Genomic DNA, 108,056 nt, shown 5'->3' with positions numbered 1-108,056 from the left:
ATTGATGAAATCCAGCATCACCTGAGCTCTACGAGTGCAGCTTTCTCCTGATTGAAACACAAAGTGTTTGAGGACTGGGACATTCACAGAGAAACCCAAATGCTTGTTTACAAAGCTATTGTACTACCAACTTTACTGTACACTTGTGAAGCATGGACCACTTATAAACTCCATCTCCAACATTCCATCAACGGTGTCTCCGAAAATTTTTTACACATCACTTGGGAAGACAGGCAAACTACCGGTAATGCCAGTGTACTGGAAGAAGCAAAGATCCCCAATGTTGAAGCAATGATTCTTCAACATCAACTTTGTAGAACTGGTCATGTTGTTCAGATGCCTTACTATCATCTTCCAAAGCAACTACTCTATGCCAAACTTAAAAATGGAAAGTGTAATGCTGGTGGTCAACAAAAGAGGTTTAAAGATTCTCTCAAGGCAAGTCTTTAAAAATGTAGTATAAAACCAACAGCTGGGAAACACTGGCCTGCGAGTACTCCAAATGGGGGGGGGGGGGAATTGGAGAACAGTTCTGTGGCTTCAGAAATGTCTCCAGAGTCACTTACTTTTAAAACCATGTTTAAGGAAGACAATCTTATTCAGCTACGAGTGATCGCCGAAGAAAAATAAGATAGAAGAGGAGGTATCTTCCTGCATTTGTTGAACAAAGCAAATTCTCATTTTAAAAAAGTGATTAAAAGTGGATCAACCAACCCATTAGTCATCTTGGATGGGCATCTTAAGAAGTGTGTGTGTGTGTGTGTGTGAGAGAGAGAGAGAGAGAGAGAAAGCGCGTGCCTTAAAGCAGAGTCACTCCAAATGCAATCACCAGGAAAGGAATACACTTTTGCAAACTTAAAGTAATTGAAACAAAATAAAAAATAAAGAATTCCTTTCAGTAGCACCATAGAGAGCAACTAAGTTTGTTCTTGGTATGAGCTTTCGTGTATCTGAAGAAGTGTGCATGCACACGAAAGCTCATACCAAGAACAAACTTAGTTGCTCTCTATGGTGCTACTGAAAGGAATTCTTTATTTTTTATTTTGTTTCAATTACTTTAAGTTTGCAAAAGTGTATTCCTTTCCTGGTGATTGCATTTGGAGTGACTCTGCTTTAAGGCACGCGCTTTCTCTCTCTCTCTCTCTCTCTCACACACACACACTTCTTAAGATGCCCATCCAAGATGACTAACGGGTTGGTTGATCCACTTTTAATCACTTTTTTAAAATGAGAATTTGCTTTGTTCAACAAATGCAGGAAGATACCTCCTATTCTATCTTATTTTTATTCGGCGATCACACGGCTGCCTACCTGTAACTGGAACTATTAAAGTAATTGCGCAGGCTCTTTAAGGTACCCATCGCTTCGCTCCTTTGACTGTTAGCGGGACGCGGCTCGCAGCCGCCCATCCCCGCGCACTCGAAGGGGTTAAGGCCACTGAGCTCTGAATCCTAGAGCGGTCACGGTCACGTGAGCAGAGGAGATGCCAAAGTGAAGGTTCTTTCTTTCCGGTCCTCTCCCTGGGATAGGAGAAGCTTCTTTCATTCTCTTCTCGGTCTTTGCAGCTTGGGAAGGACTGAGGGGGTTGCAAATCCCCAGCGAGTGAAATGCAGAGGACTAGAAAGACAGGTGAGCGAGAGAGGCACTAGGGAGAGAGTGCAGGGTTTTGCCAGGTGGCTTTTATTTCTGTTTTTAAGAATTGCCCTTTCTTCTTTCTCAATCTTGGTTACCTGGAAGCCCTGCTATAGGAGAAAAATTCATACGAGGGAGATTTTTTTTCTTTTGTATATGCGCTGCTGCAAAGGAGCAATACACCTTAAAACATAAATAAAATACTTTTGAAACATTTTAACAGCATGTAAAGAGATTTTAAAACAATAGCATGTCTTCACAGCTAATGCAGTTCCTGGCAAGCTTTATAGTATGTTTTACCCATCAGATGCCTGGGGGGATCAGGAATGTTTTAAAATTCCTTCTGAAAGTTATTGATTTGTAAGGAGGGAGAGATGCACCTCACCAGGGAGACCATTCCAAAAGGAGGGAAGTATCACTGAGAAGGCTGGGTGACATGGGTGTTTGAGAGAACAGAATGTTAGACTAGGAGGGCCATTGCCCTCATCCAGCAGCCGCATGTTTGTCTTTCCTGGTGCTACTATCTGAATTATGAGATGCTGGGGATTGAACCCAAGACACCCATGATAGATAGAGGCTGCAGGGAAGTGTCCTGGTCTACAGCACCTGCAGTGCTCCCTGTACTTATAACTGCCATCATCAGAAATGTACCATGAAGGTTTCCATCGCCTGGATTGTGAGCACAGCCTGTTAATGGAAGTGGCTGGGAGGGGAAGGTAACACATAACATATATTTAGTATTTTTGTAGGAGTGGGAAGGTTGTTTGCTTGAAAATCGGATCAGAATTTTGGGGGTTGAGGAAGAAACTAACTGCATGACTGCATTGCATTCATTAAGAGATTCCCATGCATCCTCACCCACATCACAGTGGGTTGTCTTATTTTCCTTCTGTGTACATTTCTTCCATAGCGGCAGAAGGCTGTTATAAAGAACAGTTGACTCCCTCAAGTTGCTGAAGGGTTCAGATGCTTTGCTGTGTCACTTGAAAATAGTGTTGTTGGATGAGTGTGTTCTGCTGATATATCACAGTTGGATTGGTCTCTTGAGCTGATGGATCTTCAAGGATTTAGCAAGAGTGCTGAGGCATCCCTCAAGGGTTGGTGCTGAAAAAGAGAGCAGCAAACAGCACAACAAGGACAGTCCCCCGGGGAGGAGACAGCTGTGACGCAAGAGACAGTGACTGGTGGATCTCTGCTAAAGCAGAGCATGGAGCCTGAAATCAAAATGGAGGAGCAGAATGTGGCAGGTCCTGACCCAGGAGAGGGGAGGGGAGGGCAGGCTCTTCCAAAAATGATCAAGGAAGCTCTCTCTGAGAAAACTGAGGAAAATGTGAAACAGGAACCAGATGAAGGGCCATCAAGAAATTGGGATGCCCAGTTGCAGGAGTTCCTCAATACGCTACAGGCCACATATTCAGAAGGGGAAAACCCTCAAGTACCTGAGCTGAGGCAGTGGTGTGGCCCTAAAACATCTCAATTACTCTCCCAAAGAAAACTGGATCCCCAAAAGTGGCCCAGATCTTTGTGGGCTTCCCAAATCCAGCCACGACTCATTGGGGAAGCCCAAGAGGACCATGAGACCAATCTGGATGCAGCTCATAGTGGGAAGCAGAAGGCAAGAACTCTGTCTGGGGATGCTGCCGGGGTGGAGAGGCAGCGCCGGTGTTTTCGTGAGCTCTGCTACCAAGAGGCTGACGGGCCTCACAAGCTTTGCAGGCAGCTCCAGGCACTTTGCCATCAGTGGCTGAAGCCAGAGAGACACACCAAGGAGCAGATCCTGGAACTGGTGACCCTAGAGCAGTTCCTGGCTGTCCTGCCACAGGAGATGCAGAGCTGGGTGAGGGAACGTAACCCAGACAGCTGTGCCCAAGCAGTGACCCTGGCGGAGGAATTCCTTCTGAGGCAGAAAGAGGCCAACAGCTGGGGAAAGCAGGTGAGACAACGTTTCTAAACTGGTGTTCTTGAGTCACTCTTGGGTCTTCTTGTGTTCGCAACCACAAAACCCTAATTGTATACCCAGCAGCCCTGACAAGCCAGTGGCTTGGCTGGCAAAGAAGGGGCTATTTAATGAGAGTGCCTTGGAGCTGGGGGATGAGAAGTAGCCTGGTATTGCTGCTCAGTAGCTAGAGGAGAGTAAGTAGGACAGCTCCCATCATCTCTGATGAAATACAGTTTAATAGAATCCTAGAATTGTAGAGTTAGAAGGGACTCTGTGGGGCATCTAATCCAACCCCTTGAAATTGTTTCCATCATGCATTTGGGTTCTGAGGACGTGTTCTCTGCCTGATGCTTTAGTTGAGATCCCTGAATTGTTAGAGGTTGAACTAGATGACCCTCAGAGATCCTTCCAACTCTACAATTCTGTAAGTTATCCAAGAACTACAGGTGGTCTGTCAGTGGTTTTTAATCATTGTAAGTTGCTCTTAAATGCTCTCTCTGTGTGTCTCTTTTCTACGTAAGAGGTAGAATAATAGAAGTCCTTGTAAGACTTAAATATACCTGCCTAACACATTTTGTCTGCCTCTTAATGTCACTTTAAACTGATTCTCTTAACCTCACCTCTCCAGATCACAGAAGAAGAGTTTGTCAGTCTCCCCAAGGCAAACCAGTCTCTCCAGAACACGACAAAGATGCTGCTTTTCACACAGGCTGAACAGGAGGCTGATGGGAGTGTGAACATATTGAGTAAGTCTCTCTGGGGATGGTCTCCCTGAGCACTGGGGTTCCCAAAGCAAGTTAGTCTCTGGCTTTCTCACTTTGCCTCATCTAAAATGGACTTGCCTTCCCATATCTAAGTCACACCCCACAGGCCTAAGGACCATTGTAGAAATGTATAATTGCTAAAATTGTCCACAGATGGACTGAGCATTGGTCGTTGCCCAATCTGGCCTTTGTTAAATAAAGGACCTATTTCTTCTGTAGGGAACAGGAGATAAAAGTGTGGAGAAGGTGGCTTGTCACCCTAACTGAGAATGATCACTTGGACTAAGAGCGAGTCAGTTTTGAACAGCATTGTAACACCTAGTTAGCTTCATGGCTGAGTGGGGATTTCATCTGGATCTTCCCAGTCCTAGCCTAGGATCTTTACCATGATGCCAACCCACAAAAGCAGGTGTTCTGATGATTTGGGCAGATGAAGAGGAGTGGTGGGGACCTCCAGGTGAAGAGGTATCTGGGCAGGAGGATGTAGATACTATGGGCCCAGATTCATGGTGGTGGTGAACAGGACACACCCCAGAAGAAGAAGCAAAGAGTTGGAGGATGAGGAACTGGAGCAAGCTAGCAGATGCTCTAGTCCTGAACAGAGAGACAGGACTTAGATGTGGGAGAAACAGTACAGCAGACAGTGGATACTACGTCACTTGAAAGCATGGTAGAACCCCCTCCTTCTCCAAGGACCAGGCGATCCCTTCATATCTTAGAGCTGAAGGCTAAACAGAGACAGAAATATTCTGCCACCATAGGCAGCAAGGAGGGGTTTGGAAGCTAGGAAGTGCTGCAAGGGGGTGGAGTGGGCACTCTCAGTAACGTCTCAAGACTGAAGGGAGCATAATCCATACTCTCTCTGTGTATTCTGTTGAATTAAATTAAAGAACTATCAGAAGTTCTCTGCGTCTCTGGCAGCTAGCCTGGGAGTTGTGACATTCCTGATGGTTCATGCAACCTGGGTTTCTGAGGCCTTCTTCCACAAAGAAGGGGTGGATTTCTATAGCGGAACAGTGAAGGGGGCAGGAGGAGCTCCCCATTTCCCAAGGACACCACAGAGCAGATGGAAAGAGATGAGCATTAATAATAATAATAATAATAATAATAATAATAATAATAATAATAATAAAATAAAAAAATAAAAAAAATCCTTCCAGTAGCACCTTAGAGGCCAACTAAGTTTGTTCTTGGTATGAGCTTTCATGTGCATGCACACTTCTTCAGATACACTGAAACAGAAGTCACCAGATCCTTAAATATAGTGAGGGAGTGGGGAGGGGTATTACTCAGAAGGGTGGTGGGAATGGGTGATCAGCTGATAGGTGTGGAAAAGCTGTTGACGACTCTTAATGGCTGCAATTGGTCTTACAGGGAAAGGCAAGGGGTGAGATGGCTTAATATAGCTTTGACATGTATAATGAGATAAGAATCCAATGTCTTTGTTCAGACCAGGTTTCTCCATGGTTTTAAGTTTGGTGATTAGTTGCAATTCAGCCACTTCTCTTTCCAGTCTATTTCTGAAATTCCTTTGTACAGTGGTGCCCCGCTAGACGAATGCCTCGCTAGACGAAAAACTCGCTAGACGAATGGCATTCGTCTAGCGGAAGCTGCCCCGCAAGACGAAAAAGTCAATGGGGCTGCTTCGCAAGACGAAAAATTTTCATCTTTTTTTTTCGTTTAGCGGAGCGCGGCTGTCATTGCCGCTTCGCTAGACAAAAAAACCGCTAGACGAAAAAATTCGTAGAACGAATTATTTTCGTCTAGCAGGGCACCACTGTATTAAGACTGCTACTTTGAGATCTTTTATAGAATGTCCTGGGAGATTGAAGTGTTCTCCTACTGGTTTCTCTGTCTTGTGATTCCTGATATCAGATTTATGTCCATTTATCCTTTGGCGTAGGATTTGGCCTGTTTGTCCGATATAGAGAGCTGAAGGGCACTGTTGGCATTTGATAGCATACACAATGTTGGAAGATGAGCAATTAAATAGTCCTGAGATGGTATGTTTGATGTTATTGGGGCCAGTAATGGTGTTGTCCGGGTTTATGTGGCAGCAAAGTTGGCATCTGGGTTTATTGCAGGCTCTGGTACCAGTGTCCATGTTGAGTCCTGTTGTTGTATTATTGTGGGTGAGGAGTTGTTTTAGATTGGGTGGCTGGCTGTAGGTGATGAAGGGTCTTCCTCCCAGTGCTGGAAGAAGTGTGCATGCACACGAAAGCTCATACCAAAAACCAACTTAGTTGGTCTCTAAGGTGGTACTGGAAGGAATTTTTTATTTTGTTTTGTTTTGACTATGGCAGACCAACACGGCTACCTACCTGTAACTGGAATAATAATAATAATAATAATAATAATAATAATAATAATAATTTTATTTATTTGCCCCAGCCACACTCTGGATGGCTTCCAACAAATATGTTGTTGTTGTTGTTCAGTCGTTCAGTCGTGTCCGACTCTTCGTGACCCCATGGACCAGAGCACGCCAGGCACGCCTATCCTTCACTGCCTCCCGCAGTTTGGCCAAACTCATGTTAATAGCTTCGAGAACCAACAAATATAATAAGATAATAAGACATAAAAAAATTAAAAATTAAAAAGCTTCCCCCTACTGGTCTACCTTCAGATGTCTTCTAAAAGTTATATAGTTACTCATCTCCTTGACATCTGATGCGAGAGCATTGAAAGTGGTTTGTGCTTTGTTACCTACTTGCTTAATTTTAGCGCAATGCCTGATTTCTGCCTGGCTTCTCCCCTTTCTTCCAGAAGGTGGTGGGTGGCTCAGGAAAAGCGAGGATCAGAATCCTTTGCTGGAGAGACCTGAGCAACTGGAGCGACTGAAGACATCGCTGAAAACAGCCAAAGAGAAGGATTTCCTGCATCAGTGTGAAGCTAATGGGAACCAACATGTAGCAGAAAGGCAGAATGGAAACAACAAAGAAAATGGAATGGATCCATTTGTTCTCCAACAAAGTGTTTGCAAAGGTGCCAATGAACCCGTCATCCAGCAGGATAAGGAGGAGGCAAAATACGACAAATTTGGGGAAAACTTTGTGGGAATGTCACTCCTTACTACACATGAGAGTGTTGATGCAGAGGAGAAGCCGTACCAGTGTTGGCACTGTGGGAAAAGCTTTAGTAGCAGCTCGGATCTTGTGACGCACGAGAGGACCCATGTGGGTGAGAAACTGTACAAATGTTCCCACTGCGGCGAAAGTGAGAGAACCCACACAGGACAGAAGCCACATAAGTGCTCACACTGTGGAAATACCTTTGGCTGGAACTCTCAAGAGGGGCTCCTCGCAGGAGAGAAGCCTTACACATGTTCTGAGTGTGGGAAAAGCTGCAGTCAGAGATCAGACCTCCTTAAACACCAGAGAACCCACACTGGTGAGAAACCTTACAAATGCTCAGTGTGTGGGAAAAACTTTAGAAACAGCTCAGGCCTCAAAGTACATCAGAGAATCCACACAGGTGAGAAGCCATATAAATGTTCGCACTGTGGGAAGTGCTTCAGTTGGAGCTCACACTTCATATCTCATGAGAGGATCCACACAGGGGTGTGCTCCTACTGCGGGAAAAGCTTTGGCCAGAAATCCGAACTCATTGAACACGAGAAGACCCACACAGCAGATGAGTTGTTTGCGTGTTACGCCTGTGGGAAAACTTTTGAAGTCAGTTTGGAACTGGTGGCACACGTGCGAACCCACAAAGAGAAGCCGTTTGAATGCTCTGTCTGTGGGAAAACCTTCAGAAACAGTTTGCAGCGCATCGCACATCAAAAAGTCCACACAGGAGAGAAGCAGCATAAATGTTCCCACTGTGGGAAAAGCTTTAGCCAGAGACAGAGCCTTATTATTCATGAGAGAATCCATACAGGAGAGAAGCCGCACAAGTGCTTAGTCTGTGGGAAAAATTTCCGAAATGTCCCGAATCTTAAATCGCATGAGAGGACCCACACAGGAGAAAAACCATACAAATGCTCCCACTGCGACAAATGTTTCCGGTGGAGTTCCCACCTTGTATTGCACGAGAGAATTCACACGGGAGAGAAGCCCTACAGATGCTCAGACTGCGGGAGAACCTTTGATAGGAGGTCGAACCTTCTTGTCCATGTGAGAATCCACACAGGGCAGAGGCCGTACATCTGCTCAGACTGTGGGAAAAGTTTCACCTCAAGCTCTGTTCTCCTTCGGCACCAGAAAATTCACGTGGGAGAGGATGTTTGTAGGTGCTCCGAATGTGGGAAAACATTCAGGCAGCGGTCAGACCAGGCAGAGAAGGCGTCAAAATGTTCCGAGTGCGTCAGAAGCAATTACTTCAGCTCGGATCTTGTCAAACGCACACGGACTTGTGTGGATGAAAAGCCATTCAAATGTTCGGTCTGTGGAAAAACTTTTAGGAACAGCTCACACCTCCTTACTCATCAGAGCGTCCACACAGGAGTTCAGCCGTATCAGTGTTCAGACTGTGGGCGAAACATTGTCAGGCGACCCAATCTCCTAGCGCCCATAAGTGACCAGGCAGGGCAGAAACCCTATAAATGTTCCAGCTGCAAGGAAAGTTTCAACTAGAGATCAGTTCTCATGAGAACTTGGGGAAAAAATTGATATTGAATCTGCTTCTTTTCACCTCCCTTAATTTTTTCTTTCTTTCTGTACCTTTAAAAACTAAATATACCTTGTGCTTACCGTCCTCTTGTTGGGGGCCATGGAAGCTGGTGGGTTTAAATAAATAATATTCCATTAGGAGAGAAACCAGGTTTGTAGATTGCATATATACTCTGCAGACTATGGAAACAGTTTCCTCCAAGAGATGACCTTAAAGAAATAGTTTTGTTTTTATTGGCAATCACAAGGATGCAAATTGGTGGGAAACTTACGGCCCTTTAAATGTGATTGGACTACAGTTCCCATCAACCCCAGCCAGGATGGCCAATGGTGAGGCAGTTGTAGTCCAGCAAGTTCTGGAAAGCCACAGATTCCCTGTCTGCACTATTAACAAAGGCAAAGCCTCCCACTTAATCACATTGGTTTTTCCAGAACTGGGGTGTTATTACAGCAACTCTGGCAGATTCTGTTAAGAACTGGGCTTTGCAATTTCATATACAGTATTCTATTACATTTTTAAATATATTTTAGGATCCTTTAGTATACCATTTCACTTAGAGATTTCAGGAAGCCTTCTCCAGTACCCTTTCCTAAGGCCTAGGAACTTGCTCCCTGGAATAAGCAGACGAAAAAAGAGAGCAAAGCTGTGATTGTCAGAAGAATTTTTTTTATTGATAACCATCATCATGTGAGTTGTCTGAACTTGTGCAAAATGGCAGTGTTCAGACACCCCTGTTCTTCCATCCTCTATCTCTTTTTCATCAGTTGCCATAAGCATTGTTGGACTGATTTTGCCTTCAAGCATGGATGTGATTTACGCTACAACGATACTATGTGAAACAGAACGATTAAAAAGCAGACATGTGATGTATGAGGTATAAAAGTCTAGCTCCAGAAAAAGCTTTTGCTCTCACAAGGACGACTATTAGGACGGTGGAAGCCAAAGTTGCTTGTGGGGGTAATTCTTTCACACAACTGTTTATCAATTCTTTTCCCCCCATCCCTGGTAAAGAGGCTGGCACTCAAAGACCCCAGTGTTGGAATTGCATTGGGATGCATACCCAGGCACCCAGAATGTTGCCATGGGGAGTGCGCCTGTCTGGTATCCCATCCAGCCATGCCCCCTTTCCAGGATACTCTATTACTAATCTTTTCCCACTCCCAGTTTTCCATTTTTCACCTGCAACGGAATATCTTGCAACCAGTGACCTTTCTGTGCTGCTTTTGGGGTTCCCCTGCCCCAATGTTTTTGTCTGCTTCTTTCCCTGAACTTACCGACATGTCCCTCTTGTGCAAAGATGGCATTGTTTTGGCTACATAAGGATTTGCACTTGGAGAGTGAGCTCCCTATTGGTGTATAGAATTTGAATAAACTTGTCTTTTGCACCTGTTGCATTTTCTCTCCCTTTTCCTGCTTTTTGGTGCTGCACTTTGAATGTGCTTTGTCCAGCAGAAGACGGGAGGGTTCTCTAAGCCAGCACCTGCCTTGTCTTAACAGCAGAAAGGAACAAGGCAGTTGATGCAGCCTCTGCAATTTCCTTCCTTTAGGCTTGATTACTTTCCTTTGAAACTGTTTTCCCTGCAATCTTTCCTTGGTGTGAATGGGAGGGTCCCTGCAGCTGTTTAGAGAAGGGCTGTAGCTCAGTGGTATAACATCTGTTTTGCATGTAGAAGGTCCCCGGTTCAATCCCTGGTACATTATTGAATTATATTGCTGCTGTAACTTGAAATATATATATATATATATATATATATATATATATATATATATATATATATATATATATATATCTGTAGAAGGGACAACGTGGATCACCTTGGACACCCCCCAGCCGTGCAGGAATCTTCCTCAACGTGGCACTGGAACCCACAGCCCTGAGATTAAAAGTCTAATGCTCTACTGACTGAGCAAAACTGCCTCTATTAATAAAAAATAAAAATTATCCAGCAGCAGAAGTGTAAAAACAGAATAGACTGCAAGCAGCAGCATCTGTTGCTGATATTAACAGCCCAGGAAGAGTACTCTGGCTTCACCTCAGTTTGTATAAATCACCTTTTACTAAAGATTTCTGCGGGGAGGAACATTTATAAGTTTCTAACTTATTTTTTTTCAGGTCCTGCTTCGGTAGGACTTGGGGTAAAAACAGTCCAGGAAGAACTGAGTAAATGAAAAACATATAATGAAGGTGCCAAAAAGACCTGCCCAGTGTTAATACAGGGGGGGTTGCCTGAGGGGTGCAGTCCCTCTTGTTTTGGGGAGGGTGAAGAGGGGATTTCAAAAAACGATTTAAGTAAAAGTATCTCCAGCCTCCTCCTGTCTCTGGCTTATATATGTCTTCATAATCCAGCTCTCCCAAGCCGCCCTTTGGGTTCCATTGCTTTTTGTTGTAAGCGTCGCCCGTAGCAACGGGGCCTACAGGCATTCCAGAAGCCAGACCCCTCACCAGCTTGCCTTCCCTTTGTCCTTGGTGGTAGACGAGGGTGAAAACTCAGGATGGTGGCGACTTGACTTGCAGCTGGGAAGCGGCCCGTGGTGCTTGGTCTGTGGTGATAATTTCCCATTAAGCAACCACTCATGTTGAGGAAACAGTGTTACTCAGGTTGATGTTGGGGCTGCCTGCTCTCAGCCCCACACACCCCACCAGCAGTTCTGTATCGGAGACAGAAATTCAACAGGCGAATAAGGTTGCTGCCCACAGGCAATCTTAGAAAACAGCTTTTCTTCAGGATTCCAACCAAGCCGGCCTCTGGGTGTAGATATTAACATTTAAACAGAAAAGATGATGTGATTTTATTCCAGGGCTTGTTTTGAGCTTGGGTGTGTGTGTAGAGGGTGTTATTCCAGCTTGCAGCTTTCCCCCAAAACCTACTCCTGTTCCTTTTATAGTAGCCGGAGAAGAACAGTACACAAAGCATTTCTGTCTCTTGACAGCTGTTTATTACTGCAAGCATTGTGCTTCACTCACCTCCAATTTTTAATTAATTAATTGGAACATTTTATAAGCCCTTCATCAGGAGGTGGGAAACTCATCCAAATTAAAACAAATATTAAAAATCTCCAACGAAGCAGAGTCTGTTCCATTGTCTAACAGCTCTTACTGTCAGAAAGTCCTTCCTGATGTTTAGTCGGAATCTCCTTTCCTTTAACTTGAAACCATTGGTTTGAGTCCTACCCTTTGGAGCAGGAGAGAACAAGCTTGCTCCCATCTTCCATGTGACAGCCCTTGAGATATTTAAAGATGGCTAGCCTATCTCCTCTCAGCCTCCTCTTTTCCAGGCTTAGTTGCCCTCCTCTGCACACGTTCCAGCTTATCAATTTGTTGTTGTTCAGTCGTTCAGTCGTGTCCGACTCTTCGTGACCCCATGGACCAGAGCACGCCAGGCACGCCTATCCTTCACTGCCTCTCGCAGTTTGGCCAGACTCATGTTAGTAGCTTCGAGAACACTGTCCAACCATCTCATCCTCTGTCGCCCCCTTCTCCTTGTGCCCTCCATCTTTCCCAACATCAGGGTCTTTTCTAGGGAGTCTTCTCTTCTCATGAGGTGGCCAAAGTACTGGAGCCTCAACTTCAGGATCTGTCCTTCTAGTGAGCACTCAGGGCTGATTTCCTTGAGAATGGATAGGTTTGATCTTCTTGCAGTCCATGGGACTCTCAAGAGTCTCCTCCAGCACCATAATTCAAAAGCATCAATTCTACGGCCATCAGCCTTCTTGATGGTCCAGCTCTCACTTCCGTACATTACTACTGGGAAAACCATCGCTTTAACTATAGGGACCTTTGTCGGCAAGGTGATGTCTTTGCTTTTTAAGATGCTGTCTAGGTTTGTCATTGCTTTTCTCCCAAGAAGCTTATCAATATCCTCCTTAAATTGTTCCAGTTACAGGTAGGTAGCCATAGTCAAAACAAAATTAAAAAATCCTTCCAGTAGCACCTTAGAGACCAACTAAGTTTGTTCTGGGTATGAGCTTTCGTATGCATGCACACTTCTTCAGATACCGATCAACTAAGTTTGTTCTTGGTATGAGCTTTCGTGTGCATGCACACTTCTTCAGATACTGAAGAATCTGAAGAATCCGTATCTGAAGAAGTGTGCATGCACACGAAAGCTCATACCAAGAACAAACTTAGTTGGTCTCTAAGGTGCTACTGGAAGGATTTTCTCCTTAAATTGTGGTGACCAGAACTGGACACAGTATCCCAGGTGTGATCTGATCAAGGCAGAATAGAATGGTACTATAACTTCCCTTGATCTGGGCACTGCAGCCTAGAATAGCATTAGCTCTTTTTGCTGCTGCATCACACTGTTGACTCATAGGTATCTGAAGAAGTGTGCATGCACACGAAAGCTCATACCAAGAACAAACTCAGTTGGTCTCTAAGGTGCTACTGGAAAGAATTTCCTATTTTGTTTCGACTGTTGACTCATGTTAAGCTGGTGGTCCACTAAGACCCCTACTGGCAAGCCAGGTGTCTCCCCATCTTATATTGGTGGCCTACTGCAGAAAAGTTGAAATTTGCATTCATTGTTCCGCCCTCTTTCGCCTCTGGCCCCGCCCACTGCTGCTATGTGCCCCGACTCAGCTCAAGCAAATGCAACCTGCAGGTGCTGAAAAGGTTTCCCCTCTCTTGCTTTAGCGTCTCCTACGCATCGCCCCAAGGGGGTGGGGGTGGGGTTAAATGCACCGAGATCTCTTTCCTAGAGAGACCCCAGCAAGGCACAACAGATGCAAAAACTCGGGAGGACCGCTCTTCCGGCTTCCTCTCCTTGCAACTGCATCTCTTAAGTTCTGCATATATATATTTTTTATTTCTAGTCTGGAAACAGCTGCAAGGGTGTCGCAGATCTCCAGAAGAGTGCAATGCAACGGCCGCAAAGGGAAGGTGAGTTTAACGGAAGGAGGGAAAGAATTCAGAGAAAGCGGAATGTTTACGCGGGGTGGGGGGCGCGCAGAAAATCCATGCTTGCAGAGAGGGAGCTCTGCAAAATAGAGGCACTTTTTAAAAGCCACTTTCCCCCGCCAGATCAGAAGGCGCTCCTCCCTTGCACTGGCACCAGCGGGGTATAGGGAGATATACAAAGTTAATAAGTTGTTGTTGTTGTTGTTTTGTTATGGTGGTGCAGAAAAGGAAGAGAGGCTCTGGATGCAATGCTTGTTGCAACCAGCCATTTCCAAGAGGGGTTGCAAGCAGAAGGAACATTGGAAACTGTTGTGTGCACTGTGTCAGACCATTGGTATAGGTAGCTCAGTCGTGTCTGCACACTGACAGCCAGCAGCTTCCAGGGATCTCTCCCATTCCTACCCGGAGATACTTGGGGGGGTAGAATCTGGAGCCTTCTGTGTGCAGAGCAGATGCTCTGCCACGGAGCTATGGCCTTTCCCTAACAGAAAACGTTGTTTATGAATAAACAACGTGGGGTGGTTGAACAACTGAGTTCCCTTACCTTTTAAAAAAAATAATAGTTTTTTTTTGTTTGGGAGGAGCTGAGATGGACCCAATGCCTGAGCAAAAGAAATACCACCTATATATGTAATAAATAAAGTTGTGGCCATTTCTAATCCAGATCACTGTCTGCTTGAGTTTATTAATCACACCTTACATTTAACCCACCACACTGGTTGTGTGTGCATGTGGCACTGCGACTAGGCCCGAGATAAATAAATAAATAAATAATCAAACAAACTTTGTGGTGAACTCCCCCTCCCCTTTCCCATAAAAAAGCACTGATTAATAGTAAGGACATAAAAAAGAGCCCTGAACCAGATGGCCTGATCCAGCAGAACTTCACGTTCTTATTTCTTCATGAGGCCTGTTGCCATCATACTTCGCTTGCAGGCGCCCTGTGTGCATGTGTCTGGCACCTGAGTGAAAAGGATTCTGAACTACACAGTCTTTTGGTCTGATCCACCAGGGCTCGTCTTGCAGACTGGAGGCTGCCCCAGTCGAAAGAGATGGATCATTTACTGCACCTGCTTCTCTTTTGACAACCTCCACAGACAAGGCAATATCAATGGCTGCTAGCTCTGGGGGCTATGTTATCACTCCACTGTCAGAGGCAATCTTTGCCAGCTGCTGGGAGCCCTGCTCCCGGACTGCTTAGCCAAGGTGAGAACAGGATACTGTACTAGATGGACCATAGACTCAATCCAGAAGGCTTCTCTTATGTTCTTACGGTCTCCCCAGACAGGGCATATGATTGCTAGAATGCTGTCCTTGCGACTAGTTAAATAGTTACCTGATGAGGGGCTGGTAAACCTTCCTCAGCAACAGATTACTTTCAACACCTTTGGGAGGAAGGTGGCGAAATGAGGTCAAAGATTTTTTTATTGCTGTGACATTGATTGTTAATTCGCAGGGCAGAAAGAAATAAAAACAGAGATGCAGGACACCGATGGATCTGAAAAGGGGGACAAGCCAGAGGGGGGCGAAACAGACCTTCATGTCACCCAGGTGGGGACCAGCACAGAGCTTCTGGCTGGGATGGCTCCAAAGCTAATTAAGCAGGAACCCGAGGAGGGGATGCAGCCATGCTGGGAGGCCCAGTGGCAGGAGTTCTTGAAGACCATGCAGGCCCCTTGCTTAGGATGGAGACCCTCACAGCTGTCTCTGCTCCACTCAGGGGAAGGCCCAAAGGAATTCCGGGCCTCCTCTTGGCCGAGAAGAGGATGTGCCACCCCGATTCTCCCCAGCCTTCCTAGAGAAGTCCTCCAGAAGGCCTATGAAAGCAGCCCAGATCCTCATGCAAGAGTGAAAGAAGAGATTATGGAGGAGGAAGAGCCCATCGGCCTGGAGACTCGGTGCCAGTGCTTCCGGCGGTTCTGCTACTGGGAGGCCGAGGGGCCCCGCGAGGTGTGCAGGCGGCTCAAGGGGCTTTGCCGCCAGTGGCTGAGGCCAGAGAGGCACACCAAGGAGCAGATCCTGGAACTGGTGACCCTGGAGCAGTTCCTAGCTGTCCTGCCCCAGGAAATGCAGAGCTGGGTCAGGGAAGGCTTTCCGCAGACTTGCGCCCAGGCGGTGGCTCTGGCAGAGGATTTCCTGCTGAGGCAGGAGAGGAGGGAAGAACCGGTGAGTGCATTCTGCTTGGACTCAATCCTGAAAACTTGTACAGGAAATGCATCCTACTCTTGCATGTAATTAATCTCTCTAGCAGGTTGCACATCATGCCTCTCTGTGCCATTGTGCAGGTGGGGAATAGTTAAATCAGGGGTGTGGAAACTGAATCATAGCTCCTTGAGGTGTGATGAAAATCATACCTCAAGGACCACGTCTCCCCATATGAAGCAATCTGGTCCCTGCGATCATCATCTGAGGCCCTTCTTTGTGTGTCTCCTCTGCAAGAGGTCCGTCCACAGTGTGACAACATAAGAACAGGCCTTTTCTGTGGTGGCTCCCCATTTGTGGGATGCTTCCCACAGGGAGGCTCGCCTGGCGCCTCCATTACATACAGACAAAAACCAGTCCTCTTTTCCCAGGCCTTTGACTAATTAAACTGCGGGGGGATTGTTTTTGTTTGTTATTATGGTGTGTATTCTTATATTTTTGTGTTATAAACCACCCTGTGATTTTCAGATGGGCAGTATAGAAATTTAATAAATCGCCATCCCTGATGGTTTGCATGTGCTGTCTGGGAATTGGAATCCAGTCGGGAGGACCACAGATTCCTCACCCGAGTTAAAGGAGCCCTCCATGTGCAGAGGCAGTCTATCTTTGTAATACCAGGTTGCTGTGATAAACAGTGGAGGCAGGTGAAGTTTTTAATACCCCTTTTGCTTAAAGGGGACATTTGGTTGCCTGCTGTCCTGAATTATTATTATTATTATTAATAATATTAATAATATTATTATTATTAATTACATTATTATCCCATCTTGCCTCCCAAGAACTCATGGTGGCTTACATAGTTCTCCTCACAACAACCCTATGAGGGAGGTTAGGGTGAGAGTAAGCAACTGGCCCAAACTCACCCAATGAGCTTTATGGCTAAGTGGGGATTTGAACTCTTGTCTCACAGTTCCTAGTCCAACCCTAACTGTTACACTACAACAACTCATCAATACATATGAGAAAGTTATGTGCTATATAGATAAGCTTTTCCCAACCTGTGGTCCTCGAGATGGCAACTCTTGCAGGTGCTGCTCCACTACTGCTCCCATCACCTTAGGCCTAGCTGGGGCTGATGGGAGTTGGAGTTGGCCTGATCTAGCAGGGCTGTTTTCTGAATTGTATGCCCTGTTCAGTTTCAGGAGCTGGAGCCTTTCGAGCAGGTGATTGTTAATTCTCCCAAGGCAGAACAGGACCCGTCGGACACCGAAGAGTTGCAGCTCCCCATGGCGGTTGAGCAGGACAGTGACGGGGAGACGAACTTGCTCAGTAAGTGTTGCTGGAAGAGGAGAGCCTGGGGCTGATGGAATGGGCTCATATTGGAAACAGATCTGAGGAAGAGAGAGGCAATCACTTAGGAGGGGCCCATTCCTCAGGGGATGGGGATGAACATCTATCTTCTCATGCCAAGGTTACTTCTCCAGTGGCTGGAGGGATCGTGGTAGTGGGCGATTTGATCATTAGGAATATAGATGATGCTGCATTTGCAAGAAATCTTTATTTTAACGCAGACTTTGGAACTCACTGCCTGTTGACATCTGGCAGGTGCCTTCACTGTACTCCTTTCGGTGCCAGCTAAAAACATTGTTGAAGCAAGCCTATGAAAACATGTTGAACATGTGTTTTAACATGTGTTTTAACCTGTTTTTTTTAACTCATAGTTGATTTCAGTTATCTTTGATGGTTTTAAATTGTTGTTTTAAACTCTCTTCTTCCTGATAGTTTCATTGCTTTATTCTTTTTGTAAACCTCTTTGAGGGCCCCCCCCCCCGCAATCAAGTGGTTATATAAAGCTTATGAAATAAATTGATAAAATATTGAAGACTAATATACTGACTTTTTCTACCCCCTGCCTAATTTTTTTAGCCTTATTTCATGCCACCCCCTGCCACTGCTCCATGTTTTTTCTAAATAGAAAAACCTCAAATTCTTTAAACCAGTGGTTTCAAAACTTTTTCAGGCGATCACCCCCTTGATTCCATAAATTCACATGACTCCAGTGTTCCCTACCCTATCAAAAGCATTCTTCAGAATAGTGGTTTGCACAAGCCACAAAAAAGACAGTACATGTGAAACTCAAAAAATTAGAATATCGTGGAAAAGTCCATTTATGTAAGCAATTGTTTTCATTAGCTACTGGAGTTTAATATACGAGATAGACTCATGACATGCAAAGCGAGAGATGTCAAGCCTTTGTTTGTTATAATTGTGATGATTATGGCGTACAGCTGATGAAAACCCCAAAATTGAGATTGTTAATTTGGGGTTCTCATCAGCTGTACGCCATAATCATCACAATTATAACAAATAAAGGCTTGACATATCTCACTTTGCTTGTCATGAGTCTATCTCATATATTAGTTTCACCTTTTAAGTTGAATTACTGAAAGAAACGAACCTTTCCACGATATTCTAATTTTTCAAGTTTCACTTGTAACACAATAAGGTTCTAAACAGTAACAATCAATTGCACATTTATTCAAAATCCAGTTTAAGCTATTTAGTTTAATTACTTCAACAAAATGGATGAACCTGATCCAGTAATCTCAGCTTTTCAAAGTCTGATAGACACCTCCAGGGCCCGCCCTGCCACACACTTGCCTCTTAGCACCCCTCCCCAGCACTGCCCACATTGGGAACTACTGTATTCCTTTCGACCCACATTGTTGTTCTCTCTTTGTTTTATTAGGTGATGGGCAGCTTAGTGAGAATGAGGAGGAGAATTGTCAGCTGGAGAGACATGAGGAAGCTGAAGCAAGCTGGGTGCCCAGAGAAAAAGCCCGAGGGGAATTTACCCAGGATTCTCTGTTTGTTTCCGGAACTGAGAATAAGGAGAAGAATCTTCATGTAGAAAGTCCCAAGGAAGTGGAACTTAGCAAGGTCCCCTGGGAAAAGGGCAGAGGGGCTTTGTTCCAGGTGTTTGAGGGGCCCGCAAGTCGGCAGGGTGTGAAGAAGCTCCAGGAAGACCCCCTGGGAAACACCCTGAGGAAAGGCTTTGACAACAAAAACCCCTCCCAAGAGAGAATCCCCGATGAGGTGCCTCAGAAGGCAGAGTGCAGGAAAGGCTTCGCCCAGAGCCCCGACGTATCTCATCCGGAGAAGGCACCGTCGTATGAGTGCTCCTACTGCGGGAAGAGGTGGCCTTGCCAGTCCCAGCTGCGGCGGCACGTGAAGATCCACACGGGCGAGCGGCCCCACAAATGCACGGACTGTGGGAAAAGCTTCAGCACTAGCTCCAACCTCAGCCAGCACAAGCGGGTCCACACCGGGGAAAGGCCATACAGCTGCAAAGACTGTGGGAAAAGCTACCGGCGCCGAGCATCGCTGCTCCAGCATGAGCGGGAGACCTGCCGGAAGGGTAACCACTTAAACGCCCCAGCGGTGGGTTACGTGGTCCTGGGCAACTGCACTTTGCTGTGCATGAAAAAGTCGGCGCAGGGCGGGAGGAACCGTGTGATTGCGCCAAAGGGAGGGGAGGCCCCCCTAGCCGCTCAGCCCTTAAATACGTTGACAGGATATGTGCCGGAAAGGAGCCATCCCAATGATTAGAGCGCAAGGGGGTGGGGACAGGGGCAGGACGGAGAAATCCTTCAAAGAGCATCGTTGGAGCTTTATTTGGGAGTCGACAGCGGCAGAAAACGTACCCTTTGCGATGCCGATCCCCTGTGGCAGCTCAGTGTGTGGAAACCTGTCCTAGCTAAAGAGTTTGGCGTATAGAGGAAGGGTGAGAGCAACCAAGGAGCGCAACTCTTGAGATGCACTGAAAAGGTGTGGTTTGTTGGGCCTGGCGCATTACTAAGTGGGAACGATTTGCCATTGCTTTTAATGCAGAGTGAAAATATGCTGGCCCTGATAACATCGCATCAGGAATGCACTGATAATGTTGTGGGACTTCAGCTCCCCATCAGCCCTAACCAAAATGGCCAGTGGATGAGGATGATGGGAGCTGCTGTGCCAGAAACATGTAGAAGGTATCACATTGGCAATTCCCACCATACGTTTTCAAAAAGCAAGATCTGCCACACCAAGCAGAACACACTAGCCATGTACGGGTGTCCTGCCAGGCACTTAACAAGCAGCCTTGTTTTTGCATGCCCCAACAAGCCACCCCGGACATGGGCTATGTAGTACCTGGGCTCACTCAGCTGATGGGCAAGGAATGTGTGTGTCTCGTGTCGTGCAGGCTTCAAATGCAGTATGCGACAGGAGTGGGTCTGGAAGTGTGATTTTGAAAATGCCATGAAACCTTGGTCAAGGAGCACAAGTCTTGCCTACGTGCAGGAACTGTATAAATATTCTGTTTGAGATAAAGATCAGCTGTTGCATTTGTCTTTTATTCAGTATCAGAAAATAAACCCTGGGAGATCAAACAAAAGGGAGACTGTCATTGGGAAAGTGAAATTCTATCTTTTAATTCCTTAAGAGAAGGGTGTGTGTGTGGGGGGGGGGGTTCTTTAAAAAAAAAAGTTTTGAGTTTTCATCAGCTCAAGCTGGATGCAACCCTCCACACTACAGTGAAATCTCCTAAAATTTGAGTTATGAGATAGAGGTGATTCTGAGCTTCAGTCATGATCAGCAACTCCATCAGGGATAGGAAAACCTTTGCCCCTCCGTGAGAAAGCTTTGCATGCAGAGGATCCCAGGTTCGGTCTGCAGGCAGAGCTGGCAGAGAAACACACACACACACACACACACACACACACACCGGCTTAAACCCCAGAAGAGCAGCTGCCGGCCAGTGCAGACAATACTGAGCTCTATCTATGGACCAATGTGATCTGACTCGGCATCAGCACAAGGAAGTTTCTGCAGGCGGAGGGGGGTGGGCCGTGGCCATCCTATTGAAGAGGGAGGGATCAACCCTGTTGCCACCCACCCACCCCCCTTTCCTTGCACACAGATCTCCCCTTCTCTGACCCACCTGCTCCTTGGGGCTTCTGCATGGCGCGCATTCACGCATCTGAAGAATTTGCAGCCGCCCCACTCAGTCAGATCCCGGACTACCAAATCCCAAAAGGCAGTTTTCTAGGAGTGATGAAAGGGGCGCGGTGGGACAAGAAGCAGGAAGGAGTGTCTGCTACTGAAATTCCTGGGTCTCTCTCTAGGAAGTCTCGCTCTGTACGACGCTATGTAGCATTTTAAGTGGGGGGGCACCCCACTTACTTACAGATGAAATGCATAATCAAAAAAGAGGATACTTTTTTTTTTTGCCTAAAATGCGCGCGTGCTTCTTTGCGGAGATGCACATTTCGAAACAATTGCAACCATTTAAGCAGAAATATAATAGTGGTGGTAACTGTTGTGACTGCTCAGTCGGCTATGCAGCCACTGCCTGTGGATGAAGCAACTTCCCGGCAGATCCACACCATACATTTTCATTTATTTTACAGTTTATTTATATCCCAATGCACGACCCTAAGTGACCCTATTGAAACCAGCACTGAAAACACAGAAAAACATTTCAATAACCCCCCCCCCAAAAAAGAGCAAATGAATTCCCCCAAAGAGTCTTGGGAACTGCAGTTCCAGTTACAGGTAGGTAGCCGTGTTGGTCTGCCATAGTCAAAACATAGTAAAAAAAAAATTTAAAAAAGGAAAGCTCATACCAAGAACAAACTTAGTTGGTCTCTAAGGTGCTACTGGAAGGATTTTTTATTATTATTTCGTTTTGGGAACTGTAGTTCTTTAAGGGTGCTAGGAACTGTAGCACTGTAGAGAAAGACTACGGTTCCCAGGATTCTTAGGGGGTGAAGTCATGTGTGTTAGATGCATTTCAAGTGCATAGTGTGAATCCCCACTGCATCCTGGCTCTGCCAACTTAGGGTTTTTTCATCCTCAACCCAGACTTGATGGGGAGAGTCCATCAAATAGAGGACTGTTCTCCTTAAAGGAGGGCACATGACCACCCTAGGTAGTTCTCACTGTGATGGTAAACATGTGTCTAGACTGCAGCACTTCAGATTTGGGTGGGGCTACGCATGGTTGAATGCACCACCATGAAGGGATTATATCCTGTAGGTAGGTTGTAGACAAAATATCTTTTATTAAAAAGATAAAGCATGAACAAATAAAGGTCAAAACAAAACAAAAAAATTCCTTCCAGTAGCACCTTAGAGACCAACTAAGTTTGTTCTTGGTATGAGCTTTCGTGTGCATGCATGACTTTGTTGTTGTCGTTCAGTCAGTTGTTCAGTCGTTCAAGTCGTCATTCAGTCGTTCAGTCGTTAATAAAAGTCAAAACATCAATGAGGTTTTTAAAAAAGTAACCATAAAAAATATCAGAACTGCCCCGCACTGTAGCAGTACTAAAATTTATTAAAGTGCAAGGCAACAGGAACGTTTCAGCCTGATGCCTAAATTCTAACAACCTTGAAACCTACAGTGGCAGAACACCATGTCGGAGGCTGTAGACTTGGTTCCAGGCTCTGAGCCCGATGCTGCTGATCGAGGGAAGAATAAAGCTATCAATAGCTACTTGCTAGAAATCAGCCCGAGTGCTCACTGGAAAAACAGATCCTGAAGCTGAGGCTCCAATACTTTGGCCACCTCGTGAGAAGAGAAGACTCCCTAGAAAAGACCCTGATGTTGGGAAAGATGGGGGGCACAAGGAGAAGGGGACGACAGAGGATGAGATGGTTGGACAGTGTTCTCGAAGCTACTAACATGAGTTTGACCAGACTGCGGGAGGCAGTGGAAGACAGGAGTGCCTGGCGTGCTCTGGTCCATGGGGTCACGCAGAGTCGGACACGACTAAACGACTGAACTACAGCAGCAGCAGCTATGGTGTACCTCCCACTGTCATTGTGTATTATGCTTTTTATTATGTTTTTATTATTGTGCTCTGTATAGTGTGTGCTCAGTGTTGTACACTGCCCTGGGATTTTTTGATAGAGGGAATAATAATAATAATAATAATAATAATAATAATAATAATAGACTTAAAAATGTTCTTTGTATATTCTTAAGGGGCTACTGTAATTGTGGGTGACAGGCAGCAGGACACTGAACCAGATGCAAAAGCACCAGGTATATAGAACCAGAGTCAGCCCCCTTCAAAGGTACCTTCTGCTGGGTCCAAGGAGTCTATGCAGGTTAGGCTGAGAGATAGTAACAGGCCCAAGCTCACCTGGTGATCTTCATCTTTCCACTTATCAGTTATGAAGACAGAAGCTGATGAGCCGTTGCACCTTTTAAACTGTTTGCGCAAAAGTCAGGATTCCAATAGCTGGAACTGTAATCCCTGCAGCCGTTGGGTTGGTTTGCTGTACCTGGGCAGAACCGTACCTGTTGAATGTCCGCCTTTGCATGATGCAGCTGCTTAAAGGCACAGGAGTGGCAAGCTTGCTCAGCATTAGCATTAACAAAAGAGTAATCTGAAGTTTAAGACTGGCATGTTTGTTACAAAGCAGTTGTGTACTGGAACCCTTTTCAGTCAGAGGGCTGAATTTTTATCCTCAAGTGGGAAAATGATATACATAAGGAAGTGGAAGGGGATTAAATAGTGGGGACAAAAGACAAGAGGGGAAGCCCAGATCTGTGACTATTTAGGCAAATAGATAAAGTTCCTGTCTTGGCCTTATCTGGATCTTATCTGTTGGGAGCCCTGGAGCAATTCCAACAACAGGAACTCCTTCCTGCAAAAATGAACTTCTAAATTCCTAAGGAAGTTCACTGGATTGCTATGTTCTACAGCAGCCTTCAACAGCCTGGCCCCAACTCCCATCAGCCCCAGAAGGCACAGCCTCAGGCCTGCTCTCGGTCTATAGATTAAATGGCAAAATTAAAGGTGCTAGCCCCTGTGACTTATTTTGGGTACAAACCCAGCTCATAGCCCAACACTTCAGATGTTGTTGTTCAGTCGTTCAGTCGTGTCCGACTCTTCGTGACCCCATGGACCAGAGCACACCAGGCACGCTTATCCTCCACTGCCTATCGCAGTTTGGCCAAACTCATGCTAGTCGCTTCGAGAACACTGTCCAACCATCTCATCCTCTGTTGTCCCCTTCTCCTTGTGCCCTCCATCTTTCCCAACATCAGGGTCTTTTCCAGGGAGTCTTCTCTTCTCATGAGGTGGCCAAAGTGCTGTACTATTGCACAAAATTGCTATTTGTGGTCTTCTTGAGGACAAATTAGAAATGCAAACTGTGGGTGAGGGGTGATGGGAGCTAAGAATCCAACATGTAGTGAGCTGCAAGTTCCCCACCCCTGAGGTTGTACAGGTGAAACTCGAAAAATTAGAATATAGTGGAAAGGTTCATTTCGTTCAGTAATTCAACTTGAAAGGTGAAACTAATATATGAGATAGACTCATGACATGCAAAGTGAGATACATCAAGCCTTTATTTGTTATAATTGTGATGATGAGAACCCCAAATTAACAATTTCAACTTTGGGGTTTTCATCAGCTGCACGCCATAATCATCACAATTATAGCAAACAAAGGCTTGACATATCTTGCTTTGCATGTCATGAGTCTATCTCATATATTAAACTCCAGTAGCTAATGAAAACAATTGCTTACATAAATGGACTTTTCCACGAATTTCACCTGTATATGCCAGTGCTATTTTTCTAGAAAAAAAGTACCAGAACACCTCCCTTGTTCTTTACAGTGGAAGTGGAGCTCACCTGAGTTCCGGCTGAAAAAAAAGCCCTTGTAAGCACAGGAGTGCCTGGTGTGCTCTGGTCCAAGGGGTCACGAAAAGTCGGACATGACTAAACGACTAAACAACAACAAGCACCATACATTTAAAGCACCCAAATCCCCCTCCCAAAGAATCGTGGGAACTGTAGTTTACCTGTCACAGAACTACAGTTCCCAGTGCCCTTAAAATACAGTTTCTGGTGGTATAGAAATTTGATGGGGATTCTTTGGGGGAAAACATGCTTTAAATGGCTGGTGCATTGACAGCAGACCTGCTACCTCACAACAGTTTCCCGAGACATCTAGCCCAGAAGCCCGCCAGACCCCAAGGCTATCTAAGGACCAATATTCAAACTACGCAGGCGCCTGCCTTTTCAATTTTTCAAGGCAGCTAAGTTTACACATTCCAAATGGCTGCACAAGAGGCAATACCCTTGGGGAATATACATTCCTGTCAGGGTCAAAAACTAGTTGTTTAGCTGTTTAGTTATGCGAGCTGGTCTTTGACTGTAATAAATTATTATTATTATTATTACTTCACGACAGGTTCTCAGTGGACAGGTACCCTCTATTCCCAAAGTTGCTCGACAAACTCTCTCTTTTGTTTCTGCTTCCTGTGCTTTCCCAAGTACCAAGCACTGTTTCACAGCCAGTGCCCCAGACCAGGCATCAGTAGCCATTAAGAAATATTAGCATTCTTTTGTGAAACCCAGGGAAGCTGACCCAGAATGTTTAAAGACAAAACACTTTTGCTTAGCATCTGGAATGCTACCCCCAGGGGAAACCACTGGGGCGCCAATGTTGTCAGCTTTTAAGTACCAGACAAGGACATTTTATTTAACCATCCCTTTGGTAGTTAAGCTCTGCCTCTTCATCTTTTAGTGGAGTCGGGTTAGGAATTGTCCTTCTTGGTTCTAATAATAATAATAATAATAATAATAATAATAATAATAATAATAAATTTATTATTTATACCCCGCCCATCTGGCTGGGTTTCCCTAGCCATTCTGGGCGGCTTCCAACAAAAAATTAAAAATACATTAAAACATCAGTCATTAAAAACTTCCTTAAACAGGGTTGATCAGAAGACAAAAACTTCAAGAAAGAATGGGAAAAAATTATAATTTATTTAAAAGACCACTGTAAGCAGGTGAAAACATCAGCAGGATTTTAATAACACTTGTAATGTAACAATATGGACAATATGGACAATTACACACTATGGATTACAAAATAATATGCAGCTGAAAATGTTAACAATAAGACCCTTGAAGGGGACTGTGGGAAGTCTGGAGATTCAGAGAAATCTCTAAAGGTATATATGTATTTGGCATTGTTATAACTTTACACTTGTAAAATCAAATAGAAATTCTTATTTTTTTTTTAAAGGAATTGGCCTTCTTATGGTGCTGTTGGATGAGCATTTTAGGAATTTTGTACAGTATTGCACCTTCGTTTTAAATATGGCTTTTAAATTCAGTCTATACATTTGTATTTTGTTTTGTTTTGAAACATGTCCTTTTTTAAACATGTCCTTTTGGGGGGTTGGACTAGATGACACTTTGGGTCCCTTCCAGCTATACAAATTGATGATTTTATGGGCCAACATCGTCCTCTCAAGCCTGTTTTTGGCTCTGAACCTCATCCATATATTGATAGAAAGCCTTAGAGGGCTGGACTAGGACCAAATCCCCACTCAGCTATGAAGCTCACAGGGTGACTTTGGGCTGGTCACTGTCTTCTCTCAGCCCAGCCTCCCTCACAGGCTTGATCTGAGCATAAAATGGGAAGAGAAGGCTGCCTTGGAGGAAAAGTGGGATAGAACTGTAATAAAGAAAGATGGAATGAGAATAAAAGGAGTGTCCCGAAACCGGTTAAGTAATGTGTATGTATGAACTGCTCCTACAGGTAGCCACAAAACAATCCCTGTACACGGGCATCTTCTACCGTATCAGGAGCCTTGTTTGTCCTGATATGCTAGTTTTCTATCTGCAATGCCTTATCTTAAAATATAATAGAACCGAGAAGCTGTAAGATAACCCGCGGCGGGTCATCTAGTCCAGGCATGTCCAACAGGTAGATCGTGATCTACCAGTAGATCACTGGATGTCTGCGGTAGATCACTGGCTTCCCCCAAAGAAGCTGAACAACTGTGGCTCCACTAAAAAAAGCTCAACATTTTACCTCCTCCTGAAAAAAAACTCAACTTTGACCCGAAGCCCCCCAAAATGGGCCTTCCTCCTTCCTAAAAAAAAGCTCAACAACAACTTTGACCTGAACCCCAAAAAGGGGGTAGATCACTGCCACTTTTTTTTAACTCTGTGAGTAGATCACAGTCTCTTGGGAGTTGGCCACCCCTGATAGTCCAATCCCCTGCAATACAGGAATCTCAACTAAAGCATCTGTGATAGATGGCCGTCCAACCTCTGCTGCTATCTTTCTATGGGCAGGGCCTTTCACGTGTGTGTGTGTGTGTGTGAGAGAGAGAGAGAGAGAGAGAGAGCGTTTCAACTTTATTTTTTTTTTTGATAAATATTTTTTATTGATTTTATATGCATACAAACCAGAAAAAGAAATTTGTTACAAAAACTGTTGTTCGTTGTTGTTCAGTCGTTCAGTCGTGTCCGACTTTTCGTGACCCCATGGACCAGAGCACGCCAGGCACGCCTATCCTTCACTGCCTCTCGCAGTTTGGCCAAACTCATGCTAGTAGCTTCAAGAACACTGTCCAACCATCTCATCCTCTGTCGTCCCCTTCTCCTTGTGCCCTCCATCTTTCCCAACATCAGGGTCTTTTCTAGGGCTTCTTCTCTTCTCATGAGGTGGCCAAAGTACTGGAGCCTCAACTTCAGGATCTGTCCTTCTAGTGAGTACTCAGGGCTGATTTCTTTGAGAATGGATAGGTTTGATCTTCTTGCAGTCCATGGGACTCTCAAGAGTCTCCTCCAGCACCATAATTCAAAAGCATCAATTCTACGGCGATCAGCCTTCTTGATGGTCCAGCTCTCACTTCCGTACATTACTACTGGGAAAACCATAGCTTTAACTATACGGACCTTTGTCGGCAAGGTGATGTCTTTGCTTTTTAAGATGCTGTCTAGGTTTGTCATTGCTTTTCTCCCAAGAAGCAGGCGTCTTCTAATTTCGTGACTGCTGTCACCATCTGCAGTGATCATGGAACCCAAGAAAGTAAAATCTCTCACTGCCTCCATTTCTTCCCCTTCTATTTGCCAGGAGGTGATGGGACCAGTGGCCATGATCTTAGTTTTCTTGATGTTGAGCTTCAGACCATATTTTGCGCTCTCTTCTTTCACCCTCATTAAAAGGTTCTTTAATTCTTCCTCACTTTCTGTACATCGAAAGAAAAACATAGAAAATAAAAATCATGTCACAAATAATCTTTTAAGGTCTTGAGTCCTTAGACTTCCCTTCTTTCATATTATGCCTTCTTTATATCACATCAACTTTAAAGGAGCATCCAGTCCCGTCCCCGCCACCTTCCCTGAAATCAGAGGGCGCCGAAAGCTCCCTTGAGAAAAAGCCTGAGCACGCTTTGCAGAAGTTAAGCGACCGCTCTCAGCTTAGCGCCGGAGCCTCGCCCTGCTGCATCGCGGGCAGGCAGGCAGGCAGGCATTCAACCGGCGCAGCTTCTCCCGCGCAAAATTAAGACACGGCGGGGAAGGTGGGCGCTGGCCTGATGAGTCACCCGATGCCCCACCGCTGCATCCTCCCGCCCCGCCGGTGCTTCTGGGGGGCGGCGGTTTTAAGAGGAGGAGCCGCTGGGCTGAGGCGTGGGACTTAAAGGGGTTAAACGCACAGAGCTCTTCTTTCTAGACAGGCGCGGCCGGCTGCAGGAGAGAAAGAGGAGCCGGGAGGAGGTTGTTGGCTGCTTTCCCCAGCCTGGTCTCTCCTGCTAGGTGGAGGTGCATTTCCAGATCCACCCGTCACCACCCCCCTCTCTACCTCTTTGCATTTATTTTTGCAAAAAGAAAGAAAAGAAAAGAAAAGAAAAGAAAAGGGTGGGTGGGGGAGAGCTGCGCATACTCGCAGGACTAGCGCCATGCAAAGCCTTCCTGGATCAGGTGAGTGCAAACCAAGGAGGGCTGGCCTGGGACGAAGCATCCTTGGCTGGAAAGATGAAGGCAGAGGCATCTCCCACCTCCGAAATGAAGGACTACCACTTGTAGCAGGTCAGAGACACAGGCGGGCGGCTTATTCCCAGCAAGAGATCTCAACCTGTTTAGTGGGGAGAAGGGAAATGCTAGCAGCACTGAGGATATTGTGGGGGGAGGGGGGAGGGCATGGTACTATTTGGCTTTTGTAGTGCCTTGGTTTCCCCAGGGAATTCCAGATGAAGGTAATATGGGATACCCGGAGGAGAGAGAGCCCTCCTGGATATGTTTCCCTCTCACCCCAGTTGTTGTTGTTGTTGTTGTTTCCCTCTCACCCCAGTTGCTGTTGTTGTTGTTGTTGTTCAGTCGTGTCCAACTCTTCGTGACCCCATGGACCAGAGCACGCTAGGCACGCCTATCCTTCACTGCCTCTCGCAGTTTGGCCAAACTCATGTTAGTAGCTTCGAGAACACTGACCAACCATCTCATCCTCTGTCGTCCCCTTCTCCTTGTGCCCTCCATCTTTCCCAACATCAGGGTCTTTTCTAGGGAGTCTTCTCTTCTCATAAGGTGGCCAAAGTACTGAAGCCTCAACTTCAGGATCTGTCCTTCCAGTGAGCACTCAGGGCTAATTTCTTTAAGGATGGATAAGCTTGATCTTTTTGCAGTACATGGGACTCTCAAGAGTCCCCTTCAGCACCATAATTCAAAAGCATCAATTCTTCGGCGATCAGTCTTCTTTATGGTCCAGCTCTCACCTCCATACATTACTACTGGGAAAACCATAGCTTTAACTATACGGACCTTTGTCGGCAAGGTGATGTCTTTGCTTTTTAAGATACTGTCTAGGTTTGTCATTGCTTTTCTCCCAAGAAGCAGGCGTCTTTTAATTTCGTGACTGCTGTCACCATCTGCAGTGATCATGGAGCCCAAGAAAGTAAAATCTCTCACTGCCTCCATTTCTTCCCCTTCTATATGCATTTCTAATAAGACAGGCTTGTGGGTCCAGGGAAGGCTCATAGGAGCCAACTCCTAGGGGCCGTGGGAGCTTCAGCCCCCACAATAAAATATTTGAGGGGGGCTGTGCCCCTCCAAAGTTGATGGATTGCCATTCAAATGTTGTGCGTGCACTTCATCATGCAATCGATTATGCGGGTCGGGGCTTACCTGCACACCTCTCCTCCAATATTTTATTCAAGTTGGCTGGTGTGATTCTCACTCCTGGTTGAACCTGGGTTCGAATTCTGTGCGAGCCCATAAGAAGTGGAATGTCTCCCTCTATGCATGCAAAAGCTCCCTGGTATTCCCAGGTAGGGCTAGGGAAAACCTCTGTTTAAAACCCCTGGAAAGAGGCTGCCAGTCAGTGTAGGCAATACTGAGCTAAGTAGGCCAATGGGTCTGGCTGTTAGGCAGCTTGCAATGTTCTTCTCCCATGACTTGCTCTCCGCTCTAGCATGGAGAAATCACAGTTGCACTGCCTTGAGCTCTTGAGGTTTTGCTTAGCTATTGCAGCTGCTTCTGATTTGATAGGCAACTTCCCAAAGGGGGAAGAGATGCCTAATTCTTCTTTAAAGGCTGCCAGTGCTATCCCTTGTGAAAGTGAACCCTGTAAATCAGTGGTTCTCAAACTTTTTTTTCTCTGGGCTATACTTTCAGAATAAAAATGTCCTCACACAATTTTTTTTATTGATAATAAATACATAGGGGGGACTCCTAGCAGAGATTGATTTATAAGCGTATCACTTGATCCTCTTGCTCTTGTTTTGAAAAGATTTCTATCTATATTCCGCAAATAGCAAGCATTATTTTGATACCATATTATACCACACTGAAATGTTTAGATGTTTATTTGATTGTCCTTGATTCTTCCCACGACATTTGCCATCCTCTCCTGCCACACCCTTTGAAAACCACTGTCAGCAAAAATAATATGTTTATAAAAAGCGGAAAAAGCTCCCAAGAATGATCAGTGAGCTTTTGAATCTGCTAGGTTGACTGTTAAGCGAATGAATGAATGGATGAATATGAAAAGGGATGGCTAGGCTCTGCCTCTGCTGCCACAGGCAATATGCCTCGGTACCAGTTGCTGGGAACCACAGGTGGGGTGACTCGAGTTTTGCCTGTGGGGCTCCCATTGAGGGATCTGGTCGGCCCCTGTGAGGAAGTATGCTGTACTAGAAGGGCCATTGGCATGATCCAGCACGACTCTGCTTATGTTCTACAGCAGGTTTTCCTAAACTTGGGTCTCTAGCTCTTGCTGGACTACAACTCCCATCATCTCTAGCTAGCAGGATCAGTGGTCAGGGACGGTGCGAATTGTAGCCCAAAAACAGATGGAGACCCAAGTTTGGGAAACATTGTTCTAGAGGCAGCCTGCCTCTGAATACCAGCCACTGGGGAGCTTCAGCGGCTGTTGCCGTCCTTGTGGGCCACTGGCGGAACCAGGATGTTGTCTGGGAAGGGCCTTTGGTCTAACCCAGCAGAGCTTCTCTTAAGTTCCCTAAATGAGCAGCTCCCATCATCCATCACGCATGACTCCACACTTTTCAATGCTGATTTTGTTTGCAGCACAAGGAATGAAGATGGAGGAACATGACTCAGCGCAACCTGGGGAGAAGCCAGAGGAAGGTGGGCCGGCCCCTCACGATATCCAGATCAGAACTGTCCGGGAATTTTGGACAGGGGTGCCTCCGGGAGCGATGGGGGAACCCCTGTGGCAGGAACTCTTGAAGATGATGCAGTCTCCTAATTTTGGGCTGAGAAACACCCAGCTGATGGAGGAATGTTCCTTGTGGAACGATGCTGCTGCTTTCCACCCCTCTTTCAAGGGGGCAGCTGAAGCTGGGCAGTGGCCTAGAGGAGAGCAGGCCCCAGGTCCAGGCGAAGGCCTCCCCGTGGCCTTCATGAGCCCAGAAGCCTCCAGGAAAGTGAAGGAAGAGATTCCAGACGAAGAAGACTTGGAGGCACGATGCCGGCACTTCCGGCAGTTCCGCTACCGGGAAGCGGAGACCCCCCAGGAAAATGGCCGGCAGCTCCTGGAGGTTTGCTGCCAGTGGCTGAGGCCCGAGAGACACACCAAGGAGCAGATGCTGGAGCTGGTGACCTTGGAGCAGTTCCTTGCCATCTTGCCCCAAGGGATGCAGCGCTGGGTGCAGGAACGCAGTCCCGATAATATGTCTCAAGCGATGGCACTGGCCGAAGGCTTCCCTCTCCTCTCTGAAGAGTGGGAACAAAAGGTGAGGCGGTTTCAGCGGTGTGGCTGGTGCCCCTTTGAGGCTGGTAGGGCAAAAGGCAGGGCACCTGGCAGTAGGTGGTGCCATTTCCCAATGAAAGCCAGAGGTGGGTTTGTCCTCCATCCTCTTTTTCCTCAGCTGGCACATATATATTGGCCTGGTTCTCACCGAATGCTAAAGGAAACTGTAGCTTAGTTTGAACAAACAAGATCACATCCATGCCATACATTCAAATGCTAATAATAATAATAATAAATTTTTATTTATACCCCACCCTTCCCTGCCAAACTGGGCTCAGGGCGGCTAACACCAATAAAATCACAACAAAAACATAAAACAGTTCATTAAAATACAGATTAAAATACAATTTAAAATTAAATCTAAACTGCAGCCTCATTTTTAAGTAGCCCACCAATCACACCAAAAGAACGAAACATCAGGGTTAAACTGAAACCAATCCAAAGGCTAGGTGGAACAGCTCCGACTTGCAGGCCCTGCAGAAAGATGCCAAATCCCGCAGAGCCCTGGTCTCTTGTGCCAGACTGTTCCACCAAGACGGGGCCAGTACTGAGAAGGCCCTGGCCCTAGTTGAAGCCAACCTAGCATCCTTGTGGCTCAGGACCTCCAACAAATTATTATTTGAGGACCTTAAGGTCCTACCTGGGACATACCAGGAGAGGCGGTCCCTTAGGTATGAGGGCCCTAAGCCGCAAAGGGCTTTAAAGGTCAAAACCAGCACCTTAAACCTGACCCTGTACTCCACCGGGAGCCAGTGCAGCTGGTAAAGCACTGGATGAATGTGGTCCTGCAGCAAAGACAGAGAGGAAAGATTTTATGTTTTGTTTCTTTTATTTTGTAAAGTCTGTAAATAGTAACTTATGGATGCTAGTTGCTTCAATCAATAAATACTGTATATAGTTATCCAGTGAGTTGCTGAGTTCCTGCGTTGAGCTGTCTAGTCAATTTCACAACAGCCAGAAGCTTCCAGAAAAGTCTGCGTCTAACTCTGCGGTGTCCAGGAATACGTTATACTCCTGACACTAAATCTTAAGACAACCGGCTCCCACGCATCATGCACTCACCCCAAGAATCATGGGAACTAAGTTCCAAATAGCGCAAAGGCGTTTACATTCCTCTGCATTTTATTACTGCAGTACATTATGAAAAGGCTCAGTTTCTCAAAAATGGATAACTAAAATTTGGGGCGCAGTATGTACGGTTAGCTTACATGTATGGTGAGAACCAGAGGGGATAGAGTTCCAGTGGTGTCCAAACTTTTTTCAAAAAGGGCCAGATTTGATGAAGTGAAGGACCATGGGGGCTGATCAAAGTTGTTGACCTTTTTAGGATTTCCCCCAGGAAATAAACTGCCACAAGGGCCAGATTGAACCGATTAGGCCCCCAAAATGGACTTTGGACATGCCTGGGGTAGACAGACATACATTGAGAAGTGGAGCCTTTTTTTAACGCACTGGAGGAATAAAGGGCAGGAGAATGTAGACCTGTTTGTGTTACTTGGAACTTTGTGATATTAATTCGTTGCATGTGATTTTGGTATGGAATTCTGTTCCTGTATGTTTGGCTCTATATATCCCCTTTACTCCACATCTGTTTCATTTTATTAAGCATCTGTTATTAGATTTTGTTGTGTTTTACTATAAATAAATATATACGGGGGGGGGGAGATTTATGGGAACTGTTGTTTACCCCTCACAGAGCAGCAATTCCCAGGGCCCTTAACAAACTACCTTTCCCAGGATTCTTGGGGTGTGCTACAAATGTATTAGAGGGGAAATGTTAATCTATAGCACAACTTTTTGGCAATGGGTTAAATTTGGTTAAACTTCAATTTTAAAACAGTGTTAAAAACTTCAGTGTGTCTTAATTACTGCAAATATTTACTATATTCAGTAAATGGCTTGCAGTTTGTTGAAAGTTTATCTTTAAATCTGACATTATATCTCAACCTGGCCATTGAGACAAGACTCCAACATTCTTTAATGTTCCAGTTCACACAGAATAATGCAGCAGAGCAGCCAATTTCCTGCGTCTTCTTGGTGGGGGTGGAGCCAGTCTTGAAGCCCTTTGAACTCTAGACATTATTATATCTGTAGCATTGACTGGGGGTTCCCCACAGCATCCCTGCAAAACTCCCTAACCTGTCTGCTTCTCTTTCAGCCCCCAGGACCATTGAAGGAGGACTCTGTTGATTTCCCCTTATCGGAGCAGAACCCATCAGATCCTCATCAGGCCCTCCAAGTGGAGGCCAAGCAAGAAGAGGCGGGAGCAGCCTGCTTGCTGGGTGAGCCTTCTAGCTGGGATGGCAGCTGGGACCTGGGTTCTGCAGCACCTGTCCCTCTGTCTGCTTCCTGTCACTCGGACCAACATCCGAGGCCTTGCTCCGTGCTAAACTACAGGAGTCATAACATCTTGTAGGGATGCTCATCAGCTTTAAAAAGTTGATTAGGCAAATTCAGGGAGGATATGGCTAACAATGGCTATTAGCCTCTTGATGGTTGATGCTGACGGTTTTTGCAAAAAGACAAAAAAAGAAAAACCTCTGTCCCCAGTTCGTACACCCAGACTTGTGGAAATGAAAATCAAAGCACCTTGATGATAGCACACACATCCCAGCACTGGGAAGCTAACTAACACCTGGAGTGTTAATGCCAAGATGTTCCTGTTCTCATCAACACTTGTTTTATTTAAGGGTCTTCCATATATTTAGCTTGTGATGTCATTGTAACACATTGTTTTTTTTGGGGGGGGGAGTTGCATTTCTGATCTCCCTGCTTAAAATTCCACGATAAACAAGCACACACTTCCAACGGTGTGAAACTTTAACATAAATTTTAACATCACAATTCACAAGATTATTCAAAATGTTTTCTTTATTTGATAAAGTTCATCAAAGATTGCTGCATCGCTTATTCTTGCAATTTAAAATCAATTTAGCAGTTTCAAGTTGTGTGCTTTTCATTTTTTCCTGCAAGAGATCTGGCTTTTAAAATTGACACTAGCAAGACTTTGGGAGGAGCGGGGAGAGTAGTTAACCTTGCCTAGGGCGCAAAGTAGCCTACTTCTGGTACAGACTAGACCACATGATTTTTGGGGGGTGCACTTAGGGGGCTCTGGCAGCAGTGACTACAGCTGGCCAGCCCTGTAGTTTCCTGCTCCCCTTCCCAGCAGGCCTCTCTCACTTCCTCCCATTTCCTACAGCAAGGCAGGAGAGGGAGGAGGCAGAGGCAGTTGATTTTAAATGGTTGAAATCTGCTTTTATCTTAAATTTAATTGTACTGCTTTATCACTTTGGTGTTTGCTGCCCTTGGGAGCCTTTGCGGGGGAAATGTGGGCTGGAAATATATTTTCCACCAGGAGAGTGATGACAGCGTTGGACACAATTCATAAGAACAATAGGCAACCCGTAGAAGCAACTGTCGTTTCCCCTCAGGGTGGACCATGTTTGACTGAAACCAAGATCCTCTTTCTGTTCCAGCAGGTGACCAGCAAGTGAGGGAAGATGAGGTGGAGACATTTCAGCTGGCAAAAGGACCCGAGCAATGTGAACTCAACGGGGTATTACCGGATGGAGCAACCGGGATTATTTCTCATGAACCGAACACACAAGAAACATTTGGAAACCAGGGGGTTCGAGAAAGCCCTTGTCGTGGCAGAGGTTCCCCTGAAGCTACGTCCTGTGAGAGAGAAACAGAGGGACCCGACCGCGGAGAAGGATGCAGCCAGAACTCTGACCTCCCAAAGAGGCTGCTGGCCCGCAGGCGGGAAAAAATGCATGTGTGCTCTGAATGTGGGAAGGCCTTTGACCGGCTCTCTGTCCTGGCGAACCACCGGACCATCCACACGGGAGAGAAGCCCTACCAGTGTGTGGACTGTGGCAAGGGCTTTGGTTACAAAGCGCTCCTTGTGAGGCACAGCCGGAGCCACGAAGGACAGAAGCCGTACAAATGCTTGGCGTGTGGGAAGATGTTCAGCACCAGCACTATCCTTTCCGATCACGAGAGAATCCACACGGGAGAGAGGCCCTTCACCTGCGCCGTCTGCGGGAAGTGTTTCATCAAGAGGGGCCACCTGATGAGGCACCAGCTGACCCACACGGGGGAGAAGCGCTACAAGTGCTCCGAGTGCGACAAGAGCTTTGGCGACAAGAGCCTCCTGACCACCCACAAGAGGAGCCACACAGGGGAGAAGCCGTACACGTGCGCCGAGTGCGGGAAGAGCTTCAGCCAAGGATCGCACCTCGTCACTCACAAGAGAATCCACACGGGGGAAAAGCCGCACCAGTGCTCGCACTGTGGGAACAGCTTCAGCCGGCGCTATGACCTCATCATCCACGAGAGGACGCACACAGGGGAGAAGCCCTACCCGTGCCCTGAGTGCGGGAAGAGCTTCCGGCAGAGCTCACAGCTGTTCGTCCACGGGAGGATCCACATGGGAGGGAAGCCCTACCAATGCGCCGAGTGCGGCAAGAGCTTCCGCTGGGAGAGCAGCATCAAGATGCACATGAAGAACCACGCGGGAGACCGGCCGTACGCCTGTTCCGAGTGCGGCAAGCGGTACGGCAAGTCCTCGCACCTGATCCGCCACAAGGCGACGCACACGGGCGAGAAGCCCTTCAAGTGCTCGCAGTGCAAGAAGAGCTTCACCCAGAAGTCCGTGCTTGACCTCCACGAACGGACGCACACGGGAGAGAGGCCCTTCCAGTGCTTGGAGTGCGGGAAGTGCTTCCGCTGGGAAAGCAACTACCAGATGCACGCCAAGAACCACACCAGGAAGAAGCCGTTTGAGTGCACGGACTGCAGCAAGAGCTATGACAAGGAGTCTCAGCTCATCAAGCACCGGAGGATCCACACGGGGGAGAAGCCCTTCAAGTGCAAAGAGTGCGGCCTGTGCTTCGACAGCATCTCAGTGCTGACGGGGCACCGCAAGGTCCACCGGAGCGAGAGGCCCTTCAAATGTGCTGACTGCGGCAGGAGGTACATCGGGGAGCCCGAGCTCCTCAAGCACCAGAAGGCTCACACGGCAGAGAAGCCGCACAAGTGCCCCGATTGTGACAAGAGTTTTGACTCCCGCTCTGCCCTGAGGGTGCACCGGCGCATGCACACCGGGGAGAAGCCGTACAAGTGCTCGGGCTGCGGGAAGAACTTCAGCCAGAGTTCAAACCTCCGGACGCACATGAGAATCCACACAGGAGAAAACGTGTGAGAGGCAGGCCTCCCAAGGATGCATGGGGGAACATGGTGGCCACTCAAGTCCAGGAAGCTCTAGGAGGGCAATGGTTCCCCATCTCTGATTTTGCAGATATTTTTGCCTGGGTGGGTAACGTTAGGGATAGAGCTACATGATGTGGGTAGAACATAGAGAAGTGGGTTTAGAAGAGACATTGACTGACCTTTTTTCATTCTTTCTTTCCTTTCTTTTTTATACAAAAACAATAAATGTTTTAATTCCAAGTGTCTGTGTGTGGTTTTGTTTTATGCTCCTTTCTGATGATGGTGAGGCTTGGGGTTGTGGGGGGGGGCTAGCTCTCTTACAATGCAAAAGGTATTGGATTCAAATCCTGAACAAGTTGTTTTGTTTTATTTCCAACTAAGTTCTACTCATGACCATGGCCATCAAGTTTGATGGGTAGTAATAAATAAATAAATAAATAAATATACCCCGCCCATCTGACTGGGTTTCCCTAGCCACTCTGGGCAGCTTCCAACAGAATGTTAAAATACAATAATCTATTAAACATTAAAAGCTTCCCTAAACAGGGCTGCTTTCAGATGTCTCCTAAAAGTCTGGTAGTTGGTTTTCTCTTTGACATCTGGTGGGAGGGCGGGAGCCACTACTGAGAAGGCCCTCTGCCTGGTTCCCTGTAACTTGGCTTCTCGTAGCAAGGGAACCGCCAGAAGGCCCTCAGCACTGGACCTCAGTGTCCGGGCAGAACGATGGAGGTGGAGACGCTTCTTCAGGTATGCTAGACCAAGGCCGTTTTGGGCTTTAAAGGTCAGCACCAACACTTTGAATTGTGCTCGGAAACGTACTGGGAGCCAATGTAGGTCTTTCAAGACGGGTGTTAACAACAACATATTATTATTACAGTGGTACCTCAGTTTTCGAACGTCTCCATTGTCAAACGTTTCGGTTTTCGAACGCCGTAAATGCTTTGGTTTTCGAACATGCCTCAGAAGTCAAACACACCACACTGCTTGGGTGTTGTTTTCTGTATAGAGGCTTCTGTATTGAGTTTTCGGTTTTCAAATGTTTTGGAGCTCAAACAGTCTTCTGGAATGGATCACGTTCAAAAACCAAGGTGCCACTGTATATGCCACCCATCTGACTGGGTTGTCACAGCCACTCTGGGCTGCATCTCACAAATTATAAAACCACAGTAAAATGTCAACCATTAAAAACATCCCTCAACAGGGTTGCCTTCAGGTGTCTTCTAAAAGTCAGATAGCTGTTTATCTCCTTGACATCTGACGGGAGGGTGTTCCACAGTGTGGGCACCACTACTGAAAAGGCCTTCTGCCTGGTTCCCTGTAACCTCACTTCTTGCAGTGAGGGAATCAGCAGAAGCCCCTTGGAGCTGGATCTCGGCATCCGGGCTGAATGATGGGGGTGGAGACGCTTCTTCAGCTAAGCTGAACCGATTGGCTTCGCATGGTCTGTAAACCGGGAGGGGAAAAAAAGGGAAGATGTGCATTAAAATGTTTTTATGTGCATTTGACTTGTTCCAGATGTCTACATTGGGTTTCCAAATGCTTACTGGATTTCATAAGCTCCAGGGGGGTTGCTGTCACACCTTTTTCTTCAAGAAGCTCAAAATAACTTAAATGGTTCTCCCACTCCTTAGTTAATCCCAACAACAACCCTGTGAGGTAGTCAAAACAAAACAAAAAAAAATCCTTCCAGTAGCACCTTAGAGACCAACTAAGTTTGTTCTTGGTATGAGCTTTCGTGTGCATGCACACTTCTTCAGATACATGTGAGGTAGGTTGGGCATGAGCTTCATGGCCAAGTGAGGATTTGATCCCTGGTCTCCCAGGTTGTAGTCTCGACACTAGTATACCACACACCGTTTTCAATTTCTGCCTGCAGTGCAGGTGCTTTCTTTTTTATCCCCACCTTCTTCAAAAGCCCTCTGGGTGCCATGTGTGGTTCTCAGCTCCCCTGCCCTTTTTTAGCCTTCACAAGGCTGCTGCAAAGCAGGCTAGGGGCCGCTAGGCCCAGATATTCTTGTTAGACTAGTATGATCTGGTCAGCTTTAGTGTTATAGAGGGGAATGTCTTTCGGCCTGGAATAAGCCACCACACAGAGAGGGCAGTATCTCGGCTGGTCAAAGGGCTGTCACATAGAAGATGGAGCAAGCTTGTTTTCTCCTGCTCCAGAGGGTGGGACCAGAACGATTGGATTCAAGTTACAAGAAAGGAGATACCAGCTGAACATCAGGAAGAACTTTCTGACAGTAAGAGGTGCATTAGTTGATTCCAGCATTGCAGGGGGTTGGACTAGATGACCGTTGGGGTCCGCTTCCAACTTGACAATTCTATGGAATTGTAGAATTAGTTAGAAGGAACCACAATTGTCATCTAGTAAAATCCCCAGCAACGCAGGAATCTCTTTGCCCAAGAGTCTCACGCTCTACCAACTGAGCTATCCAAGGTATTGTAGAGGTTTTGTTTCTATGATTCTAAGTTAATAGATTAACTTAGGCTCATTAGTTTCAGTGGGTCTACTCTGAGTAGGACTTGATTGGCGTTTGTCTTGACTCCCCGCTCCATAAGGAAAAGTCAACTTTCCTGAAAAGAGACTGAACTGGTTAAATGCAGAGAGTTCTCCTGCCTAGACAGCTCCTGAAATGGGAGATGGGAGCAATGCCAGTCACTTTCCTGTCCCGCCCCCCTCCTTTTCCCTTTCTCGGTAGGGGAACCCACCCCCCCCCCCAAAAAAAACTTCCCTTTTGCACATTGCAACCTGCGATCATAATCGTGCAAGGCTTGTTGCCCGGAGACTTCCTGGCCGCCTCCCCTCGTGGAAATCCTTGCAAGGAGAGGGTGAGTTACAGGAGGGGGTGGGGGTGAAAGCATGATTCAGAAGAGGAGATCCCCAAGCAGGAGGAGCAGATGCAGAGGAGGGGGGGGGGAGAGGAGGGACACCTGCCCCTTGAAACAGCTGCGTCAGAGCACGTGACTTGCCAGGATGCTTTCCTCTTTTGCACATTGTTGTAATACAAATCCTGTTCTATGTATTTGGGTACTCTAGTTGCTTTTACACACAAACACACACATACACGGCCCTATTTGCGTTGCACATTTCAAGCAGTGTCATACTGCTCCCAGCTGTCATGGCTCCCCCCCCCCGCAGAGAATTGTGGGAGCTGTAGTTTCCTAAGGGTGCTGAACGTTGCTGGGAGACCCCCGTTCCCTTCACAAAACTACAGGGCAGCATATAAATTCAGTAAAATAAAATAAAATAAAATAAAATAAAATAAAATAAAATAAAATAAAAGATAAGGAGAGATGGAGTGCGGGGTAAGAGGGAGAGACTCACAAATGCAGAACACACGAAATTCAAGGCTAATCTAAAAGGTTAAATGCAATTAAAGTAGCACTACTAAAATAATGAAATTATAGCTAAACCTGGGGTCTCTAATTCTTATATCAACCCTAGGCCCAATTTGATCTAAAATGAGTTTGTGATGAGCTCCCCATTCACAGCAATGGGATTTGAGTTGGTCTTAATGGTCAAATGACTACTTTAAAGGTTTGCCATTGGTAACCACGTACATCAGACAAGGAGGTAAACCTACTTCTTAACTGTGCCACTTTAGACAACAGGTGAAGGCTCACATGACTGAATGTTTCTCCATTAAAATACAGGTATAGCAAGATTACCTGTATGTGGGGAAACTAGTATGTCAGGGAAAAGTCTAGGCCAGAAGCTTCTTCCTGACCAGCTACTTTTCTATGTGCAAGATTTGTTTGTTTGTTTTGTGTGTGTGTCATGCAAGTTCACCTCCTCATTAGGAGACTCAGAAAAAGTTTCACGGCCACTACTTGTGAGAAGGAAGCTTTCATCACAATTAACTTTAGCAGGATTTAGGCCTTGGTGGTCCCTGGTTTCCATGGCAACCACAGCCAAGCAGCTCCTGAGCAGATTACACAGATTAAGCAGGTGTGCGTGCATTGTGGGGATTGATTATCACATCTATTGTAATCAAATGCCTTATTTCATACAGTATTCAGCTTCCCTTTTTAAAAAAGAATTATTAAAAAGTGAGGGTTAATAAAAGCTGATTTTTTGTTGGTTTTGAATATAGTTAAATCTGTTACCTGTGGGCCCCCACATAAAATATCAGGGAAATGTATATAGCAATATTTAAACATTTTTTTAAAAAGCAGTATTATCTCTTATCTCTCTTATCTCTTAATGTTGAATGTTAAGTATCAGGGTTATATATATATATATATATATATATATATATATATATATATATATATATATATATATAAAATTCTGCCAATGTTCAAAGAGGCATTTGATACTGAAAAACACCAGTCTCAGGCAAGGATTAGACAAAACATAAGCCAAAATCAGATGAAATCATAAAACAAAATGAAACCTGCAAAATGACTACAATTATCTATTTGTTATATAGCATTTTAAAATACAACTCATTTTTAATGGTTATCCATGGGGGTAATTCCATGAAAATGTCAACCTCTTAATCTTTTGCAAGTCTCAGGAGCTTTTTATATAAAAAGTGACTAATAAGTCAATTCCTTTATAAATGTATGTTAGTATACCACCAACTTGTATAAAAAAATCAAAGCACTGTATATAATGTGTGTGTGTTAGTGTGTGTGCGTGCATCCAAGTACAATAAAACAAAATTCCATAAAAACAAAATAACATATCCTTTAAAATGACTATTCAGCCTAGGCCTGTCAGCATAAAAAGTCTTCAAGGGACGCCTCAAAGGCAAAAGCCTAACCCTCCCTTCTCCTGCATCCCCACCAAGCATACAATCCATTTCTTTCCTATAATGTACAGTTGATATGCATAATTTTAAACATTTTTTTTTCAGAGTTTGATGATATGCTATGTTCAAAACGGTATACGTGAACCATGCAAGACAGGGCAAAATTTCTTTCAATATTTTCTATTCTTCTGTCAGAGACCTCTCCAAGAAAATAGGCAGCAGGCCAATGGTTCTGCCTCCACTGTCGGAGGCAGGCAGGAATCACAAGTGGGGAAGAGTAGTGCTGTTGCACTTGGTTCTTTCTTTTTTATATATAATAAATTTTTATTATTTTTCAAATATATCAAATTACAGCCAATTTAACATCTAACACAAATTACATCAACCATTGCTCTGCCGAGCTACGACTCCCTTCCCTCTAGTCAGCAGGTTTTCTAGTCCATTCTCATCGCGCAGTTTTTACCACTTCCCTATTAAACTACGTCAAAGGTTTATTCCAGTCCTACTAGTGTTTTTAAACTTCCTCGATTCAATCTTAAGTATTCCACAAATTTACTCCAATCTCTTCGAAACCTCGAGTCATCCTGGTTTCTGACCCTGCCGGTCAGTTTTGCAAGTTCAGCATATTCCACCATCTTCGTCTGCCACTCATCAATCGTTGGTAATTCCTGTAATTTCCACTTTTGGGCAAGCAATATTCTTGCTGCAGTTGTCGCATACATGAACAATCTTTTGTCCTTCTTAGTTATTTCTTCTCCCATCAAACCCAACAAAAAGGCCTCAGGCTTTTTTGGGAAAGTATATTTAAACATCTTCTTAAGTTCGTTGTAAATTGATTCCCAAAACGCCTTGACCTTGTTACAAGTCCACCACATGTGATAAAAGTCCCCTTCCTCTTGTCTGCATTTCCAACACAATTTATTATGCATTCTATACATTTTTGACAATTTCACTGGAGTCAAATACCATCTATACATCATCTTATATACATTTTCTTTCAAAGTTACACATGCAGTAAATTTCAAACTCTCATTCCATAATTTTGTCCATGCATCATACTCAATATTGTGCCCAAAGTCCATTGCCGCACCTTGGTTCTTTCTTGTGGGCTTCCCATCGGGTGGGTGGCGCTGTGGTATAAAACCACTGAGCCTCTTGGGCTTGCCGATCGGAAGGTCAGCGGTTCGAATCCCCACAATGGCATGAGCTCCCGTTGCTCCTTCCCAGCTTCTGCCAACCTAGCAATTTGAAAGCACGCCAGTGCAAGTAGATCGAAAGGCACCGCTGTGGCGGGAAGGGAAACGGCATTTCCATGTGCTCATGGTGTCCCGTTGCGCCAGAAGCGGTTTAGTCATGCTGGCCACATGACCCAGAAACTGTCTGTGGACAAACGCTGGCTCCCTCGGCCTGAAAGCGAGATGAGTGCCGAAACCCCATAGTCGCCTTTGATTGGACTTAACCGTCCAGGGATGCTTTACCTCTTACCTTACCAGGTCGGCCTGCGAGCTAACTGAGCCTTTGGCCCGGCAAATGGACACTTCCTAAGGTCTTGTCTTACCAAATTTTATTCTACACAGCACGCAATATATACATACCAAGCAAGCACTTCTTTCTGCCACTTGGAAGCCCTCAAGAAGAGGCGAAGCTACTCGCCAGGTAGCCTTAGTTTGCTGATCAGTCTGTGCGCGAGCTTCAAAGAACTCGGGCCAAAACCATCTGATAGCTAGCCTGCGTGCTTTGCCTGATTGGCTATGTGCAGATTATTCATTAGTCACATCTCCCAATGCCTCACTTTCTTCAAACAATGTCCATCATCAAAAGAAGGTACCCAACAATATCACTTCCTTCCAACAGATTAGGGCATTAAACGCTGTTCTCAGCCATCAAAGAGCTCAAAAAGAGATAGGGAGGGGAAAGCAAACAGAAGCAGGAAAAGTAACTATGTTAGATCAGTTACAGGTAGGTAGCCGTGTTGGTCTGCCATAGCCGAAACAAAATAGAAAATTCTTCCCAGTAGCACCTTAGAGACCAACTGAGTTTGTTCTTGGTATGAGCTTTCATGTGCATGCACACTTCTTCACTTCTTCTGTTAGATCACTAACTCCTCGAAATACAATTTATCTTCCAGAGACTGCCCATACAGGTCTTATACTCCACCAGCTTCTCCTCAACTGTAGAAGAAATTTACAGGCTTCTTCCAGAAGCTTCTCTCCCTTTCTGACTCTTTAGGCCAAAGAGATGGATCCACCCCAGAGCTGAACACAGTCCCTTCCCTCGCCTTTCGGGACAAAGGGCGAAGCCCAGTTACCTGTCATTTCATGAATTTTCAAATATATAAAACTCCACGAAACAACTGCTGAAGGAAGGGTGCCAGTTTCCTGCACCATGAGCAAGAGCGCCGCCGAGAGGAAGAGAGAGAGCCGGGCAAGGCAAAGCGACAAGCAGAGACTCCTTGAGCGAGAGAAGGCGAGGAGAGCAATGAAGATGGTCAGGGAACACCGGAAGCTGGACAGCGCATACCAAAAGAAGCACAGGGAAGACTCTTGGAAGAGGATGTGCCTCATGAGGCAAAGGAGGAAAGATGCTGAGGAGGTGCTGAGGAAGACAGGGTCCTCTCAGGCATCGCTGCTTACGCCACACCAAAGATTTGGTAAAAGCTACAGACATGCATTTCCTTGGCTCTTCCTGGGTTGAGTTTAATGTCATCCCTGGGTGTTTATTACTTTGGTTGTTAATGGTGGCCAGGAGGCAGGTGGGGGAGCGAGTTTTATTTTTAATTTTATAATATTTTTTTATTAATTTTCAGTTGCAATAATCCAACACTTGCCTCATTATAACCATGCCAGATTATAATACAATTACTAATACCAATTATTCAGATACCAAATTATATAATTTAGGTGCCTTCCCCCCCCCCCCGGTATGCTAGAATTGATGGTTTGATGATTTACTTTATTTCTGCGTTCCAAAATCTTATTAATTTCAATTACACTCTGGTCAAAATACCAATCCCTTATACAACAACTGCAATATTAACAACTTCCATTCATATTGACACATTAAATTATTTATAAAACTACAGGTGAGGCACTCAAACTATATCCTTTTACAGGTAGGTAGCCGTGTTGGTCTGCCATAGTCAAAACAAAATAAAATAAAAAAATTCCTTCCAGTAGCACCTTAGAGACCAACTAAGTTTGTTCTTGGTATGAGCTTTCGTGTACATGCACACTTCTTCAGATACCTGAAGATATCTGAAGAAGCAGATATCTGAAGAAGTGTGCATGCACACGAAAGCTCATACCAAGAACAAACTTGGTTGGTCTCTAAGATGTTACTGGAAGGAATTTTTTATTTTGTTTTGTTTAAACTATATCCTTGTTCTTCCTGTGTGTGTGGCAATTACTCTGTCCAGGGAGGGGGGCAGGGAGTGAATTTTAAATTATGTTTTACAGATTGCTATTATGAATGTGTTTAATTTTTGTGTTACCGTGCACTGCTTTATAAGAAATATTTAGTCAGACTGTTGGTCAGTTGAGCTCAGAATTGTCATTCAGTCAAATTCCATATGCAAGGAAGGGTGAAAGTGAATAGAAACAAATGTGGCAGAAAGAGAGAGAAATAAAACAGGGTGCCCCACCTCCTTTTTGGCCCCATCCAGTTTTGGCTTTCTCACTGCAGCCCTCCCATCCCACTACCATTACACAGCCCTTGACAGACAACCGCTGAGAGAATTCAACCCTTGCTAGGAAAAAAACAAAAGGTTCCTCATCCCTGGTCTAAAGCTCTAACCATGGGAGTACAGTGGCACCTCCGTTCTCAAACATAATATGTTCCAGAAGACCTTTTGACTTCCAAAATATTCAAAAACTGAACCATAAAGGGCTGGCTACAAGTTCAATTGGAAAAATTGAAAAACACACTGCAGAAGCCGTTCGACTTCTGAGGTGCGTTCCAAAATGGAAGCAATTACTGCCAGGTTTTCGGCGTTCGAAAACCGAAACGTTTGGCTCCCGAGATGCTCGAAAACTGAGGTACCACTGTACATAGTTTTGATGTGCCTGATCTAAGACATGGTTACCAGATTTTTTTCAATGGATCTGGGGAATACGTTTTTTTTGTTTTGTTTTGTTTTTTGTTTTTGAAGCTGAGTACCAACAGGGAATCAGTAGCGGGGATGAAGAGGCAAAAGACCCTGGGCCCAAGCATATCCTGAGCCTTCCCCGATGATCTGCCCTCTTCCCCCTTTGTTTTGACACATCAGGGGAGGCTCGGGAGTCGCGGGTGTGTTGTGCACAACACACATCATATGGGGACCTTCGGTGAGGAAAAATGGTGGGCGCCACGGCAGCGAGCAGCTCCTGAAGCAAGGTAGAGCCAACTGCACTACAAGGCTGGCTCCGGCCTGCTGAGGCTGCCGCTGTCACGTTTCCCAGGGACAGATTTGCAAATCTGGGGACATTCCGGGGACTGAATTTGTCCAGGGACAGATTTGCAAATCTGGGGACTGTCCCCAGGAACTGGGGATGTCTGGTAACCCTAATCTAAGGTGTCTTTTATTTACAGGGCACTGGATACCACCAGAAGTAAAAACGGAGGACCAGGACCTTGAAGAGCCTGAAACAGGGGAGATACCTGAGGCGGGAGGAAGGGACCTGTATGTTGTCCAGGTTGAGACCACTGAAGAGCTTTCAAGAAGGCTGTCTCCGTTCCCAATAAAGGAGGAACCGGAGGACGGGTATTGTGAAACCCAGTGGCAAGACTTCATGCAGCCGGCACAACCTCCTCACACAGAACATGATGATCCATGCTTGCTTGATCCTGAGTCTGGAGAAGGCCCTAGGGATTTGCTCATTCTGTCTGCGAATGGAGTGACAGACACCACTCAGTGGCCTCGGAGCAAGCTTACGAAGCAAACTCTGCCAGACTTTTCAGAAGGATCTCTCAAAGTCTGTGAGCATCACCTGGATTCTCCCGCAAGAGTGAAAGAAGAGAGTGCAGACCTCGGCAGCTTGGAGGCACGCTGCCACCACTTCAGGCACTTCTGCTACCAAGAAGCAGAAGGACCCATGGGATTGTGGAGGCATCTCCAGGAGCTTTGCCACCAGTGGCTGAGGCCAGAGGAGCACACCAAGGAACAGATCCTGGAACTGGTGATCCTGGAGCAGTTCCTGGCCATCCTGCCCCCGGAGATGCAGATCTGGGTTCAGGGGCATGGCCCAGAGACTTGCACCCAGGCGGTGATTCTGGCAGAGGATTTCCTGCTTGGGTCGCAGGAGCTTGAGGAGCAGAAGCAGCAGGTGAGAACATCTCTTTCTTTGTGAATCCTTCAGGGGGCCCCAGAGACAATCTTTGCAGTGAGGCTGTGGAGGACACTTCCGGGTACCTGCCACTTCAGTTTATAATTTCATTACATTTTACTTTTAATTTGCATACGGTCTTTCTATGTTACTATGCGCAAGGCAGTTCAGGATACAAATTTTAGAGGAAACAAATTTTATTGTTTTTTCTTTGTTTTTACTCCCTCTTTCATTTTGTAATACAATCGTACCTTGGTTGTTGAACGCCTTGTGACTTGAACGTTTTGGCTCCCGAACACCGCAAACCCAGAAGTGAGTGTCCCAGTTTACAAACGTTTTCCGGAAGACGTATATCCGACGTGGCTTCTGCGGCTTCCGATTGAGTGCAGGAAGCTCCTGCAGCCAATCGTAAGCCGCGCCTTGATTTTCAAACATTTTCGGTAGTCGAATGGATTCCATTCGAAAACCAAGGTACGACTTGCTTCTAAACTGTTAAACGATAAAAATAACCATACTGGCCTATTTTGCAGAGTTGTCAAAAACTGCTTTGGGTGCTTTGCTTAACATGCTCTATAAATCCTCCATTTTTTTATTTTTAGGTTAACCTGATGTTTGAAGAGGCGGTTGCTAGCTCACCAGAGGCAGAGGAAGAGCAAATAGCACAACTTTACACAGAGGGACTGTGGAAAGGCAAAAGTAGAGCCATCATGTTGGGTAAAGATCTGTTCCTCAGTGTGGTTTAGTGTTTAGAGTGCTGGACTACAACCTGGGAGAGCAGGGTTCAAATCCCCACCCGGCCATGAAGCTCACATAAGTCCCTAAGAAGAGCCTGGCTGGCTCAAGCCAAAGGCCCCTCATAATTTAGGATCCTGTTCTCACAGTAATCAGCCAATTGCCTGCGAAAAGACCCCAAGCAGGACCTGAGCACAACTGCACCACTCTCTACACTTGTGATTCCCAACCAACTGGTGTCTTGCCTCAGTATTGGATCCAGCTTGATCCAGATAAGATTGGGGCTCTGTTGGTGGGTGGTTCCCTAGACCAGATGACTGGGAGGTTGCCTGCTCTTGATGGGGTTACACTTCCTCTGAAGGAGCAGGTTTGTAGCCTGGGGGTAGATTCTAGATCCTTTGCTGTCACTCGAGGCTCAGGTGTCCTCAGTGGCCTAGAGTGCCTTCCATCAGCTTCAGCTGGTGGTCCAGCTGCACCACTGTTTGAACAGGGATAGACTAACTACTGTTGTCTATGCTCTGGTAACCTCAAGGTTAGATTACTGCAATGCGTTATACACAGGGCTGCCTCTGAAGACAGTTCGGAAACTTCAGCTAGTGCAGAATTCAGTAGCCAGGTTGCTCACTGAAGCAAGATGCTTTGAGCATATTACACCAATCCTGGTCTGACTAATTGGCTACCAATTAGTTTCCGGGCCCAATTCAAAGTGGTGGCTTTGACCTACAAAGCCTTAAACAGGTCAAGCCCTTCTTTATGTGCCTTCTCTGCAGTGGCTCCCCGTCTGTGGAATGGTCTCCCCAGGAAAGTTCACCTGGCACCTTCATTATACATACACCTTTAGGCACCAGGCAAAAACGTTTCTTTTTAACCAGGCCTTTGGTTGATCTGATTTACATCCTATGCCCTTTTAAAATGTGTTTTCTTTTTGGGGGGGGGCGCTATTGGGTTGTTGTTTTTATTTTTATTATGTATTTTGTGGTTTTATATCTTGATTTTATAGGGCAGTATATAAATTCAATAAATAAATAAAATAAAAATATACCACTTATATGCCAAAATGGCTTCTAAGATGTATACTGCTTCTGACAGAGAAGAGCACCTTGGGCAAGTCACTGTCGCTTTCTCCACCAGGGTGGCTAAACTGGTGACCACGGGGATCATGGTGACCTTGACGGCTCTCAGTAGTGCTGCAGGGCAGGTGTCCCAGACACTGAGCTTTCACTTTTAAAAAGCAAGTCTTTAACCCTAGCGGGAAGATCATCATGGGGCAAAGTGTGCAGGTACTTTCTAAGTAGCTTCTGTGAAATGAGAAACCCCTAACAGCAGCCATTTTATGCTATGCCACACCCTCCCCAGTTACATTTTATAACTGGCACCTCCTCTCAAAATTTGAAATGTGCCCACTAGTTCAGAAAGGCTGGGGACTCCTGTTCTGTTCTGTGCTGCTAATGTAAGTGTAAATTGACACACAGGATGCTTTCATGAGCACATGCCCCTCTGTCTCTTCCCAAAGATCCTTGCATATAGAAAGCTACCATGTCAGAGGGAAGGCTAGGCTAGACCTCTTTTCCCTGACGTGCTAGTTTTCTGTGTGCATGGCTTCCCCACTCCGCTCGGAGGAGCATTCCATTGTTTGAACCCTCCACCCACCGCCTGAAGTGAAACAGCCCAAACAGAAGCCGACAACTTCGGTGAGAATTAGATCTTTAGGATGAGAATTAAACCTTTAGTCAAAATGGTGCCTTGCAGATCTTGATGGATTACAAGTCCCACCATTCCATATCATTAGCCATGCCTTCTAGGCCTGATGGGAGTTGGAGTCTGGCAGTATCAGGAAGGCACCACATTGGCTACTCCTGGCTTGTGCTGATGTTTTAAGGGAGCTAGCAAATAAAGCACGTTGCTTTCTCCTTTCCAGCTCAGGCACGGCCCAAAGCAAAAAGGAAGATGCAGGACCGAGGACAAGCCAAATTGGGAGAGAATTTGGCAGCGCAAGAAGGAGACCTTCACGTGGTCCAGGTGGAGACCACAGGGGAGTTACTGGAAGGGGCAGCAGCATTGCACCCAATTAAACTGGAGCCTGAGGAGGGGCTGCGAGAGCGCTGGGAAGCCCAGTTGCAGGACTTCCTTAGGACAATGCAGTCCCCTCCCTCAGGGTGGAGGACCCCACAGACCCCGCTTGCCTCGGGGAAGCCTGCAGAGGAGGACAGCAAGGTCCTCTCAACGATGGGAAGGAGCGATGTCAGCCAGTGGCCTAAAGGACTGTGGGTCACCCAAAGGCAGAAAGGCCTGAGCAGAGAAGCTCAGCAGGCTTCTGACAACGCAGACTCATCCGAGAAAGCAGAAGAGGAGGTGCTTCTCGACGAGGACACTGTCAGCGTGGAGGCGCTGCGCCAGCGTTTCCGGCAGTTCCGCTGTCGGCAAGCCGAGAGGCCCCGAGACGTCTGCAAGAGGCTCTGGGAGGTTTGCCACCAGTGGCTGAAGCCGGAGAGGCGCTCGAAGGAGCAGATCTTGGACTTGCTGATCCTGGAGCAGTTTCTGAGCGTTCTCCCTGTAAAGATGGAGAGCTGGGTTAGGGAACGCCGTCCAGAGACTTGTGCCCAGGCAGTGGCCCTGGCAGAGGTCTTCCTCCTGAGGCCGCAGGAGCCAAAGAGACAGGAGGCAAAGGTGGGTGTGCCAGCCTTTGGGGGTCATCCCAGACACCTCCAGGAAAGGCTGTAGCTCAGTCATAGAGCATCTGCTTTGCCTGAAGAACGTCCCAGGCTCAATCCCTGGCTTGTCCAGTATAGTTTTAGCAAAGATCTCCTAGTGCGGCTTGGAGAGTATGCTGCCTGGAGAGCCGTGGCCAATCAGTGTAGACAGTACTGAGCTAGATGAACCAATGGTCTGACTCACTATAAGGCAGTGTCGTATGTTCCCATCTTAATAGTATGCCCGCCTCTTTTACAAACTTTCCTCCTCAGATAGCCCCCAAATGGAGGAATGTTGTGTGGGAAGAGGGCAAGAGCTACTAGAGCACAAAGCAGCTTCCAAGTGCCTTATCTAGAACCTTGAGGACTAGAATCTTACTTTGCAAAGGTAAAATTTGTATTGGTTGCTCTGCCCACTTTGGCCTCTGGCCCCACCCACCACTGATCTCAGAAGGTTGCTCAGATGGGAATTTGCGCCCTTGGGCTGAAAAAAAAATCCCCCACCCCTGACATAGCTTTTATTGTTATTTATTATTAAGAAAAGTTTAACTGAACAACGTAAAATAAGAATAAAGCTATGCTTTATCATTGCAAGAGTTAACAGTTACAGTTCCATATAAATGCTTATCTAATGTATAGTTATTATTACTATCCATATACATATATGTTTATTTTTAGCCTGTTATATTTTGTATAAATGCATACCAAATGTCATTCTACGTGTTCATGCAAAGTCTATGTCCATAAGCAGTCCATTCATAAGTTGCAAGTCTAGTCCTATCTTCAATCCATTGATTAAATGGAGCTGTCCAGTTGTCAAATTCCATATAGCAGGCATGTTGTTCAAAAGAATAGATTCCTCTGAAAATTTTAACGTTTTTCCACAGGCATATTCATATCATCCATGATTGACTTAGCTTGATACAACACATATTATGCTTCTATGTGTTGTATAAAGACCTCAAAGGTATTTCTCAATATCCCAACATAATTGAATTCAAATGTCTGATTAGGGTAAAAAAAAACCAGCGTGGCTTAATTGTTATGTTCAGGCCATTTCAAAGCTTTATGTGGAAATTATTTTTATCGTATTGTATTGTTGGGAAAATAGAACAGATTTCCCTTCCATTCTTTATAATAATAATAATAATAATAATAATAATAATAATAATAATAATAATAATTTATTATTTATACCCCGCCCATCTGGCCGGGTCTCCCTAGCCACTCTGGGCGGCCTCCAACAAATACCAAAATACAATACAGAGTCACAAATTAAAAACTTCCCTAAACAGGGCTGCCTTCAGGTATTTTCTAAATGACAGGTAGTTATTTATCTCTCTAACTCCTGATGGGAGGGCGTTCCACAGGGCAGGCGCCACTACCGAAAAGGCCCTCTGTCTGGTTCCCTGTAGCTTTGCTTCTCGCGGTGAGGGAACCGCCAGAAGGCCCTCGGTGCTGGATCTCAGTGTCCGGGCTGAATGATGGGGGTGGAGACGCTCCTTCAGGTATACATTTTAAGGGGCGGGTGGAGGAGGTTGAAACTGGGACACTAAAAGCTATTGAAGTGTTAATTTTAGCATGCTTGAAGAGCTCTGCAAATAAATAGATGTACTTTTTAGGGAGAGTCCCCTGAATATATATATATATATATATATATATATATATATATATATATATATATATCAGGGACGTCCAACTCCCAACAGACTGTGATCTACTCACAGAATACTCTACCCATTGAGGGCGGGGCAGGTTGAAGTTGTTGACCTTTTTTAGGGGGCACAGGAAAAAGTCGCTCCCCAGGCATCACTCAGGAACCCTCCTCCTTCTGTTTTGTGATCATGCGCAAGTGGAGGAGGGGGCAGGTGTTCTTTTTCCTCTGCATAGAAAAAAGAGCCGACCAGTTGGACACCCCTGATATATATTACAGCTTCAAATGCCCAGTTTGCCTGGTGTTGTGTTAGCCCAGTACAGCTTCCTGTATTTCCTGAGTCAAGCCTTTGGTGCATCTAACTCACTCCTGTCTACACAGACTAGAAGCAGGTCTGAAAGTTTTCAGCCAGGGATCTTTTTCTCATCCCTGCCTGGAGATGTCGATTGAACCTGCAACCTTTTGCATGCAAAGTAGATGCTGTACCATTGAGTCACAGTCCCTCCTCATCCATCCATTCATTCATTAACTTACTGCCTAATTTTTTTTGGGGGGGGGGGGTTGTATTTCTAAAAGTGGGAAAATATAGCAGCAGAAAATTTAGTCATTTTTTTATTTGTAATTGCTCAAAAGTCCATCCGACGTTGACCCTGCTTCCCACCTTCCTGATTTGCACTGGGACTGCCACTTGATTTTTCCTCCAGGCCAGAGGTCCTAGTCCCTTGTCATTTGCACTTTGTTCACTGAACTGTAGATACCTACTTGAATTGCAGGTGCTGCTCCCATCAGAGGATGAGTTGAATTCTCTGGAGTCATCCAGAGCCCCTTCAGATTCCCCGAAGATGATGCAGCGGCTCCTCCTGGAGGCTAAAACAGAGGATGAGGTGGACACCAGCTTATTAAGTAAGGGTTCTGGTGCCTGATTCGTTAATGTTTCAACATTTCTGATGTCATTAAAACATGGCTTTTGCACTTGTGCTGGGGAAGTAGGAGTGTGTGGGGAGGGGGTGCTAACCTGTCCCCCTTGCAAAGCAGCCCTTAAGTTGCTGTTAGCTGCAGAGAAGGAAAAAAATGTCAGGGCTTCAATTGGTAAACCTACATATTTTTCTCTCTGCAGCTAACAGCAGCTCCTGAGGGGTGAGGGGTGTGACCTGATTGGGGCTGTGGCACAGAGGAAAATTCCCTCTCCCACAGTGTGCATAGAAAATTCCCTCTCCTTGTGCATAGATAGATAGATAGATAGATGGATGGATGGATATGGTGGGAGTCTGAACATCATAATACCTATAGTTTGGCCCCAAGGATGTGAGGTTCCAGTAGTAAGCCAGGAAGTCCCTAGTTTGCAAATCTCATAGAATCATAGATTTGGATGGTACCCCCAAGGCTTATCTAGTCCAACCCCCTGCAATGCAGGAATCTCAGCTAAAGCATCTATGACACATGGTTATCCAACCTCTGTTTAAAAACCTCCAAGGAAGGAGAGTCCCCATCTGCAGAGCTAGTCCCCATCTCTCTGTGAAGGTCATTGGGTTTCCCCAGGCCAGCTGCTTTCTCTCTGTCACATAGGCACATCAGAAGTTGCCTTGTAATGAGTCAGCCCATTGGGGTCTCCAAAGCTGCAGAGAGAAGCCTCTCCCAGCCCTACTTGAAGAGTCCTGGGATTGAATCTGAGGCCTTCTGCATGCAAAACATTTTAAAATATATATATATATATTTGAATGTTTTTGAGCAACTGAAAGTGCTTAAACATTCCTTAATAAAATTCACTCTTGGCTTGGAGACCAAATGGAAAGTGGCCATGAATATTACAGCATCTTCCATGTCAAAGCAAGATTAAATCAGGACTCTGGACAGCTCCCAGGGAGCTCTGCTAGCTGAACATAGGAAGAGGTTGGCTCAGCAAAGGCTTAGTCATCTGAAGCCTTCAAAAGCCTGACAGTACTTGAACTTCCCAGGTACCACTTCCTTCAACCTTTACCTTTTACTATGTTGACTGTTTAAGTGCTGGGCTAGGTTTCAACCTCTCCAAGTCCGAGTTTTAATTGAAACTATTCTGGGTTCAGGACAGACTGAGCGTTTATTTGAAGAACCATGATAGCAAATAAGGGGAGGGCCATAGCCAGGTGGCAGTGCATCTACTTTGGGTGCAGAAGGTCGTCCCAAGTTCAAAACTCAGCATCTCAAAGTAGCACTGGGAATGTCCCCGGAATGAAATTTTAGAGAGCTGCCCCAGTCAGAGCAGATGGTTTCGCTCAATACAAGGCAGCTTCCTATGTGAAGTTTGCCACAAATGTGACTTGAACATTCTCACATCGCCAATCCCTTCTTGCCTACCTCTTCCACCTGGTACTTCAACCTTCCATGATCCAAGCAATTTCTTCCTGCCCCTCCCCTCCAAACACAAACCGCAAACACAATTTGTCCCTCATCAATTTTGACATCCTTGCAGATCGGTACATACAGATGAACGTGTGCTTCAACGTGGAAACTCGAGAACTGCGGAAGAGGATCCTGGCCAGGCAGCGCCAGAGACGCCACAGAGCGCGGCAGACCCCGGAGCAGCGGTTGCAGCGTCGGCGCGTCGAAGCCGAAAGGAATGCGCGGCGCCGGGCTACTGAAACCCCCGAGCAAGCGGCGGTTCGCAGGCAAAAGGATGCACAGAGGAAGTTGCAAAAAAGGAAGTGTCCCCTTGATGCCTGTCCTCTGGCTGTTCTTCAGACAGATTCTTGTGAGACCTTGGCGGGGGCAGAAGATGCCATGATCACCCCCAACATCCTTGCCATTGGAGAAGCCGGTGAAGTGGCTGAAAACTGCTGCGGTTCCCTGGCCCTTTCCACTTTTTGACATTGCACCAAATATTTATCTGGATGAACATGGCTAGAGGAATCCCAGGCACTGGGTCACCGGGGCACACAGATATTTGAAATACTTTTCAAGTTCTGTTGGAGAATGTATGCATTCAGCCATAAGAAAAGTTAATGTTTAATTGTGTTGGAGGGATATCAGTTCTAGCGTCTTCCGTCGTGTTTTAACTGTTTAATTTATCTGTGTTTTAATTTATCTTTTGGAGTCTGTTACTTGCCCAAGAGCTGACATAAAATATACATGCATAATAAAAAGTTAATTTTTATTTATTATTTTTAAGTATTTGTACAGAGTTTTTAGTTGAGCAAAATACCTCACCAGGCCAGCATGAGTCACTGGTATTGACTCGCGGTGGCATCCATCTTGTCTTGAGAGATAATGGAGTGCGCCTCCAGGGGTAATGTTCTGCAGTTCACTGCCTGGGGCAGTGGTCAGCCATACATGAGACAGTGCATGGAGCAACAGATATTTTGTAATGTACAACTTACAGAAAAAAACAAAGGTTTTAACATCCAACCTACAGTTCAATTCATATACATTCGACTAAATTTTAAGTTGTAAGATGGCCCACTTACATTTCTAGCCCAACTCGCCTGCTCTAGACTGGCAATTGAATCTCTCTCCCTGTGTGTGTGTAAAACATGTTCCTCAGCCTGACTCCTTCCAGATGTTTTGGACTCCCAAGTCTCATCAGCTTCCTTCCCCAGTCAGCATTGCCACAGATCATTGATCAGGGGAGCTGGGGTCTAGCAACACCTGGCAGTCTGCTGGTTCCCCATCCTGGTCTAAGCTGTACCATTCCATTACAACGTGACAGATTTATTTATTTATTTATTTCTCACTCAGTAGCTATGCACTTTGATCAAAAAGACTAGAAAAATACTGTGTTTCCTGTTAGCAACCTTTTAAAAAAGGCAGTATCAAATTATTATAAACGAGAACAGAATATGTATTCCAGATCCCTACCACCATTGTGTTTCTGCATGCTCGTACCCATGGAAAGCCAGATGTTTCCAACATGGAAACCTCAGGCTTTTGGGGTCAAATGTACTCTACTGTACAAAGCTAAGCATCCCATCTCTCGTCCCATCGCACTTCTGCCTATGGCCAGTGGTGGCTGGCGATGCCAATTTAAGGGCAATTGAGAAGTTGCTCTAAATGCCAACAGACGTTCCCCCCCTTGCCCTCCTCTTAATGCAGCAGAGTCATGCTGGCCTAAGACTGACAGGAGCTGAGATCCAAAACATTTGGAGGGACCAGCTTGGGGAAGGCTGCTCTAATGGGACGTGTTGTAGCATCACAGACAGATCGGGCAATACCTTTCCCTGATCTTGCCCACATGTGTAGCTGGCAGCACATCATCCCTTCTTGCCCACTTGGGTAGCTGCCGACCTCTGAAACTATCCGTGTGGTGGTGTGACGTAAGACTGTAAGAAAAGCCCTGCTGGATCAGGTGGCATCAAATCCAGCATCCTGCTCTTACAGTGGCCAACCAGATGCCCCAATGCAAAGCCCGAAAGTAGGACCCAAGAACAAGAGCCCTTTCCCCTCCTGTGGTTTCCAGGAACTGGTATTCAGAGGCATATGTTGCCTCTGACAGTTAAGGTAGAAAGTAACACTGGAATATCCAGGGTGCACAGGTTCAGATGACATACAGTGGAACCTCGGGTTACGTTACCATTGGGTAACGCAAAGTTCGGGGTGCAAAAGCGGCAAACCCGGAAGTGTTCCATCATTCGCACATGCGCAGAAGCGGTTTACCGCCACGCACGCAGGTGCAGAAGCGGTTTCTCAGGTTACGAAAACTTTGGGATACGGACGGACCTCCGGAACAGATCCCATTCGCAAGCGGAGGTACCACTGTATTTAATTTCAGATTTAAAAAACCCTAGCACCACCTCCTGATTAATTTTGTCCCAGTGTTGAATAGGTCTTCTAAATGTTTTGCCAAAATCCGCTTCCCTGCACTTTCTGCCCAAGTCTTGCCCTCTGGAGCCACAGAAAACAAGCCTGTTCCATATTCTGTGTGGTTATTTGAAGACTGGCATAATCTCTCTCTTCCCACAATCTCTCTTCCAGGCTAAGCACACCCGGGTGTTTCAGCTATTCCTAAAGGTGTCCTGATTTTCAGACCCCTTGCCAGACCCCTCCTCTAGAGACATCCCACTTGGTCAATGCACAGCCCAGAAATACACAGTATTTCCGATGCAGTCCGAAATTCCTGCATTGCATGGGGTTTAACCCTTGTGGTCCCTTTGCCCTGTACAATTCTATGACCAGTGTAGGTCAGAAATGGACCACACACTACCTGAGTACTGACCACACAAATTCAACCCAAGTACACATCCATATTTCAATATATGGTCCCATGTGGACATCTGGTGATGTTGGAGGTGGGGAAGAAATGCTGAGTCACTGAGAAAGCACTAAGTCTGCAGTCTCCTCCCTACCATACATTTGTAGGTCAGACAAAGGAGAGGCTTTGTCCAGTCAGGGCCACTGAATTATACTGTGCTATGAAATTACTGAGTTGCACCTGAAACGTTGCCCACCATCTCTACAATCATAAGCTTTCTCTCCTGTATGGGTTCTCTTGTGCTTAATAAGCGACTTTTTATCAATGAAGCTTTTATCACAGTCAGAACACCGGTATGGCTTCTCCCCTGTATGGATTCTCATATGTGAAACAAGGTTTCCTTTCTGACGGAAGCTTCTCCCACATCCTGAGCATTTATACGGCTTCTCTCCTGTATGAACCCTTTTGTGATTCACAAGCAGGGAGCTAGTGTTGAAGCTTTTCCCACACTCGGGACATTCGTAGGGCTTCTCCCCTGTATGGATTCTCACATGTTTAGTAAGGGATGATTTAACCCGGAAGCCTTTCCCACACGCAGTACACTGATAGGGCTTCTCTCCTGTGTGGGTTCTCTTGTGTGTGATAAGGTTTGATTTTGAGTTGAAGCTTTGCCCACAGTCTGAGCACATGTAGGGTTTCTCCCCCGTGTGTAGCCTTTTATGCTCTATAAACTGAAAGCTGGTGCTAAAGCTTTTCCCACAATCTTTGCATTCATAGGGCTTTTCCCCTGTGTGAATTCTCACATGTGAAACAAGGTTTCCCTTGTTGACAAAGCTTTTTTCACAGATGGAGCATTTGTAAGGTTTCTCCCCTGTGTGAGTTCTCACATGCATCATCAGCGAAGTGCAATGAGAGAAGCATTTGCCACACTGGGAACATTTATACGGCTTCTCCCCTGTGTGGATCCTCATGTGGGAAACGAGATTTCCTTTCTGGCTGAAGCTCTTCCCACAATCTGAGCACTGATAGGGTTTCTCTCCAGTGTGGGTCCTCTCGTGTGTGACAAGATGTGATTTCTTACCAAAGCTTTGCCCGCATTCAGAGCACTCGTAGGGGTTCTCTGCTGTATGGGTTCTCTTGTGTGCAGTAAGGTTTGATTTCAGATGGAAGCGCTGACCGCAGTCTGAACACATATATGGTTTCTCCTCTGTGTGTACTCTTATATGATCAATAAACCCATAGCTCGTGCTAAAGCTTTTCCCACAATCTGTGCATTCGTATGGTTTATCTCCAGTGTGGATTCTCTCATGTGTATCCAAATGGGTTCTGTCATGGAAAGTTTCCCAGCATGATGAGCATTTATACTGATGTCCCCCTGTCTCCACACTCTCATCCTCAAGAAACTCAAAGTTCTGATGGAGGCGTTTCCCACAGTCTATGCCCATATTTCCCCCTTTACTTATGAGGATTCCTTCTTGGAAAGTACTTTCATTTAAACTACTATCTCCATCTTCACAAAAGAAAGCTCCTTCTGTAGCCTTTTCAGGTTGTCCTTCTTGTTCCTGTTGACTTCCAGGCATCTCTTCAACCCCAGAACTTTAGCCACTTTTGGATGATAATAGGATGGGGAAGCTCACACCTTTCTAGTGGAAAATCTTCCTCCTGCTTGTCTAAGTCATTACTTTCTGGAACAAAACAGAAAACACGAGGCGATGCTATACATTTAGATGTTTCCAATGATCATATATTGATTTAATAAAGGTGATATAAACAAGACTTTGGGCAGCCTCTTTACTCCTCTGTTTGCAGGAGCCAGCAAATAAGTCAGGATTTCTTTAACCCACTATAGTTTCCATTTCAACTGAACCAGGAAGCCATGATTAACAGCTTCACAACAAACCAAGATATTTAGCCAGCTTTAAACAATGGGTTTATACCCTGGCTTGTTCTGAAACATTTAACTACAGTTTCCTGGCTTGGACTAAACTGGAAAAGCTATTGAGTTGAAGAGTTCCTGGTTTGTATATATTTGTGGTTCTTTTTTAGAGTGCAATATCTAGAACTGGATGTTTCCTCACCAGAGCTGTTGCTAAGAAAAATGACAAAAAACACACCACAGGTTGGCAAAGCCTGCCCTAGAAGATGCATTTGTATCAGTTGTTTCTTTGTGGTCTTTCATTACCTCCATGTTATCGTATGTAACCTGAGGTACCACTGTATTGGGGGGACGAGACAGGTAAGCCCCACCCCACATAATTGATTACAGTACATGACACGGAACACACACACACACACCCAGTTTACACAGTATTTCCGATGCAGTCCGAAATTCCTGCATTGCATGGGGTTTAACCCTTGTGGTCCCTTTGCCCTGTACAATTCTATGACCAGTGTAGGTCAGAAATGGACCACACACTACCTGAGTACTGACCACACAAATTCAACCCAAGTACACATCCATATTTCAATATATGGTCCCATGTGGACATCTGGTGATGTTGGAGGTGGGGAAGAAATGCTGAGTCACTGAGAAAGCACTAAGTCTGCAGTCTCCTCCCTACCATACATTTGTAGGTCAGACAAAGGAGAGGCTTTGTCCAGTCAGGGCCACTGAATTATACTGTGCTATGAAATTACTGAGTTGCACCTGAAACGTTGCCCACCATCTCTACAATCATAAGCTTTCTCTCCTGTATGGGTTCTCTTGTGCTTAATAAGCGACTTTTTATCAATGAAGCTTTTATCACAGTCAGAACACCGGTATGGCTTCTCCCCTGTATGGATTCTCATATGTGAAACAAGGTTTCCTTTCTGACGGAAGCTTCTCCCACATCCTGAGCATTTATACGGCTTCTCTCCTGTATGAACCCTTTTGTGATTCACAAGCAGGGAGCTAGTGTTGAAGCTTTTCCCACACTCGGGACATTCGTAGGGCTTCTCCCCTGTATGGATTCTCACATGTTTAGTAAGGGATGATTTAACCCGGAAGCCTTTCCCACACGCAGTACACTGATAGGGCTTCTCTCCTGTGTGGGTTCTCTTGTGTGTGATAAGGTTTGATTTTGAGTTGAAGCTTTGCCCACAGTCTGAGCACATGTAGGGTTTCTCCCCCGTGTGTAGCCTTTTATGCTCTATAAACTGAAAGCTGGTGCTAAAGCTTTTCCCACAATCTTTGCATTCATAGGGCTTTTCCCCTGTGTGAATTCTCACATGTGAAACAAGGTTTCCCTTGTTGACAAAGCTTTTTTCACAGATGGAGCATTTGTAAGGTTTCTCCCCTGTGTGAGTTCTCACATGCATCATCAGCGAAGTGCAATGAGAGAAGCATTTGCCACACTGGGAACATTTATACGGCTTCTCCCCTGTGTGGATCCTCATGTGGGAAACGAGATTTCCTTTCTGGCTGAAGCTCTTCCCACAATCTGAGCACTGATAGGGTTTCTCTCCAGTGTGGGTCCTCTCGTGTGTGACAAGATGTGATTTCTTACCAAAGCTTTGCCCGCATTCAGAGCACTCGTAGGGGTTCTCTGCTGTATGGGTTCTCTTGTGTGCAGTAAGGTTTGATTTCAGATGGAAGCGCTGACCGCAGTCTGAACACATATATGGTTTCTCCTCTGTGTGTACTCTTATATGATCAATAAACCCATAGCTCGTGCTAAAGCTTTTCCCACAATCTGTGCATTCGTATGGTTTATCTCCAGTGTGGATTCTCTCATGTGTATCCAAATGGGTTCTGTCATGGAAAGTTTCCCAGCATGATGAGCATTTATACTGATGTCCCCCTGTCTCCACACTCTCATCCTCAAGAAACTCAAAGTTCTGATGGAGGCGTTTCCCACAGTCTATGCCCATATTTCCCCCTTTACTTATGAGGATTCCTTCTTGGAAAGTACTTTCATTTAAACTACTATCTCCATCTTCACAAAAGAAAGCTCCTTCTGTAGCCTTTTCAGGTTGTCCTTCTTGTTCCTGTTGACTTCCAGGCATCTCTTCAACCCCAGAACTTTAGCCACTTTTGGATGATAATAGGATGGGGAAGCTCACACCTTTCTAGTGGAAAATCTTCCTCCTGCTTGTCTAAGTCATTACTTTCTGGAACAAAACAGAAAACACGAGGCGATGCTATACATTTAGATGTTTCCAATGATCATATATTGATTTAATAAAGGTGATATAAACAAGACTTTGGGCAGCCTCTTTACTCCTCTGTTTGCAGGAGCCAGCAAATAAGTCAGGATTTCTTTAACCCACTATAGTTTCCATTTCAACTGAACCAGGAAGCCATGATTAACAGCTTCACAACAAACCAAGATATTTAGCCAGCTTTAAACAATGGGTTTATACCCTGGCTTGTTCTGAAACATTTAACTACAGTTTCCTGGCTTGGACTAAACTGGAAAAGCTATTGAGTTGAAGAGTTCCTGGTTTGTATATATTTGTGGTTCTTTTTTAGAGTGCAATATCTAGAACTGGATGTTTCCTCACCAGAGCTGTTGCTAAGAAAAATGACAAAAAACACACCACAGGTTGGCAAAGCCTGCCCTAGAAGATGCATTTGTATCAGTTGTTTCTTTGTGGTCTTTCATTACCTCCATGTTATCGTATGTAACCTGAGGTACCACTGTATTGGGGGGACGAGACAGGTAAGCCCCACCCCACATAATTGATTACAGTACATGACACGGAACACACACACACACACCCAGTTTGAATGGCAATGCCCATCAACTTTGGGAGGGGGCCCTCAAGTATTTTATGGGGGGGGGCTGAAGTTGGCTCCTAGGGCAGCTTCAGTTTCGGACAGAGCTGTTTCCCAGCCCCACTTGGCCATGCTGGGGACTGGACCTGGGACCTTCTGCAGAGGCTCTAACCACTGAGCTACAGCCCCTCCCCAAGAAAACAAACACCTGCCTGGAAGCTCCCTCAGAAGCTCTCTTCCAGCCCCCGGCTCCTCAGCAATCTGATAGCCTTCGAGGCTCCACAGGGCTCTTTGTCTGCATTTGGCTGCTGCAGAAATAGGCTCCTCTGCACACACGCACACCCCGCCACCCAGCAGCTGTTCCTCCTAGACTTTCTGTCTCTCCTTCCTTGCTTTAGCTCACCTGCTCCACACGGTCTTTTTTCTTTGCATTGCACCCGTAGCCAGGAATGCAATCGGCAGCAGAGGCTCCAGACCTAAAGGCTATTTCGCAGCATTGTGGGGGAGAGAAGCAGGAGGCGGAAGAGGAAGATGCCCTGCGCTGTTTACTTATTTTCCCCAGCCTCTCTAGGATCCGCAGCTCTGTTATGTTAACTCCTAGTCGCTTGGAAAAAGTTCCAGTTACAGGTAGGTAACTGTGTTGGTCTGCCATAGTCAAAACAAAATAAAAATAAAAAAATCCTTCCAATAGCACCTTAGAGACCAACTAAGTTTGTTCTTGGTATGAGCTTTCGTGTGCATGCAAACTTCTTCAGATACTCAGTGTCTGAAGAAGTGTGCATGCACATGAAAGCTCATACCAAGAACAAACTTAGTTGGTCTCTAAGGTGCTACTGGAAGGAATTTTTTATTTTTATTTTGTTTTGGAAGAAAGTTGTTTGTTGTTTAGTCTGACTCTTCATGACCCCATGGACCAGAGCACGTCAGGGCGGCACTCCTGTCTTCCACTGCCTCCCGCAGTTTGGTCAAACTCATGTTGCTGGCTTCGAGAACACTGTCCAACCATCTCGTCCTCTGTCATCCTCTTCTCTTTTCTAGGGAGTCTTGTCTTCTCATGAGGTGTCCAAAGTATTGGAGCCTCAGCTTCAGGACCTGTCCTTCCAGTGAGCACTCAGGGCTGATTTCCTTCAGAATGGATAAGTTTGATCTTCTTGCAGTCCATGAGGCTCTCAAGAGTCTCCTCCAGCACCATAATTCAAAAGTATCAATTCTTCTGTGATCAGCCTTCTTTATGGTCCAGCTAATCCCCTGGGCATGAGGGAACCTAAGGAACTGCTACCTGTTTGCCTGAAAGGATTTATGCCAAGTAAGGGACCGCTCCGCTCAATTGCGCAACCAATAATATGGCATTCATTCAACGTTGCCAGTGCTGCGAGTGCAAATCCAGACCGACATTTTCTCTGCTGACATGCAAAGAAGGCAAAGGCAGCCAAAAGCTTGCAAGCGTCCTTTGAGGGTGGGATTCAAACCCACAGCACAGTCCGCAACAGATTAGCAGTGCACGGCCTTCACCACTTGACCATGTCATTGGGAACATGATACCCGCAGCTGGGTGGCCTTGCATCTTTCCAGCTAAAGCCCAGATGTGCTAAAAAAAATTGCATCACAGAGATCTCCACCCCTCTTGGCTTGAGGATTTACTCAGCTAAGAGAAAAACAGTTATATAAGCCATTTCAGGCTCCTTTCCCCAAACTGGAAGGGGAGCATGCTGGACCCATATCCCAGAGGTTGATAGAAGAAAAATATCATCTGCTATTCTGCTGCTGCCTTTTGCTTCTGCATTGGACACAACATGCAAAAGGCTAGAGGTCCCTACACATTTTTGGTCAGGATGCTGAAAATCTCCTCTGGGCCATCCAACCACACAGGAGGTTTTTCCTCGGCAGACATTCTGCCCAGGAAGGAGAAGGTCCTCATCGCCTGCACCAGTGGTGTAGAGGTATCATACGAGGTTCCCAATCTTGTGACCCGGGTTCGAGTCCCGGCTGGTGCATACCTTCCTTTTTTTTTTCCTTTCAGAGAGTTGAAGACAGTTTCAGCCTGCCAGCTAGAGGTTTATGCCTTAAGACAGGGTTTCACAAACTGGTGGTCCACAAGCTTCATTCAGGTGTTCTGCAGAGTGCTGTAAGGTTACAACTAAAAATCATTTAGCAGCAGCGCATTACAGCTGCTACAACAGGCAGGAAATGTATTAAGTGGTCCACCAAGACCCCCAGCAATTGTCAAGTGGTCCTTGGGGGAAAAATAATTGGGGACCACTGCTCTAGGACTTACAGCCAGTGGGGAAAAGGGCTAGCAAAGATAGGAACTGAACTGATTCAGCCATGTAATCATGTGGGCATAATGCCTGCAAATGTCCCTGGGTGGGCTTGAACCACCAACCTTCTGGTTAACAGCAAGACGCACTAACCGATTGCACCACAGAGACCTGGAGAAAGGTGCTCCTCAACCTCTTATTATGCTTCCTTTGATGCCATGCAAAAGAAAGAGGTCCAATTTTATGCTCTGCAAATAACTGTTATGGGCCAGCCAAGCCCACAGGAGGTTTTCCTTTGGCAGGATCACTCACCTGGAAGGCAAAGACCCGCATCAGCTGCACTAGTGCTGTAGACCAGAGGCATCCTGTGAGGTTCCCAGTCTTTTGACCTGGGTCCGATTAATAGGAAAAAGGGATGATGAGATAGAATCCAAACCCACATGTGCAGAGGACAACAGATGTCTCATCCTAGACCAAGTGCCTGCAACCGTCCCTGGGTGGGCTCGAACCACCAACCTTCTGGTTAACAGCCAGACGCGCTAACCCATTGCGCCACAGAGACCTGGGCAGGGCTGTCCCTCAGTCTCTTTTATCCTGCAGTTTTGTTGCCGGAACTGGATAGATGACAAATGAACTGATGACGCGCACTAGGCTCTTTCTTGCTCCATCCAGCAGAGTGGCGCAGCGGAAGCGTGCTGGGCCCATAACCCAGAGGTCGATGGATCGAAACCATCCTCTGCTAGGTACTTTTGCTTTTGCCGTGGCAAAATGTGGGTGCGAGTGGAAATTATTTCCCTGCAGCTACTAAGTAGGAAGCTAGGAAGGTGATGTGCCTCCCTCCTCTGGCAACAAGCCTGGGAAAAGGAATATTGTTGAAAAGAAGGGAGAGATGACATGCTAATATTGCTTTGCTTTAAGACGTTAGCAGGATCCAAAGGCACATGCCTCCGTTATCTCCCGAGACAGGTGGATGTCAACTATCTGCAATAGCCCAGGTGGGAAAGTCTGTATCTTCCATTTGCAGAATAAAAATAGCCGTGGCAACTGGAGGAGTGAATGCTGGCATGATACTTCCTTGTTACAGGTTGGGGAATCCAAATAAAGTCATTCCCAGACTTGATACATAGCTGACAAATGATGCAATGATCCACAGCCAGCTACTTTCTCCCAACCAGCCAGCAGAGTGGCGCAGCGGAAGCGTGCTGGGCCCATAACCCAGAGGTCGATGGATCGAAACCATCCTCTGCTAGGTAGGAGTGTCCGCCTTTTGCTTTTTCCTCGGACAACCCACAAAATAAAAGGGAAAAAGGATGCCTTGCTGCTGCTGCTGAGTAGGACAGCACAGCATCTCTCTCCTCTGGCAAAAGTGGTGGTAGAAAGGATTCTACCACCACTTTCCATGTTTCTTATTCTCTTCCAGCAAGAAAGCAGTTTACCCTTACCTTGACAGGGGGTTTGAAGTGGATCCATTTTGTTTGGTTGCTGAGAAGCAGCTGTGTGCCTACCTAGTTTATCTTTTGAATCAGAATGTGAAAGTTGGGAGGGGTCCTGGAGGTCCTCTAGTCCAGCCTGATGCTGAATGCCGGATTGACAATGCAGGGTGCAACAATAGCATGGATGCTGGAAGCTGGAGACAGAGGCATGTGTTGCTCAGCACTGGACACAGAACTGTGGCTTGGGGCTTCTAATGCAGACTGAATGCTGCAAACCCCTAAATCTGGTGCTCCGGTTGTATATACAGCTTCAATTAAAGCCATATATCCTAAAGACACCATAGTCTCCATTGAGCTTTGTTCAAAGGAAACTGAACCTTGGGTAAAAACACTGCAACCCCTGGAATCTCTTGCCACTTGGAGACTGGGGTGTGCGCAACACTATCAAAGCATAGCAAGCACCTTACTAGCAGGCTGGACTAAAGCAATAGCAGCACGCCATCTTCCTTTGAGGCGATTCCATCTGCCAGGCCTTTTGCCAGAGGAAGGAGTTTCCCTTTTTCTTTTGTGAGTTGTCCAAGGAAAAGGCAAAAGGCAGTCACTGCCAACTAGCAGAGGATGGTTTCGATCCATCGACCTCTGGGTTATGGGCCCAGCACGCTCCCGCTGCGCCACTCTGCTAGCTGCTTGGGAGAAAGTGGCTGGCTGTGGATCGTTGCATTGTTTGTCAGCCATCCATCCCTGTCTGGGAATGTTCAGGCCAAAAGAGGCTGAGGGGCAGAGTCTCTGTGGCACGATAGGTCTGTGCATCTGGATGTTACTTTGGAGGACGGCTGTGGGCACCACATCCCTCCTGAAGCAGATGACTGGTGAAGCAGATGGACTGCTAATCCATTGCACTCTGCACACATGGGTTTGAATCCCGCCCTCCTCAGCTTTTTGCAGATTTTTGCCTGCCTGCACTGTTGTTGCTTGTTGACTGAGCGAAAGGCAGAGGGAGAGATGCTTGGCAGGACTGTGATGTCATCCCTTTTAGATCATAAGACTGATGACAGGAATTGTCTCATTATTGATCTGGGCTTGAGTCTTGACTGGTGCATTCCTTCCTCTGCCTTTAAAAATAAAATAAAATTATATACCACCCAATACCCAGGGGTTTCAGGGCAGTTCACAGAAAAGACCAACATAAAAACCACAACATATAAAAGCAACATAAAAACAACAACCTAATAACACCCCCTCCCCCCCCCAAAAGCCACATTTTTAAAAGGGCATAGGATGTCAATCAGATCAACCAAAGGCCTGGCTAAAAAGGAATGTTTTTGCCTGGAGCTTAAAGGTGTATAATGAAGGCACCAGGCGAACTTCCCCGGGGAGAGCATTCCATAGACAGGGAGCCACTGCAGAGAAGGCCCCTTCTCGTGTTGCCACCCTCCAGACCTCTCAAGGCACACAAAGGAGGGCCTCAGAAGATGATATCAGGGTCCATGTAGGAGCCATTTCAGAGGGGCAGACCAGCACTCCCCAACAAAAGGGCTGCTTAGATACTGTATTCCTAAGGGGCTAGTGGCCTTGAAACCCCATGTGTGCAGAGGACAACAGATTAGCGATTCGCCACCCAGCCACCTCCTTGCAGGTAGAAGGCCAGCAGCCGTCCCTGGGTGGGCTTGAACCACCAACCTTCTGGTTAACAGCTAGATGTGCTAATTGATTGCGCCACAGAGACCTGGGCAGGGCTGCTTATGGGCCCCTTGTTATGCCCGGTTGCTTGGGAAGTTCATTTTTATCAAACCTGTGCTGTGGTGCCATCAGAGATGTGCAAGGTGATCTCTTTCCTTTCATTCTTTCAAGCGATGATCACTGCATCCAACCGCCAATATATGGCTCTCTGCTCGTCAGATGTCCTAGCAACTGGTAGGTTTTCCTCAACTCTGCCCATTGCACTTTCCAGCCAAAGGAATGCACATGGTAGATAGTTAACTCTTATTTGTCGAAGCTGACACTTAACCCTCTTTTCTACAACTCTGAATACCCAGGCACACCAGTCTAGAGTCTAGGCTGCTATTCCCCGGAGCAGTTGCAGCAACAGGGGACCACTCCACAAATTTATGCATCTTCCCTCAATGGGCTGCACACACACAGCCAGAGACTGCGCCCGTGTGGAAGCTGCCTCTGCTCATCCCTCTTTAATCCCCTCCTGGTTCTGGGAGACAGTTGTGCAGGAGAGGGTGGGGAAAGAACTGGCCTTTAACTTTCCTGGTTTACTCTTCTTCCCCTTCTACTGACCGAGCCTGCGCTCCATAATCCAACTCTGATTTCCGCTGCCTCCAACTCTTACCTCCAGGCTGGCACAATCCCTCACAAATCACTGACCCCTTCCTCCGAGTGAGACTGCAGCCCCCCTCCCCCGTCTCAGACTTGCCAGTATCCTGCCAGTCCCTGCCTTTCCCTGCCAAGTGTTTCAATTCCATTGAGGAAACCCTGCTATTTGGCATGATGTCCAAAGGGCAAACAGCCATTTATTAGCAGTTCGATATAGTGCTCGTTGTTTGAAAGAAGGGAGGGACAGAAAGCACACTGCATATCCCTGGTGGTCTAGTGGTTAGGATTCGGCGCTTTCACCGCCGCGGCCTGGGTTCGATTCCCGGTCAGGGAATTCTTTTGCCATATGGCAGGAGGGTCATTCCAACATAGACTGGATAGCTACCCACAACTTGAACATTACAACGGAAACCAGAGAGTTGGAAATCATTTTAAAGTCTCGCAATAAAAATCAATAGCAAATTACACACCTCATATGCTGTTTGCCCATAATGCTTGGGTATCCTATCTGGCCACAGAGATTTTTTTAGGGTCAGGTAGAATATGACCCTGTTGTGAGATCACATAAGTTATGACACAGCACCATGTACCATCAAATGTACTTTTCAGTTTGACTCCCCTCAAATGTCTGCTCCACCCTTTAACTTCTCCAACTCAGACTCCCCCACAAAAAAACTTTGTTCCACCAGCCTTTACAGTGCTCAATGCTTGCAAGAATGGAGAGTCAGAGATCACCTTGCACATCCCTGATGGTCTAGTGGTCAGGATTCGGCGCTCTCACCGCCGCGGCCCGGGTTCGATTCCCGATCAGGGAATTCTTTTGTCAGATGGAAATAGGATCATTCCAGATGAATTTCTGCTGAACCCCTTCCAGAAACTCAGACCCTGAAGCCTCATTTATTTTGGTCTCGCAGTTGTGGTGCCAGTCATGGACTACCTCGGGAAGGTGGTAGACTCTGCTTCGTTGCAGGTTTTCTGAACCGAGGTTGCAGGGCCACCTGTCAGGGAGTTGCACTAGGTGATCATTGGGGATCCTTCCAACTCTACAATTCTGTGTTTCTATGGACATTCTTCTTTTTTTTGTTTGTGGAGAGCTTAGATGGCATTGCTTTAAGCAATTGCTATTCTACACAACTCAGGGCATTTTCCTCCTGCTGTCTTTATTTGAAAAAAAAAATCAGCTTAGGGGAACTAGTTCCTTTTTAAAATGAACTTTCCCAGCACCGAGCATAATAGGAGGCAGAGAAACAGCTATGCCCAGGTCTCTGTGGCGCAATCGGTTAGCGCGTCTGGCTGTTAACCAGAAGGTTGGTGGTTCGAGCCCACCCAGGGACGGCTGCAGGAAATCTGCCTCCAATGAGGAGCCTGAGTGGTGAATTGCAAACCTGTTGTGTTCTGTCCACATGGGGGTTCAAGCCCACCCTTAGTAGCCCTTTTCCCTGGGAGTTCAGCACATCATACAAGCAGCCAAAAATAGTCACTATGACTGGGAATATAGAGAGTGCCTTGAAATAAGAAAGAGGAACTTGGGGTAGTTTTTTCTCCCATATCACTTTATCTCCTTATTTCACCCTTTGGCAATAAGCACCCAAGGCTGCTTTTCCTCATCATCATAAATAAACGTGTGACTCTTACAGCTTTATTGCTGGCCAAGTGGAGAACACTGCTGAAAATGAAAAGAAGAGCAAGGGAGCATTCAAAGGGTGGGGTCTAACTCTAGCCCATAATATTTAACTCTTCAAGGCCTGCTTGTTGCGTACCCTGCTTCCACTCTACTTGTGGAGTTGTTGAAGGGGACACCAGTTCTGTCACTGACCCTTTTCTCCATGGAAACTGGGAAATTGGCATAAGGACACCTGCACATCCCATCCTTAGTCTGTCAGTAGTGTTCCAGAAATAAGATCTCAGACCAAGGATGTTACCGCCCAGGTCTCTGTGGCGCAATGGGTTAGCGCGTCTGGCTGTTAACCAGAAGGATGGTGGTTCGAGCCCACCCAGGGACGGCGGTGGGCAGCATTCCTGGATGAGGTGGCCGAGTGGTGAAGGCGATGGACTGCTAATCCATTGTGCTCTGCACACGTGGGTTCGAATCCCACCCTCGTCGGCCCCCTTTTTGGATCTTCTTCTTTGGCAATTGCTTGTAGCCGAGTAGGATTGTCTTCCATGAATATGGTCCATAAATGACTGTGGAGGCCAATTCTGGATCCACATGCCCTTCCACTGTTGGGATAAAGGTATCTGAGTTGGAGTTGATCATGCTGAGGATTAGATGGGTTTTTGGAAGATGCCTGCATATGAATTTGTTTTATGTGTGTAGATCAGGGCACGCTGACCAACGTACAGTCTGCAGTTAGACTCTATTCCAATGGCATGAGGATCACGACGACCAGTGGATTCTTATCTGCTGCAGCTTTCATCTGTCTTCACAGCCGTTGTAACATACCGCTTCTTATCATCCACCTGTTCTGCCATTGAGAACTTCTTGGATCATTCTTTGTCTAGCTCCACCCCTTTGTCCTTACTGCCTTTGGTGACCCTACTGGGAGTACAAGAAGCCCGACAGCTTCACTCATAAGGATCACAGGAATGTGCAAGCCCACTAACCATGACAAGGTGATGGTCCTCCAAGTGAGCCTTTTTTGGATAGTCCTCTGTGGCGGAAGCCTTTGGTTTACTCTACTAGCTTTTTTCCTACAGAAGGAAAATCTGCTCCTTGACTAGGAGGCTGGTTTGGTTTCCGCGGGAGGGAATACGTGCTATTGGTTCCCGCCAAAAATGTATCTCTCCCTACTAGACAACGGTTATGATATAAACCCCAGTTTTCTCCATTCCTGTGGCTGGCTCTACCCTGTCCCGGAATAAAGAGATGTTGTACCTGTTTCTCGCCTCCAGTTATCAATCAACACCGAGGGTAGTCAATGAATACCGCTACACGACACAACACATCCTATACACTTTAGCCAACCTAACTGGTGTTAGATACCATCCATACATCATTTTCATAATGTTTTCTTTCAAGGTGAAACATGCTGTAACTTTCAAACTTTCATTCCACAATTTCTACCACGCATCATAATCAATATTATACCCAAAACCCATTGCCCATTTTATCGGAACATCTTTTGTTTGTTTATCTTTAGTAAACCATTCCAACAACAAATTATACATTTTAGTTAGCAATTTGCTTCTAGCTTCCAGCAATTCGATTTGAAATCTGGATTTTATATCTTCGAAACCAATTTTCCTCTCACACATAAACTCTCACACACCATTAACTTGGTGATATTGCAACCACCCTGCAAAAGCATCTTTGATCTGGTTATATGGTTTAGTCTCCAACCTCTGTCTGTTTTCCAATAGCTCTTCATAAGTGGCCCACCTCCCTTCTATATTTAACGGTAGGGCACCAATTCTTAGCAGTTTGATACGGAGCTCGTCGCTTGAAAGAACGGAAGGACAGAGATCACCTTGCACATCCCTGGTGGTCTAGTGGTCAGGATTCGGCGCTCTCACTGCCGCGGCCCGGGTTCGATTCCCGGTCAGGGAATTCTTTTGCGAGATGGTAAGAGGGTCATTCCAGATGAACTTCTGTTATACCACCAGTGCTGAACCCCTTACAGGAACACAGACCCTGAAGCCTCATTTATTTTGGTCCCGCAGTTGTGATGCCAGTCATGGACTACCTTGGAGAGTGGTGGACTCTCCTTCGTTGCAGGTTTTTTGAACCGAGGTTGGAGAGCCACCTGTCAGGAGTTCTTTAGCTGCATTTCCTGCAATGAAGAGAGTTGGTTTAGGGATACTTGGGTTTCCTTCCAACTCTATGATTCTGTGTTTCTAGGGACATTCATCCTGATCTGTTTGTGGAGAGCTTAGACAACATTGCTTCAAGCAAATTGCAATTCTACACTTCTCAGAGCATTTTCCTCAGGCTGTCCCTTTTTGCAAAAAAAAAAATCCAGCTTGGGGGAAGGGGCTTTTTGTCCAATATATCCATTTCAACTACAATTTATTACCCTGAATTTGGTATCCTGGCAAATTGGGCCTGCCTATCGCCAAGAGAAGTTGCCATCCTCCTTTTATCTGCCCAAGAAGAGCCAAATGTGAGGGTGCCACCCAGAACTGACAATTTATCAATGGTTATATTGTTTGCTAGGCCTAGGATATCATCTCTCCTGGAACTGGTTCCTCATTGAACTTCAACTAGTTCCTTTTGAAAATGAATTGTCCCAGCACCGAGCATAACAGGAGGCAGAGAAACAGCTCTGCCCAGGTCTCTGTGGCGCAATCGGTTAGCGCGTCTGGCTGTTAACCAGAAGGTTGGTGGTTCGAGCCCACCCAGGGACGGCTGCTGGAAATCTGCCTCCAATGAGGAGCTTGAGTGGTGAATTGCGAATCTGTTGTGTTCTGCCCACATGGGGGTTCAAGCCCACCCTTAGTAGCCCTTTTCCCTAGGAGCTCAGCAAATCATCCAAGCAGCCAAAAATAGTCACTATGACTGGGAATATAGTGAGTGCCTTAAAATAAGAAAGAGGAACTTGGGGTAGTTTTTTCTCCCAGATCACTTTATCTCCCTATTTCACCCTTTGGCAATACCCAATACTGCTTTTCCTCATAATAATAAATAAACATGTGACTCTTACTGCTTTATTGCTGGCCAGTTGGAGAACACTGCTGAAAATGAAAAGCAGAGCAAAGGAACATTCAAAGGGTGGAGTCTAACTCTGGCCCATAATATTTAACTCTTCAAGGCTGGCTTGTTGAGCACCCTGCTTCCACTCTACTTGTGGAGTTGTTGAAGGGGACACCGGTTCTGCCACTGACCCTATGAGCTGCAGGACAGTTCCTCAAACCCTTTCTCCATGGAAACTGGGCAATTGGCATAAGGACACCTGCACATCCCATCCTTAGTCTGTCAGTAGTGTTCCAGAAATAAGATCTCAGACCAAGGATGTTACCGCCAGGTCTCTGTGGCGCAATGGGTTAGCGCGTCTGGCTGTTAACCAGAAGGATGGTGGTTCGAGCCCACCCAGGGACGGCGGTGGGCAGCATTCCTGGACGAGGTGGCCGAGTGGTGAAGGCGATGGACTGCTAATCCATTGTGCTCTGCACGCGTGGGTTCGAATCCCACCCTCGTCGGCCCCCTTTTTGGATCTTCTTCTTTGGCAGTTGCTCATAGCCGAGTAGGATTGTCTTCTATGAATATGTTCCATAAATGACTGTCGAGGTCAATTCTGGATCCACACACCCTTCTACAGTGGGGACATAGGTTTCTGAGTGGAAGTTGATCATGCTGAGGATTAGATGGGTTTTTGGAAGATGCCTGCACGTGAATTTGTTTTATGTGTGTAGATCAGGGCACGCTGACCAACGTACAGTCGTTGCAGTTACACTCTATTCCAATGGCATGAGTATCACGACGACCAGTGGATTCTTATCTGCTGCAGCCTTCATCTGTCTTCACAGCCGTTGTAACATACCGCTTGTTATCATCTGTCTGTTCTGCCATTGAAGACTTCTTGGATCATCCTTTGTCTAGCTCCACCCCATTGACCTTACTGCCTTTGGTGAACCTACTGGGAGTACAATAATGCTGACGGCTTCACTCACAAGGATCATAGGAACGTGCAAGCCCACTAACCATAATCCTGCAAGTGAGCCTTTTTTGGATAGTCCTCTGTGGCGGCAGCCTTTGGTTTGCTCTACTAGCTTTGTCACTCTGTAGGGTCAGCTGTTGATTTGGCCTACAGAAGGAAAATCTGCCCCTTGACTAGGAGGCTGGCTGGCTAGTCAAGTGCCATTTCCTTGCAGTTGGTCCATCACATGAAAAGAATAGAGAAGCAGAGATCACCATGTACATCCCTGGTTAGGATTCACTGTGGCCTAGGTTCAATTCCTGGCCAGGAAATTATTTTGCCAAATGGAAGGAGTGTTGCAGCCCCAGTTTCTGTTCTATGGCCAGCATCAAATTATGTCAAAGAACGGAATGAAAATGTTGCCAAGGCCTGGACGCCAGGTTGTCCTTGGGACCCTAGGAGAGGGATTGTGGTGGCGATGATTCTAGCAGTCTTCAAAAATTAATATAAATTAAAAAAATAAAAATTGGTGCTCTAAGCACATGCTTATTCTGCTTTTTGGTTGACCCAGTACTGTGTGTTGGGGGGGGGGGGGGAATGTTATTTCTCCCTTAAAAGAAGTGTCTCCCCTTCTGTTCTGCAACAGGATTCAATCTCTAAGATAAGTTGTCAAAGAGGGAGGGCCTGTAGTGTCCTACTCAGTAGCAGGAAAATATCCTCCCCACATTTGTGGGTTGTCCAAGTCCAAAGGAAAAGGTAGCAGCTGCTGCCCAGCAGCCGATAGCTTTGATCCATCATAACCTCTTGGTTATGGGCCCAGCACGCTCCCGCTGCGCCACTCTGCTGGATGAGGTATGCCCCAGCCCGTCCATCTGGAGCATGTGGCATTGCCATTCTCTGAGTGCCAAGAACTCCAAGCCAAAAGTATCTTTCTTGGCCAGGAGGCAGGAACCAGGGCTTCAGCTAAGGCAGAGTTTCTGTAGTGTAGTGGTCATCATGTTCGCCACACGTGAAAGGTCCTTGGTTCGAAACAGGCAGAAACATGGTGCTCCACTTTTCTTTTAATATTTTTTTTGTAAGATATAGAAGAAATAACATCTAAAGCAAATATAGTGCACTGCCCCAAACAAAACAGCTACCCACAACTTGAGCATAAAACGGAAACCAGAGAGTTGGAAATCATTTTAAAGTCTCGCAATAAAAATCAATAGCAAATTACACACCTCATGTGCTGTTTGCCCATAATGCTTGGGTATCCTATCTGGCCACAGAGATTTTTTTAGGGTCAGGTAGAATATGACCCAGTTGTGAGATCACATAAGTTATGACACAGCACCATGTACCATCAAATGTACTTTTCAGTTTGACTCCCCTCAAATGTCTGTTCCACCCTTTAACTTCTCCAACTCAGACACCCCCACAAATAAACTTTGCTCCACCAGTGCTCATTGCTTGGAAGAATGGAGAGACAGAGATCATCCTGTACATCCCTGGTGGTCTAGTGGTCAGGATTCGGCGCTCTCACCGCCGCGGCCCGGGTTCGATTCCCGATCAGGGAATTCTTTTGTCAGATGGAAATAGGATCATTCCAGATGAATTTCTGCTGAACCCCTTCCAGAAACTCAGACCCTGAAGCCTCATTTATTTTGGTCTCGCAGTTGTGGTGCCAGTCATGGACTACCTCGGGAAGGTGGTAGACTCTGCTTCGTTGCAGGTTTTCTGAACCGAGGTTGCAGGGCCACCTGTCAGGGAGTTGCACTAGGTGATCATTGGGGATCCTTCCAACTCTACAATTCTGTGTTTCTATGGACATTCTTCCTTTTTTTGTTTGTGGAGAGCTTAGATGGCATTGCTTTAAGCAATTGCTATTCTACACATCTCAGGGCATTTTCCTCCTGCTGTCTTTATTTGAAAAAAAAAATCAGCTTAGGGGAACTAGTTCCTTTTTAAAATGAACTTTCCCAGCACCGAGCATAATAGGAGGCAGAGAAACAGCTCTGCCCAGGTCTCTGTGGCGCAATCGGTTAGCGCGTCTGGCTGTTAACCAGAAGGTTGGTGGTTCGAGCCCACCCAGGGACGGCTGCAGGAAATCTGCCTCCAATGAGGAGCCTGAGTGGTGAATTGCAAACCTGTTGTGTTCTGTCCACATGGGGGTTCAAGCCCACCCTTAGTAGCCCTTTTCCCTGGGAGTTCAGCACATCATACAAGCAGCCAAAAATAGTCACTATGACTGGGAATATAGAGAGTGGCTTGAAATAAGAAAGAGGAACTTGGGGTAGTTTTTTCTCCCAGATCACTTTATCTCCTTATTTCACCCTTTGGCAATAAGCACCCAAGACTGCTTTTCCTCATCATCATAAATAAACGTGTGACTCTTACAGCTTTATTGCTGGCCAAGTGGAGAACACTGCTGAAAATGAAAAGCAGAGCAAGGGAGCATTCAAAGGGTGGGGTCTAACTCTAGCCCATAATATTTAACGCTTCAAGGCCTGCTTGTTGCGTACCCTGCTTCCACTCTACTTGTGGAGTTGTTGAAGGGGACACCAGTTCTGTCACTGACCCTTTTCTCCATGGAAACTGGGAAATTGGCATAAGGACACCTGCACATCCCATCCTTAGTCTGTCAGTAGTGTTCCAGAAATAAGATCTCAGACCAAGGATGTTACCGCCCAGGTCTCTGTGGCGCAATGGGTTAGCGCGTCTGGCTGTTAACCAGAAGGATGGTGGTTCGAGCCCACCCAGGGACGGCAGTGGGCAGGATTCCTGGACGAGGTGGCCGAGTGGTGAAGGCGATGGACTGCTAATCCATTGTGCTCTTTCCCAGCACATCATTTTCATAATGTTTTCTTTCAAGGTGAAACATGCTGTAACTTTCAAACTTTCATTCCACAATTTCTACCACGCATCATAATCAATATTATACCCAAAACCCATTGCCCATTTTATCGGAACATCTTTTGTTTGTTTATCTTTAGTAAATTATTCCAACAACAAATTATACATTCTAGTTAGCAATTTGCTTCTAGCTTCCAGCAATTCGATTTGAAATCTGGATTTTATATCTTCGAAACCAATTTTCCTCTCACACATAAACTCTCACACACCATTAACTTGGTGATATTGCAACCACCCTGCAAAAGCATCTTTGATCTGGTTTTATGGTTTAGTCTCCAACCTCTGTCTGTTTTCCAATAGCTCTTCATAAGTGGCCCACCTCCCTTCTATATTTAACGGTAGGGCACCAATTCTTAGCAGTTTGATACGGAGCTCGTCGCTTGAAAGAACGGAAGGACAGAGATCACCTTGCACATCCCTGGTGGTCTAGTGGTCAGGATTCGGCGCTCTCACTGCCGCGGCCCGGGTTCGATTCCCGGTCAGGGAATTCTTTTGCGAGATGGTAAGAGGGTCATTCCAGATGAACTTCTGTTATACCACCAGTGCTGAACCCCTTACAGGAACACAGACCCTGAAGCCTCATTTATTTTGGTCCCGCAGTTGTGATGCCAGTCATGGACTACCTTGGAGAGTGGTGGACTCTCCTTCGTTGCAGGTTTTTTGAACCGAGGTTGGAGAGCCACCTGTCAGGAGTTCTTTAGCTGCATTTCCTGCAATGAAGAGAGTTGGTTTAGGGATACTTGGGTTTCCTTCCAACTCTATGATTCTGTGTTTCTAGGGACATTCATCCTGATCTGTTTGTGGAGAGCTTAGACAACATTGCTTCAAGCAAATTGCAATTCTACACTTCTCAGAGCATTTTCCTCAGGCTGTCCCTTTTTGCAAAAAAAAAATCCAGCTTGGGGGAAGGGGCTTTTTGTCCAATATATCCATTTCAACTACAATTTATTACCCTGAATTTGGTATCCTGGCAAATTGGGCCTGCCTATCGCCAAGAGAAGTTGCCATCCTCCTTTTATCTGCCCAAGAAGAGCCAAATGTGAGGGTGCCACCCAGAACTGACAATTTATCAATGGTTATATTGTTTGCTAGGCCTAGGATATCATCTCTCCTGGAACTGGTTCCTCATTGAACTTCAACTAGTTCCTTTTGAAAATGAATTCTCCCAGCACCGAGCATAACAGGAGGCAGAGAAACAGCTATGCCCAGGTCTCTGTGGCGCAATCGGTTAGCGCGTCTGGCTGTTAACCAGAAGGTTGGTGGTTCGAGCCCACCCAGGGACGGCTGCAGGAAATCTGCCTCCAATGAGGAGCCTGAGTGGTGAATTGCAAACCTGTTGTGTTCTGCCCACATGGGGGTTCAAGCCCACCCTTAGTAGCCCTTTTCCCTAGGAGTTCAGCACATCATCCAAGCAGCCAAAAATAGTCACCATGACTGTGAATATAGTGTGTGCTTTAAAATAAGAAAGAGGAACTTGGGGTAGTTTTTTTCTCCCAGATCACTTTATCTCCTTATTTCACCCTTTGGCAATAAGCACTCCTCATCATCATAAATAAACATATGACTCTTACTGCTTTATTGCTGGCCAGGTGGAGAACACGGCTGAAACTGAAAAGCAGAGCAAAGGAACATTCAAAGAGTGGAGTCCAACTCTAGCCCATAATATTTAACTCTTCAAGGCTTGCTTGTTGAGTACCCTGCTTCCACTCTACTTGTGGAGTTGTTGAAGGGGACACTGGTTCTGCCACTGACCCTATGAGCTGCAGGACAGTTCCTCAAACCCTTTCTCCATGGAAACTGGGAAATTGGCATAAGGACACCTGCACATCCCATCCTTAGTCTGTCAGTAGTGTTCCAGAAATAAGATCTCAGACCAAGGATGTTACCGCCCAGGTCTCTGTGGCGCAATGGGTTAGCGCGTCTGGCTGTTAACCAGAAGGATGGTGGTTCGAGCCCACCCAGGGATGGCGGTGGGCAGGATTCATAGACGAGGTGGCCGAGTGGTGAAGGCGATGGACTGCTAATCCATTGTGCTCTGCACGCGTGGGTTCGAATCCCACCCTCGTCGGCCCCCTTTTTTGGATCTTCATTCTCCCAGATCAGTTGTCAAAGGAGGGAGGGCCTGTAGCCTGTCCTCAGTAGCAGGAAAATCTCCTCCCCCCATTTGTGGGTTGTCCAAGTCCAAAGCAAATGGTAGCTGCTGCTGCCCAGCAGACGATGGCTTTGATCCATCAACCTCTTGGTTATGGGCCCAGCACGGTTCCACGGTACCACTTGGCTGGATGAGGTATGCCGCAGCCCGTCCATCTGGACCATGTGGCATTGCCATTCTCTGAGTGCCAAGAACTCCAAGCCAAAAGGATCTTTCTTGGCTGTGGGCAGGATCAAGGGCCTGAGCTAAGGCAGAGTTTCTGTAGTGTAGTGGTCATCACGTTCGCCTAACACGCGAAAGGTCCCTGGTTCGAAACCAGGCAGAAACATGGTGCTCCACTTTCTTTTTTTTCTTTTTTTGTAAGATGTAGAAGAAATAACATCTAAAGCAAACATAGTGCAGTACCACAAACAAAACATAGACTGGATAGCTACCCACAACTTGAGCATTACAACGGAAACCAGAGAGTTGGAAATCATTTTAAAGTCTCACAATAGAAATCAATAGCAAATTACACCCTTCATATGTTGTTTGTCCATAATGCTTAGGTATCCTATCTGGCCACAGAGATTTTTTAGGGTCAGGTAGAATATGACCCAGTTGTGAGATCACATAAGTTATGACAGAGCGCCATGTACCATCAAATGTACTTTTCAGTTTGACTCCCCTCAAATGTTTGTTCCACCCTTTAACTTATCCAACTCAGACACCCCCACAATAAAACTTTGTTCCACCAGCCTTTACAGTGCTCATTGCTTGGAAGAATGGAGGGACAGAGATCATCCTGTACATCCCTGATGGTCTAGTGGTCAGGATTCGGCGCTCTCACCGCCGCGGCCCGGGTTCGATTCCCGGTCAGGGAATTCTTTTGCCATATGGCAGGAGGGTCATTCCAGCCAAATCTCTGTTATGTCAACAGTACTGAACTTTTTCCAGGAATTCATGCTCTTGCCAAGACCTATTGCCAAAGGAGGGAGGGTACCCTACTCGGGAGCAAGAAAATACCCTTCTCCTCAAATCTGAGGGTTGTCCAAGTCAAAGACAAAAGTCAGCCCCTGCCCCTAGCAGAGGATTGTTTCGATCCATCGACCTCTGGGTTATGGGCCCAGCACGCTCCCGCTGCGCCACTCTGCTGGATGGGGCATGAAAGTGTGTTTGTCTGGAACCAAGAGTTGATTCTTTTTCATCAAGTGAGGCGAGGAATCTGAACTCAAAGGGCTGGCAGGGACAGCCCTAGAAGTGCTGCAGCTAGAAGGAGCTGGGGGGGCCTGTGCCCCACCCTATCCATCTCTGGAGCATGTGGCATTGCCATTCTCTGAGTGCCAAGAAGTCCAAGCCCAAAGGATCTTTCTTGGCCGGGGCCAGGAACCAGGGCCTCAGCTAAGGCAGAGTTTCTGTAGTGTAGTGGTCATCACGTTCGCCTCACACGCGAAAGGTCCCTGGTTCGAAACCAGGCAGAAACATGGTGTTCCTCTTGTTTTCTTTCTTTTTTTAAATATACCTACTGAATTCTTTTGTAAGGTGTAGAAAGACATAATATCTAAAACAAACAGGAACAAACATAGTGCACTACCCAAAACAAAACACAGACTGGATATCTACCCCCTAACCCAAACATTAATGTAGGGGGTCTGAGAGGCCCTCTTGACATAAGTGCCACTATGATTTCATCTCTCTCAGTCAGGACTCCGCTTGCAAACAGTGTGACCTATGTAGCTGGCACCTGCTTTTCAAGAGAGAGTTCACCTGACAGGCTTTGTCGTTGGAAAGTTCCCGTTATTGTTTGAACGAATCGGGTCACAAGGGAGAGGGTTGAAACAGAGCAACCACATAACCTGCTTGTAGAGGAATTGAGCCCCCAAGTCTCACGAGAGACAAAGCACAAAAATCTTCCTCAGATACCCTTGTTCATGCTTGCTGCAAATTTGTAACCAAGTAACCCATGCCAAATGTTAGTTAACCAATCCTATAATCAGGTGGCAGCTAAGCAGGTCACGCTATCTGCAAGCAGATGCAAACAGCAGGCAGGTCCTGGTTTAGGCTGATGCCTCGTTCACCCCTCAAAACATAGAATGATAGCATTGCAGAGTTGGAAGGGACCCCAAGGTGGGTAGGGGAGGTGCAGACCCCTTACAACTCTCAGCCCCGATAACAAACTAGGAGCTCCCAGAATTCTTTGGGGGAAGCCATGACTGTTAAAAGTGGGATCATGGAACTTTAAAAGAGGGTGGCCTTGGTTTCCCTTCCCCAGGGAAGAAGATGACCAAATGCTGCTTTTCTACATCCTAACGGAGTTGGAACTTTTTACAGCAACTAAAGAAAACCTGCCATTTGGCAGGATGTCGGACTGGCAGAGCACCATTTCTTAGCGGTTTGATACGGAGCTCGTCGCTTGAAAGAACGGAGGGACAGAGATCACCTTGCACATCCCTGGTGGTCTAGTGGTCAGGATTCGGCGCTCTCACCGCCGCGGCCCGGGTTCGATTCCCGGTCAGGGAATTCTTTTGCGAGATGGTAAGAGGGTCATTCCAGATGAACTTCTGTTATACCACCAGTGCTGAACCCCTTCCAGGAACACAGACCCTGAAGCCTCATTTATTTTGGTCCCACAGTTGTGGTGCCAGTCATGGACTACCTTGGAAGGTGGTGGACTCTCCTTTGTTGCAGGTTTTCTGAACCGAGGTTGGAGGGCCACCTGTCAGGGGTTCTTTAGCTGCATTTGCTGCAATGAAGAGAGTTGGTTTAGGGATCATTGGGTTTCCTTCCAACTCTATGATTCTGTGTTTCTATGGACATTCATCCTGATCTGTTTGTGGAGAGCAAGACAGTATTGTTTAAGCAAACTGCAGTTCAACACTTCTCAGTGCATTTTCCTCAGGCTGTCCCTTTTTGCAATAAAATAAAAAAAAATAAAAAAATCCAGCTTGAGGGAAGGGGCTTTTTGTCCAATATATCCATTTCAACTACAATTGCTCACCTTGAATTTGGTATCCTGGCAAATTGGCCCTGCCTATCGCCAAGAGAAGGTGCCATCCTCCTTTTATTTGCCCAATAAGAGCCAAATGAGGGGGGGTGCCATCCAGACCTGACAGTTTATCAGTGGTTATTTTGTTTGCCAGGCCTATAACAGGCTTCCTCAACCTCGGCCCTCCAGATGTTTTGAGACTACAATTCCCATCACCTCTGACCACTGGTCCTGCTAGCTAGGGATCATGGGAGTTGTAGGCCAAAAACATCTGGAGGGCCGAGGTCGAGGAAGCCTGACCTAGAACATCATCTCTCCCGGAACTGGTTCCCCCTTGAATTTGAACTAGTTTCCTTTTCAAAATGAACTTTCCCAGCACCGAGCATAACAGGAGGCAGAGAAACAGCTCTGCCCAGGTCTCTGTGGCGCAATCGGTTAGCGCGTCTGGCTGTTAACCAGAAGGTTGGTGGTTCGAGCCCACCCAGGGACGGCTGCTGGAAATCTGCCTGCAATGAGGCGCCTGAGTGGTGAATTGCTAATCTGTTGCCCTCTGCACACATGAAGGATTAAGCCCACCCTCAGTATCGCTAGGAGTTTAACACAGTAGCCAAGCAGCCCTTTTGTTCTGGTGTGCTGACCCAGGGCCGGTCACTGCCTCTGCGCCTAACCAGTTCACAGGGTTGTTTGTGAGGATTAAATGTGGTGGAGGAAGATGCACACCATCTTGTCCTCCTTGGGGAAAGCAGGCGGATATTAAATGTAAAAAATAACTAAATAAATATTGCTTAGAATTTAGCAGTCTCACTGCTGTGGCCCAGGTCTAATTAATGCATGAATGGGTTATGACCATAGAGTAAGCTGTCCTGCCAGGTTTAGCTCACCTTGGGAGGAACTAGGTAATCAAGCTTTTGTTTCAGTCTCCTCCAGCACCATAATTGATGCTTTTGAATTATGGTGCTGGAGGAGACTCTTGAGAGTCCCATGGACTGCAAAAAGATCAAACCTATCCATCCTTAAAGAAATCAGCCCTGGAAGGACAGATCCTGAAGTTGAGGCTCCAGTACTTTGGCCACCTCATGAGAAGAGAAGATTCCCTGGAAAAGACCCTGATGTTGGGAAAGATGGAGGGCACAAGGAGAAGGGGACGACAGAGGATGAGATGGTTGGACAATGTTCTCGAAGCGACTAGCATGAGTTTGGCCAAACTGAGGGAGGCAGTGGAGGATAGGGGTGCCTGGCGTGCTCTGGTCCATGGGGTCACGAAGAGCCGGACACGACTGAACGACTGAACAACAACACCTGATGAACTCAGCATGTGTAGAGGCTAAGCTGGTTGCTCCCTCTTAGCTGCATGGCTCTCACAAGCCATTCTTGTGCTACTATACCAATAATTTAGGAACCTTTACCACTTTCTAAAACAAGTTTTGCTGCCTGTGTGACTTTTCAAACTGCTGCATTAGCGGCACCCAAGTGACCTCCCTGGGGCATTAAATGCCAGTACTAACACCCTGAATTGGGCCCATAATCAATTGACAGTCAATGCTGATCTCTGAGATCCCTCATGTGCCCAAAACCCTGTGATTGTTACCTGAGGCTCTTCCTTCAGGTGCTCCCTCCATGGGAGATCTAGACTAGGGTGCCAACATGAGAACAGGCTTTTTTGGTGTTGGCCTCCCCACTTGTGAAATGGTCCCCCTCACCACCATCAAGGTATGCCTGGGACCCTCTTTTTTGAAAGGTTTCAGGCATTTGTAGCTTATTTTAGCTGGGTGGGATCTGTAAGACTCACCTTTTATCTCCATATGTGGGTTTGTTTGTTTTTTGCTTTTACTGGTCATGTTTCTTTCAATTGGTTTTAATGTCAGTTGCTTTGGGTCACCTTTGTGAGTAAAGCAAATCATCATAATCTGGAAGGTATGAGGTCAGAAAGGGCTACCTTAAAAGGTCTGCCAGGATTCTCCTTCTCTGGGGTGGGGATTATGGGCTGGTAGCTGACTGGTAGCTCAGTTTAAAATGCCTACAACTTTGCTGACCTATTTATAGGAGTCCCATCAAAACAAGTCTAAATCATTGGTATTTAAAAGGGGAAAAAAACTTTTAATGGAGTTTATATTTCCTTGGATACATGTTTTAAATCTATTTAATTAGTATACTAATTGTTAAATTCCACTGTTTTAATATTTATGTAAAAATTATGCTTAAATTTTGGTTTTACTATGCTGGCTGTTTAGCCTCAATAAGAAACATTCATTCGTAAGTGAACGCTTAAGATCTGGGAATCCTGTCCACATACCGTTTCTCCCCTGTCCCCTTTCAACGAAGGAGGACCAATGACTGAAGTTTGGCGCCCAGGTACCTGAATGAAAGGAAACGGTGCTTCTCCCTTTTAAGGCTGAGATGATGGAGAGACGCGCTTAACGGGGGAAGGAATGGAACCTCTACTAACATGAGTTTGGCCAAACTGCGGGAGGCAGTGAAGGATAGGGATGCCTGGCGTGCTCTGGTCCATGGGGTCACGAAGAGTCGGACACGACTGAACGACTGAACAAAGGTGCTACTGGAAGAAAATTATTATTATTATTTATTATTATTTATTATTATTTTAGGGCCTACAAGCTGTTCGACAGTGGAACACGGACTCCCTCATTTGAGGTTTTTAAGCAGAGGTTGGATGGCCATCTGTCATGGATGCTTCAGCTGAGATTTCTGCATTGCATTGGACTAGATGACCCCCGGAGTCCCTTTCCAACTCTACAGTTCTATGGTTCTGTAGATGCTGCTTTTAAAAAAGTTCGAAGACAAGGATAAGAGCGCCTTTTTTTCTTTTCGGCCACCCACTCGGCTCTCTAAGGGTTAAATGAGCTGAGCTCTGTTTCCTAGAGCGGCAGGAAATGGTCTAATGGGGGAGGAATAGAGGGGGGCGCTTCCTTTTTGTCTTCCAACAGGAGAGAGGCTGGCTGACATACTTTGAGCGGTTGCTCTGCGAGGTGGGTGCGCGTACAGGGTGGGACAACGTCGCCGTCATTATTATTATTATTATTATTATTATTATTATTATTATTATTATTATTATTATTTCAGCGTATTATTAGAATTGTTGTTATTTATTAATACCCCTCCTTTCCCCCTGACAGGTACTCACTCAGGTGCAACACTGGAAGAGAGGTAGGAACCAAGGATTGATTGGGGGGGAGAGGCAGAAGAGAGAGAAAGACCCTCACCCCAATTTCCTCTGGGAATTGCATGTAGGGCTTCTGTAGGCAGGGTTTGTTTATTTAGAAGAAGAAGAAGAGTTTGGATTTGATATCCCGCTTTATCACTACCCGAAAGAGTCTCAAAGCGGCTAACATTCTCCTTTCCCTTTCTCCCCCACAACAAACACTCTGTGAGGTGAGTGGGGCTGAGAGACTTCAAAGAAGTTTTGACTAGCCCAAGGTCACCCAGCAGCTGCGTGTGGAGGAGCGGAGACGCGAACCCGGTTCCCCAGATAACGAGTCTGCCACTCTTAACCACTACACCACACTGGATCTATTTAGTTTGCTATTTCATTGCATTTGCACAGCTCCTTCCCTGCCCTTCCTCAAAGTGGCTTCCCTGGTTCTCTCTCTCTCTCTCTCCCTCCCCCCCACTCCCCATTTCATCCTCACAACAACCCTGTGAGGTGGGTTAGGCTGCGAGAAGACGGCCGACGGCCCAAGGTCAAGCCCAGTGAGGTGGGGGATTCCAGCCATGAGCTCCCAGTCCTTAGTCCGACAGTCTCTAACCACTTCACCACCATTGGCTCTTGGAGATGGACCAAAGAGGGTGTTCAGAGGATTGGGGTTGGGGTTCAAACCCTCTCCCTGCCCAGGACATGGGGAGGGGGAGCTGCAGAAGAGAAAAGAGGCTCAGTCACACAAATTTATCTGACTGCAAATCGTTATTGTTCTTGTTGTTGATATCAGTATTACATACCTTCCCTTCACCCTGAGGTCCCAGGGTGGGTTACAACAACAAAAAACTGTTCAAAACAAAACCCTAGAAATAACCTGGGTCCTGAAAATACATGGAAAGAAAGATAAAGTCCCAACCAGAGAAGAATGGCAGATTAAGTTGATGGATTATGCCAAAATGGCAAAAATGACAGGAAGAGTCAGAAAGACCAAAATTTTAATAAAGAATGGGGAAAACTTATAATTTATCTTAAAAACCGTTGCAAACTGTTAAAATTGTTAGTAGAATTGGAATAACACTTGTAGTTTAATGGTGAATTTTGGATTTAACGGAGATGTAAAAGATTCGGATTGTTATAAAAGATGCAAGAGGAAATGGCTAACAATAGGATCCATAGAGGGAAGGAGGGAAATCCAGGAGAGTCTTTAGAATCTTGTTTTTATGTTATATATTGGATATGTGATTGTAAAACTGTAATTTGAAAAACCAAATAAATAAATAAAAAAGAAAATATATGCCAGGATGAAGAGGCACGTCTTCAGCATTCCCTGAAAGCTACATAATGAAGGTGCCAGACACACCTCGGGGGGGGGGGGGTGTTCCACAGCTTAGGGGCTGCCACAGAGAAGGCCCTCTCTGGGGCCAACACCACTTCCACCCCCCTTGAGCTTCTGATGGTAGAGGCTCCCAAGCTGCTGCTGCCCAGGTTAGAGAGTGCTATGTAGCCTCCTTGGGTATGAGCTTGCCCTGAGAAAGAAGTAGCGTGGTGTGTCCAGTGGTGGAATGGATTTGCTGGCTTTTTCCCAAGCTTGGCAGCGGAGAATGGATTACCTACCCTCTTTTTAGGCCAGATAATAGTTACTTAGAGAGAGTTATAAAGGGCTCAATCAACAAATTGGTAGTATACATAGAACAGCATAAAAGTTAACATCCTTCTGTTTATAACTGTCTGTTTATAACTTTTTATGGTTTTTATTGAACATTTTTATGTTTTACTGATGTAAACCACTTTGATATATTGTTGGTTACATAACGGTATATAAATATGTTTTATAAATAACCAAACAATACATAGACAAAAAATTGCAAAAATTGAAAGCAAGAATACGTAACTAAATTATATAGTAAGGATACCTGCCTAATTTCCCAAAGCACAGCTGACTTGAGTGACTTGTAAAAGTGCAATTTCTGGACATTGATGCTGTCAAGCAGGCGTGAAGGGGCAGGGCGATTCTGGGTCACAGTATACTGATTCTCTGTTACCTGGTTTTATCTCCTTTTTAAAGACATCCAAGCTAGTGCCAGCTAGTACAACTTAAGACAGCAAATTCCATAAGTTAATGATGTATAGTACTGTATATGACAAAAAACCCTTTAAAGCATGGGGTATGTAAACAGCTCAAAAACCAAAGTCCAGATAATCTGTGCATCTATCATATTATGAGGGTTACTGGACCCTGGTTAAAATGGACAGCTAAAACATTTCGGAATAAGCATGTATAAGAAGTGGTATTTAGTGGTGAATATTGAAATGCAAGAACTCAATGGAAATATGGAGTTCAGGAATATATTATTTCTGATTAGAGAATATTTCTTTCTTTCAGTGGGTAGTGTACTTTGAGGCAGTGGCTGTGTATTCCACCAAGGTGGGTGAGATCTCCAAAATTCAGGGCAAAGATCTCTTCACAAGGAAGTCATGCCAGAGAACAATGAGAACATGGCCTCTGTGGGTAAGAATGTCTTTTATTCCTTGGTTGGTATTGAAAATGAAGTTTTTAAATCACACCAGTGGACAAGCAAGTGGTGACCAAACAGGGCCCACAGGAGCCAGTGATAGCCACCAACTTAGAAGATGGTTTTAAAAGAGGATTGAGCAAATTCATGGAGGATGGCTATGCTCTGCCTTCAAATTTGGAGGCAGTAGTGCTTCTGAAAACCATTTCTGGAAACTGCAGGAGGGGAGAGTTCTCATTTGCTTGGCAGGTTTCCAACAGGTATCAGGTTGGCCACTGTGAGAACAGGATGCTGGACTAGACGGGCCACTGGCCTCATCCAGCAGAGCTCTTTCTATATCCTTTGTGGCCCAGAGGCTAAAACCCTTTAATAAAGTTTTATTTTAAATGTATCAGCAGTTAACCAGTGAATGCAGCTCATGTTATGAAAAGACAGTATTATGATGGAGAAATCAAAAGTACATATGTAAATAAAACTTTAAACAATTTTAAAGTAAGTAACCTGTCAGGAAACCCCCCTCCCCACGGCAGGTAGCATCCCGGGAGAGCTTGCAGTACAGGGAACCACCCCCTCTGTTCACCAGTTCATCATCCCCCTCCTCTGCAGGAAGCAACCAGTCCTCCAGTGGGGAGGGGGAGTTAGAGGCAGGAAGTCGGCGCAGGGGCTGTGAAGGGATGGCAGAGCCTGAGCACCAAGGGGAAAGCGGGAAACAGGGAGAGTTTCCTGCGCCCCGAGTTCGCAGACAGGAAAGACGTGGAAGGGGGAGGCGGGGGTTCAGGATCCCGCGCCTCTTTTGCTGGACAAAGAACCAGAAGAGTTCATTCCTGGACTCTGCAGAGGGATGAGATGGACGTTTGAACTTTTGCTCCACTGTAAATATCTGCACAATAAAGAACTTAGTTTTTAGAAGTTCTGTGTTCGGCTGATTCCTCATGAGCAACCACTGAACGTCCTTACATAACCCTAAAATGGTTATTGCATGAAAGGATTCAAATAAGCAAGATTACACTTAAGTGAGTCTATGAGTGTGTGTTTTGTTGCAAGAAGGAGAACCTATCAAAATTAATTCCAATTCCAATCAATGAGAGACTGACTATCCACCTGGTCTCTCTCTCTCTCTCTCTGGGAAACAAAGGCAGAACTACACTGCTCACGTTCCCTTCAGCATGCCACAGTGAGTAATGTAATGCCTTGATCATGCAGGCTCAGGGCAGTGTGGTGTTTCTGTTACAGAATATAGTATTTTTGACCTGTAATAGCCGATTTGACATTTCCGTCCTTTTTCCTTATTAGTTACTTAGACATTCCTCACCTAATTTGCTAGTCAGCCGTTCAGGCATTTTCCCTGTGGCTCTTTCCACTCAAAGGCCCTTTCATGTTCAGATTATTATTATTTTTAAAAAGTATTTTTATTAAAGGTTTCTTGATTTAAAAAAGTATGTGCAATGTCTCTCTCTCATATTTTTTACATGTATCATTTTTACAAATCAGTTTCATTTGTTGAGACATTGGGAAGAAAAAGGGGGAAAGGCCCTTTCAGACTTATAAATATGGGACTTCCCCACTTGCTACTTGAGCCCTCTTCTCTGTGATTCTTCACTGGTGCAAGCTACATTTGGCACACTCGGCAGTTCTGGGAGGAGTCACCAGCTCAGGCATCAGCATAACATTCAGGGACTCTTGTCTTCTGTTTCAGTGTATCTGAATAATTGTGCATGCACACAAAAGCTCATACCAAGAACAAACTTAGTTGGTCTCTAAGGTGCAACTGGAAGGATTTTTTTTATTTTTTTTTTTTGACTATGGCAGACCAACATGGCTACCTACCTGTAACAGGGACTCTTGAGGTCAGTGTTGGCTAAATCTTTTTGGGGCCCTGGACACATTCGGAATTATGAGAATACGTTGTCGGCTCTAGTCACAAAACTGTCCCTGTGGGAACGTGGCATAGTGTAAAATTGCTCTTTTGGCATGGCATAACACAAAATGCTGCATCTAAAAGAGCAGAATAAGAGATAGAATCATAGAACTGTGCTAATATGGAAAACTTTAATTTATTTATTTTTTAAATGTTTGAACCTGATAAACAGAGCAGCGGGTTCCAGCAATCTCCTTTCCCAAACATTGCTAAGCCTCATCTGCTGTGTTGCCTGTTGCTGGTGAGGTGTTGTAGATTACAGCTAGAAAATAAATAAAACATAATTCAGAATTATTCCTGAAGTCAAGTATTCCATGAATATACAGTCACACTCACATATAAACAGATGTCTTTATTACTGGCTGGTAATCATACTTCATTAGTTAGTTTGTTTATCCTATTCTTCAGCCAAAATAAAGACTCTCAGAGTGGCCATACAGATGGTTAAAACAAGTGAGTCAGTCCCTGCCTCAGATTTGCAGTTTGAAAAGGCAAAAGGGAAACAGATTGGGAGGGAGGAAAAAATACGCAAATTAATGTCTAAGTTCTTTAAAAAAAAATAGAACACAGAACAGAACAGCTCTGCAGGGAGAAATCAGAGTAATTATTGGGAAACACTGTTATAGACAAGTGATTTTCTGGACCAAAATTCTTCTTCCATTCTGTTCTGTAATATCTTGTAGGTCATTGCCTCAGAACCTCAGTGTCTGGGAAATAGCTGAATAACATTTCCCCCCCCCCTTCCTTTCTTCTTCCCAAGCAGGTGATGGGAAGGATAATGAGATTTATGAGGAGCCACCTTTGGATTCGTTGAAAACAATCAAGCATGAAGTGGGGGGAAATACATTTGGAAATCAAAGGACATCAAAAAGGCAGGACAGAAAGCGGTCAAGGAATTGGAGGAAGAAATACTCTGCTTCTCCATGTTCAGACCACCCTCAACTTCCACCAGATACTGAAAGAGTGAAAAAGTGTCCAGTGTGCGGGAAAATGTTCAAAGACAAATCAACACTAAATAATCATCGCAGAACCCACACAGGGGAGAAACCCTATAAATGCATGCAATGTGGAAAGGGCTTCAGTGTGAGTGGTAACCTTACTATCCATCAAAGAACCCACACAGGAGAGAAACCATTTAAATGTATGGAATGTGGAAAGAGCTTCAGTGTCAGCTGTAACCTTACTAAACATCAAAGAACCCACACAGGGGAGAAGCCATATAAATGTACGGAGTGTGGAAAGTGCTTTAGTGATAGTGGAAGTCTCACTTCACATGAAAGGATTCACAGAGGGGAAAAACCTTATAAATGTATGGAATGTGGAAAAGGCTTCTGTGTGAGCAATAGCCTTATTGCACATCAAATAATCCACACTGGGGAGAAACCATATAAATGTATGGAGTGTGGAAAGTGCTTCAGCCAATGTGCAAACCTAAATACACATCAGAGAACCCACACAGGCGAGAAACCATATAAATGTAGGGAGTGTGGAAAGTGCTTCACCCAGAGCGTAAATCTAAAAACACATGAAAGAACTCACACAGGAGACAAACCATATAAATGCTTACTGTGTGGAAAGTGCTTCCATGGCAGTGGAAGCCTTACTAAACATAAAAAAATGCACACTATGGAGAAACCGTATAAATGCATGGAATGTGGAAAAGGCTTCAGTGTGAGTGGTAGCCTTACTCTACATCAAAGAATCCACACTGGGGAGAAACCATATAAATGTATGGAGTGTGGAAAGTGCTTCAGCCAAAGTGCAAACCTTAAAACACATCAAACAACCCATACAGGAGAGAAACCTTATAAATGTGTGGAGTGTGGAAAGAGCTTCATTAATAGCGAAAAGCTTAGTTCACATCAAAGAACTCACACAGGGGAGAAGCCATTTAAATGCATGGAGTGTGGAAAATGTTTTAGCCAGAGTGCACACGTTAATACACATCAAAGAACTCACACAGGGGAGAAACCATATAAATGCTTAATGTGTGGGAAATGCTTCCATGATAGTGGAAACCTTACTAAACATCAAAGAACCCACACAGGGGAGAAACCTTATAAATGCATGATATGTGGAAAGAGCTTTAGTGTGAGCAGCACCCTTACTTCACATCAGAGAACTCACACAGGAGAGAAACCATATAAATGCTTAGTGTGTGGGAAAAGCTTCAGTCAGAGTGGAAGTGTTACTACCCATCAAAGAACCCACACAAAGAAACAACTATATAAATGCATGGAGTTTGGACCAAGCTTCAATCTTGATTGAAAGCTTTCTTGGCAGCAAAAAATGTGAGAAGAATATAAATGCCTAAGAGAGCCTTTCCCACCCTGGTTTCCCACAGAAGTTGTTGTATTCCAACTCTAATATGGCCCATGATCATCAATAAAGATCTTAGTATGGATCAAAAGAAATTGCGTAAGAGAGACAGCAAAATGGTTACGGAATATTCAAAAAACGGAATAAATGTGTAAATTAAGAAAGATTTAGATAAAAGTGGTTTCTTTTATGCAGGCAGGAGTGAAATTATTTAAATACATGCACTCTGAGAACAGACTTGCTACACAGGAAAGAACTCACACAGGGAGGAAGCCATATAAATGTATATGAAATGAGTTTCACAGGGGACATCAAAGAATCCACATAAGGAAGAAACCTCTGGAATGTGTGTGATGCAGAATCAACACAAATCTTAGACTTCAGAGAACCTACACAGATCAGAACCCACTGGCATGCTTCTGTGACAAATTCTTTGATATTTTAGGATTCATTATGCTTTTTTCTGTTTCCCCCAAATACAGTAGGTATTCTTCACTCATGTTCCTGGATATTATCCCTTCCATCAGTACCTACACTAGAATTTGCTCTTTGGATTACAGTTTTTATTGGTGCAGCAAGAAAGGTTGCCCATTGGGAACACACACTGCATGGTAAATGTCTTTGGAAAATGTCCCCTACACCCACATCCAAGGTTAATGGGGTGGATTAAAAAAAAAGAGGATATGAATAGTAGGAAATAATCAGTAAAGTTGGACAGTGTAGATTAAATTAGCAGAAGATGGAGTGGGCAGATTTGAGAAAGGAAGCAGTGAGACTAATAATGTGTTGCAGTAATTAATGGTGGGAAGGAAATGTGTGACCAGTCTGTATTTGAGAGATGGGGCCAAGTTTATAAAAGCTCCAGTTATTAGATGGTGTAGAAGTAGTCGAAATATATATGGTGGCTGATTTTCCATCTTTCCTAGTTTTTTTAATACTTGATCTATTTCTTAGGTGCATTTATGAGACCCACTGCACACTTTCCAACACTGGTTGAGATTCACCTTATCAATTCCATCAGCAGAAGTCATCGTGTAATGGGGGCGGTCCCACCCAAGCCCCCCAAAATTGGCCGAAGCGGCAGTTCAGGAGAATCCCCAAAGTAAAGCATAGGGGGGAGGAGGGGTGTTGCAACCAGCTAGCTGGAATGCTTGTGCAGATGAAACATTTGTAATGGTGCAACATTGAACTCCATCCTTTGCAAATTGCATTTCCTGTCAAAGTTACTTTAGAGATTAGAAGTTGTTGGTGATTTGTGTTTGGTCCATTTTTAATGTAACAGTTGAGATGTAATAAAAAAATAGGATCAGTTGCACCTGAAAACTTCACTACTAACCTTTAGCTTCTTTTTAAATTAATGCTTTAAATACACAAAGAATAAAAGATTCAAGTGGTGAATTGTGAAACTTTGAAAGTGTATTTTTTAAAAAAACAAGATCAGTGTGGTAATGAACTGCCAGAGTCTTGAGAAATTTCAGAAGCTAACCCAATTTCTCAACACTGGCCTTTCTGATTTCAGGTTGCCATCACTTTATTCTTCTGTGTAAATTCTGACCTGTTTGCATGTGGAATGCAGAGTGGTAATGTTGGCAATTAGTAGCATAGAAGATAAAACTTTATTCGCATTAGCCAATGGCCGTAGCAACAATAAAACATTACAATGTATACAGAAAAGAGAATTTGATATAAAAGCACATTTTAAAATCCTGAATCATCAATCAGGATGAGTGGCCCTTATTCTAATTGCCTCTGCTATGAACCTGGCAACCTTAGCCGTTATCTGCTCCTTTGGGTTTGATAGAAGAAAGGGCATTATGGCTGTGGTTGGATGCCCTGGGATGGTTAATAGGAGTGGGGTGATGATCTCATTCCTCAGATCTTTGTAGAGGGTGCAGGACAGGAGGACATGTGCCACTGTTTCTGTACTACCATCTCCACAGGGGCAAAGTCTTTTCTCAGGTAAGATCTTTTGGAATCGACCCTCAAGTACGGCAGATGGCAAAACGTCCAGTTTTGCAAGTGTAAAAGCACGTCTGTATTTTGGGATAATACGTTTATGCAGATATGGAAGATGAGCAGGGGAACAAACCTTTGATGATGCCGCTGATATTACTAGGTCCTGAGATAATGATGCCTGAGAGTGATCACAAAGCTACCTTAATAAACTATCCTTTCTGATAGTTCTGGGGACTGAGTGGTGGTGAAGCCTGAGTAGACCTGGTGCCTACTCTTCTGTAAATAATTTCTCAGTGAAGAAGACTTGTCCATTTACTAGGAGACCGTGCATCCAGACAACATCGTCCCACTTTTCTTCTGCAGTAATTTCCACAGCTTCCCCACTGCATTTCCTTAAAATACCCAATACTTCTCGATAACAGCACTGGATTACACTTTGGAATTGTTGTATGAAACTCCCAGAAAAATGGGGACAGCAAACCAGGGTTATTTTGCAGGGCTGGCTTAACCCATATGCTCTCAACCTCTCTCCCCCTCTTCAATATGAGTACAATATAGCAATGTCATTATCATCTGCATTTCCATTAGCAGATTTATGTAGCCTAATGGGGTTGGGGGGGGGCAGGTTATAGTTTGATCAAACACAGACAGGGAGAAACAAAAATGGGGGGTTTGCAGCCAAACATTTCATCTAGCCATTTGCTGGAATTAAAACGGGTCTGGATAACAAACCACCAGCTGAGAACCTTCCAAGGAGCTGGATGGGGAACCTGCAGCTCTGCAGATGTTGTGGATTTGCAGCTCCCATCATCTCTGCCTGCTGGGCGGGGGCTGATGGGAGGTGGAGTCCAGTACCACCACCGGGGGGGGGGGGGGGGGGGCTCATGTATCTCATCCTTGACTGTTTTCTAGCAAAGCTGTTTCTCTTTTGTAGCTTCTGGGCAAGGAGAAAAATAGGAACAGGCTGCTCCATCACCACAGCATCAAAGGATTCCCTCTCACCTTCCTCCTAGTTTATTCCAAAGACAGAGAAAAGCCTGGAACAAACAGAACCATTCTGAAGGTGCAAATAAAATGAAATTTAAAGGTTTGCAAACATGGTGCAAGGACCCGCTGGCACGAGGTCCTCGTAGTAGGATTAAACAAAGCGAGGCGTGTTTCCTAGAATCATAGAATCATACAGTTGGAAGAGACCACAAGGGCCATCCAGTCCAACCCCCTGCCAAGCAGGAAACACCATCAAAGCATTCCTGACAGATGGCTGTCAAGCCTCTGCTTAAAGACCTCCAAAGAAGGAGACTCCACCACACTCCTTGGCAGCAAATTCAACTGCTGAACAGCTCTTGCTGTCAGGAAGTTCTTCCTAATGTTTAGGTGGAATCTTCTTTCTTGTAGTTTGAATCCATTGCCCCGTGTCCGCTTCTCTGGAGCAGCAGAAAACAACCTTTCACCCTCCTCTATATAACATCCTTTGATATATTTGAACATGGCTATCATATCACCCCTTAACCTTCTCTTCTCCAGGCTAAACATACCCAGCTCCCTAAGCCGTTCCTCATAAGGCATCGTTTCCAGGCCTTTGACCATTTTGGTTGCCCTCCTGTGGACACGTTCCAGCTTGTCAGTATCCTTCTTGAACTGTGGTGCCCAGAACTGGACACAGTATTCCAGGTGAGGTCTGACCAGAGTGGAATACAGTGGTACTATTACTTCCCTTGGTCTAGATGCTATACTCCTATTGATGCAGCCCAGAATTGCATTGGCTTTTTTAGCTGCTGCATCACACTGTTGACTCATGTCAAGTTTATGGTCTACCAAGACTCCTACATCCTTTTCACATGTACTGCTCTCAAGCCAGTAGAGAAGCAGGACATGTCAAACAGGGGGGTGGGGTGGGGGGTGGCTACAGTGAACGCACTTCTTTTGCCAGGAATGGAGTTCAGCTGGTGAGATTCTCGAGGATGCAAGACTGATGGATGCTCTGCAGAGGACAGGAGAAAAATAAATAAATAAAAAGGTGCAACAATTATTATTATTATTATTATTATTATTATTATTATTATTATTACTACTACTACTACTACTACTACTATTATTTGGGGGGGGGGCCTCCAGCAAAAAAAACCTATTTATTTGTTTTGCTTAGATTCTAACTCGCTATAAGGCAGCTTCCTATGCAGGGACAGTGACTGTGTTGCATAGTGGTTATAGCACTGGGCTTGCACCACAGAGGTGCAGGCTCAAACCCACGCTTGGTTATGCAGCTCTGTGGGTTGGTGTGAGCGGAAAGAGAAGAGTGTCCACCACCTTCCGAGGGAGATTTTTCCACTGTCAAACAGCACTTGCTGTCAGCTCTTATGTTGACCTTTTTGCTGCGCCAACCTTCTTGCTGTTCTTGCTCTGGGTGTTGAGGGTTGCTGGCAGACCCCATATTCCCCTGCCAGAGCTACAATTCCCGGAGTACCCTGACTGTTAATACCTCTCAGAGTTGAAACAAAATGGGAAATTCTTTCCAGTAGCACCTTAGAGACCAACTGAGTTTGTTCTTGGTATGAGCTTTCGTCTGCATGCACACTTCTTCAGATACACTGAAACAGAAGTCACCAGACCCTTAAATATAGTGAGGGAGTGGGGAGGGGTATTACTCAGAAGGGTGGTGGGAATGGGTGATCGGCTGATAGGTGTGGAAAACCTGTTGACGACTCGGCTGCAATTAGTCTTGCAGGGAAAGGGAATGTTTTGAATAGTGTTGATATTGGGTCATAAAACCTTTGACCCAAGTAGTGCTGCTGGCCGGCACTGCATTCAATCACCTTTACGATCGTCTCCGACATCAATGGCGCCCAGGCACACTTCTGCTGCGTCCCGAGCGTTCTCCAATTGCAGAGTTAAGCACAGCGTCGCGATGGCTTTTTAGGTCTGCTTCTCCGTGGCGTCGTGAAATAACTTGACAGACGCCAGTGCTACTAAACTAAACTAGACTTTATTTAGTAGCACACACACACAAGTCCTCCAGACTTGAGCTGCATGCTTGCAGCAAGCTCACATTCAGCAGTAACAGTACACTGAACACAGAATGAGGCGAAGAATGCAGAGAAGGGGAAAGTGAAACCAAACCTCCCCTTTTCTAGACAAAGGAAAAGTGCCCGTATTACAGTGGGCAAGGCTAAACTCCCAGGATCAGAACGCCTCTTGCATCATTAACTCTAAGATGCCCAGAAAACCTGACACCCCCTCTCGTTCGCAATCCTGGGTAGACATATATACATTTCATTTAACATTTAACCCATCACAGAAAACTTCGTGTTTCTGGAAACTCAAGGGCTTTGTGAATCCATCGGCAAGATTCATTTCGCTAGGACAATATTTCAGCTTGACCACATTTGTCCTAACGCTCTCATGCACATTTTTGAACCGAATATCCAGGTGTTTGGTTCGAGCGTTGAATTGGCCGGATTCAGCCAGCTTCAGGCATGGCTGGTTATCCTCCCATATGGTGATGGGTAGGTAACACTTCTCACACACTTCTTGCACTAGGCACCTGTAGAATTCAAGCTCTCGACACATTTCTGAAAGAGCACTGAACTCTGCCTCAGTTGATGATAGAGCAATTAAACTCTGCTTTTTTGATCTCCAGCCAATTACAGAACCTCCAAATTTTACCACTATTCCAGAAATTGACTTTCTGTCTGAGCCGCAAGCCCAATCAGCATCCACCCAACATTGGAGCTGTTCATCACCTTGGGCTGTCAGTGTGAGGCTAAACTCTTTGGTCTCTTGCAAATATCTAAGGACTCTTTTGACCCCATTCCATGCCATCACACTGGGCTTTGCTGCCTCTTGGCTCAGCAGATTAACTGCAAATGCAATATCGGGCCTGTTCCACTGTGAGAGATAGAGCAGGCTTCCAAGAGCAGATTGATACACCTCTTGGTTCTCAAACTCTCTTTTTTCAACAGATTGGTTGTCAGTTACAAAACTCGTCTCCATTGGTGTCCTTGCACCTTTGCAGTCTGCCATATTAAATTTCCTGAGTAACTGATCAATCTTTGCGCTCTGGTTCAACACAAAACTGCCATCTTGGTCTCTGTGAATCTGAACCCCTAGATACATGTTCACAGGACCCAACTCCTTGAGTTTGAAGTGCTGCCTCAGCTTACTTGCAAACTCCTGCACCTGTTTGTTTGTGTTGGCCACTAGAACAATGTCGTCGACAAAGATCAGGGCCAATTCTTGTTGCTGACCTTTCCCTTTTATGTACAAACAGTTGTCCGCATGGCTTTTCCTGAAGCCTAGCTTCTCCAGCGCTTGGTCGAGACACTGATTCCAGTTTCTCGCGGACTGTTTGAGACCATAAATGGAGCGGTGTAGCCTCCATACTAGACCTGGCCTGTCGCCCTCAAAACCCGGAGGAGGTAGCATATAGATTTCCTCCTGCAGCGGTGCATTTAAGTAGGCGACATCAATGTCAAAATGAGCAGCTTCTGCGCCTCTCTGCGCTGCTACAGCAAGAAGCAATCTCATTGTTTCACTACGGGACGTGGGTGCATAGACTTGTGAGTAATGCACTCCTGGCCTCTGACTGAAACCTCTTGCCACCAATCTAGCCTTATATTGTGGCTCTCCACTTGCAGTGGGTTTCAATCTATAGACCCAGCGACAGCTCACAGCTTGCTGTCCAGCTGGCAAAGTGGTCAGCGTGAAAACTCCAAGAGATTTCATGGCACTAAGTTCTTTCTCCATTGCTTGTTGCCACTTGCTGGATTCTGCCTGAGGTAATCTCTGCACCTCAGCGAAACTTTCCGGTTCGCAGTGAGCAAAACCGGCCCAAACATTAGTGGCTTGGAACTTGTCAGGAGGTTTCCCCTTTGTAGTGCGCTTGGAACGCCGTGGCACCACTGGTGACTCGCCCCCTGACCCAGACGTGCTAGACTCAGCCTGGGAGTCCCTGGCGTCTGGTGAACCACCAAGCGACCTACTGCGCTTGCTATGTCCCCCTGGACTGGGCTTCCCAGTTGGGGACCTTGGAGACCTACCTCGCTTGCCTCTCCTAGCTGCTTCTGGAGATGTGGGTGCACTCCTTGGTTCTGTCTTCACCTGTCTCTTTGGGATTGCCCCCTCTGACACTGCACCCTGGTCGTGTTCGGGAATGCGGCCCGAAACACCAGCAGGTTGACCACCTTCTGCACCACTGGCAGGTGTAACTGGCTGATCTTCATAGTCAAGATCGCTGAACGGATCTGTGAGCACCTCAGGATTTCCATGAATCCTTTTCCAGCCTTGCTGCTCACAAAACTCAGCGCTCCTACTGATTATGACTCGTGAACGATCGCCATTTGGGAAAGCAAATCTCCATGCTTTCGAACCTGTCTCGTAGCCACAGAAAATCAACTTTTGTGACCTTGGACTGCCCTTTCTACGTAAATGTTTGGGGATAAGAACCCAAGCTTCTGCCCCGAAAGTCCGAAAATAGTGGACCTTGGGCTTCTTTCCATAAAGTAGAAAGTAGGGCGTGGTCCCTATCACGGAACTGTATGTCCTGTTAAGAGTGTGGCAGACAGTTCTCCAGGCTTCAGCCCAATAGCATCTTGGCAAGCCTGAGTCAAACAAGAGAGCATCTACTGCCTCCTGCATTGTTCTATTCCTCCTCTCAGAAACACCATTCTCTTGAGGAGAATAAGGAGCAGTTTTTCTATGCTTGATACCTTTGGCACGAAAGAAATCCTGCAGCTTAGATGCAGTAAATTCTGTGCCTCGGTCTGTCTGAAACGCTTTCACGCGGGTTCCAAACTCCACCTCTACTGCTTTCACCCATTCTATAATCTCCTTCGCTGTTTGCCCCTTGTCTTTGAGCGTGAAAATCCATCCTGCTCGACTAAAATCATCAGTGAGACAAAGAACATAACGAGAATTACCCATGCTTGGCACCCCCATCGGACCACAGAGATCCGCATGCACAAGCTCGAAAGCTTGCTTGGTCACCCTATCAGACGATGGGTAGCTGCAAGAATGCACTTTGGCTCTTTTACAAGCTCTACAGTCTAGAAACTTGGAGCACTCCTTCATTTTACAACCATCAGTGCACTCTACCTGCTTGCGCACGTATTTCCAATTCACGTGCGAGAATCTGCGATGCCATAAATGCAAACACTGATCATGCGTGGGTAAGTTGGCATACTGAGCTTGAGTCTCCTCAGAGATGCCATTACTTGTCTCAGCACCCTGCGCCCTCTCTGTGGCGCTGTTGTCAGTTTCCAGCATATACACCCCATCATGGCCTTTCACCTGGACCAATTGTTTCCCATCTTTGGAGATGGTGCATACCTGGTTCCCAAAACTGACCAGATAACCTGCATTGTCTAAAGCTGAAACAGAAAGTAAACCAAATTTCATACCATCTAAAACATACACATCAATATCATCATTAAGACAAGGCATGAACATAACACCAGTTTTGGTAACAGGTCTTGTGGTTGAATCAGCCAGAGTGACTGCAGTTGCATCTTGGATCGGCCTGCAGTTCCGCAACTGGCTGCTAGGTGGCGCTAGATGTCTCCCCGCACCACTGTCTATTAACCAACGCAGCTTGGGGGTAGCAACTGTCTTTCCAACCAAGGCATATGCAGCTGCTTTGCAGTGGGCTCCAGCCCCTCCTCTGCTTGCTCTGGAAGGTCCTCTTCTCCCACGACGTGGTCTTCCTTTCATCTCCCGGTTGCCATGGAAACCATCTTTGAAGTCAGCCTGATCGCAGTCTGCCTGAAGATGGTTATCAGAATTGCATAGATAACAGCGCTTAGCTGCAAAAGCTTTAACAGAGCTCTCAGCGTTTTCTCCACTCCTGGGCTTAGGCAAAAAGCAACCCCCCTTAACAGCTTTCCCTTTCTCTCTCTGCCTCCGGTCCTGTTCGTCCTGCAGCCTCCCAGTAACATAGTCCAGATTCAACTGGCTTGCAGGCATGGACTCCAGCGTTAGGGAAAGAGTCTCATAACTGGGGTCTAGTGAGCTCAAAAGGATATAGACCTTTTGTTCCTCTGAGAAAGGAACATTCAGCTGTCTCAACTTGTTGAAGAGTGCCAGCATTTTGGCCACATGTTGACGCACACAGCCTCCTTCTTGCAAACGTAACTCAAACAGCTGTCTAGTTGTATGAAGTTTGGCACCAGCTGACGTTCTTTGAAACACACGCTTAAGACACTCCCAAATTTGGTGGGCGTTAGTGGCAGCGTCTATGTGCACCATCAGCTCTTCCTCTATGCCCATGACTATGTGAGCAGTAGCCCTCTGGTCTTTCTTAAGTGCTGCAGCAGCTTCAGCAGCAGGGGCTTGAACTGGTGGGCTCTGAGTACAAGTCCAAAGATCTTTAGCAATCAGAAATATCTCCATTTTCTTGGCCCAATCTTGCCAGTTTCTCCCATCCAACCTTGGAAAGGGTGGCACGAAACTCTCATGGGACTGCGCCATCTCCCCCCTGGGGCTTGAGGTAACTCACGTGGCTGCAAACTCAGCACTCGCCTCTCAGCTCCCAGCTCCGGAAAACGGCTTCTCTTCACCAGCGAGGTTTCCCTGCTTTGTGCCTCAAAAGCATGGCACAAAACAGTCCTCCAGCTGGGCTATCGGCTGCCGGCCCCGCAGACATGCAGACCTCCCGTCCTGGCAATCAATCTCCTCAGGACGCCTCGCCATCAAAGCGTAGCTTCTTGGCAATAAAGCAATTAAGCCATTAAGCCATAACCTGTTTTGAATAGTGTTGATATTGGGTCATAAAACCTTTGACCCAAGTAGTGCTGCTGGCCGGCACTGCATTCAATCACCTTTACGATCGTCTCCGACATCAATGGCGCCCAGGCACACTTCTGCTGCGTCCCGAGCGTTCTCCAATTGCAGAGTTAAGCACAGCGTCGCGATGGCTTTTTAGGTCTGCTTCTCCGTGGCGTCGTGAAATAACTTGACAGACGCCAGTGCTACTAAACTAAACTAGACTTTATTTAGTAGCACACACACACAAGTCCTCCAGACTTGAGCTGCATGCTTGCAGCAAGCTCACATTCAGCAGTAACAGTACACTGAACACAGAATGAGGCGAAGAATGCAGAGAAGGGGAAAGTGAAACCAAACCTCCCCTTTTCTAGACAAAGGAAAAGTGCCCGTATTACAGTGGGCAAGGCTAAACTCCCAGGATCAGAACGCCTCTTGCATCATTAACTCTAAGATGCCCAGAAAACCTGACAGGGAAGGGGTGAGATGGCTAAAGATAGCTTTGTTATGTATAATGAGATAAGAATCCAATGTCTTTGTTCAAACCAGGTTTCTCCATGGTTTTAAGTTTGGTGATTAGTTGCAATTCAGCCACTTCTCTTTCCAGTCTATTTCTGAAATTCCTTTGTATTAAGACAGCTACTTTGAGATCTTTTATAGAATGTCCTGGGAGATTGAAGTGTTCTCCTACTGGTTTCTCTGTCTTGTGATTCCTGATATCAGATTTATGTCCATTTATCCTCTGGCGTAGGGTTTGACCGCTCAGAGTTGTGAAGGTTTGCAGAATGCGACGTGGGAGTGGAGAGAGAGAGCGCGAGAGCGCACTGCCTGGCGCTCCAAGGGTTAAACCAATTGAGTTGAGATTCCTAGAGAGGCAGCTCTAATACCAATAAAATTTTTATTTTTTAAAAAAGAGAGAGATTCCTAGAGAGGCAGGAGAGGGGGAAAGAAATTGAAGTGGGCAAGGCAATAGTAAAACACGCTCCTTTTTATGCTCCAGGAAAGGGACTGAGGCTCCTGAGATTCCTTGGCAAAGAGGTAAAGCCTCAGTGTTGGGGGAAGGATGCTTGGATCCTGTATGCCTCCCTCTGGCAACTGCTGCAGCCCAGCTGGTGTCAAATGCATTGCTCTGCTTTCCTTTGGACCGCATCAGAGAGGCTGAGAGGGGGGGGGGTCGCGTCCCCTGGGCACCCCAGGACCTCCAGAAACACGGCCAAGGCTTGCGCCCCATCCCGGAGGCCACTTGGGTGCTGCAAACGCGGCAAAAACAACCTGAGAGGCAGTAGGGAGGGGGCACCCCAAATTGCACGGGAGGGAACAATCCCGCCACAGTTTTGCGCTCTGCAGCAAGGGGAGGTAGGTAATGGGGGCTGATGATGTGTCCAAATCCAAAGTGGGCCCGAAATATCTGCATTCTTTCCATTGCAAGAGCCTCTTAAATGCTTCACTCTCTGTCACCAACCCCAAGATTAGCTCAGTCCTCACTGAGAGGGTTGTTTTTGTCACCAAGGGTGCCAAATGGAGCTGAGGAGACCTGCAGGCTGAGGGTAATGTAAAGCTGAGCTCAGCGGCTCGGTGGATGTGTTTGTGTTCTTTATTTTTTTCAGGGGCTGGAATCCTTTGAGGAGGCAGCTGTATTATTTCACCAAAGTGGAGTGAGATCTCCTCGATCCAGGCTAAAAAGCTCTCCAAGAAAGCCATGCCAGAGAATTGTGGGAATATGGCCACTCTGGGTAAGGACTTTCCTTGGTTGATACATGTTTATTGATTTCTTTTATATATTTATTATATTTCTATCCCACCTTTCCTCCAAGGAGCTCAAGGTGGTGTACATAGCTCTCTCCCCACCCCCATTTTATCCTCACAGCAACCCTGTGATGTACGTTATGCTTAGAGGCAGCTACTGGCCCAAGTTTGCCCAGTGTTGGTCCTTTTTGTGATATTTCTCAGGGCCATGTAAGGATGCCAGTGTGGAAATGGGAGGCTTGACCATGTGCTCTGGACATGCCTTCTACACTGTGTTAGACCTGGCCTTGGCTGTTGCCACACACACACACACACACACAAACACACACGCTTACACTTCCATTAAAGGAGAAGTGATGCTTGCAGTGTTAGTCATGGATGCGAGTGTAATGCTATATCCTCCTGCAGCCTTTTTCTCCCAAACAGTAGATGAGGTGATAAACCTCAGGCTCTTGGTAGGAACTAAGTGGAATTTAATCCTCCCTTTCACACAGCCATTGCAAAAAGAAAAGAAAAATATCATGGCATGTAGAAAGCTAGCTATCAGGGAGCAAGTCTTTTTGTGTGTGAACAGATTCGTTGCTATCTTTTATTTTCATTTTTGTGTGCCTTCCATAACGTGAGCACTTGTCTTGCAGCCTGAAATCACTCACTGCCCAGGCCTCTTATGGGAACGAATTCCATAGTTAAATTATGTGTCATGGGAAGAAGAACTTCCTCTTGCCATAAATCTTCCAACATTCAGCTTCCTGGGCTGACCCAGAGTTATAGTATTATGATAAGGGAATAAAATCTCTCTTAATCTCTCTCTCCATCATGCATTATGTTATTTGCATCATATACCTGCTTTACTTGCCATTTTTCTTGCCTATAAAGATTGGTTCATTGTCACATTTCCTCTCAGAAGAGTTGCACCACCCTCTCGGTCACTTTCAAGGTCCTTTATAAATATACAGAGTGCATATGTTGCTGGGGTTCTCATATACACAAACACCCTTATTATATTAAGTTGCAGAAATTGAGATCACAGTTGTATCACAGAAGAAGAAAAAACCTCATCCATTTCTACACTTACTGAAATCAAGTAGGAAATGGACCAAAAGGAACTCAGGTTATTTTCTGAGACATTAGCATATTCAAAAGGTGATACAGGTTGCAGCAAGGGGAGATTTTTGAGTTGTTTTAAAAAAATAGTAGCTGGTAATTGTGCTTGTTGAAATTATTAGTTACTGTATTAATCTCTTTACGGGATTTCCACTCCCCCAAACAGGTGATGAGCAAGACAGTGTGAATTATAGGAACCCATTGGTGGTGTCACTAGAAACAGCCCAAGCTGAAGCAGGAACAGAGACATTTGGAAATCAAATGGAACAAAATAGGCTCAAGGGAAACCATTCAAAGAATGTGAAGATGCCCAGCACTTCTCAGGACGCTGGCATCCACAAACCTCTGGCCACACAAGATCAGAAAGGAAAGAGAAGTGAAAATATTCTAGGAGAGGAGGAAATATTAAAAAATGAACCAATATTAACCAGACACTGCAGAAACCAAACAGGAGAGAAACCGTATAGATGCATGGAATGTGGAAAAAGCTTCAGCGTGAGCAGTAGTCTTGCTACACATCAAAGAACCCACACAGGCGAGAAACCATATACATGCCTGGAGTGTGGGAAAAGTTTCATTGACAGTGGAAGTCTTTGTGCACATGCAAGAACCCACACAGGAGAGAAACCATATAAATGCTTGGAATGTGGGAAATGCTTCAGTGTAAGTGGAAGTCTGGCTTCACATCAAAGGACCCATACAGGGGAGAAACCATATACATGCCTGGAATGTGGGAAAAGCTTCAGTGTGAGCGGTAGCCTTGCTTCACATCAAAGAATTCACACCGGGGAGAAGCCATATAAATGCATGGAGTGTGGAAAGAGCTTCACTGTAAGCAGTAGCCTTACTTTACATTTAAGGACCCACACAGGGGAGAAACCATATGTATGTATGGAGTGTGGGAAAAGCTTTAACAAAAGTGGAAACCTGAATACACACCGACAAACTCATATGGGCGAAAAGCCATATAAATGCTTGGAATGTGGAAAGACCTTCAGTCAACATCAGCACCTCACTGCACATGCAAGAACCCACACAGGGGAAAAACCATATAAATGTTTGGAGTGTGGAATGAGCTTCAGTGATAGTGGAAGTCTTACTGCTCACAAAAGAACCCACACAGGAGAGAAACCATATAAATGCTCGGTATGCGAAAAGACTTTCAGTCAGTGCGGAAACCTTACCGCACATCAGAGAACCCACACAGGAGAGAAGCCATATCAATGTATGGAATGTGGGAAAAGTTTCAGTGTGAGTGGAAGCCTTTCTGCACATCAAAGAACCCACACAGGAGAGCAACCATATAAATGTGTGGAGTGTGGAAAGAGCTTCAGCGTGAGCAGTAGTCTTACTTTACATCAAAGAACTCACACAGGCGAGAAACCCTATCAATGCAAGGAGTGTGGGAAGAGGTTTAGCAAAAGCAGAAACCTTAAAACACATCAGAAAACCCACACAATGAAGAAACCTGCCTGAGGTCTGTTCCTCAGACTTTCAGACTAAACAAGCTAGGCCTTAGGAATTGTGAGGGCATAGCTGGTACAAAAGCAGGATTCACAACACATACATACTGATATGCAGGGAGGGGGGGGCACCAAAGGCAACCAAGGCCCGAAAATAACTAGGACTGCCCAAAGAAGACTTGTGATAAGCTGTTATTGCAACAAAGGCCCAGTAGAGACAGGTATTTTTGCTCCTTATGAGCCCTCCTGGTTACTTGCTAGGTGGTTGGGAGGGGGAGTATCAATAGTGGTTGAGGGCCACCAAAAAGGCCTGGAGGGCCACATGATTCAGCTAGGTAGACATGCAAGCAGATTATTCCCACTGGGTTTTCTGCCTTCTTAGCTCCGTGAGAAAGGTTGGAATCTGCAAGAGAAAACCTGGTGAAACAAGTCAAGTCCTTTGTTAAAATAATTACCCTGGCTGGTCTCATCAGCAACTTGAAGACTTGGGTAGGAAGATATGTGTTGGCGTAGTGACAACTGAAGATGCTTCCAGGAAGGGATAGGCACTACCCCACCCACCCCTCACCTGACTGCATGCCTGAGTCATCCTAGGGGGTGTTTGTTTTTGGTGTGTGATGCTGGAAGCTGGAGAACTGACCCTGGAAACCTAATGGGAAGGCAAGATCTGAGTGTTTGTGCTGTGAGCCACTGCATCCTTTCTTAAGGCTGTATATATGTGCAAATAAAACCATATATCCTAAAGATAACCATCGTCTTTATTCCAAGGAATCAGAAGGATGGGTAAGCATTGGAATGCCTGGATTCTCTTGTAGCTCAGAGATTTGGGGGCGGAGGGCAACAAAAAAAAATCTGTGTAGTTTTACAACATTTCATTTCTTTCATTATATGTGGAGAACAAAAGCCGCTGTTCTTTATTGTAAAAGAATAAATGAAAGGTTGCAAAAACACAGAGAAGAGAGGGAAACATTACTTAGAGAAACATTTGCCTAATGGCAAAATTCAATGCATTTCTGGGTAATTTTATGCCAGAAATTATTTTTGTTTCCCGAAGGAAAACAGTAAGTGGGAACTGGCAGAAATTTGGGGTCATTGTACAGGTGACAGTTTGTGAGAACATCCTAGCAGGGGTCAGCAACCTTTTTCAGCCATGGGCTGGTCCACCATCCCTCAGACCATGTGGTGGGCCGGACTATATTTTTTGGGGGGAAATGAACAAATTCCTAAGCCCCACAAATAACCCAGAGATGCATTTTAAATAATAGGACACATTCTACTCATGTAAAAACACGCCGATTCTCGGACCGTCCACGGGCCGGATTGAGAAGGCGATTGGGCCGCATCCGGCCCACGGGCCTTAGGTTGCCTACCCCTGTCCTAGAAGGACTACCCTCAGACACAGACAGATCAATTGAGTTTTTGACATACCCCTTCCTCTTCAGCTAACATGATCAAGGGCTTCCAACTGTTTTGCAATATTGCCCCTCTCATTTGGGCCATTTGTGTGGCTATGAGATCATCTCATCAACACAAAGAAGCCTTTCTCTTCTGATCTTTCAAATTTGTCAGAGTTGAAAATCCCTGTTCACCACAATATGTGATTGTCCTCATAGAATCACAGTTGGAAGGACCCCAAGGGTCATCTAGCCCAACCCCCTGCAATGCAGGAATCACAGCTAAAGCACCCATGACAGATGGCCATCCAACCTCTGCTTAAAAACCTCCAAGGAAGGAGAGTCCACAACCTCCCAAGGGAGTCTATTCCACTGTCAAACGGCTCTTTCTGCCAGAAAATTCTACCTGATGTTTAGTTGGAATTTCCTTTCTTGTAACTTTGAGTCCTACACTCCAGTGCAGGAGAAAACAAGCTTGTTTCTTTCATGTGGCTGCCATTGAGATATTTGAAGGTGGCTATCATATCTCTTCTCCATGTCTTCTCTGTGCTAAATGTACCCAGTTCCTTCAACCGTTCCTCGTAAGGCTTGATTTCCAGACCCTTGATCATCTTTGTTGTCCTCCTTTCCACACATTCCAGCTTGTCAACATCCTTCATAAATTGTGGTGCCCAGAACTGGGTATAGGAAGATCTCCGAGGTTCCTTCCAGCTCTATGATTTTATGCCTTTGAATGAGGTTAGCTTTCCCTCCCTCCAAAACACACGTTTTCCCTGTGCTCTAGAAATTGGTCTCTCTGTCCCCCTTCTTCATATGTGATTGGGGGCAGACCTATTTCTGCTTTTAAATTTTTTAAAAAAAAATTCATCCCA

At 45.8% G+C, this 108,056-nt stretch overlaps 6 protein-coding genes and 29 non-coding genes across 38 annotated transcripts; 30 read left to right on the top strand and 5 right to left on the bottom strand.

Moving 5' to 3' along the window:
* The first annotated feature begins 2,675 nt into the window (after nt 1-2,675).
* Nucleotides 2,676-10,338, top strand: LOC117042642 (zinc finger and SCAN domain-containing protein 2-like). Its single transcript, XM_033142211.1, has 3 exons — nt 2,676-3,565; nt 4,200-4,317; nt 7,102-10,338. The coding sequence occupies exons 1-3, from the start codon at nt 2,840-2,842 to the stop codon at nt 8,907-8,909; spliced, it is 2,652 nt and encodes an 883-aa protein (XP_032998102.1). The 5' UTR covers nt 2,676-2,839; the 3' UTR covers nt 8,910-10,338.
* Nucleotides 10,339-10,964: 626 nt separating this feature from the next.
* LOC117043043 lies at nt 10,965-11,078 on the top strand. Its single transcript, XR_004426130.1, has one exon. It is a non-coding gene; the product is annotated as a U5 spliceosomal RNA (small nuclear RNA).
* A 2,531-nt stretch (nt 11,079-13,609) lies between these two features.
* On the top strand, nt 13,610-20,359 carry LOC117042701 (zinc finger and SCAN domain-containing protein 30-like). Its single transcript, XM_033142305.1, has 4 exons — nt 13,610-13,828; nt 15,303-16,012; nt 17,185-17,317; nt 18,738-20,359. Exons 1-4 carry the CDS (start codon nt 13,807-13,809, stop codon nt 19,595-19,597), a joined length of 1,725 nt encoding a protein of 574 aa, XP_032998196.1. The 5' UTR covers nt 13,610-13,806; the 3' UTR covers nt 19,598-20,359.
* An 8,182-nt stretch (nt 20,360-28,541) lies between these two features.
* Nucleotides 28,542-37,457, top strand: LOC117042644 (zinc finger protein 345-like). Of its 2 annotated transcripts, none has more exons than XM_033142215.1 (4): nt 28,542-28,774; nt 31,373-32,040; nt 34,216-34,339; nt 35,534-37,457. In XM_033142215.1, the coding sequence occupies exons 1-4, from the start codon at nt 28,753-28,755 to the stop codon at nt 37,258-37,260; spliced, it is 2,541 nt and encodes an 846-aa protein (XP_032998106.1). In that variant the 5' UTR covers nt 28,542-28,752; the 3' UTR covers nt 37,261-37,457. The 2 variants fall into 2 exon arrangements, with proteins under 2 accessions (XP_032998106.1, XP_032998105.1); XM_033142214.1 differs by having other exon boundaries at nt 28,688-28,774; nt 35,537-37,457.
* A 6,853-nt stretch (nt 37,458-44,310) lies between these two features.
* On the top strand, nt 44,311-50,808 carry LOC117042442 (neurotrophin receptor-interacting factor 2-like). Its single transcript, XM_033141987.1, has 4 exons — nt 44,311-44,678; nt 46,595-47,328; nt 47,928-48,042; nt 49,979-50,808. The coding sequence occupies exons 1-4, from the start codon at nt 44,414-44,416 to the stop codon at nt 50,779-50,781; spliced, it is 1,917 nt and encodes a 638-aa protein (XP_032997878.1). The 5' UTR covers nt 44,311-44,413; the 3' UTR covers nt 50,782-50,808.
* Nucleotides 50,809-57,737: 6,929 nt separating this feature from the next.
* On the bottom strand, nt 57,738-62,781 carry LOC117042836 (zinc finger protein 260-like). The gene is made up of 3 exons (XM_033142493.1): nt 62,668-62,781; nt 60,288-61,657; nt 57,738-58,891 (listed from the first exon to the last, which is right to left on the bottom strand). The coding sequence occupies exons 2-3, from the start codon at nt 61,550-61,552 to the stop codon at nt 57,784-57,786; spliced, it is 2,373 nt and encodes a 790-aa protein (XP_032998384.1). The 5' UTR covers nt 61,553-61,657; nt 62,668-62,781; the 3' UTR covers nt 57,738-57,783.
* A 1,406-nt stretch (nt 62,782-64,187) lies between these two features.
* On the top strand, nt 64,188-64,258 carry TRNAG-CCC. The gene has a single exon. It is a non-coding gene; the product is annotated as a tRNA-Gly (tRNA).
* A 361-nt stretch (nt 64,259-64,619) lies between these two features.
* TRNAN-GUU lies at nt 64,620-64,693 on the bottom strand. The gene has a single exon. It is a non-coding gene; the product is annotated as a tRNA-Asn (tRNA).
* A 317-nt stretch (nt 64,694-65,010) lies between these two features.
* TRNAN-GUU lies at nt 65,011-65,084 on the bottom strand. The gene has a single exon. It is a non-coding gene; the product is annotated as a tRNA-Asn (tRNA).
* Nucleotides 65,085-65,192: 108 nt separating this feature from the next.
* On the top strand, nt 65,193-65,264 carry TRNAM-CAU. Its single transcript has one exon. It is a non-coding gene; the product is annotated as a tRNA-Met (tRNA).
* Nucleotides 65,265-65,699: 435 nt separating this feature from the next.
* On the top strand, nt 65,700-65,771 carry TRNAM-CAU. Its single transcript has one exon. It is a non-coding gene; the product is annotated as a tRNA-Met (tRNA).
* A 793-nt stretch (nt 65,772-66,564) lies between these two features.
* TRNAM-CAU lies at nt 66,565-66,636 on the bottom strand. The gene has a single exon. It is a non-coding gene; the product is annotated as a tRNA-Met (tRNA).
* Nucleotides 66,637-68,539: 1,903 nt separating this feature from the next.
* TRNAE-UUC lies at nt 68,540-68,611 on the top strand. Its single transcript has one exon. It is a non-coding gene; the product is annotated as a tRNA-Glu (tRNA).
* Nucleotides 68,612-69,020: 409 nt separating this feature from the next.
* On the top strand, nt 69,021-69,092 carry TRNAE-CUC. The gene has a single exon. It is a non-coding gene; the product is annotated as a tRNA-Glu (tRNA).
* Nucleotides 69,093-69,538: 446 nt separating this feature from the next.
* Nucleotides 69,539-69,612, top strand: TRNAN-GUU. The gene has a single exon. It is a non-coding gene; the product is annotated as a tRNA-Asn (tRNA).
* A 594-nt stretch (nt 69,613-70,206) lies between these two features.
* On the top strand, nt 70,207-70,280 carry TRNAN-GUU. Its single transcript has one exon. It is a non-coding gene; the product is annotated as a tRNA-Asn (tRNA).
* A 19-nt stretch (nt 70,281-70,299) lies between these two features.
* Nucleotides 70,300-70,381, top strand: TRNAS-GCU. The gene has a single exon. It is a non-coding gene; the product is annotated as a tRNA-Ser (tRNA).
* Nucleotides 70,382-71,752: 1,371 nt separating this feature from the next.
* TRNAE-CUC lies at nt 71,753-71,824 on the top strand. The gene has a single exon. It is a non-coding gene; the product is annotated as a tRNA-Glu (tRNA).
* A 723-nt stretch (nt 71,825-72,547) lies between these two features.
* TRNAN-GUU lies at nt 72,548-72,621 on the top strand. The gene has a single exon. It is a non-coding gene; the product is annotated as a tRNA-Asn (tRNA).
* A 617-nt stretch (nt 72,622-73,238) lies between these two features.
* On the top strand, nt 73,239-73,312 carry TRNAN-GUU. Its single transcript has one exon. It is a non-coding gene; the product is annotated as a tRNA-Asn (tRNA).
* Nucleotides 73,313-73,331: 19 nt separating this feature from the next.
* On the top strand, nt 73,332-73,413 carry TRNAS-GCU. Its single transcript has one exon. It is a non-coding gene; the product is annotated as a tRNA-Ser (tRNA).
* Nucleotides 73,414-75,337: 1,924 nt separating this feature from the next.
* Nucleotides 75,338-75,409, top strand: TRNAE-CUC. Its single transcript has one exon. It is a non-coding gene; the product is annotated as a tRNA-Glu (tRNA).
* Nucleotides 75,410-75,855: 446 nt separating this feature from the next.
* On the top strand, nt 75,856-75,929 carry TRNAN-GUU. The gene has a single exon. It is a non-coding gene; the product is annotated as a tRNA-Asn (tRNA).
* A 594-nt stretch (nt 75,930-76,523) lies between these two features.
* TRNAN-GUU lies at nt 76,524-76,597 on the top strand. The gene has a single exon. It is a non-coding gene; the product is annotated as a tRNA-Asn (tRNA).
* Nucleotides 76,598-77,160: 563 nt separating this feature from the next.
* Nucleotides 77,161-77,232, top strand: TRNAE-CUC. Its single transcript has one exon. It is a non-coding gene; the product is annotated as a tRNA-Glu (tRNA).
* A 722-nt stretch (nt 77,233-77,954) lies between these two features.
* Nucleotides 77,955-78,028, top strand: TRNAN-GUU. Its single transcript has one exon. It is a non-coding gene; the product is annotated as a tRNA-Asn (tRNA).
* Nucleotides 78,029-78,638: 610 nt separating this feature from the next.
* TRNAN-GUU lies at nt 78,639-78,712 on the top strand. The gene has a single exon. It is a non-coding gene; the product is annotated as a tRNA-Asn (tRNA).
* Nucleotides 78,713-78,731: 19 nt separating this feature from the next.
* On the top strand, nt 78,732-78,813 carry TRNAS-GCU. Its single transcript has one exon. It is a non-coding gene; the product is annotated as a tRNA-Ser (tRNA).
* Nucleotides 78,814-79,152: 339 nt separating this feature from the next.
* On the top strand, nt 79,153-79,225 carry TRNAV-AAC. The gene has a single exon. It is a non-coding gene; the product is annotated as a tRNA-Val (tRNA).
* A 463-nt stretch (nt 79,226-79,688) lies between these two features.
* Nucleotides 79,689-79,760, top strand: TRNAE-CUC. Its single transcript has one exon. It is a non-coding gene; the product is annotated as a tRNA-Glu (tRNA).
* Nucleotides 79,761-79,959: 199 nt separating this feature from the next.
* TRNAM-CAU lies at nt 79,960-80,031 on the bottom strand. The gene has a single exon. It is a non-coding gene; the product is annotated as a tRNA-Met (tRNA).
* Nucleotides 80,032-80,287: 256 nt separating this feature from the next.
* TRNAV-CAC lies at nt 80,288-80,360 on the top strand. The gene has a single exon. It is a non-coding gene; the product is annotated as a tRNA-Val (tRNA).
* A 964-nt stretch (nt 80,361-81,324) lies between these two features.
* On the top strand, nt 81,325-81,396 carry TRNAE-CUC. Its single transcript has one exon. It is a non-coding gene; the product is annotated as a tRNA-Glu (tRNA).
* Nucleotides 81,397-82,278: 882 nt separating this feature from the next.
* TRNAN-GUU lies at nt 82,279-82,352 on the top strand. Its single transcript has one exon. It is a non-coding gene; the product is annotated as a tRNA-Asn (tRNA).
* A 2,475-nt stretch (nt 82,353-84,827) lies between these two features.
* LOC117042726 (zinc finger protein 501-like) lies at nt 84,828-106,539 on the top strand. 3 transcript variants are annotated; one of them, XM_033142350.1, is made up of 4 exons: nt 85,003-85,027; nt 87,400-87,525; nt 90,208-91,603; nt 104,795-106,539. In XM_033142350.1, the coding sequence occupies exons 2-4, from the start codon at nt 87,492-87,494 to the stop codon at nt 105,801-105,803; spliced, it is 2,439 nt and encodes an 812-aa protein (XP_032998241.1). In that variant the 5' UTR covers nt 85,003-85,027; nt 87,400-87,491; the 3' UTR covers nt 105,804-106,539. The 3 variants fall into 3 exon arrangements, with proteins under 3 accessions (XP_032998239.1, XP_032998241.1, XP_032998240.1); XM_033142348.1 differs by lacking the exons at nt 85,003-85,027; nt 104,795-106,539 and adding an exon at nt 84,828-84,849 and having other exon boundaries at nt 90,208-91,761; XM_033142349.1 differs by lacking the exon at nt 104,795-106,539 and having other exon boundaries at nt 90,211-91,761.
* The last annotated feature ends 1,517 nt before the right edge of the window (nt 106,540-108,056 follow it).

This window comes from Lacerta agilis, chromosome 2 (genome assembly GCF_009819535.1).
Source record: "Lacerta agilis isolate rLacAgi1 chromosome 2, rLacAgi1.pri, whole genome shotgun sequence".
NCBI classification, from domain to species: Eukaryota; Metazoa; Chordata; class Lepidosauria; order Squamata; family Lacertidae; genus Lacerta; species Lacerta agilis.
Note: the sequence above shows the minus strand (reverse complement) of the source record. Positions and strands in the feature narration are given on the sequence as shown.

Bases quoted from the DNA above. Each gene is read 5' to 3' on its own strand.
- LOC117042701 (XM_033142305.1), top strand. From the start codon at position 13,807: ATGCAACGGCCGCAAAGGGAAG. The intron at 13,829-15,302 runs GTGAGTTTAACG...GTTAATTCGCAG, and splicing joins GCAACGGCCGCAAAGGGAAG to GGCAGAAAGAAATAAAAACA. The intron at 17,318-18,737 runs GTAAGTGTTGCT...TTGTTTTATTAG, and splicing joins CGGGGAGACGAACTTGCTCA to GTGATGGGCAGCTTAGTGAG.
- LOC117042726 (XM_033142350.1), top strand. From the start codon at position 87,492: ATGCCAGAGAACAATGAGAACATGGCCTCTGTGG. The intron at 87,526-90,207 runs GTAAGAATGTCT...CTTCTTCCCAAG, and splicing joins TGAGAACATGGCCTCTGTGG to CAGGTGATGGGAAGGATAAT. The intron at 91,604-104,794 runs GTGTGGGAAAAG...GAAACCGTATAG, and splicing joins AAACCATATAAATGCTTAGT to ATGCATGGAATGTGGAAAAA.
- LOC117042836 (XM_033142493.1), bottom strand. From the start codon at position 61,552: ATGCCTGGAAGTCAACAGGAACAAGAAGGACAACCTGAAAAGGCTACA. The intron at 58,892-60,287 runs GTCGCTTATTAA...TTTCCATGACAG, and splicing joins AAAAGCTTCATTGATAAAAA to AACCCATTTGGATACACATG.
- LOC117042442 (XM_033141987.1), top strand. From the start codon at position 44,414: ATGAGCAAGAGCGCCGCCGAGAGGAAGAGAGAGAGCCGGGCAAGGCAA. The intron at 44,679-46,594 runs GTAAAAGCTACA...TTTTATTTACAG, and splicing joins TACGCCACACCAAAGATTTG to GGCACTGGATACCACCAGAA. The intron at 48,043-49,978 runs GTAAAGATCTGT...TCTCCTTTCCAG, and splicing joins AAGTAGAGCCATCATGTTGG to CTCAGGCACGGCCCAAAGCA.
- LOC117042644 (XM_033142215.1), top strand. From the start codon at position 28,753: ATGCAAAGCCTTCCTGGATCAG. The intron at 28,775-31,372 runs GTGAGTGCAAAC...TTTTGTTTGCAG, and splicing joins GCAAAGCCTTCCTGGATCAG to CACAAGGAATGAAGATGGAG. The intron at 34,340-35,533 runs GTGAGCCTTCTA...TTTCTGTTCCAG, and splicing joins GGGAGCAGCCTGCTTGCTGG to CAGGTGACCAGCAAGTGAGG.
- LOC117042642 (XM_033142211.1), top strand. From the start codon at position 2,840: ATGGAGCCTGAAATCAAAATGGAGGAGCAGAATGTGGCAGGTCCTGAC. The intron at 3,566-4,199 runs GTGAGACAACGT...TCACCTCTCCAG, and splicing joins CCAACAGCTGGGGAAAGCAG to ATCACAGAAGAAGAGTTTGT. The intron at 4,318-7,101 runs GTAAGTCTCTCT...CCTTTCTTCCAG, and splicing joins TGGGAGTGTGAACATATTGA to AAGGTGGTGGGTGGCTCAGG.